This window comes from Myotis daubentonii, chromosome 18 (assembly GCF_963259705.1).
Source record: "Myotis daubentonii chromosome 18, mMyoDau2.1, whole genome shotgun sequence".
Taxonomy (NCBI): domain Eukaryota; kingdom Metazoa; phylum Chordata; class Mammalia; order Chiroptera; family Vespertilionidae; genus Myotis; species Myotis daubentonii.
Genome location: NC_081857.1, coordinates 7,482,000 through 7,612,209, shown reverse-complemented (window position 1 = coordinate 7,612,209; position 130,210 = coordinate 7,482,000). Strand labels below are relative to the sequence as shown.

At 45.8% G+C, this 130,210-nt stretch overlaps 3 protein-coding genes across 14 annotated transcripts; 2 read left to right on the top strand and 1 right to left on the bottom strand.

Annotated features, from left to right (window-relative positions):
• The first annotated feature begins 19,417 nt into the window (after positions 1 to 19,417).
• CD84 (CD84 molecule) lies at positions 19,418 to 52,949 on the top strand. The gene is made up of 8 exons (XM_059673238.1): positions 19,418 to 19,555; positions 23,480 to 23,606; positions 38,780 to 39,124; positions 43,202 to 43,453; positions 43,774 to 43,893; positions 44,750 to 44,782; positions 46,797 to 46,894; positions 49,472 to 52,949. Exons 2-8 carry the CDS (start codon positions 23,561 to 23,563, stop codon positions 49,538 to 49,540), a joined length of 963 nt encoding a protein of 320 aa, XP_059529221.1. The 5' UTR covers positions 19,418 to 19,555; positions 23,480 to 23,560; the 3' UTR covers positions 49,541 to 52,949.
• An 11,629-nt stretch (positions 52,950 to 64,578) lies between these two features.
• Positions 64,579 to 86,740, top strand: SLAMF6 (SLAM family member 6). Of its 10 annotated transcripts, none has more exons than XM_059673395.1 (8): positions 64,579 to 64,716; positions 74,434 to 74,757; positions 78,843 to 79,106; positions 79,575 to 79,685; positions 80,019 to 80,057; positions 81,489 to 81,571; positions 83,294 to 83,368; positions 83,966 to 84,434. In XM_059673395.1, the coding sequence occupies exons 1-8, from the start codon at positions 64,668 to 64,670 to the stop codon at positions 83,978 to 83,980; spliced, it is 960 nt and encodes a 319-aa protein (XP_059529378.1). In that variant the 5' UTR covers positions 64,579 to 64,667; the 3' UTR covers positions 83,981 to 84,434. The 10 variants fall into 10 exon arrangements, with proteins under 10 accessions (XP_059529378.1, XP_059529377.1, XP_059529384.1 ...); XM_059673394.1 differs by having other exon boundaries at positions 83,952 to 84,434; XM_059673401.1 differs by lacking the exons at positions 83,294 to 83,368; positions 83,966 to 84,434 and adding an exon at positions 85,514 to 86,740.
• An 8,158-nt stretch (positions 86,741 to 94,898) lies between these two features.
• Positions 94,899 to 122,869, bottom strand: VANGL2 (VANGL planar cell polarity protein 2). Of its 3 annotated transcripts, XM_059675326.1 has the most exons (9): positions 122,567 to 122,869; positions 112,881 to 112,967; positions 107,276 to 107,537; positions 107,020 to 107,140; positions 104,593 to 105,200; positions 103,538 to 103,674; positions 102,899 to 103,034; positions 99,295 to 99,526; positions 94,899 to 98,466 (listed from the first exon to the last, which is right to left on the bottom strand). In XM_059675326.1, the coding sequence occupies exons 3-9, from the start codon at positions 107,344 to 107,346 to the stop codon at positions 98,206 to 98,208; spliced, it is 1,566 nt and encodes a 521-aa protein (XP_059531309.1). In that variant the 5' UTR covers positions 107,347 to 107,537; positions 112,881 to 112,967; positions 122,567 to 122,869; the 3' UTR covers positions 94,899 to 98,205. The 3 variants fall into 3 exon arrangements, with proteins under 3 accessions (XP_059531309.1, XP_059531307.1, XP_059531308.1); XM_059675324.1 differs by lacking the exon at positions 112,881 to 112,967; XM_059675325.1 differs by lacking the exon at positions 112,881 to 112,967 and having other exon boundaries at positions 107,276 to 107,534.
• Positions 122,870 to 130,210: the final 7,341 nt, after the last annotated feature.

Below are 130,210 nucleotides of genomic sequence, written 5' to 3'. Positions count from 1 at the left end.
ATTAATCCAGAAGATAAAATTGTCTTAGTCGTCACATTTATTTCTGATCATGGCAACTGGGGATTATACAAAAAAGGTCCCACTGACCATAAATGAATTCCAGTTGGCTTTTGGTCCCAGAAATTTCCGTATTCTCATTTTAAATATTCATATTTTGAGAAACTAATTTGGACATTGTACGCTGCATTATTGCATACTGAGCCCCTTACTGGACTACAACCCATTACTGTTAGAAGCACCTTGCCCTTAAAGGCATGGTTGAACATGTCGGCGGAAGAATTGGCAGGTAGCCAAATTGAAGAACAAGTGCTCGCGTGGAAGTGGTACATCAACACGCGCAGTACTAGCGGCACTGGAGAACCGGCCCTCCTCACCGAGGAGGTTAACAAACTTGAGGTAGAGCCACCTACCTGTGCAAACAAGTTTGTCCCTATAGCAAAGCCTATAGGGGTGCAGGGTCCGAAATATTCCCCTGCCATCAAAAATGCCTGGTTTACAGACGGATCAGCCTCCGTATCCGGTGACCGCCACAGCTGGCAAGCAGCAGCTTTCAACCCCGCGACACGTCAAGCTCTGACAGCTAACGGTGAGTCCAAATCTGCTCAACATGCAGAACTTATTGCAGCCTACTTAGCTATCAAAGAGTCAGTTGATAAACTTAAATCTAAGGTGTATATTTACACAGACTCTTGGGCTGTCTGCTATGGTCTTGTTTTATGGTCAGGAAAATGGAAGAAATCTGATTGGCAAATTAATGGTAGAGATACATGGTCAAAGGAATACTAGAATAAGATTTATGAGTTATCTGAAAAAATCAAACAATATTGTTTAATAAAATAGCTGATCAATTAGCCAAAGGGCTATCACCACAAGATGAAGTCACCATTCTAGATTCTAGATAAGACCAAATCACTAGCTATAACTCTATCATTAAAGAAGGAAGACAATAACAGTTACTCCTTACCACCTCTCCCAACAATCAAAATTAAAAAGAAGGGCGATAAATATGTTATAGACCCTCCACCCATTGACATGCCATTACCCATCTCATTTCTGCAAAAAATTCATGAGACACTAGGACATCCAGGCCAGTCAGCCATGCTCCATTGGTTCTTGAAAAGGAACGTAAAAGCTCCAGTTAGGGATGTTAAGTCAGCTATCAATTCATGTAGAACTTGTAAAAGCACACAAATGTTTAGGGCTATGCAACCACCTAGAATGTCAAAACCACTAATTCCAAATCAATTGTTACAAATAGATTTTATTGGACCTCTGACTGTACCTTTCCCACAGAAATATGCATGTACTATAGTTGATGTGAATACAGGCATATTATCAGCAACTGCATCATCACATCCTGATGCTAAAACCACCATAAAAGCCCTCCAAAATTGGATGATGCATTATGGACCACCACAGACTATCGAATCTGATCAAGGTACACACTTCACAGCAACACCTGTACAAAAATTAGCAGCTGAATTTGATATTGATTGGAATTTTCACTTATCATATAACCCTACTGCAGCTGGCACTATTGAAAGGCATAATGGCCTTCTTAAACACAAAATGCAAACTATTTTAATAGATTCAAAATTTAACTCATTGCAGGAACTTTTGAATAGATTATGTCTTTTGTTAAACTGCAGACCAAGACAAGGCAGACTCTCACCACTAGAACAATTATACAACCCCCATATTCTAAATATAAAAGAATATCAATTTACACCACCTGATACTGCCCACAGACAGATACCCTACAAGATATTGGCAAAAAATCCTAAAGATAATCCTTTATCCCCACAGGAAATTCTTGCACAAAGTGGCTCTTCCTTATATTGGACTGTTAATAACAAAGGCCACTTGCAACAAGTCAAGATTCAAAATACACAACCCCTCAGTTAGATGTGGATACCTTTCTATGCACTAATATCATCACCTATCATCATCAAGATTCTTCTTATCTTGGCCACTTATTTAAAACAGAATGTGCATAAAAATAGTCCGTTGTACAATGCTTTTTCTGATCATGCTATTATTAATATTGATAGCTTGGACAACTCTATCCTTTACATGGTGTAGATGGAGAAAACCTATACCTACACATAATAATACAAATTCTTCAACTGCTCATCATGGCCTTGCTCAGAACATACTCACACAGCTTCAGGATCCTATGTCTCTTTTAAACAATTATACCGTCTGTGCCCCTACAGGACTAAAATGGAACAGTGGGAGCAAGACACAGACAACTTCCTGCGAGAAGTAAAAATTGCTATAATTGAACCCTTGACCAATGCAGAAAACCCCCCCCCAACCCACCTAACTCCCCTGATATACCCTCCTTGCCCACTCCACCGCCTGACGATGAAATCCCATCACTAAATACATCTACCCCCTTATATCCTGTACAATATCCTCAAAGACCAGGTTACAGACGCTTTTATCCTGATATCTGTAATCCATCTTGGTATCATAGATTTGAGCATGACCCACTGAATCAATATACAGGAATATACCAATATGTATTTTCAGGAGGTGTTACAGAAACTATCCTTTCAGTTCTAGATGACTTGCAAGCATTAATAGAATATCTACCTGGAGAAACAGGAATTCATCTCTTGGCATTACTTAGAGACTACATAACTATAGCAGAACTTGCTTTATACTCTACACATAGAAACCCCACCTCCCTTCCTCCTCTAACTACCCCTGATCAACTCCTAAATGTCCTTTCCGTAGGCAATTTGTCAGCACCATCTCATACACCCCTTTGGAATTTTACCTCTGCTAGCTCTCAAAGAGAATTAGAAGATAGGGAGAGATGGGCCCATATCATGGAATCGGACGATGGTCCAGACGAATTTTCTTCTTGGCATTAATAACTTCCCTTATACCTCAAGCTTATGATGCTACTACTTCTACCCCCAAGCCAAATACTATTAAACCACCCATTGCTTTACCTCACTCCAACTTTAACCTTACACAAGGTAGTCCTCATTATGTTTTTCATCATCCTGCAACTCTTTTAGGAAATAACTCATTTTTCTCTCTCACTATTGGTGAATTTGATTTTAACACTTCTATTCACTACCACTCTACCTATCAGTTATGCCCTGCTTACTATCAGCAAACTGCTTGTGACCTAATGGCACTCAATTTTGCTCAAAACTCTATGAAAACACATGCTTCTACTTCTCTGAAAGATTGTATAAGTCAACAATGGTTTCAGGATTCTCTTACAACGAGATCTGTATCCATTATTGAATCAATTGATTTGGACCCAGAAACCAATAGCTCCATATTTCTAATGATACTCTCATCAAATTAAATTCAAAGATAGTTCAAATAGTGCAAAACATAGATCCTTATTATAATGTAGAAAATAACTCTTGCATACAAAAAGCCTTAATCAATATTGTACCATTTCAAGAACATTAAATGCATTTTTGGTATACTGGAGAATTAGGCTCTGACTTTGAGGATTATGCGTATTATCAGGATACTAAGGATGAATATTATGATGTTACCACAACACCTACAACACCAACAACACAGGCACCTTTTAATAGAAAACCTTTCTTTTCCCCACCTACTAATAACCCTATCCTACCTGAAGGATTCAATCCCACAGAAAATTTTAATATGACACATATAGTTCAAGAAAATGGCATTACATATTACCAATATTTTTTTACAGGATTTCCAAATTTTCCATCTTTTGGTAATTTTTGTATAGGAATTCCTTGTCATTTTTCTACATCATTTTTCTACAACCTTTGCACCAATTATGTTTACACCTCTTTCTGAGGCAATTAACCCTGAGGAATTCTTAGAAAAAGACAATAATTATTGGCCTTTCAGACACATACCACAAATTGTTACTGATCTTATTAGCCCCGTTACATTTGATATTGATGATAACATGGAGAAACTATGGTCCAGTCCAGCTTTTGGACCCATATTTAAAATATGCTTTCCAGCTGTAATATCCAATAATACTCTTGAGGTTAACACGACTGGAATTAATTTTACTTCTTATTACACTAACATCACTAAAGCTCTATATTGTGTTGACCCCAATAATAAATTACATGCTCCTCTGGTTAATCTATTACAAAGACATACTAGTGAACAAACTTCATCACTCGCTTATAAGCTTAAAATGCCCATCTTTCTAGGATTTTGGAATATGGATGTCACCACACCGCATTACCCAGGCACAATTCACAACAATTGGAATGAAATACCTAGAGACAATAAACTATTTTGTGCAAATCCCACCCATATATGTACTTGCTCACCCATATTAACTCCTGTACCTAAATATAACTGTTCACATCTATCTTCCAAACTTAATGATTCAATTCAGGATTGGCTTTCCACAACCAAGATTATTATTACAGAGGAACAGACACCACAAGCCTTAGGTAATGTTTCTATGTTTTACACCAATTCTTTTCTACTATACAATTTCTTCCAATTTCTTCTGTTTCTTTTTCCAAAAAATACTACTAGTTACACAATTGACTATAATAACAATTTTATTGTTAATCCACTTCTCCCATGTGCAATTATTCCTAAACATTCTCCAGAAGACAGAAAACCAGCTTTCCTCACACACCCTTATTCATATGGTCCTTTTCCCATTACATCCTACAGAAAATTTACTCTTGATTACACTTTTTCTTCTTTGACTAATTTACATAACATATCTACACATACTTCTCACAAAACATACTTATATCCTGAGACAGCAATTAGACCTATGCCTTTTCCTTTACATCATACTCACTATAATGCATGCAGCACCAGTCATGACCCCTTAATTAATCTTACATATGACATTTCTTATGGTGCAAAACCTTCTTCTTGGTTCTTGACCTTTGGTGCTAAAATTAATTCTGACAAAACCCAAAGAATAGCTGGAACATTCAACACAGGATTTCAGGCATATATCCTCTCCTATGTGGATGGAGGATGGAAAAAATTATTTTTACATCATCATTCACCAATCACTAATCATAGTCTTTTACCATATACTGACATGTATTATGCTCCAAACATTAAACAACAGTGCTACTTACAAAATCCTTTGCAACCATGCATCATTTATAGGGGATGCTTCAATGCTATACACTGTCTTAGAACTGTACATTACCAACCTGTATTTTCTTATGGAATTTTCAAACCCAAACCAACCCTGCAAACACCGCCTACAGTTATTACACAAATTAATAACCCAATTAGATTGATTTTTCAACCACAAATCCAAAGAACAACAATACATTTTTCACCTAATGATTTTCTTCCTTCTACTATTTTACCTCGTTGCAACTCTGTTCAACCACCAATACATGTCAGAAACACCCCCTTTCCACAACGATTTCGTTCTAAATCTAGAAAAGTATTACAATTACACCCAGCCTCATTTGCGCTGGCATCAGTCTCTTTATCTATATCCATAGCTAACTCTATTAAAATTAATAAATTAGGCTCAGACTTACAAAATTATATACATCATCAGTCAGAAAGTGAACGAAAATTTCTCAAATTAATCTCACAGTCTTTTGATTCGGCATACAATCTGGCAGCAGAGACTCAACAACAGCTTAGATTGTTGAAAGAAGCAGCGAACGAAACTGATAAACATATCCAAAAATTACATTATGATTTGCAACATTTGAACTATCGTTTCCAAAATTATCAATTGAGAACACAGTGCCAAGAAATTCAAAACTCATTAACTCAAGCACAAAAAGACCTTTTAGACCTTATGACTCTAGGACATGGATAAAGTCCGTTGTGGAATGATGCTACATACAGCCTCTGTTGACTTTTCTAAACCTGTTGGATGCAATTTTGCTGATTGTCAACTTTCAATCTTATCTGCTGTTGGAGGTGAAAACTTAGTAGCTTACCCTACTATTAATATTCCTATCTCAATAAGTAATGGTGAATATGCCATTCCTTCAGGAGATCTTTTGTTTGTAGAACCATACTTTTTTCAGAAATCTTCTCTCATTTCTTTTTCTTCTAACATATATATTGCTATGGAAAAGCTCTCAGTAGACACCTTTCCTATGACTCTAATGCCTCATAATAAATCTCCAAGACTTCATAATATTAGTAGACACACCTTTGTGATTTGCTTTTCTAATTTCTCCTATTATGACCACACCACTTCAACTAATATACATGCTTCTTTACCTGTTCTTGCAAACTTCTTGTTAATGCTATGAGTGTTACTATTAATGACATTACCCATTATTCCACCTATGACACAGATACTTCCCTTTATTGGACCCCCTCGCTTCCGCTTATTCCTTCTTTACAAACAAAACATTATACTGCCCCCAATACTTTGAATACTTCTGTATCTAAGCTTAATGCCCTAGAACAGCCGTGGGCAAACTACGGCCCGTGGGCCGGCCCGTTTGAAATGAATAAAACTAAAAAAAAAAAAAAAAAAAAAGACCGTACCCTTTTATGTAATGATGTTTACTTTGAATTTATATTAGTTCACACAAACACTCCATCCATGCTTTTGTTCCGGCCCTCCGGTCCAGTTTAAGAACCCATTGTGGCCCTCGAGTCAAAAAGTTTGCCCACCCCTGCCCTAGAACCTCTAGTTAAGCAGACCCTGACATCCTTACAAACTTCCAACGATCAACTACGACACCTTGCCTACGTACCCAACGCTGGATCGATTGCAGTTCGTGCAGACATCGATAAACTCCACACCAACTGTCAACTAGGTGACACCCTTCTTTCACTTTGGAGAACTGTACCCTGCAATCCGAATTGGAAGCTCATCAACCCCATCTCGTGGATTCAACATGGACTGGCATCAATAAACAATTTGTGGACTTTGCTCAAACAAATTTGCTTTGTGTTAGCAACCCTATTTTTGCTTGTAATGTTTTTTAGGATGCTTAAACTCTGCTGTAAAACTAAAAAATAGCTTTTATGGTTCCTTTGATATTGTATCAGCGGGAACCACCGGGTGGAATGTTATAGTAATAAGTTTAGTTAGTATAAGATAGCATAATCAACTTTCATCTCTTTATTAGAGTGAATTTTAAACTTTACTTAGAAGAGGAACTTAATTTGTGTGTGTGTGTGTGTGTGTGTGTGTGTGTGTGTGTGTGTGAGACCCTGATAAGTAACTTGTAACGCCCTGCATGTTAACTCCTGACAAATAACTTGTAACTCCTGATCAACAACTCCCTGCATGTTAACTCCTGATAAGTAACTTGTAAACCCCTGCGTGTGTATCCTGATAAGCCCAGAAGGCCACCGGAGCACACTGACATGAGACCCTGAAGAAGCCTGTTATAAGTAATAAGTTTAGTTAGCATAAGTAGACTCCATTTTTGTATTAGCATAAGTTAGCATAAGTGGACCCCATTTTATTCTTAGACCAAAACTTGTAAACAACTCCAAAAATAAGATGTGTGTGTGGGATTGATAAGCTTTGGACATGTACACAACTTTCCCGCCTGAGTGTATACCTAGATAACAGGGCGGCACCCATGTATGGCACCCAATAGGAGACACTGAAGACGCCCAGCTTCAAGGATTTAAGGAGAGCAAATCTGCTGTGGTTCAGACACCTGTCTGCTCCTCCACAGCCAGACGTTCTCCTCCCCCCTGGAAACTGCCAAACTGCCAAACTGCCATTCCTGCTCTGCCTTTGAGCCCAGACTGTTAAGAGGCCTCTCTTTGAGTCAAGAGACCGAGCTCCTGCCGCGGTGAATTGGACGAACTCCGTGTGTCTCTGTCAGCGAGTGTCTCCAGGTGGCCTGCCAAGGACTGAAACCCATCAGCTCTCTGGTAATTAAACCGGTGTGATTTCTTGCATTGTTTGTTCCCTGTGTCTTCTCTCTTCTTAGTTTTTGGTTAAGCTCGACCATATTAATTAATAGTAAGTACCCTTGACGTCTGTATTGGTATATCCAAATGAGGCGCTCTGGGTCACCTGTGCGTAAGTTCCCAAGAATTGGAACATCTATATACCAACAAGTAGAGCTCTCAAACATCACATTTTTAAAAATACATATTTTTTTTATTGATTTCAGAGAGGAAGGATGGGAGAGAGAGATAGAAACATCAATGATGAGAGAGAATCACTGATCAGCTGCCTCCTGCACACCCCACACTGGGGGATCAATCCCACAACCTGGGCATGTGCTCTGACCGGGAATCAAACCATGACTTCTTGTTTTATAGGTCAACGCTCAACCACTGAGCTACGCCTGCCGGGCCAAAAATAACATTTTTTAAATCCACAGCTGAGGATATGTTTAGAGAGAGGAAGGGGAAAGGGGGAGAGAAAGAGACATAGATATGAGAGAGACGGTGTTCCAACCAACTGAGCCACCTGGCCAGGGCCAAAAATCACATTTTGAAAGCGGCCACCTGGTCACGTAAGCATGGCTTACACCTGCCAATATTCCCAAGGTTATCTAAATATTAGAGTTGCCAGGTAACTTTTAAAAAATATTGATGTCCAAACCCTACCTCAAACCCAAATGAAATCTTGGTTGAGATCTATATAGAACCACCAACTTAGAGGCCCACCCCTTTCTCTAACTCCCTGGTTAAGCATCCTACAAGCCTCCCCTCAAATTCTCTCCCACAGCAGTTATGCACGTTCCATTGTGAAAAAGTTCCAAGGGGAAAGTTATCGCACATTCTTCACAGAGAGAATTTTGTGAAGGATTCCATACAGCACCCACAAGAGGGAGATGTGGCAATGCTACAGTCCACCCCCCACATCCATCCACAACACCAATTCTCTTGCATCTAAAAGATGAGAACTTAGTCACAGACTTGCTGAAACTGCCTGGATTCTCGTTAGTCCACAACACATACAGGCTGGAGGGAGAGTTGAACCCTCCCCTTAGACATAAGGAAACCCAGTGTGGGCTGATGACAGATTCTAATCAAAATTAACTGCAGTAAGTTTATTTCACAGAAGATACCTAGTTCTACTCAATGTTTCACTCATTCAACAAAAAGTTATCACGTTCCTACCAAGTGTCAGAGCGTGCCATCCAGTGGGAGATACAAGGAATAGAAGCAATTGAAATGTTATTCAATAGGAAGACAAGCACGTGATCTACTGGGGCTTGAATAACATTCCTGCCGGGTCCCGACACCCCATCCCTCACTCTACCTCATGAGGAAGAGTGCATGGGCTGTTTTGTGAATTTGGAAGATGAGCTGAACAAGCCCAACTCAGTCCCTTCTGAGCTCTCTTTCTTGGGACCAGTCTGTCTGTAAGATGCACATGTTCTTGTCTACTCATCCTGCTCACAAGAGCGGGATGTCCTCTTACTGGGTGTTATGGGTTGGCTCAACGAGATAGACCACCGACTCAGAATTTAAATTTAAGAGCCTTTATTAAGCTGGCCAGCTGACCACGGCGCCAATCTCCCCCTCTGGGAGCTTCGGAGCATGTGGCAGAGATCAAGGGTGCAGTATGATCCTTTATAGCAAAACAGTGTTACCTTAGAAGTTCACAGAAAGTTCATAAGCACAAAGGGGAGGTAAACGGAGTCACACCTGGCTGGAGCATATCATAACATATTGTTTTTCTAAGACAATCGAGCAATTTTTCTTCCATGGGTTCTAACCCTGACACAATCCTTCTCCATGCGTCAGTCTCCCCTCCCAGCACATTCAGTTTCTCATGTTTCATTTCCTCCCCTTAGCACATTCTGTAACATTCTGTAACCCTTCCATGGCTCAGTCCCACACCCTGTAACACTGGGCACATGTCCTGGGATTGCCTCCTCCTTTTCCCCTTTCTCCTCTTTCCCTCCGCCTTACTTCATCGTCATTATAACAACACTAATAGCCAACATTTATTGGCCGCTTGCTAAGTGCCAGCGATGGTCCTGAGTGCTAATCATGCATCAGCTCACCGAGCGCCACATTTGCCAATCAGTTTCAACAATAATAGAGCTAACCCCATTTTTCCACCTTTATGACTTCTGTCTATGTCAAAACTGTTTCCAAACTCAGAAGGAGAAGAGCAGGTATCACTTATTGTCCCCTCCCCAAATCCCACCACTTTCTCCAACTCCCTGGTTAAGCATCCTACAAGCCTCCCCTGAAATTCTCTCCCACCGCAGCCAGACATGTTCCATTGTTAAAAAGCTCCAGGCGGAAAGTTATTGCACATTAAAATCCTCCTTCCTCAAACTTGCCTATTTTCATCCTGGTTCTTCTCTCTGAATAGTCTAATTCTTCTTCCATATGACGATTTTTCCAACATATGAAAAGAACTGTCATTTCTAGCTGACCTTTGATCGTGGACAAGTCACTTGACCTCCCAGTTCTCATGTCTTCACTAGTTTAAGTGAAATGCTGGGAAAGTGAACAAGATGATTTCTAAGGTCTCCTTTTCCTAAAAGTATATGGTTTCTAAGTCTCCTTCCCTTCAGTTATCTATCATATGACGTTCCCCTTACATGCCCTTCCACTGTCCTGACTGCTCTCCTCCGAACACAATAGGGTTTGTCAATTCCTTTTCAAAATTGATTTAAGTTCAGTTGGTGTACCATATTATATTAGTTTCAGGTACAATATAGTGATTCCACATTTATATGCCTTACGATGTAATCACCACACTAAGTCTAGTAGTCATCTGTCCCTGTGCTAAGTTATCACAATATTATTGACTATGTCCCTCTTGATCTTTTTCACCTCTCCCTACCACTCCCCTCTGGCAACCATCAGTTGAGAAAGATAAATACCATATGATTTCACTTATATATGGAATCTGAAAAACAAAAATAGACTCATAGAAAGAGAGATCAAATTGTCCATGCTTTTTGAAATCTGCTACTCAAGACTGAATTCTGCTTCCGATGTTAAATACACCAATGCAGACAAGGTTAGAATTATATTCCATGATATGAGAAATATGCAATCATTTTTGTTTTTAAGTTGGATTTCAGGGCCACAAAAATAGATTGATACAATTAATACCATAGTCCCCTTGGTCCATGTTTCATTTTTATTTTGTTCTATTTTTCCCCTTGACAACACATCCCTATTCTCTTCCTGCTTCCCATTACCATGTCCTTGAATAGATACATTCTCATCTATCTCATGTGTGCCCTTTTAGTCCATTGTCTATACATTTGTGTGTGGGGGGGGGAGGGTATGTTTAATGGTATATATGGATATCTAGAATTGTTTTCAAGTTACATATAGAGACATTCTGTTCTCAGTTTTGTTTTGTGTTTGCTGCTCAATATTGTATTTTTTTAGATCTTTCCAGGTTGATACTTGTAGCTTTAATTCAATGTTTCTGACTACTCTATAGTATTACATCCTATAGACAGGCTACATTTCAATTTATCAATTTCCTTGTTGATAGATATTGAACTTTACAAACAATGCTATGATGAACAACATTGTACCTGTCTTTTTAAACCTCTTTTGCTACCCATATAAAGGATTCTCTGAGTAGTTTTCAGGTTGGAATTGCTGGAGTCATAAATTATGCAAATACTCAACTCTGTAAAAGTATGTAACTGTCCTGAAAAATTTATACTCCCACTGACAATTCATTAGAGTTTCTTTTTTACCCCCTTCCTCTACAGCACTTGATATTACCTGATATTTTTGACCATTCAAGTATGTGACATAGCACAGTTGTTTTAATTTTTATTTCTCTTATTTCTAATGAGGGATAGTGCATCTCTCCAGATGTTTATTTGCAGTTCCAGTTTCCACTTTTATGAATTGCTTATGCACATTATTGACTCATTTTCCCACTAGATAATCTGTTTGTTCTTGATAATATTCAGTTTTTCCTGTATATTTGGGATATCAAGTCTTAGTTGGTTATGTATACCTCTTTTTTAAACATATTTTTATTGATTTCAGATGCCAGAAGCCGGTCCATCCTTGCTGCTTGACACAGTCGCTGCAGGGAAGAAACATCTGCACAGCATATGTTTCAAGCAACCTGGTGTATATGGTATACTGTTCTTAATATGTTTGCTCCCCTTTCTTAGAGCTATGTGTTTTAACCAAGGTCACCTCTCCGAGAAAGGTTGTTTCCCCAGGTGGGGATTTTTCCCTGGAGTTAGGGATTAACAGGACTAAGGAAGGGAATAAATCAGTAAAACTCCTTAACTAAGTGCCAGGCAGGTAGTTAATCACCTTAACTACAAACAATCATGCTTAAGCTACATAATCTTTACTTAGAATAATCTCCTTCAGTTACTTCCTTGTAGCTTAACAGAACAGTAGAGTAGTGACCTTGGAATGGAGATAACAAACGCCTTAACCTTTGGAATAGAATGGATAGGATTAAAATCAAGTGGTATAAATACAGATGTAACAGGACAATAAAGAGAGAACCTGGCTGTAGAACCTGGCTAGAGAACATGGCTAGGCTGCTGATCAACTGAACGCTGTCTCCGTGTCATTCCTTCTTCACGGACTCCATCCACACCTTTGGGAACCCCTGGACCTGTTGGGGTTGGACCCCAACATTCAGAGAGGAAGGGAAAGGGAGATAGAAACATCAATGATGAAAGAAACATCAATTATTGATTGGCTGCCGCCTGCATGACTCCTACTGGGGATTAAGCCTGCAACCCGGCATGTGCCCTGACTAGGAATCGAACGGTGAACTCCTGATTCATAGGTTGATGCTCAGCCACTGAGCCATGCCGGCCAGGGAACGTATACCTCTCTTTTAACAGTGGGCACAGTGTCTTTTACTAAGCAGAAAACTTAATTTGATATAGTCATCGTTTCTTCCCTTTATTATTTGTAGGGATTTTATATCTTGGTTTAAAAAGTTTTCTTACTCTCAAGATTATAAAGATATCCTTCTATATCATTATCTAACAGTTTAGTATATTCAATTTATATTACATCTTGCAAATCTTTTTTTTTTTTTTTTTTTTTTTAATTAAATCTTTATTGTTCAGATTATTACATTTGTTCCTTTTTTTTTCCCCCCCATAACTCCCCTCCTCCCAGTTCCCGCCCCACCCTCCGCCCTCACTCCCCACCCACTGTCCTCATCCATAGGTGCACGATTTTTGTCCAGTCTCTTCCCACATCTCCCACACCCCTTTCCCCCCCAAGAATAGTCAGTCCATTCCCTTTCTATGTCCCTGATTCTATTATAATCAACAGTTCATTCTGTTCATCAGATTATTTATTCACTTGATTCTTAGATTCACTTGTTGATAGATGCATATTTGTTGTTCATAATTTGTATCTTTACCTTTTTCTTCCTCTTCCTCTTCTTAAAGGATACCTTTCAGCATTTCATATAATCCTGGTTTGGTGGTGATGAACTCCTTTAGCTTTTCCTTATCTGTGAAGCTCTTTATCTGACCTTCAATTCTGAATGATAGCTTTGCTGGATAAAGTAATCTTGGTTGTAGGTTCTTGATATTCATCACTTTGAATATTTCTTGCCACTCCCTTCTGGCCTGCAAAGTTTCTGTTGAGAAATCAGCTGACAGTCGTATGGGTAATCCCTTGTAGGTAACTGAGTTTCTTTCTCTTGCTGTTTTTAAGATTCTCTCTTTGTCTTTTGCTCTTGGCATTTTAATTATGATGTGTCTTGGTGTGGTCCTCTTTGGATTCCTTTTGTTTGGGGTTCTCCGCGCTTCTTGGACCTGTAAGTCCATTTCTTTCACCAGGTGGGGGAAGTTTTCTGTCATTATTTGTTCAAATAGGTTTTCAATATCTTGCTCTCTCTCATCTTCTGGCACCCCTATAATTCTGATGTTGGTACGCTTGAAGCTGTCCCAGAGGCTCCTTACACTATCCTCGCATTTTTGGATTCTTTTTTCATTTTGCTTTTCCGGTTGGATGTTTTTTGCTTCCTCGCATTTCAAATCATTGACTTGATTCTTGCGCTCCTCTGGTCTGCTGTCGGGCGTCTGTATAATATTCGTTATTTCAGTCTGTGTGTGCTTAATTTCTAGTTGGTTCCCCAATATAAGATCGAGGGTCTTATTAGTTTTCGTGTAGATCTCATTAAGTTTATCGGCAGCTTCTAAACAGTTCTTGAGAGACCTTAAAAGTGTGGTTCTGAACTCTATTTCTTCCATTGACAATTTTGTCCTGTTTCTTTGTCTCCGCATTTTGTTATGCTTCCTTGGTGCACCCCCTAGTGGTCTTTGTTCGCAGTCTTATAGATAAATCTTGATTGTTGTAGCTAATTCCAGGGAGGGTTTGACCTCCAGGCCAAGTGGCTATGAGAATCAGCTGTGTCAGCAGTGAGAGAACTTCTGTCCTCTAGGGAGGTGCTAATCTAGCCTTTGCCTGAGGCTATCCAGCAAATGGTTCTGCGCTGGGCTTGGGCGGGGCGGGTCTCACAGGATCAACAGGGTGGGCCGGAGAGAGCAGTTATGGCGGCTCTCAGTCCTGTCCCAAGGGGCTCTGCCTCTCTGAGTCCCAGCACCCGCTGCAAAGCTGGGAGAGAAAGCTGCACTCGCTCTGACCGAAGCCAGACAGTCCCGCTTCTCCCGTTTGAGTCTGGGTCCCTAAAGACTCGCCTGGATCTGGTGCTCAGAGTCTGTGACTCCCTCCCGATTGAAAACAACAACCGCACCCTCTGCCGCCAGCCCGCTCCTCGCACTCCGCACCTCAGAATTTGACTTCAGCACTGCGCCTCCTCTGAGTGTCCGTATGCGTTTCTCTTTCCTCCTAGTTGTAGGACTTCCACTCAGCCAGCGTTCCTGTGGTTCTGGGTGATGTCCCTTCCGTTTTTTGGTTTCACTTTTGAAGTAGTTGTTCAAAGCAGCAAACTCCGGCGTTAACCTATGCCGCCATCTTGGTTCTCTCCACATCTTGCAAATCTTTATTTTTTTGCCATTTAATCATTTTTTTATTTTTTTATTACAGCTGACATACATTATTCTATTAGTTTTAGGGTTACACCCCAGTAATTTGACATTATATAACTTACTAAGTGATCATCCCAATAAACCTCACACCCATATGACACCATACATAGTTATTAGAATATTATTGACTATATTCCCCATGCTGTACTTTACATCCCATAACTATTCTGTAACAATTAATTTGTATTTCTTTTTTTAAAAAATATATTTTATTGATTTTTTACAGAGAGGAAGGGAGAGAGATAGTTAGAAACATCGATGAGAGAGAAACATTGACTAGCTGCCTCCTGCACATCTCCCACTGGGGATGTGCCCGCAACCCAGGTACATGCCCTTGACCGGAATCGATCCTGGGACCTTTCAGTCCGCAGGCTGATGCTCTATCCACTGAGCCAAACCAGTTTGGGCTAATTTGTACTTCTTAATCCCTTCACCTTTTTCACACAACCCCCTAACCCCTCCCATCTGGCAACCATCAAAATGTTCTCTGTATCTACAAGTCTGTTTCTGTTGTGCTCGTTAGTTTATTTTGTTTTTTAGATTCAATTGTTGATAGATATGTATTTATTGTTCATATTTTTTATCTTTTTTGTTTCTTCTTTTTAAAGAAGACCTTTTAAGATTTCATAAACTACTGGTTTGGTGATGATGAACTTCTTTAGCTGTTTCTTGTCTGGGAAGCTCTTTAACTGTCTTTCCATTCTAAACTAGAGACCTGGTGCACAAATTCATGCACCAGCAGGGTCCCTCGACCTGGCCTGTAGGATCGAGTCAAAACAGGCTCTTTGACATCCCCTGAGGGGTCCTAGATTGCGAGAGGGTGCAGGCCAGGCCAAGGGACCACACCAGTGCAGGATCAGGGCCAGGGAGGGATGCAGGAGGTTGGCCAGCCCGGGAGGGACCACGGGAAGGCTCTAGGGTGAGTCCGACCCATTTTGCTTAGTCCCAATGGGCTGGACCCCAGCAGCAAGCTAACCTATTGGCCACAGCATCTGCCCCCTGGTGGTCAGTGCACGTCATAGCAAGCGGTTGAGTGGCCTCAGCATATCCTTAGCATATTGCATTTTGATTGGTTGAACGGCCAACCAGACGACCGGACACTTAGCAATTAGGCTTTTATTATATAGGATGATAGCTTTGGTGGGTAGAGTAATCTTGGTTATAGGTCCTTGCTTTCCACCCCTTTGAATATTTCTTGCCAATCCCTTCTGGCCTACAAAGTTCCTGTTGAGAAATCAACCAACAGTTATGGATGCTCTCTTGTAGGTAACTAACTACTTTTCTCTTGCTGCTTTTAAGAATCTCTCTTTGGCCCTAACTGATTTTGCTCAGTGGATAGAGCACCGGCCTGTGAACTGAAGGGCCCCGGGTTCGATCCCAGTCAAGGGCACATGCCAGGGTTGCAGGCTTGATCCCCAGTGGAGGGCTTGCAGGAGGCAGCCAATCAATGATTCTCTCTCATCATTGATGTTTCTATCTCTCTCTTCCTCTCCCTTCCTCTCTAAAATCAATAAAAAATATATTTTTTAAAAAGAATCTCTCTTTGTCTTTACCCTTTTGAATCTGAATTACAATGTTTCTTGGTGTGGGTCTCTTTGGATTCATCTTGTTTGGGACTTTCTGCCCTTCCTGGACTTCTATGTTTATTTCCTTCACCAGGTAAGGGAAGCTTTCTTTCTAGTTCCTTCCTAGTGCCACTTTCTCAGCAAAATTCTGGAAAGAATGGACATTATTGGGCAAACAATTGGTTTTTGCTTCAGAAGCTCTTCTAGATTCCAGCCTGTCTTATCAGCCCATACTATCATGTACATTTCATCAACTTTGTCCTTCTTCTCAAAGGCTCTGTTTACGGCAGGCTCTCTCTTCTATTGGTCTGCACCCAGACCAGCCTCCTGCCCCAGGTCTTTTGGGGTTTTTTTTTAATCTTTATTGCTGAAAGTATTACAGATGCCCCTTGCAATCGTTTTTCCATTGACCCTCTCCATTGCACACCTGTCCCTCCCAGGCCTTCACCACACAATTGTTTGTGTCCACGGGCTATACATTATTGGTTTGTTGATGATCACCATTCTGACAAGTTTGAGGAAATACCTCGTTGTCATTTGAATTTGCAGCTCTTAGATGATTAGTGATTTTGAGCATTTTTTTCTATGTCTCTTTGCCTTCTGTGAACCCACTTTGGAGTAGTGTCTATTTAGTTCCTTTCCCCATTTTTAAATTGGATTCTTTGTCTTCCTTTCATTGAGCTGTATGAGTTCCTTATATATGTGGGAAATTAACCACTTATCAGATGTATCATTGGCAAATATGTTCTCCCATGCAGTGGGCTCTCCTTTCATTTTGTTGATGGTTTCTTTTGCTGTGCAGAAGCTTTTTATTTTTATGTAGTCACTGTAATGTTTAATCTGAGATGTAAAATTTAATCTGACTGAAACCAATAAGTTGACCAAAACAAGCAGGGTAAGAGCGAAAGATCAAGTTTATTGAAAGCTCTCGGGTGAGATCCCGTGGTCCTGGAGCACAGGCCGGGGGAGTCACACCCGCCTATGCCTGGCAGAGCTTCTTAATGCTGCTGTTGGACCAATCAGGTTTATCTGAGGTAGCTTGTGGCTGGTGATTTATGAGCAGGAAGTTTGTACAGTTGCACCCTGGCCATCCTGAGAAGCCTCGGGTGGTCATTTATTGTCCATTAGGAAGTTAGCTCAGCAGGATGTGAGCACAACTGTGACTTGGTGTTCTGGTGGGTCCCAGGGTGGCCGCTATTGTCCAATAGGAAGTTAGCACAACTGTGGCTCGGTCATTCTGGGTTGTTTGTCCAACTCAGCGGGTGGGATCGGGAAAGTCCCTATTTTCCCAGCCCCAGACTGTACAGTCACATTTATTTTCTCCTTAGTTTCCTTTGACCTAGGAGATGTATCCATAAACATATTGCTATGAAAGATGTCTGAGATTTTGCTGCCTATGGTTTCTTCTAAGATTCTTATGGTTTCACAACTTACATTTAAGTCTTTTACCTATTTTGAGTTTATTATTGTATGGTGTAAGTTGGTGATCTAGTTTTATTTTTTCACATGTACCTGTCCAATTTTCCCAACACCGTTTATTGAACAGGCTGTCTTGACTCCATTGTATGCTCTTGCCTCCTTTGTCAAATATCAACTGAGTGTAACGGCTTGGGTCAATTTCTTGGCTATCTGTTCTGTTCCATTGATATACTATAACGTGATATCTGGTATTGTGATTGCTCCAACATTGTTGTTCTTTCTCAAGATTGCTGTAGCTATTCAGGGCCTTTTTTGATTCCATATAAATTTTTGGAGTATTGGTTCTAGATCTGTGAAATATGCCGTTGGTATTTTAATAGGGATTGTGTTGAATATATAGATTGCTTTTGGAAGTATGAACATTTTAATGATGTTGATTCTACCAATCCATGAACAGTGTATATTCTTCCACTTGTTTATATCTTTTTCTATCTCCTTTTTCAAAGTCCTAGAGTTTATTGATTTTTTGGGGGGTTTTTTTTGGCTTTTTTAGTCTCTATATCATTTATTTCCACTCTGATCTTTATTATTTTCTTCCTTCTACTTACTCTGGGCTTTTATTTTTGTTCTCTTTCTAATTCTTTGAGTTGTAGAGTTAGTAGTTTATTAGAAGTTTTTCTTGTTTTTCTGGGTAGGCTTGTAATGCTATGAACTTCCCTCTCAGGACTGCTTTTGCTGTGTCCTAGAGATTCAGGGTTATTGTGTGACCATTTTCTTCTGTTTCCAGGAAGTTCTTTTTTTCTTTCTTGATCTCATTGATAACCCATTCATTTAACATGCTATTTAGCCTCCATGTGTTTGAAGATTTTTTAGTGTTTTTAGTGTAGTTGATTATTCATTTCATTCCATTGTGATCTGAGAAGGTACTTGATATGATTCCAATCTTCTTGAACTTATAGAGACTTGATTTGTGTCCTAACATGTTGTCTATCTTTGAGAATGACCCATGTGCACTTTAGAAGAATGTATATTCTGCAGCTTTTGAGTGAAATGTTCTATAAATGTCAATTAAATCCATCTGTCAACTTTAATCCCTCAAAAGTGTTGTAGGCAGGGAAGGGGCTGTTCAAATTTCAGGAAATGTGATTGGTGTATTTCCCTGTCCCAGAGCTACTCCTCTGCGATTGGCCCAAAATATCTGGATGCAATCCAGTGGTATCAGCTGGAACCCTGGAGTTTCTATCAGCTCTCCCGTGCAGGGAAAGTACCAGACTAGGCTGGTGCCCAGGATAGTGGGTGGATGGCCCCTTCCCCAATCCAGTCACTGATGCTTCCTGAGATTGTTGAAACCCTCAAACCCATAGGCTTGACCTCAGCTTCTGTTTTCTCTAAAAATGGACATTTAGGCTGTGGAAGGCACTGGCTCCTGAGGGTAACGCAGGCTGTTATCGCCTGGAGGGGGGAAGGGGGGGTTTGTTTCTCTGACCTTCCCTGAGGCTATGGGAGGGGTTAGTTCCTCTTTAGACAAAAGGCCATTTGGTTCGGGTATATGTGACCAAGGACAGGACTCCAGGCTGCTGCTTTTGCAAGTCTCCCTGGAATGCTTCCCACCCCGGCCTCTCCTTAGGCACCTGAAGTCCGCACTCTCTCCTTGCACCAAAGCCTCAGGTGAGCAGCTGCCAATGAAAACTTCTGTGCTCTGGGTTTAGAAAAAAGAAAAAAACAACAACTAAACTGTAGCCTTCTCTCTGACCGGCTCCAGGCCCCACTGTGGCCAGCAGCCCTGTCGCCTTTCACGGTGGGATGTTGCCTGGGAACTCCGGGCTCTGGGCTCTGGTACTCCAGGCTATGGAGCCCATCTGGGTCCCGGCCTCTATCTTGGAGGGAACAGCCTCCCGTAGCCAGGAGCTCCCTCCTCGCTCTCGCTCTCGGCCTGCCCGCCTGCTGCTCCTGGACACTCGGTCATTTCCTCTCCTGACCTCGCCTTTCCTGTCGGTCTCCAGGTGTTTTCTGTCCTTTCTTGATATAACTCCCCTCCCTCACTGGGACCTCAGTTGGTAACTATGGGTGCATGTTCCCCACTTTAGTTTTATTTCCAGTCTGGCCCTGGGAGGAGGTGGAAGAAAAGTCTGCCTATTCGGCCACTATTTTCTCCTTCTCCCTGCCCCAGCTTTTGAGCTATTTGGCTCTCCGCTCATCTACAAAGGGCACATTTCTCTCTGGAATTCAGTTCATCGTGGGTTTTTTGCATATACCACTCATTGCACATTCCACAGATAAGTATGATTTTAATTTCAGTTTTCTTATTGTTGCCATGGAATAGCAGAACTTTCATATCCTTCCACATCAGATCAAAATAAGTCTCAAAGCCTAGTGTCTTCTTGATTGATATGCAGTATAAGGCCGAAAGATAGAGATAAGACACTGGTCTAGGAATATGATGAAAACTAAAGGTCTTATCCAGGATAGGATATATCAAAAGTTGAACATCAAACAAATAATCGTTGGCTAACAAGAGTTCGTTCATAATAAGTGACCAAATTACTTCAGTGAAGCCAAATTTAACCACTGTCCGACCTGATATGTTAGACTATGGACATTAGCCATTTTTCTGTCAAATCTGCAGGTCCTTAAATTTTTGGAAGTTAAAAGCAACCAAACCAAAATATGTAAGTATAAATTTTTGGATTGTATTTCTCTAAAAAAAAAAAGGGAGAGAGAGACATTGGTCTAGGCTCAACAGGACTAAGATACCGTTAAGGTCGCCGAAGGAGGAACGCATGAGGCCAAAAGGGGTAAAGGATTATAAATGTACGAGAGGCCCGATGCATGAAATTCGTGCAAGGGGCTGGGCCCTCGCCGCCCCAGCTTCGTCCGGAAGGTCGTCTGGAAAGATGTCCAGAATGTCGTTTGGCTGTCCGGTCTAATTAGCATATTATGCTTTTGTTATTATAGATTATTACATCTGCTAGCAGAAGGGCTGAGACCAAAATGGCATCAGCAGGGCAGAGTAGGGGGAGCGGGATATTTATGTCACTTTTAAGGGTCAGTCAGAGTAATGGGTCAGACCAGGTGTAGGTGGGGGTGAGATGTAGGTGATCCACTGGAAACTGGGTGAGGCAGTTTACTGGAAGCCAAAGGCCGTTGTTCATGAAACCTACAAGGAGAATAACAGAAAATCGCCGGGAGGAGCAAGAGCCCCCTGCAAGGCATAATGTGCCTAACAGATACTGTCTAAGAATGTGCCTAACAGTTACCATCTAAGATTTCTGAAGGCATAGACGTGAGACCAAGCACGAGTTTCAGATACAGGGGAAGAAAGAACATTCCTACAGAGAAAGACGAAGGAAGAAAGAAATACAATGTTGAGTTTTCAGCAGCTCTTGCCAATTTTACATTCTTTCTTCTTTTTTCCTTCTCTATGAAACATGATGAATGTGTGTGTTTTCCATGTGTAGTAATCACATACTTTAGGAAGACGTGCTAAAAATGTGAAAGTAATATGGTTTAATCTTATGAAATGAAATAATTAATTTGGGAAATTCCATTTTTATCTTCAGTCTTTCTTTGGTCCCCAAAAGCTGCCTGGTTCCCTATCCCTACATAAAGGCACTCATTTGTGCTATACTGAACAATTATATATTTAGAGAACGATGAGCAGGATTATACAGTAAATGACCTCAGAGGCTCAAGTTGCCTAGAAATGAAGGACTCCTCTCAGTGGCAAAGGCTACACATAATCTTATTTCCCCCCAGGTCTCAGGAGCTGGATCCTCAGACTCCCCCCAGACAGCTGGGTTCCAGTTAAAATTGCTTAGCTTTGGGGCTCAAGTATTTATACTTATTATTTTAACTAGACAACCAAGGGGTCTGCCTGCCAATACTTGAGACAATTAAGCAGAGACAGGGTTGAATCATATCTGAGTGTTTATTCCAATCATGCCAACAGTACAGGAGAGCAGCAGGTCATCCACAAATATCTGCTGTGCAGCTAGCCACTGCTTATATTGGGTAGGACAAAAATTACATGGGGAAGTAGGCAGTGCAGGCTGAAGTGGGACTCCATTGTTTGGGCAACAAAGTTAAGGTTAACTCTTTCCATGATAATAGGCAGTTCTTTTTTTTTTTTTTTTTTAATAGATTTTATTGATTTTTTTTACAGAGAGGAAGGGAGAGGGATAGAGAGGTAGAAATATTGATGAGAGAGAAATATTGATCAGCTGCCTCCCACACACTCCCCACTGGGGATGTGCCCACAACCAAGGTACATGCCCTTGACTGGAATCGAACCTGGAACCCTTCAGTCCGCAGGCCAATGCTCTATCCACTGAGCCAAACCAGTCAGGGCAATAGGCAGTTCTTGAATGAGACTGGACCAAATTCCAATATTGACTCCCAGGTCCAAGGTTGATTCCCAGGTCCCAGCAGTGTACTACTCCCAGACAGGTTAAAATGTCCTTTCTTTCATCAGAACAAGGCAATCACAGTTAACAGAGCATGATTAATATTTCTTATAACTATAGCTAGTCTCCAATATTCTGTTTTTGCCCCTAACGTTATTTCCCCTGACACCCTACATACATACAAGATCCCTGTTATCTTCTAACAGGGAGTAGTAAGCCTCAACGAAAGAATAGCCCTGTATTTCATTTATCTCACTCATAATATAATTATATTAATTATATGCTATATATAATATAATTATATATCATATAAAATATATAATAACATAATAGAATATCATATTATATAAAACTAGAGGCCTGGTGCATGAAATTTGTGTTTGTCCCTCAGCCTGGCCTGCACCCTCTCCAATCTGGGACCCCTTGGGGGATGTCCACCTGCCAGGATCGGGCCTAAACCGGCAGTTGAACATCCCTCTCACAATCTGGGACTGCTGACTCCTAACTGCTTCTGCCTGCCAGCCTGATCGTGCCCTAACCGCTCCCCTGCTGGCCTGATCAATGTCTAACTGCTCCCCTGCCAGCCCAATCGCCCCAAACTGCCCTCCCCTGCAGGTCGTCTTGTGGTGGCCATCTTGTGATGATGTCGTGCATGACGCCACCTCGGCTTTGATTTTATTATATGGGATAATTTGGGAAATTATCAAATTTGTATAAAATATGTTTTATTAGTTACATATAATTGTATTATATATTAACATATAACTGTAATTATATAGTATTAGTTGCTACCATTTATTAAGCTCCTATCATGTGAACACATTCTTCCTACTCTCTATCCCCCACCATCTTTTGCCTAATAATGCTAACTGACTTTTCAGATCCATCTCAGCTTGGTTGTCAGTTCCTACAGAGAGCCTTCCCCACATTCTCCTAGCCCGGGCCCTCCCCGTTCTCCATCATTTTCTGTGAAAACACTGTTTAATTGCTGATCTCCCCAACAAGGGGAGAGATCAATTGCTTTGTTGGTCTTTATACTGCCAGCACCCAGAATAGTGCCTGACACATAGTAGGCATTCAATAAATATTTGTTAAATAAACAATGAATGAATGCTAGGCACTTTATGTGATAATATAGGAAAAAACAGCAAAGACCATTGTTTCCTAAATCGTTGTCACTTCCTTTCAGCTATAAATAGCAAGAAAATTCGAGTGAAACGCTGTCTGCTAGAAGAGTGCCTTTCTTTTCACAATCAATGATCCTCTGAAGATGGCGTGGCCCTACTTACGGATCTTGCTCCTTTGCCTACAAACCTGTAAGTTTTGACCCTTGTTGACCCCTTCCTAGTTTTCTATTACTTTTTTGTAGAAATTGCCCTGAAGGAAGACATGGAAATGCCCTTCTGATAGGTTTCAACACAGATACCCTTGGTCTATAAGGAAAACAACCAGTAAGAGTCAAACCTGTTTTTCAGCTTTCGAGTTTGAATTTTTGTTTGTGGTGGGTCTCCAAAGAGCTGAGACAAACCCTTCTGCTCAGGAGATTCAGCACTTGGTAGACCTGGCCAGAAAGCCCAGAAAAAGAAGAAATAATCCAAAATCTTGAATAACTTAAACGCTATTTCTTTTGGGGTATTATAATGTGTCATATGGCTTTTGACAGAGATATACTTTTCTCCATTATTTCATTGCCCTAACAGATTGGAGTTCATGGCCATAATTGTCACTGTAAAAACTTGATCTCTGGACGCTTGCTTCATTTTCAAAGCACATTCATGGCTATTTATTACTCAGCTTCTATCTTCCAAAAACTCCCTAAAATAAATGAGAAGTGGCTATTATTCCTATTTTACGAATACATTACTTTCAAAAAAAAAAGAAGAACTGGAACTAAGAACATTACTTTCAAAAAATGAAGAACTGGCTTTAAAAACTCTGTTTTTCTTAGGCTCAACAGTAAATTATAAAGGACATATGCATACTGTTTGTTGTCGGTACGAAGAAAACTATGTAACATTAACCTAGCTCTGGGTGTGTCTTTTCATTGCATATATTATTTAATTAAATCCAAATAATTGCCTTTCTTATATAAAAATTGACTCTGTTTGCCATTTTAAATCTATTTCTATTGTCTCTTACCAGTTCTAAAAATGCACTATCAAATTCCTGACATGAATGCGTGGGTTAGGATTTTCTGAAAAGGTAGACTAAATGCACCATGGTCTCTCTGGTTCCCTTGGCCATTTAAAATTGGGGCCCCTTCCATTTGAGCTTCACGGAGATTGCACCCTAAATTTCTCCTGCTGCTGTTCCCGGCGAAGGTGGTCCCTTATGCTTACCATTGGACTGTGAATCAACTGCTTTCCTGGAACTCAGATTAGTGAAGCAGCTGAGAAGCAGTGGAAAAGGAAGTTAGAAATCCCCATTTTTCTCTTGAAATCACCGAAATAAGTCTGAGTGTGTGAACTCATGACTCTTCCATGACGGAAAATTTTTCCCTCAGGGCCAAAACTCACAGCCTTATGTTCTGATCCTAACTTTCTCATCATGACTTGGGAATCCTGTGACTCTCACCATCCCTCCCAGTATCCTACCAGCCACCCGCCCCTCTGTGGTGGAAGACAGGAAGAGTCCATGTCCATTTCTCTCTACAAGTTTTTTTTTTTCCCCATGGAATTTTAATTCTTCCTTTTCTCTACACCTTTCTTGTTTCCGTTTCTTAAACTCCTCCCCTTGCTCCCTTCTCCTATCTCTCATCAATAATAGTAATTACTGACTATTTATGGAGCAACCACTATGTGTCTGGCATTATGCTAAGTAGCCTACATTTATCATTTTATTTAATCCTCACAATACCCTATGAGATGAGTACTATTAATATCTCAAGTTCACAGGTGAAAGCATTGGCCCAGAATTCTGGAGGTCATTTAGCCAAAAAGTGGAGAAAGTAGGATTTGACTTCCAATGTCTTTAGACCTAACCACTGAGCAATGCTGCCTTCATCCACTTTGAGGCTGAAGTGGAATAAAATACTTGCCCTCCTATTAATTGTTATCACATTTCAGGATTTGTCAGTGAAGAGCAGTGGCTTATTCCCAGCAAGACAGGATTATTTAGGGAGAGACTGGGCCTGTTTCCACACCCACCTGTAGAGGTTGGGATTGGTGGGCAGGCCTTTGCCAAGAGCCAGAGTTCAGGGAGGCCAGCAGAGCAAAATATCCAAGGAAATGGCCATATTGAGACGCGGTTCAAGCACCATTAACATCAATAGGATTTGGGTTGAGTTGAATTTGCTTCTTAAAAACAAACAAGGGTTCAGTATCAACAAGGTCTTGTTGTCCTGTAAAGCATAGTCATGGGGCGCCCAGCAGAGGTGAGTGGACCCGTCTGGATACCTGCCCATGGATAACCAGGCCCCAGCCATCATCCTGGGGCTTAAAGACAGGTTTTTTGTGCCTGAAGAAGAGTCCTGGCAAGAGCCATATGCCACTAGTCCAAAGTCCTTCAAAATAACGAGAAAGCCTCTGTTCTAGAAAGAGATCGGAGCAGACCACTATCTCAGACTCTCAGAAAGGACTCAAAGGCCCACTTATAGAAATGGAAAAATATATATACTCGGCATGGGGAAAATGAAGTATCAGCTAAAAATGCAGTTTCCAAAGAGGCTGGGGAGCTGCACCTTGTCCTAACACAGGACTGCCGTGGGAGGGAGTAGAGGCCACTGCATCAGCCTGCTGGGCTGAAACAGCCGGGTGATCAGTATGGTGGTGGACAAAGCAGCCAGAGTGCCTTCACACAGAAGCACAAAAGTCAGTCCCCAGCCATTCATAGGTTGAGCATTGACCCATGAACCAGGAGGCCATGGTTCAATTCCCAATCAGGGCACATGCCCGGGTTGCAGGCTCAATCCCCAGTGTGGGGCATGCAGGAGGCAGCCGATCAATGATTCTCTCTCATCATTGATGTTCCTATCTCTCTCTCTCCCTCTCCCTTCCTCTTTGAAATCAATCGATTTATATATATATTAAGGTCATTCCCAGTCCACTCAGGCTACTCAAGTATTTCCTCAGTCAAATCTTTTTTTCTTTTTTGTTTATGGGGTTTTTTTTGTGAATCTTCGCTTAACAGTTGCCTGGGAGTATTATTTTAATCTCTGTAACAATGCTTTTATTATTTTCTATAACAAACATACAGAGTGCCAGGGACTTTTGTAACAGGTCTATAAATATTAACTCATTCAACCTTCATAATACTTCCGTGAGGTAAGTCCTTCTGTTAGCTCCATTTTAAAGTTGGTAAAAGTGAGGCACAGAGCCTGGCTGATGTGACTCAGTAGTTGAGCGTGAATCTATGAACCAAGAGCTTGCCAGTTCGATACCCGGGTTGCGTCCCCAGTGGAGGCATGCAGGAGGCAGCTGATCTATGTTTCTCTGCCATTGATGTTTCTATCTCTCTCTCCCTCTTCCTTCCTCTCTCTCTAAAAATCAATAAAAATGTATTTTTTTAAAAATGAGGCACAGAGAAGTTGCTCATTTTCACTTATTGCTAGTACCTAATGGAACCAAGATTCAAACTCTGGGCTGTCTGGCTCTTTCTCACTAAGTCATAGTGCCTGACATGGGGGTAGACAGCAGGTGCTCCTCATGGCAAGACCCTTTTTGGAGCCTCTAGATCAGCGGTTCTCAACTTTCCTCATGCCGCGACCCTTTACTACAGTTCCTCATGTTGTGGTGACCCGAAACCATAAAATTACTTTCGTTGCTACTTCATAACTGTAATTTTGCTACTGTTATGAATCGTCATGTAAATATCTGATATGCAGGATGTATTTTCACTGTTACAAATTGAACATAATGAAAGCCTTGTGATTCATCACAAAAACAATATGTAATTATATATGTGTTTTCCGGTGGTCTTAGGCGACCCCTGTGAAAGGGTTGTTCGACCCCCAAAGGGGTCGCGACCCACAGGTTGAGAACCACTGCTCTAGATTCTTTTCCCTTGGTATACACCAGTGATGGCAAACCTTTTGAGCTCGGCGTGTCAGCATTTTGAAAAACCCTAACTTAACTCTGGTGCCGTGTCACATATAGAAATGTTTTGATATTTGCAACCATAGTAAAACAAAGACTTATCTTTTTGATATTTATTTTATATATTTAAATGCCATTTAACAAAAAAAAAAAATCAACCTAAAAAATGAGTTTGTGTGTCACCTCTGACACGCGTGTCATAGGTTCGCCATCACTGGCATACACACTTCATTTAATCTTGGTAACTCCTCAAGTGGCAGGGCATATATTTTTTACTTCATTTACCAACTAGAATCCTGAGGCTTAGCATGAAAGTGACTCACCCCTGTCACTTAGCTGGTCTGCAACAGAGCCTTAACTAGAACATGTTCCTGGATCCCTAGTTCAGGGCACTTTTACTAGCCACCCTGAGCAGCCCCAGCCTGTGGATCTAGCCAAGACCACTGTTTGCTAATGTCATGAGGATATTAGAGGGAAAAGAAGTTACAGTTAGCCAACTGCTCCTTCTTGTGTATCAGTTTATACCCTGAGGCTTGGGGGACCGGTGAAGAGTTCTCTCTTGGCCTCACTCCTTCTCTGGCTCTGGGTTTCTCTACCTTGCTTTATGTTGCTGGAAAAGGGGTAATTGGGTCAGCAGCCTAAAAGTATCCATTCTCTCAACAAAAATGTGAGAGTCACCCACTAGGTGGTAGGGAAATAGTGGTGACCAGAACAGACAAGGACTCTGCCTTCATGGTGATTACATCCTCATGGAGCTGAGGCGCTGCATAGTGATGGGGGCTCTGAAGAAAACTAAAGTAGGCGAGGCAGTGGGGAGTGATGGAGGGAACTGCTGCTTTAAGCCTGGTGATCAGGAAAGCTCTCTGACGAGGTGACCTTGGAGCAGAGTTGCATAGTGACAGAGTGCTGCCGTGTGTTGAGAAGAGGCAGTCAGGTCCTAACCGGTTTGGCTCAGTGGATAGAGCGTCGGCCTGCGGACTGAAGGGTCCCAGGTTCGATTCCAGTCAAGGGCACATACCTTGGTTGCGGGCACATCCCCAGTAGGGGGTGTGCACAGGAGGCAGCTGATCGATGTTTCTCTCTCATCGATGTTTCTAACTCTCTATCCCTCTCCCTTCCTCTCTGTAAAAAAATCAATAAAATATATTTTTTTAAAAAAAAAGAAGAGGAAGTCAGCGAACATGCAGGCCTGTTTGAAGGAGGAAGCAGTGTGGTTAGAGTGAGGGAGGAAAAGCAGGGTAGGAGATGAGGAAGGAGGAGGGGCCAGAGCAAGTAGAGTTTAGGAGATAAAGGCAGAGTGTAACAGACTAGGGAGCCTCCTACACCCCCCATTGTGCATCACCCTTGTTTTTATCAGACTCTAAGGAGAACTATGAAGTTTTAGGTCTGTCCCCTCTTGCCTTGTCATAAATATTTTATGTTTCGCACTCTCTTTGGATTCCATCCCCCACTTCTCTTGTTCGACTCTGAAGAATTTCCCTCTAGGCAATTAAAGTCCTCCTACCCCATCAATATTTCCAACCAGAATAAGTTTCTGATTTTTAAAAATATATATATATATATATATATATCTTTCTTTTTCTCATAATCTCTATTGCCTTCTTCCAGTCAGTGGTTTTTGGCAGCTACTTTATCATGAACTGCACATGTGCAGAGTCCACCTATACACATGGCTTCATTCAGGAAAACGGGAGTTACCACCTAAAACACAGAAAGGTGTATTAGGCCGGGAAAGATGCCCACCTTTCCTCCCAGGAGGGGAAGGCCACCTCCATAAACAGCCTGTCTATAGTGCTCTCTGTCCCAGCTGGTGGCATCCTTCCCCTCGGGTTCCCTCTCACCATAGCTACCTAAGGGGCACAATGAATGTGTTTTCCCATTTAAGCCCACACTCCAGGGTTCCAGCCTTTTCCTGCCTTTGCTTCCCCCTGAGAAGTCCTGCCTGTCTCCTACCCTTCCCTTCTGCGGCCTGGCATATGACAGTGAGGAAGCCATCCTCACTAGGAGATGTTATAAACGTGGCTCACCTCTCCCCTGGGCTCCCAAGGCTGCTCAACAATCTTTTCATCCCCTTAATAAATCTTGGGTAGACGCCCAGTGTGTTCCCTATAGTGGCATTTTCTCAACATTCTGACATTCTTCAAAACAATAATACAACCATGATTAATATGTACCAGGCATTGTGCTAAGTGCTTTATCTTCATAATTGTATCTAACAGTTATCCACATTGTAGAGGTAAGGAACTGAGGATCAGGCAATTTCAAAAAATTTCCTCATGGTGACACAGCTAGGTTCAAACCTACCAAGATTCAAAACCTGTGCCCCTAAACTTTTTACTTTCTAGCTGGTCCTATCCTTGCCTCTTCGCTCTTTTTTTAAAATATACTTTTATTGATTTTTTTACAGAGAGGAGGGGAGAGGGATAGAGAGTTAGAAACATCGAAGAGAGAGAAACATCAATCAGCTGCCTCTTGCACACCCCCTACTGGGGATGTGCCCGCAACCAAGGTACATGCCCTTGACCGGAATCGAACCTGGGACCCTTCAGTCCGCAGGCCGACGCTCTAACCACTGAGCGAAACCGGCTAGGGCTGCCTCTTCACTCTCACCAGATCTCACCTCCTACATTACTAAAGAGGTGAAGGTCAACAAGCCTGAATCTCTTTACTTTTACCCACTCTACCCCAGAATGCCTACTCACCACGATCTCTGAGGCGGCATTACTCTATCCCCTCTGTAGCCTCAGTGAGATAAGGGCCTCAGCAAATGTCAGACACGGAACCTGGCTCAGACCTGTGTTCCCTTCGCCTCACCAAGAGGCCTTTCTTCTATCCCCGCCCCCAACAGCACCTCAAAATATCCTGGTCCTTTCACTCATCCTTGGCTTTTCCCTTCCACTTAAATGAAGGCATGAGCTTCCTCTGATTGAAAACCATATTCCTTCCATCTTTAGTGTCTCGACAAGTGTTAGTGGACTTTGTATCCTGCATTGTGCTTGGTCGGGGGGTTTGAAGGCAAGGTCCCTGGACTCAAGTCATTCACAGTGTCTAGAAACAGACACATGGATTCACGACTGCCACACAATTTGGCCATTACTATGAGAGAGAAGCACAGAGCTGCAGAACGCCAGTGAGCTGGAAGGCCTAAGCCAGAGCAAGGCCAACCAGGAAAACCTCTAAATGCTCTACCTCCCTACCAACCCTTCACCACCAATCTCTTCTATTTTCAAACAAAATGAGATAAATTAATTTCACTTGACTCTCTCACTACTATTCTATTTTATCATTTTTTATTCTGTTCTGATATCTGGCTGGAACCAAAGAAAGAACCTAAAATATCAAAAGTGGTGGGCAGAGTAATCTTATAATAGCCTTTCATAGGCAACTGTTTCTCACCCAGCCTTAGAGTAAGAGTTGGAAAACATCAGTTTCAGGGTTTAGAGAGGCTGTTTTGTGTTTGATTGAGGGACAATCCATAAACTTTAGAAAATGCCTTGCAGAGTGAAGGACTGGCAGGCAGATTCAGGAATTCTTTTCGGGAAATAGTTGTAATAAACATCCTCTTAAAAACAGCAGGCTTGGCAGTTCCATTGGTAGAATAGTTCCCAAGGTCATCGGGGGTCCACACTTTGTCAATCTTCCTGCTTCACCATTCTTAGTACTTGGCTTCATCTTCCTGATCCCAAATGTCCATCTGAGATCCCGCCTGCAAGAAGCAAGAAAGAGATAAATAAAGCGAAGTGCTTCTTCTTAAAGACACAGAAGTCATATGCAACACTTTCACTTTCATCCTGTTGACCTGAACGTAGTCATATGACCAAACTTAGCTAGCAGAAAAGTGGGCAATAAGTGACTCCATTTCCTTCTACAAATTAAGGATTCTGTTACTACAAAGCTCTAAGGAGAACAAATATAGGAAAACAACTAGAAGATTCTACCACAGCCCCCCACAAATAACATTTAAAGCCATTCTCCTGATTTTCCATTCTTCCAACTTCTTACTTAGATGGTCCAACATCATCTCAAATTCAATATTTCTAAACCTGAACTTGTCTTCTACTTTGACTTCCTTCCAAAATAAAATGAATTGGTTTTCCACTGACATAAAGTAGACATGAAAAATATATTGTTGCCCTGGCCAGTGTGGCTCAGTTGGTTGCAATGTCATCCCATGCACTAGAAGGTCTCTGGTTCAATTCCCTGTCAGGGCACATGCCTAGGATGTGGGTTGGATCCCCAGTTGGGGCTCCATGCAGGAGGCAACTGATAGATGCATGTCTCCCACATTGATGTTTCTCTTTCTCTCTCCCTCCCCCCTCTCTAAGATCAATTATATATACACATATGTATATATATATATATATAATTGATTGACAAAAGAAGGTTTATATAATACAAATAAATAGTACAATAATTAATAAATAAATAATAATACAAGAATAAACTCTGTTTTGCATACTCATAACTGTAAACCTACTTTTGCCCACCTGTGTGTGTGTGCGTGCGTGCGCGCGCGCGTTTGAACAACTGAATTACATTAGATGTCCTTATTCCTTGCCTCTCTTTGTACTATCTCTCAAATTTAACCCTTCCTTTCTATTCCCCCATCATCCTCTGGTTAATGCCCAGAAGGCTACAGGAGGCTCTGATATGGTCTCTCAAGGCCAGCTTCTCTTCCTTCTTACTTTTTCTACACATCATTACTATATTACTATGACCCCAAAACATTATTTTAATCTTCATCCTCAAAAACTTTAATAGCTCCCCTCGGTGGTGTAGACATTAAACTCAAGGCTGTCCCAAACCTAAGCCATATCTCTTTACATCTCCTGCCTTGCCTCTCTCCACTGTTATTCCAATCTATACTTATTTAACCTACATTACACATTCTCCTGCTTCTAAACTTTTATTAAGGACCCTTTGAGGGGTCCCACCCAAAGCACCCCTCCTGGGGATCAGTCACCGAAGGAAACAGTGATTCTGCTGCAACAGCTCTTGGATTACAGATGACCAACCCCAATGGCAACAGGAGGCGAGTCTTGGGAGTCCAAGCAGCAGCAGGGCTCTGTGGCTTCATTTCTCTGTCTGAAACAGCTATGGAGAGTCTTTCAAAACAAAACAAAGCAAAAAACACTGAAGTTTGTTGTTGCTTTTTATTGTTTAAAATATTATATGTCTCCTTTTTCCCCCTGATTAACATCCCCCCCACTCCCACCCCCAAGGGCAAGGCCCCACCGCCCCAGTGTCTGTGTCCATTGGTCATGCTAATATGCATGCATACAAGTCCTATGGTTGATCTCTAAGCCCACCCCCTACCCCCACCTTCTCCCTGAGGTTGGACTGTCTGCTCAGTGCCATCTTGTCTCTGGATCCATATTTGCTCATCCATTTATGTTGATCATTATATCCCACACATGAGTGAGATCATGTGATATTTATCTTTCTCCAACTGGCTTATTTCACTTAGCATATGCTCTCCAGTTCCATCCATGCTGTTGCAAATGGTAAAAGTTCCTTCTATTTTATAGCAGCATAGTATTCCATTGTGTAGATGTACCACAGTTTTCTAATCCACTCATCTGTGATGGGCACTTAGGCTGTTTCCAAATTTTAGCTATGGTAAATTGTGCTGCTATGAAGATAAGGGTGCATATATTCTTTCTAATTTGTGTTTCTGATATAGTCCTAGGAGTGGGATTACTGGGGTAAATGGGAGTTCCATTTTTAAATTTTGAGGGAACTCCATACTGTTCTCCACAGTGGCTGCACCAGTCTGCATTCCCACCAGCAGTGAATGAGGGTTCCTTTTTCTCCACATCCTCGCCAGCACTTGTTTGTTGATTTGTTGTTGATAGTCATTCTGACAGGTGTGAGATGGTACCTCATTGTTTTGATTTGCATCTCTCAGATGTTTAGTGACTTTGAGCATGTTTTCATATGTCTCTCGGCCTTCTGTATGTCCTCTTTTGAAAAGTGTCTACTTAGGTCCTTTGCCCATTTTTTGATTGGGTTGTTTATCTTCCTTTTGTTAAGTTGTACAAGTTCCCTGTAAATTTTGGAGATTAAACCCTTATCTGCAATAGCATTGGCAAATATGTTCTCCCAATGCAGTGGGCTTTCTTATTGTTTTATTGATGGTTTCTTTTGCTGTGCAGAAGCTTTTTATTTTGATGTAGTCCCATTTGTTTATTTTCTCCTTAGTTTCCATTGCCCTAGGAGCTATATTGATAAAGATATTACTATGACATATGTCTGATATTTTGCTGCCTATGGAGTCTTCTAAGATTTTTATGGCTTCCCAGCTTACATTTAAGTCCTTTAACCATTTGAGCTTGTTTTTGTGTATGGTGTAAGTTGGTGATCTAGTTTAATTTTTTTGCAGGTATCTGATTAATTTTCCCAGCACCATTTATTGAAGAGACTGTCTTGACTCCATTGTATGCTCTTGCCTCCTTTGTCAAATATTAATTGAGCATAATGGCTTGGATCTATTTCTGGGTTCTCTGTTCTGTTCCATTGGTCCATATGTCTGTTCTTGTGCCAGTACCAGGCAGTTTTGAGAACTGTGGCTTTGTAACATAGCTTGATATCTGGTATTGTGATCCCTCCAACTTTGTTCTTCTTTCTCAGGATTGCTGTGGCTATTCAGGGTCTTTTTTTTTTTTTATTCCAGATGAATTTTTGGAGAGTTAGTTCTAGGTCTGTGAAATATGCCGTTGGTATTTTAATGGGGATTGCATTAAATCTATAAATTGCTTTGGGTAGTATAGACATTTTAATGATGTTGATTCTACCAATCCATGAACACGGTATGTTCTTCCATTTGTTTATGTCTTCCTCTATCTCTTTTTTCAATGTCTTGTAGTTTTCTGAGTACAGGTCTTTTACCTCCTTAGTTAAGTTTATTTCTAAGTATCTTAATTTTTTTTTTTTTTGGTGCAATGGTAAATGGGATTGTTTTAACACTGAAGTTTTTAAGAGAAAAATAAAGTTCACCAAGTAAAGTGGTACCTAAAAAAACCCCAAGGCTCTACTTGAATTAACCCTTAATAATGACTCTTTATACCTTCTTCTGTATGGGCCTGGTTTCACCGTGGCCATCATAGGGATAGACTAGGGAAGCCTTCAAGAGCATGTACCAATTATTAAGATGATAATAAAGAAGATGATGGTCTGGCCAGCATAGCTCAGTGGTTGAGTATCAGCTTATGAACCAAGAGGTCACGGTTTAATTCCTGGTCAGGGCACATGCCCGGGTTGGGGCCTCAATCCCCAGTGTGAGGCATGCAGAAAGCCACCAATCGATGATTCTCTCATCACTGATGTTTCTATAGGGTGTCCCAAAATTCATGCAAGAAGTAATTTTGATAGAAAACACAGGTTTATAATTAAAAATTATAAATTTTTTAATTGATTCATAAAGTATATAGTATAAGGTTATGTATGGAATAGCACATTGGGTAAATGTCCTCCTCGGCTTTGCTGGCACATACGCAAAGCCGTGGTCTTTATTGGTCTTCATTGTCCCTGCTCCTGGGCCATCATTGGTACTTGGTAATGCTTATCAAATTGAAGGGATTGAAATCAAAGGGCAACAGATATTAGAATCTGATTCAATAAACCAAGTAAAATTAGGCTTTTATTTTTTTTGTTGTTGTTGTTGTTAATGCTCACGCAAAATTCAAATCTTGGGACATCCTATATCTCTTCCTCCCAATCCGTTCCTCTCTGAAATCAATTTTTTAAATTAATTAATTAATAAAAAAGAGATGAGGAGGATGATTCTCATCCTCATTGTCATTATTAACCTCAGACATAACTAACATGTATTTGCCTTGATGGTTAGTGAAGCATTTTCACTCATATTGTATGATTTGCTGATCACTAATTAGGTAGGGCAATTTTATAGCTATTATTTCCATTCTATGAATGAAGAAACTGAGACTCAGAAAGGTTTTGTGATTTTATAAGGTTACCCAGCTCATACATGTAAGGACTAGCACCTACATCTTCAGCCTCCCTCTCTTTCCACTACATGCTAAGGTTTTGCAGCTGCCTCTCTTACATCACCGTTGGAACATTTGAAGGTGGCAGAATCTTTACCTTACGCCTGTCCAAACCCTAGGCCATTTCTCAGCAAGCCCAGAATTCTCACCACAGCAGCAGCACAAATAGTAGCAGGACTTCCCCCAGCTCCTTCTATCTGCCACCCAGCCTGCACCACTTCCTGATCACTTGCCATGGAAGATAAGATACACCAACTACAAAAGCAGCACCCCACATCCACCATGTTGTGGCTGCCCAACTGCTCTTACACTACCTTAGCAAACTGCCTACACACTTCCTGGAGTCTGATGAAAAAAACCACTAAAATGATGAGAAAATGGCACCCACACTTTATCCATCTTCTCATATCTGACCTGAATCCAACGAGCAGAATGGCAATTAGGTATTAGGGGCCTTATGTAAAAAAAAAAAAAAAAAAAAAAAGCCTTAAGATCTGGCACCAGGACCAGTTGTATAATTTGTAGAACCCAGTACAGCATGAAATATGGGGCTCCTTGTTCAAATACTATGAAGAATTTCAAGGTGTTGCAGCACCATTAAACTAAATTCAGGGTCTCTCTGAGCTCCAGGCTCTGTGTGGCTGCACCAGTCACATAAACTATATCTGGACATCCAGGGACTCAGGCTGGGACCCTCCACGTGTCCCTCTACCTGATGTCATTAGCCCAATGGGACAGTTTACCTGGAGAGAATTCATGTTCAAGAGAATGAATTTTGGTAAACGATGGCTCCTGCCACTGGAAGCACCTTAGTTTCTGCTTGGCCCCCCAATGGTGTGTTCCTTGTGCTCTTACCACATATCACATTGAATGCAGTACTTGTATACACGTCTGTCTTTACCAGGACTGCAGCCATGTCCTATTCACCCCTGAGTCCCTAATGCAGCATCTGGCACATAGATAGCACCTAATGTTTGTAAATGAGGGTCCTTAGTCTCTCGCACCCCCCAGGGCCCAGTTGCATATCCTCCCCTAACTAAGTCGTCAGACCTTGCCTGCGGTGGTCTTCCTCAGAGGAAATGTTGGTTGGTCTGAAAGAAAAGAGGTTTATATTTGCAGCTCCTGGGTTCATTCAGGAACTGCTTACTGGCTGAGGACAAAGGCGGCCTTAGTGAGACAGGTTAAAAATCCCTTTGCTTTTTAAAAATTTTTAAATTGATTTCAGAGAGGACGGGAGAAGGAGAGAGATAGAAACATCAATAATGAGAGAGAATCATTGATCGGCTGCCTCCTTCAGGCCCTCTACTGGGGATCAAGCTTGCAACCGGGCATGTGCCCTGACCAGGAATCAAACCGTGACCTCCTGGTTCATAGGTAGATGCTCAACCACTGAGCCACATTGGCCGGGCCCTTTGCTTTTATGACACTTCAAAATGACCTGCATTCTCAATGACCCTTCTTCTTGCTCTCTTTGTGCCAAGCCTTGAATAAATTTTAGGGTCAGCCTGAACCCACTTATGTGGAAAACTTAAGTCCTGCTCTTTGGGGCTTACATGCAGCCAATATTCATCAGAGGAGCACTGTTATTGTTTATGGCTGACACTCTTACTTGATGGGTCAGTGCCTGTGTCTCTTGGTTTTTTAAACATTTGTAATATAATCCGTGGTGGCTCCAAACACTATTTCTTACTAAATAGAACTCAGTGAGAATAAAAAAGTAATGAGAGAAGAGGAAAAAGATGAGAAAAATAACATCTTATAATTATACTAGAGGCCAGATGCACAAAATTTGTATATGGGTAGGGTCCTTAGGCCTGGTCAGCAATCAGGGCCCATCTGTGGGGTGATTGGTGGAGCGATGGGGGGCCCCACTGGCACCCGCCTTGGTTGGCCTGGGGTCTGTGGGCTGGGGGCAGCTCCTGCATTGAGTGCCAACCCCCTGGTGGTCAGTGAGTGTCATAGAGGCCCGTCGTTCCACTGGTCATTCCACCGTTAGGTCAATTTGCATATTAGACTTTTATTATATAGGATTGCCTTTCATTTCACAAATTATGTATTAAATCACTTTATTTTATTAGGTGGTGGAGGGAAAGAAAAATAAACCTTTAATTCTTTTTTTTCTCATGTTAGATTTTAAAAACACTCATTCTTGCTCTGACCGGTTTGGCTCAGTGGATAGAGTGTCAGCCTGTAGACCGAAGGGTCCCGAGTTCAAATCCAATCAAGGGCACATACTTCGGTTGCACACTCCTCCCTGGTCCGGGCCCTGGTCAGGAATCATACAGGAGGCAACCAACCGATGTGTTTCTCTCACATTGATGTTTCTCTCTGTCTTTCCCTCTCTCTTCCACTCTCTCTAAAAGTCCAATGGAAAAATATCCTCAGGTGAGGAATAACTAAATAAATACACTCATCCCTCAGCTTTTACTAGAAAGTGTTCCTGGATTCCCAAAACAGATCAAGTCCCTCTTGCTATTCTCTCTCAACCACCATAATACTTACTTGCTTTGTCTTTAACCGTTTGTGGTTACCTCGTCCACATTGGTCTCTTTATTTAACTGTTACATTCTGGAGAGCAGGAAGTATATCTATTTTTGTTCACCATTGTAACCCCAACTCCTTATTACATTAGTTCTGTAATCTTCCATCAGTAGTTTGTCTCCTGGCCTCAGTGTGTTTTTCCTAATGCTTAAAAGAGTAGTTTGCTCAACAAACATTCGTATTATAGATTACATTAATAAGTACCTACCACAGAATCTGAAACAAAGCTGACCTTGAATAACTATATGCATTCATTCATAAACATCTGAATGAATAGATGAACTTTACTTCAGAAGTTGTTCCAAGACATTCTAGGCAACACACAAGTGGAATCCATTTATCACTATGTCCCAGAATTATTTACTAACCACCCACTGTGTGTCAGGTACTCTTCCAGGGACTGGAGATACACTAGTTAACAAAAAAGATCCCCCAAATCGTCAGCTTAGAGAGTATTTACTCCAGAGCACTGTACCTTCCAGGAATAGAAGCATAAATGTAACCTTTTTGCAAAGACCAAGGGAGCCATCCCAGGCCCTCCCCCAACTCTTCCACTTCTTGGACATCTGATATTGGGAAAGAAAGACATTCAATATCTCAGACCTCATGGAGGCTTATGTTCCTTCTAGCTCTCAGAGTCTATAAGTCTAGATAAACATGTTTTTAATTAAATGGATCCCTGGAAATTCACTGGGAAACTTCATTTTTGAATGATAATCCTTAAAAAAATGTATCCATCATAACATATTAAATATGTCTAGGGTAGAATGCCAAAACAAAAAGGCATCCTCAAGAAACTGGGTGATCTGCATCCATGGGAGCGCCTAAGGGAGACTCCAGCCTGGGGAGACAGGAAGCTCTGAACAGTGCAACAGCCAAATGGCTACAATTTTCTATTTATGTCCTCAGGTCTGGAAGCAGCTGAAAGCAACACAAACATGCTCACCGTGAATGGGATTCTGGGGGAAACAGTTACTTTCCCTTTAAATATTCAAAACATACAGCAAATTACCAACATTAACTGGGTGAGTTCCAAAACATCCGTTGCTGTTGTAGTGGCCCTCCCAGGCACACCCCCCCAAGTCATTGTGACCCACCAAAACTATAAACAACGAGTAAACGTCTCAAGTCAGAACTACAATTTGGAGATCAGCAATCTGAGGATGGAAGATGCAGCAATCTACAAAGCTGACATAAATATAAAGAACTCTGAAAAGGAGACACTCACCAGGACCTACAAACTTCAAGTTTATCGTAAGTCGTGGGAAGATAAAGGGCTTGTTTTTTTATTTTTACTTTGCAAATTTGCTATTGCAGAACAACTGTATTTCTGACTACTGGGATCCCTAAATCATTTTATGCTTATAAATAAGCATCACTATATTAATACTTTTCAAGAGGGTGTGGCTTTGCTTGTTTTTAGCAATGTAACCTTCTATCAGCATTTGTCCCGTGGCCTTGATTTTCTTTTCTATAAAATGTGAATAATCATACTACTCACTTCCCATGGTTATTGTGAGGACAACGTGAGACAGTGTGTGCAAAGTACTTTAGAAAACTTTTTATTTTGAAATAATTACAGGTACATAGAAAGGTGTAAAGACATGTACAGGGAGGTTCTGTGTCCACTATACTCAGCCTCTCCCAATGGTAACATCTTATATAACTACTAGAGGCCCAGTGCAAGAAATTTGTGCACCAGTAGGGTCCCTAGCAGCTGCCAGCTGCTGGCCAGGGCCTTCCTTCGTTCTGTGCTGCCCCCTGGTGGTCATCGCTCATCATAGCGAGCGAAGGGACTCCCTGTCAGTCAAACTCCAGAGGGGACACTTTGCCAATTAGGCTTTTATATATATAGATAGTTTAATATCAAAACCAGGAAATTGGCATCTGTGCAAGAAATAGAGCTTACTTTAGATTTCACTACTTACACAGGCACTGATTTATGTGTGAGTATACGTGTCGCTCTGTGCAATTTATTTACATAGTAGAGGCCCAGGCACGGATTTGTGCACCAGTGGGGTCCCTCAGCCTGGCCTGCACCCTCTCACAATCTGGGACCCCACAGGGGATGTTGGACTGCTGGTTTCGGCCTGATTTCCCTAGGCCAGGCCAAGGGACTCCACCAGTGCACAAATCCATGCACTGGGCCTCTAGTATGCATATAAGATCTGTGGTGAATCTCATCTTGCCCTCCCCCATCTCTCTGAGATTCATCAGTCTGTTCCATGTTTTCATGCCAATGTGTTTTCATGCCAATGCATATGTTAGCTACCAAATGGTCAAACATTCGAAAGGTCACTTAGGCTTTTATATATACTAGAGGCCCGGTGCATGAATTTGTGAACAAGTGGGATCCCTCAGGGTTGCCTGCGGGGATCGGGCTGAAACCCGCAGTCCAACGCCACCTGCAACTCCTGCCTACCACTCCTGTTCATCCTGGCCCCTCTGCACCTGATGTGGGCTTATGCCCAGTCAGTCCCTATCGGGAGAGGCTCGTGCCACCACAGTGGCGCTCGACAGCTATGAGCCCTGCATCTGGTGCCTGTCCTGAGGTGGGGGGATCAGAATGCAATCAGCCCTCCAGGCGGGCAGTAGGATGCCCTTGCCGGCCTGGGATCCAGATCTATCCCACTGATGTTCGCACCAGTTGTCGGAAGCTACCTGGTGGCCACTTTCATATCATTTCTTACTTGCGGAGCATCTAGGGAGGGGAAGCGGCACTGTCGTGATTGTGCCGGTGGCACCAGTCCATCGGTGCCTGGCCCATTCTCCAGAGATTGGAACTGCAGGACTGCTGAGGGAGGGCGTGGCTGCTGCCGGGCTGTGAGCCACTGGGACAGGTCGGTCAGCTGAGCAGCGCTCCCTCTGTGGGAGCGCACTGACTACCCGGGGGCAGCTCCTGCATTGAGTGTCTACCCCCTGGTGGTCAGTACGCATCATAGCGATCTGTCATTCGGTTGTTAGGTTGTTTGGTCGCTTAAGGCTTTTATATATACAGATAAAATGTAGCTTCACGTAACTACTACCACAATCAAGATACTTAATTATGCCATCACCAGAAGTTCCTCATCCCTTTATAGTCACTCATTACTTCCCCTTTCCCCTCCCAAGCTCCTGGAAGACATTAATCCATTTTTCATATCTGTAATTATGTTAGTTCACAAATGTTTACATAGATGGAATCACACAGTATGCATGCTTTTGAGGAGTCATCCTAACTATTGTAAGTATCAATAGTTTATATCTTTCATTATAGGAGAACCATTCATAGCATAGATGTACTAGATTATTTAACCATTCACATATTAAGAAATATTTTAGTTGGAATTAGACCTCTTGCCAGCTGTGTGACCTTGAGCAAGTTGTTTTGTTTAATCCAAAATGGCCAAAATGGAAAATAGTGATAACCCTAAATGCTGGTGAGGATGTGGAGAAACTGGATCACTCATACATTGCTGGTGGGAATTTAAATAGATTGGCTTTTTTTTTTTTTTAATGAAAAATTATTCTTAGAAGTTCTGAGATCTGGAGAGAGCTAAAAAGCCATGAAAAGGCATGGAGGTAACTTAAACCATGGAGACAGTAAAGGATTGGTGCTTGCCAGGGGTTTGGGGGAGGGAGGGATAAGTAAGCAGAGCACCTCTGAGGGCTTTCAGGGCAGTGAAACTCTACTGTATGATCTATAATGCTGAATACATGTCACTATATATTTGTCAAAACTCATAGAATATACAACACCGAGAGTGTATATCACCTGTGAACTTTGGGTGATCATGATAGTGCATCAATGTACATTATCTATTGTGTGGACCACTCTGCTGGGGATGTTGATGATGGAGGAGGCTGTGAGTGAATGGGGCAGGGTACATATGGTAACTCCCTGTACTTTCTACTCCGTTTTTTTAAGAACCTTAAATTGCTCTAAAAGATAGAACCTATTTTAAAGGGGGAGGGGAGAAGTTCTCAGATAAATAGCGGTGATGTTTGCACAACAATGTGAATGTACTTAACTGTACAATTAAAAATGGTTAAGCCGAAGCTGGTTTGGCTCAGTGAATAGAGCGTCGGCCTGCGGACTGAAGGGTCCCAGATTCGATTCCGGTCGAGGGCATGTACCTTGGTTGTGGGCACATCCCCAGTAGGAGATGTGCAGGAGGCAGCTGATCGATGTTTCTAATTCTCTATCTCTCTCCCTTCCTCTCTGTAAAAAATCAATAAAATATATTTTTAAAAATGGTTAGAATACTAAATGTTATGCCATGTATATTTTATCACAATACATTTTTTAAATTAAAAAAAATGGTTTTACATATGATTTCATTCTTGGGCATTTATCTCAGAGAAACAAAATCTTATTTCAGGCAGAAACTTGTATACAAATATTCATAGCAGCTTATCGCAATAACTTTAAAATGTTTGTTTTCATCCCTTTGTACATTTAGTTGCAACTTCTTTGCTGAATTGGATAGTGGCTTTCAAATACTGGAAGAATATTTTCTAATTTGTTTTTATTTTTTTTATTTTGTTGTTGTTGTTGTTGCTATTTGCAATGTAATGGCTATAGACAGGACACACTTTTAAGTTTAATCTTCTTTAGTAACCTTTCCTCCATTGCTTTCTTAAGTCTAGAGCAACCATCAACAAGACAATAAGTCAAGTCCAAGTTTGTAGCATTTGCCAATTCCTGTGATGGAAATACTCCCACTGTGGCTGATTTTTTATATTAAATGTATTCAGGTGACATTGGTTAATAACATTATATAAATTTCAGGTAGACAACATCTGTATACAATATTGTGTGCTCACTTCCCAAAGTTTAGTTTCCTTCCATAATATATTTGACCCCCTTTGCCCTACCTGTCTTCCCCTTTGGTCACCTCCATTCTGATGTCTGTGTCTCAGTTTTTGTTTTATTTTGATAGTCTGTTACTTTTTGTTTTATATTTCACATATGAGTGAAGTCATATGGTTTTTATCCTTTTTCACCTGATTTATTAACATCATAGCTTCAAGAACCATCCAGGATGTCACAAATAGAACATTTTAAGACATGCAGAGTTGGAAAGACTTTACACATCATTACAAAAGACAGATACATAGATATAAATAACTTTTAGAGCATAAATAATGGTAAATTGTCAAAAAATTAGAAAGTGATGAGTTTTGAGTATTTATTCTGTCTGTTTTGAATATGGTTTATTTTATTTTAACTTTTTATACTTTGCTTTTACATGATAGCTGTGTTTAATAAACATTTGGGGGAAAAAAATTTTTAAATATAGCAGTTGTCCCTCACAAGCTGGTATGGGCTAATGTGTTTCCCCTCCATAGGTAGGCTTGGGAAGCCGAAAATTATTCAGAGTATAACGACATCTTCGAACAGTACTTGTAATGTCACACTGACATGCTCCATGGGGAAAGAAGAAAGCAATGTGACATACACTTGGAGTCCCATGGGGACAGAGGGTAGCGTTCTCCAAGTCTTCCAGACTCCTAACAACCAAGAGCTGACTTACACCTGCACAGCCTGGAACCCCGTCAGCAACAATTCTGACTCCATCTCTGCCCAGCAGCTCTGTGCAGGTAACAGCTCTGTCCATCTTCCCTGGAGTCCTACCGGTGGGCCTCATTCTCCAGGGCAATGTGTCCCCCTTATGGTAGGCCTGGTCCCCAGAGGCCTCTCTTCCCAGGAAGCCCTGGAAACCGGTCCAAACCAGAGGGATGATCCCTGGTTCCGTTTCTAACCCTGACTTTCGATAGCAGAAAGTATAGTTTCCCTCAAAGCTCTGGTACTCCCCTGGAGGGTCCCCAGTTTGGACGATGCCCCTGGAATGTGGCCAAGCCCTGCCCAGCATCTTGGGCCGATTTTCCGAGAGTTGTCTCACTGCCTCTTCCATTTCCAGATAGCCCCACGGGCCTCCATATTCACCGTGCTGGATTGCTGAGTGGACTGACTGTGCTCTTTCTGGTTATAGTCATCCTACCTTCCGTGCTTTTGTTCCTTTTTTGCAAGAAAGGACGAGGTAGGATTTCCCCAATGTGGGAATGCACCTTCCTTCTCCCTAGGACTGGAGTCACTTACCCAAGGGGTGTGGAGAGGTCTTTTGTCCCAGGGAATCAGCATTTCTACAACCCCACCCCACCAACCACACAATCTCCCAGACTGAGGCCCTGCCTGTATGGTATCACTCTGAAGGCTCTTCAGAATCTGTTCATGGGATCACCAGTATCTAGTGGGCCCAGCGCTTGGGTTCAAGTTTAGCACCCCCATTAATAAGCTGTGCTCCATTAGGCATGTATCTTTACCTCTTCGGCTCAGAGTTCTTACATGCGATATAAGGCTTGGGCAGCGGTTCTCAACCTGCGGGTCGCGACCCCTTTGGCGGTCGAACAACCCTTTCACAGGGGTCGCCTAAGACCATCCTGCATATCAGATATTTACATTATGATTTATAACAGTAGTAACATTACAGTTATGAAGTAGCCACGAAAATAATTTTATGGTTGGGTCACAACATCAAGAACTGTATTTAAAGGGCCAGAAGGTTGAGAACCACTGGATTAGATGGTCTTCAGGGTCACTTTCAATTCCACCACATTTTTTACTTTGGAGAGTCACTGAGGAACATGTCCTAATTTGGTATTCCATGGTTGTCACTAGATTCTTCCAGATCCCTCTGGATTCTTCAGTATTTGTGCTATTTTCAACTCAGAAAAGCTGACCTTTGCACCTTAGGGGGAAATTACACCATCCTATTCGTCCTGACCCCATATCCACCCAAAACCTCCCCTTCGCTCAAATCAGAATAAGAAGCCTGAATGTAGGAGGCTCTCCCTCTGCTTCCTGGTTCTTGACTCTCCTTTGGTCTGATTCCTCAGGTTCCCCCTTCAAGATCTTCCATAAGAAACCTGGTAAGTTTTCAGCCACAAGTTTCTCTGGATGACGATTGGGAGAGACGAATTCTCGGCAGAGTGGTTAAGGCTAAGCTTGTGCTTTGCAGACAGTCTGGGGTGCGCATGTCAAACTCGCAGACCGCGGGCTGCATGCCTTGTTTATTTGGCCCGTGTTAGTCTTTGAGTTTGACATGCTTGGTCTGGGGTGAAGGTCCCAGCTTTTCCACTTATCAGCTACCAGTTATTTTATCATGGTGAGTCTCCATTTTCTCAATTATGAAATATGCATAGTCATGGGTTAAATGGAATTCCACATGTAAAACACTTGTCTGGTGCCTGGCACATAGTAAGTACTCAGTCAGTGTTAGCTACCATACCTATCATGGATAGGCCCTGGCTTGGCCTCATGATGAGAAGTCACACAACCCGCTCAGGCCATAGGTGATCTTCAGGGTTCCTCAAAAAAAGACATCTGTCTTCAATACCTTACAGCAAGCATGCCAAACTCGCAGCCTGCAGGCCACATGTCTCGTTTATTTGGCCCATGTTAGCCTTTGAGTTTGAAATGCTTGCCTTACCGTCTCTTGGGAAGGAAAGGGGCTGCTTTTTTTTTTTTTTAATCTATAAGTGAGACAAGAGAAGACTCAGTCTAGCTCACGCACCAAGTCTGAGGCAGGGGCTGGACAGGACTAAACTCTGAAATATTGGATCCTTCTGAGATTGCTCATCTCAGATCTGTTAAGTGTGGCTATGTTAGTGCCCTTGAACATGAAGACTCTAAATTCTAGCTGTATCTTTTCAACTTGATCCTAAAACGTTCCATGTTAGGAGCAAAGAAAAGTGGTGCACTGGGATGAGTGCTTCTACCGGCCCATAAATTATTAAAAGTAGAAACGTGTCTCTCCTGTCTGCTTCTCTGTAGCTTCACACAGAGTCTGGCACATTGAGGGAGCTTAATCAATGTTTGACTGTGTGAGTCAATCGAGCAAGCCTCAAATGTTTGTAGAGCGTCTGCTATGTGCTTAACGTTGAGGCAATAACAGTAATGTAGGTACCAGAAGATTCCAACGCAGTATATAACTAGAGAGACTCAATCTAGTAGAAAAACCAAGACCTTCTTGTTAAAAAACAACTAGCCATGCAAGGCAGTCAATGCTAAGTGCCAGAGACACTAAGAAGAGCCTGGGTAGAAGAGCTACTTTGACTGCCCACGCAGAGATTGAAGAGTCTCTTTAGCCTAATGTGGAGTCTAGGAGAGAAAAGAACTCCCACTGAGCTCTGGGTGAGGCTTGAGCCGGGTGCTTCCCATAGCACATGGAATCCCTAGAAGAGGGAAAGACAGTCCAAACACCCAAGCATCCATCTCAAGAGGATGGGAGCCATCTCTTAGGGCTTCATTTCTTCACCTTAAAAAGAAAATATTAGACTAGACCATCTCTAAAAAGTCATCCACCTTTTGATTTTGGTTTTATGTGTGTGTGTGTGTGTGTTTGTTGTTGTTTCTTTAATCCTCACCCAAGGATATTCTTCCATTGATTTTTTTTTTTTTTTTTTTTTTTAGAGAGAGTGGTAGAAAGGAAAAGAGAGAGAAATATCGATGTGAGAGAAACACATCGATTGGTTGCCTCCTGCATGAGCCCCAACCAGGGTCCGGGCCGGGGAGGAGCCTGCAACTGAGGTACATGCCCTTGACCGGATTCCAACCCGGGACCCTTCAGTCTATAAGCCAATTCTCTATTCACTGAGTCAAATCAGCTACGGCCGTGGTCGGCAAACTGCGGCTCGCGAGCCACATGCGGTTCTTTGGCCCCTTGAGTGTGGCTCTTCCTAAGCCTTAGGAGTATCCTAATTAAGTTAATAACAATGTACCTACCTATATAGTTTAAGTTTAAAAAATTTGTCTCTCAAAAGAAATTGCAATCGTTGTACTGTTGATATTTGGCTCTGTTGACTAATGAATTTGCCGACCACTGGGCTAGGGCAAGTCATCCACCTTTTGCATATCGTGTTTCTATCTTTATTTGTGACACAGATGCTGCCTCAAAGAACACAATATACACATATGTCAATGCTCCAAGAGATCCTCAGCCAGCAGAGCTCAGAATCTACGATGAAATCTCCCTGCCCAAGGTGAGCTGATGCGACTCATGGATCTTCACCAGCTCTCCCAGGACAGGGAGTCACTGGGGGCAGACCTCTCTTTACTACTGCCTCGCCAGAAGCCACAGGCAAGAATCTGGAAATACCATATCAGGGAAATACCGTGTCAGGGAAATGATGCCAGGATTCTCTCTATGGGGACAGGAAGGTGATCAATTGTCACCCCATGGCAGGCCCCAGGATGAGGCCCTAAACTTTCATGTGGGAGTCTGGCTCAAGGTTAGATGAGAATTATGATTAAGAGTGAAGCACCCTCTACAGGGGACAAGCTATAAGAAAGCCCCTGGTGTGAGGTGAGGGCTGTTCCAGGTGAACAGGTTGCTTAAGGGGGCTCCAAGGTCACAGAGCTGAGAGAGGTGCCCTTGAACTCGATTAACTTGTCTGCCTGCAGCAGCAGCTTACTTTGCTCAGACTCAGAGTCACTCTGTCCCACACCCGCTAACGCCCACCTGCCTTTGACCTGCCTGCCCCTCCCTCACCTCCACCCTAAATCAATATTTTACCTGGTATCACCTTTCTCTGTGCCTCTGCCAGGCTGCTCCCCTGAAGGGGTAAACTGAGGCCTGCCTGATGAATCTAGCACTGTGTTTGGACTGATAGGGCAGCGGGGTCCATAAAGCCCATGGAAAGCTAATACCCTGACTAAGCAAAACTCGGTCTCCACCATGCAAACCCGTCTTCTTGATTTTTTTTGCCCAAATGCTACCCACCCTCCCATCGCACCCTCATCTGACCCAGAACTTCTCCAAAGCTGGGTGGAAGCAGAGCTGAGGCCTGGGGAGAAGTCCACCTGGTGAAAATGCTACCAGGGAGGAGTGATGGGCAGGGGTAGAAGTAGGAAGGGGGACACATAACACTGTGCTTGGGTTCCATGACTAAGTGAATGACAGGTGTTTTATAGGCGCTTCCCACCAAGGAGAAGCCAGGAAACACAACGTATTCCACAGTGCAGTGCTCTGATAATGCCAATCCTTTCTAATGTTTTATCCCTGTTGTCAAATCTGTTCCAACAATTCTGCTATTACACCTGTTCATTCAACAAGGGGCCAGCTGTTTTCCTTGGGACGCCTCTCTAGACTTCTCAGGACTACTGGCTGAGGGCTTTGGTCTAAGGTACTTCCACACATGCACAGACCCCTACTCTCCAGGTCAATGGTTATTCACAGGCTGGCCTGTTTGGGGTGCTGATCCCACCCTTTAAGTGCAGGACCCCCTGAGCCCCTGATCGTAGTGTGGAAACCTCAGCCACTGCAATACCCAGGGCCTCTGTTAGCTCACGGTGTGAAAATAAGAAAACAGGTGCCTCCCAGAGGCCCACACCAGGTACACAGACTGGCAAGTAGAACACAGGCTCATTTCGGCTCCCATTTGCTCCCTCGGCTGAGTTTTACAGTATGCAACCTGCACAACCATTTGTCGTGGTCTAGTGACAGTCACAAGTCCCTGTGCTTCGGTGCCTTTCCCTGGAATGTGCAAAGGAACAGTAAACCCTGTCCTTTAACAGAACTTTCCATTTGGGGGATCTGTTGAGGGGCGGTCACCATCTGAGGATCCTCATTTCTGCTACTGTCAGAAGGACAGCTTTGGGGTCTCTCAGGGGATCAAATGTTTAGAAAATGTTCCTGTTTAATAGCTGAGCTAATACGCAGGAAGCTAATCATGAAAGATAAATTTGAACTCAGGAGTCTAGAAAAATGGGAAAATGATAATAAATGAATGGTGGGAGGACATATTGGGAACGTGGAACGGAATGTAAATGAATCCATAAGTAAAATTCAAGAGCTGACTCTTTAAGGCATCTGTGAGCCGGACAAGTAGGAAAGTTGTAAAGGTAAGTCAAGCACCCCGCAGAAAGAGGCAGAGGGCCTTTTCCCCTCAGTGATCACCAAAGGGAAAAAAGGAGGAAGAAAAAAAGGAGGTGAGTGAGGCAAGAAGAGAAGGAAAAGAAAGGAGGAAGGAGAAGCAAGAAGTGAGGGGCAAGGTGCTCACATGTTTGAACCAGGATCTGAAGGAGAGTGGGAGGAAACAGAGGAGGAGCTCGCAGTGTGAAGAACTAGACTTGAGGAATTCATCAGGGAGTCCTGAATTGAGATATCTCAAAGTGAATCCTCTAGACAAGTTGAATGACGATTATTCATTGGTCAGTATGTGATTTAAGATCAAAGACTCCTCAAGCCAGTGGGCAGGTTGCCTGCAGTGTTCTAAGCACGAGAGATGCTAGCAGAGGTGACTTGCCACGGTGACTAGGGGAAGGTACAGAAGGAACTGGGCCTCAACTAGGAACAAGGAAGACAGGTGGCTTGAGCCTGGCTGTTGCCTCAAGCCTATGATCAAAACCATTCCCTCCTGCTTTTCTCTGGGTGAGAAAGTTGATGACCCAAAGGCTTCCAAATGGCGCGGCTGAGGCAGAGGTGAAAGACTCAGCAAAGGGCAAGGCCCTGCTACCCCACATTTCCTCGGGGCAACTCCCCTGGTTCCTCATGGGAACTGGAATTCCCCAGCAGCACCTTTATGTTAACCTGTCCTCTCTCTCCCTCTGGGGCACAGGTGGACAAAACCATCAGCACTCAGGACAGCAAACCTCCTAGGACTCCAAGCTATGTATCTGTGATGTAGGCTGCCAGACAGCATTCTCTCCATGGAAACTAAACCATAACCACAGATAATGGCAGATGCCCTGGACCCAGGCTTTCTCTGCCCAGCTCTTACCTGAAGACTGCAAATCGCCACATCCCAATATGAAAACCAGGAAGCCCTCTGCTGCTGGACATAGCTTGTGCTTAGATAGACAGATGGACATGTGCCCTTTCTGAAATGGGTGAATTGCCTTCTGGATGAATAAGGCAAGTCCCTTGGCACAGTGCTCTCCAATCTTCTTTACGTCGCAGCACATGTAGAAAATATTTTTATGGCACAATGAAGTAAACAATCAAGATTGCTCATGCCTGGAGGCTGCCTGTGGCTAGAGGCCTCTTACAGGTGATGGGTCATTACAGGTGATGACCCTTCCCAGCAACTCCAAACATAGAGAGGACCCGTATTGTGCACAGCCGTAATACGCCGTGGCCCGCCACCCAGGATGCTCTGCTGACACTCAATCTGTGGGAGAAGCCCTGGTTCATGGCTTGGGAAAATTAGGCAAAGGCCCCCTTTCTCCTTTAGGCAGATGCAGCCCCTCAGAGTGTGAGCTGCATGCATTTCAGCCTCCACCTGCCCCCTTGACCCAGGAACCTTTGTTCATGTACAACTGGCTGGACCAGTGCAACCGTACATGACGGTACAACGTGAGAAGTCGTCAGAGTTGTGGCTCTCAGCAGTACAGACACGCTCCCCAAATATTGTGTTGGAAAATGCACTTTCTGAGGGGTTCTAGTGTGTGGGGCCATTTTTCTTCAGGCCCTACTTCAAAAGTTTCATGAGACTTTCTTTCCAGCCAAGTTTTCCTTCTGTGTCACTCTGGGATGGTTAACTTTATGTGTCAACTTGGCGGGGCCAGGGGTGCACAGATATTTGGTTAAACTTTACTCAGATGCATCTGTGAGGGTGTTTCTGGGTGAGATTAACATTTGATTTTGTAGACTAAGTAATTAATCCTGTTTTCCTGGGTGGGCATCACTAAATCCACTGAGAGCTTGAATAGAACAAAAAGGTGATGTAAGGGAGAATTCTCTCTCTCTCTCTCTCTCTCTCTCTCTCTCTCTCTCTCTGTGTGTGTGTGTGTGTGTGTGTGTGTGTGTGTGTGTGTCTTCGAGCTGGGACATTGGTCTTCTTCTGCATTTATACTTGCACTTGGACTGGTACTTACACCATTAGCTCTCCTGGCTCTCAGGCCTTCAGACTCAGACTCAGACTCAGACTCAGACTCAGACTCAGACTCAGACTCAGACTCAGACTAGAACTATATACCATCACCACTCCAGCTTGCCGGCTCCAGAACTTGGGCTTTCTCAATCTCCATAACTACACGAGCCGATTCCTTACTATAACTAGTTCTCATCATCTGCAGAACCAGGCAAACACATCATGCAAGCAGCCTCAACACCAAGAAGCCATGCCCAGTACCCCATTCTCCAAAAGAGAATGACAAGTTTTATCTCTGACACTTTAGGGGAACTAAGTGCAACCCAACCATCAAAACAAGAGACTTGAAAGAAGCAAAGTCATTCTCAAGCAGGAACTTGAGAGATGATGTTGCAGATTATGAAACTAGGCCCAACCCAGTGCCCAAGGCTTCACCCAGAGCGTCAGAGAGTTCGGCTCACGGTTAGGTGCTCCTCCCTCTCCCCTGCTACGTCTGAGCGGAACACTCTAGTGAGTATTTGAAAAATTGCTCCCCTTATAAGCTAACAAATATAACCAGCTAAATCCTAAATGCCCACAAACAACCCCAGACTGAACAGCAACACTAAACTGCATTTAGGCAGAACGAGGATGTTAGTCCTAATGAATGGACCCATAAAACCCCCTGGCCCCCACTATCTTTAGCACTTTGTTGGGGCTGCAAGGCCCCCAAAGTATGAGATGAGTGTAATGTCTGCCCTGGGCTAACTGAGAAACCAATTCCAGCACAGACACTACAGCTAAATGCTGAACTACATACGACCTGGAGTGGCACCGGCTAGCACAGTCAGAAAAGACCTGATGGGGGAGGCGGAGCTGAAACCGGGCCTTGAAGGATGAATAGCATTTGGCAGAGGGTGAAGAAGACAGAGGGCATCCACATGAGGAAACCATAAACAAACAAACAAAGCAGCCCTGGATCTGCATGATGTATGTTGGACACCTCCCCAGACACACCACGCATGGTCACAGCCCCTTGCCTATGTGTGGCACAGAGCCTCGGCGAGAATGTGTGCTCCACCCCTTCTCCCTCTACACATTGTGTAATACCCAGTCCTCTATGATTTCCTGATATGATTAGTGAACTTAATTATGGCTCTTTTTCTACCCTTTTCTTTCCCCCTGTTGGTCCTTCAGTCATTATAACTCATTCCATTCTGCCTCACATATGGACGATTATTTATCTCCCTCTACATTATATATCACTCAAGGACAAGATCCATGACTTCATGATCATGAAGAGGCACACGTAAGAGGTGATAGTTGTATTCACTTCTGCATCTACCACCAGGCAACAGTGCCTTGTACCCTGCTTGTGAGCAATAAATACTGTTGAAGAGAAGGTACTTATTGGAAGTGTTGATATATAACAGCCAATAAGCACAGTGGAATCTAATTATGACATATATTAAATATCAGGATGCAAATGGCAGAGGCTGTTTTGGAGGGAGAAGACTTTCAGAGTGAGGCCAACCAAGAGGGCAGCTGAAGCCATGAACCAGGTGTGAGCAGGTGAAAGGCAGTCACTCTAGGGAGGGACATGAAGGAGGAAATAAAGAGATTTGGTGATAAAGGATGGGAAAATTTCAACATGACACTGAACACCATGTTTCTCCTAAAATTAAACTACTTCTCATCTTTACGTGAGTTGAGGGATCCCTCTTGAATATCCTCATTCTCTAAACTGCCCCTGCTTCTCCCTGGTGTGCTCACTCATTCAAATTCTTAATGTCCTAATGCCCCAGTGAAAAGTGAAGAAAGAGATTGGGAAGGAGAGAGAGAGAGAAAGAGAGGGAAGGAGGGAGGGAGGGAAAAATTCAGGCAAGCGTTTCTTAGGTCTTCCAGGAAAACAAACCTAAGGTGGAACCAGTGCACAGGAATTCTGAAAGTGGCCTACTCTTTCTGTTCTGTGAATATTCTAATTTATTAGACTCTCCTTCTGTAAAATGAGTGTGTAATATATGCTAACAAAAGGAAACTTGACTTTGGGTGCTGAGTACAATACAATGTACAAATGATATATAATAAAATTTTACAATTGAAATCTATAATTTTATTAACCAGTAATATCCCAATAAATTTAATAAAATTAAAACAAATAAATAAGGAAATAAATAAAAGAGTGTGATTTTATTTACCCCTTCACAGATTAACTAAATTGTGATGGACAGGTCTATAAAATAAGAATATTCTGGATCCTTTAAAGATGGCGGCATAGGTAAACACTGGGAAATTGCTGCCTCCCACAACAACTTCAAAAATACAACGAAAAGACAAAACGGACATCATCCAGAACTACAGGAAGGCTGGCTGAGTGTAAATTCTACAACTAGAAGAAAAGAGAAAAGCACACTGAGACCCAGAGGAGCTGCGGAAGTAAAGTGCAAAGGTACGGAGGCTTTAGCACGCACGGAAAGGGGCTGGTACCTGAGGACGCGGCTGTCTTTTTGAATCAGGAGGGAGTCACAAGCTCCCGACTGCTCTGAACTCCGGTTCCGGGAAGTCTCTGGGGACCCAGGACTCATACGGGGAGAAACTGGACTGTCTGGCAGTAGGCAGAACTCTGAACTTGAGGGTGGCTTTCCCTCAGAGGAGCTTGCAGCAATTATCGGGACACTGAGACTCACAGCCCTTTAGGGCAGGGCTGAGGACCAGTCATAGCTGCTTGCTCCGCCCTTTGATTCCCTGAGACCCCGCCCCACCCAGGCTGCGGCAGAGGCTTTTGCATATGAATGCCCTGGCCCTTTGCAACCTGAAAATTACCTAACAAATTGCAGCTGGGCCAGACAGACCCAGAACTTCCAAGAGAAGGCCCAAGGCCCCACAGCAGCTTGCATTGCTTCACAGCTGGGCCTCATCAGGGCACCTCCAAACTCCAAAAAAGGAAGGGGAATCTGCAGTTCTCTTCATAGCTCCTGCTGGGTAACCTCAGGCAGAGGCTAAATTAGCACCTCCTTAGATCCAAGAGCCAGTGTACCCAGTGGTCAGAGGGGGACCATCCAGATTACAACTCCTCAGATCCATAAGGGACACACTCAGGGCACAGACTCAGCGAGCACCAAAGCCCCACTGAAGCAAGTCTTGCCCCAGAAGGGTGTCTCCAGCACAGAAGTTCCCCCACTGCAGACACAGCTGATTCTCACTGCCAATTTGCCTGGAGGTCAATTCCTCCCAGTGATACCTACAACAATCAAGGCATAACTACAACAAGACTGTGCACAAAGCCCACAAGGGGGTGCACCAAGAGTGTCCACCTCAGGTAACTGGGGAGGCTGAGCCACTGGGCCCTACAGGACACCTAGCACACAAAGCCACTCTACCAACACAGGAAAGCAGCCAAAATGCGGAGACAAAGAAACAGGTCACAAATGAAAGAAATGGAGGAAAGCAAACGACTGGATATAGAGTTCAAAACCACGTTTATAAGGTTTTTCAAGAATTTTCTAGAAACCGCCGATAAATTTAGTGAGACCCTCAAGGATATGAAAAAAGACCAACTAGAAATTAAGCATACACTGACTGAAATAAAGAATAATATACAGAGATCCAACAGCAGACAAGAGGATCCCAAGAATCAAGTCAAAGATTTGAAATACGAAGAAAAAAAAAATACCCAACCGAAAAAGAAAAAAAGATTCCAAAAATAGGAAGATAGTGTAAGGAGCCTCTGGGACAACTTCAAGCGAACCAACATCAGAATTATAGGGGTACCAGAAGAAGAGAGAGGGCAAGATATTGAAAACCTATTTGAAGAAATAATGACAGAAAACTTCCCCTACCTGGTCAAAGAAATAGACTTACAAGTCCAGGAAGCGCAGAGGACCCCAAACAAAAGGAACCCAAAGAGGACCACACCAAGACACATCATAATTAAAATGCCAAGAGCAAAAGACAAAGAGAGAATCTTAAAAGCAGCAAGAGAAAGACAGTCAGTTACCTACAAGGGAGTACCCATACGACTGTCAGCTGATTTCTCAACAGAAACCATGCAGGCCAGAAGAGAGTGGTAAGAAATATTCAAACTGATGAATAGCAAGAACCTACAACCAAGATTACTTTATCCAGCAAAGCTATCATTCAGAATAGAAGGTCAGATAAAGAGCTTCACGGATAAGAAAAAGCTAAAGGAGTTCATCACCACCAAACCAGCATTATATGAAATGCTGAAAGGTATTCTTTAAGAAGAGGAAGAAGAAAAAGGAACTCTTACCATTTGCCACAGCATGGATGGAACTGGAGAGCGGATAAATACCACATGATCTCACTCATTTGTGGAATATAATGAACAACATAAATTGATGAACAAGGCCTGATCCAGAGACGGAGAGGCATTGATTGGACTGTCGGGCCTTGGAGGGAAGGTAGGGGAGGGTGGGGGTAAGGGGGAAAGATCAACCAAAGGACTTATATGCAAGCATATAGGCCTAACCAATGGACACGGACAACGGGGCGGGGGGGGGGGGGTGAGGGCATGAGCGGGGGGTGGGGGGGTAGGGGCAACGTGGGGATAAGGACACATATGTAATATCTTAATCAATAAAAAATATATTTAAAAAAAAAAAGAATATTCACCCTAACCGGTTTGGCTCAGTGGATAGAGCTGCGGACTGAAGGGTCCCAGGTTCGATTCCAGTCAAGGGCATGTACCTTAGTTGTGGGCACATCCCCAGTTGGGAGTGTGCAGGAGACAGCTGATCGATGTTCCTCTCATCGATGTTTCAAACACTCTATCCTTCTCCTTTTCCCTTCCTCTCTATAAAAAATCAATAAAATATATTTTTAAAAAAAAGAATATTCTTTCAGCCCTGACCAGTGTTGCTCAGTGGTTAGAGTGTCAGCCCGTGCACCAAAGGATTACCGGTTTTATTCCCTGTCAAGGGCATATATCTGAGTTTTAGGTTTATCAGGTATACCAGTTAATAATGTGAATTTTGTAATAAAAGAAAACACAATAATTTCAAGAGAAACATCAAAAGTGCTTTATTCAAAGTAATGTCCATCACTAGCTACACATTTCCCTCATCTTTCAGGTAATTTGTGGATACTGTCCCAAAAGAACTTTTCTTGTTTTGAGGCAAACCATTCAGAGACCAAATTTTCCACTTCTGTTTTGAAGTGCTGCTCAGAAGGTGCATGTGCCATCCATCAGAACAAGTGGTAATTTGAAGGAGCAAGGTCTGGTGAATACAGCGGGTGGGTTAATACTTCCCAGGCAAGATCTTTTAATGTGTCTTTAATTGGTTTTGAAGTGTGTGATGGTGTGTCATCATGAAGCAAAATTACTTTGCCGTGTCTTCTGGCACATTCTGGTCGTTTCACAATCAAAGCGTGGATTAAATTGAGTATTTGTTGTCGGTAGTGATCAGTATTAACGGTTTCACCTGGTTTTAGAAGCTCATAATACACCACACCTTCCTGATCCCACCAAACTCAGAGCACTGTCTTCTTTCCGAAGCGATTTGGCCTTGCAGTCGATGTTGATGGTTGACCTGGATCAACCCATGATTTTGTGCGTTTGGGATTCTCAAAATCAATCCACTTTTCATCGCCAGTCACAATTCAATGCAAAAAAGACTTTCTTTTGTGCCGTTGAAGCAACATTTTACTGATGACTTTTCGGTTTTCCATGTGTCTTTTGTTCAGTTGATGTGGCACCCATTTTCCTTCCTTTAAAATCTTTCCCATTGCTTGTAAATGATTGTAAATGGTTTGCTGAGCAACGTTTAATCTTTCTGCAAATTGTTTTTGAGTTTAATACGCATCTTTTCCCAACAATGCTTGTAATTGTTGATCTTCAAACTCTTTCAGTTGACCTGGACGTTCTTTGTCTTTCACATCGAAATCATCACTTTCAAAGCGTTTAAACCAGCGTTCACAAGTATCTTGAGATGGAGCATGTTCACCATAAGCTTCCCGAAGTATACGATAACTTTCAGCAGCACTTTTCTTCAAAATAAACTAATGAATTAAAACTTCCCACAAATGCTCTTTTTTGGGGCACAAAATTTGACATTTTTAAGCATAAAAATATCTATGTTAACACCTTCAGAAAATTTGACATATGAAGTTTTGAAGCTTGCTGTCAATACAACAAAATAGCATACATATCAAATCTCATATATATCAACATATGTGAAACTCCACCTATTGAAAAAAATTTGCATTATTAACCCGTACACCTGGTAATGCCCAGCCCAAGTCAGGGAATGTGTGGGAGGCAACGAATTGATGTGTCTCTCTTATATCTATTCCCTCTCTCTCTCTCCCCTCCCTCTCCCTTCCACTCTCCAAAAATCAATGGGAAAAAAATATTCTCAGAGGATTAACAGGGGGAAAAATTAAAAACCATTCTTTCTATAGAACAGGATTTTGTATCTGACCAAAGATGTGTCAATTTTACACTTGAAGTTGAAATCTCAGGGGCAGAGTCCTCTATAACAGCGGTTCTCAACCTGTGGGCCGCGACCCCTTTGTTGGTCGAACGACCCTTTCACAGGGCTCGCCTAAGACCATCCTGCATATCAGATATTCACATTACGATTCATAACGGTAGCAACATTACAGTTATGAAGTAGCAACGAAAATAATTTTATGGTTGGGTCACAACATGAGGAACTGTATTTAAAGGGCTAGAAGGTTGAGAACCACTGCTCTAGGCCAGTGGTCGGCAAACTCATTAGTCAACAGAGCCAAATATCAACAGTACAACGATTGAAATTTCTTTTGAGCGCCAAATTATTTAAACTGAAACTATATAGGTAGGTACATTGTTATTAACTTAATTAGGGTACTCCTAAGGCTTAGGAAGAGCCACACTCAAGGGGCCAAAAAGCCGCATGTGGCTCTCGGGGAAAGCACCGGTAAGCCAGGGTAGTAAAGCATGGCCCTTACCAGGGAACTGAGAAAATGAAAAAACGTTGCAGCTCATGCTTCTCAGAAAAAGAAAGTGAAGATGATTTAACAGGTGTGTGTGTTTTCCATTGGCAGTAAAATCTCTGCAGTTCTCTTAGCAATATTTTTTTCTGCTACATCTTTTTGGGCAGTGGACACAAAAGAAAATAGAAACAAATGGGATTACGTCAAACTAAAGAGTTTTTGCACAGCAAAGGAAACCATCAACAAAAGGAAAAGACAACCCACTGAATATTCGCCAGTGATACATCTGAGAAGGAGTTAATATCCAAAGTTCATAAAGAACTCATACAACTCAACACCAAAAGAAGCAAACAAACCAATTTTAAAAATGGGCAAAAGACCTGAATAGACACTTCTCAAAAGAGGGCATGCAGATGGCCAACAGACACATGAAAAGATGCTCAGCGTCACTAATCATCAGAGACATGCACATTTAAACCACAAGGAGAGAGCACCTCACACCTGTCAGAATGGCCACCAACAATAGATCAGCACATGGTGGTGAGGATGTGCAGAAAAGCGAACACTAGCCTTTCCCTTGGAATATCCCATCTCCCATCCCCTTTCCTTAAATAAATTCAATGCTTCTTTTAAATGTTTATAAGGGAGGAGGAGAAGCCAGCCGGGCCGGGGCGGGGGGGGGGGGGGGGGGGGTGGCGGCGGCACAGTCTCCGGGATCCCCAGGCCTGGAGGGGGTCTGCGCGCGGCCCGCTGGCTCTGCCCCCCGCGTCCGGTCCCGAGCGGGCCTCCCTCGGTCCATCCCGAGGGTGACCGGGCCCCACCGCGCCCCCACCCCTCGGTCCCCATTCACTTCCTGCCTCCCCGAGTTCCGGCTCCCGCAGCCTCGGGGATGCCGGTCTGGTCGGGGGCAGGCAGAGCCGCCGCGGGGCCCGCGGACGCCAGCGGCCCGGCCCGGCGCCGCATTCCTGACCCACGGCCTCATGAGAACGGCCTCCTGGTGATTCCGAAATCACCCCGCTCGCCCGGGAGGCTCCGGGGCCGGAGCGGGGGAGGGGGGGGGGGGCCGGAGGGAAGCGGAGGGCGCTGCGCGGGCCGGGCCCCCGACGGCGGAGCTGCTGGCGGCCACCGCCTCCCGCGCGCGTTGGGGGCTTCGCTCAGGACCCCCGCCCCCTTTAGATGCGGCTTCGCATCACCCCCTCCCTCCCTCACGTGCCAGGAATGGAAACACTGACTGTATCAGCAGCTTTTAGAAGTATTTCCTTTCTCAGCGACCTTCGCCTTTGAGAGGCGGGAGGGGAGGGAGCTGTGTCTCTCGTTGTTGAATCCTTCATCACAGCCTTAGACATCAGGAAGCATTCATCACCCGTTTGGCGGATGTGGAAACAGGCTCCGACGTCACCTGCGGACAAATGACAGGATCGGAACCTTAGAGTCGCCAGGAGGATTAGCGAATTAACGAGATCCTTTGAAAGTTCAGGGGCATACTGAGAGCTAACGTTTGTTAAGCTGTTACTGTAAGCCACACACATCTCATCTTCACTATAACCCGACGAGCTAGGTACTATTATCCCTACCCCCTTTTAAAAAAAAAATGTATTTTTATTGATTTCAGAGAGCAATGGAGAGGGAGAGAGAGATAGAAACATCAATGAGAGAGGATCATTGATCGGCTGCCTCCTGCACACCCCCTACTGGGGATCGAGCCCGCAACCCAGGCATGTGCCCTGACTGGAATCGAACCTGTGACCTCCTGGTTCAGCGGTGGAAGCTCAGCCACGGAGCTGTGCCAGCCAAGCTATTTTCTATCCCCTTTTTAAGGATGAGTAAACTGAGTTTCGGGAGTTAGGCAACTTGCCAAAGGTCACCCAGCCGATAAGGGGTGGAGCCAGAATCCCCACTGTTTAATCACCATGTTGCTCTTACTATTTTATAATGTTGCTGATTATTTTTTAAGCCTTAATTTTGTTGTTGAACAGGAGTGTGTGACCTCTTGTTTTCAGATGGCGATCCTGCTATTTTGTATCGCCTCTATATACATTTCACATATAAGACTCATTGTTTAGTCTTAATTGTCCCGTATGGCCAATGTCATAGACATTTGAAAAACTGTTTTAAGCAGTTGGGGTTATTTGAATGACTTTTCAAAATATTAGGAATGTCTTCTCAAAACACACCTGCACATTATTTATTGGTGGATCTGGAACGAAAACTGGAAACTTAGGAAGTGACTTGGACAGGTCTGTTGGCAAGTGCTTACAGATCGGGGTAATATATAACTGCATTTCAACAGAACAGTGTACAGCCTCAAATGTTGTCATCCTTGAGGGAGCTTTTAAATAAAACAGTTGTCTATTTAAAAAAAAATAAAAAAAATAAATGTTTATAAGAATTTATTTGAGCCAAGCTGATGACATAAGCTGTGGGACAAGATCTCAGATGCTCCAGAGAATCTTAACAGTTTTACAGCTTCTTTCATGCATTTGAAATTAAGGAGGGGATGTAAGAAAGATTGGGGAGCACATGATCTTGTTAACTATCCTATAATTATAGTTAACTAGATATGTGCTCTCTTGAGGGCTTGAAGGGGAATAGAAGACAATTGGGGGCCAGCAATCTGAATCTGTGCCAGTAACCAGTATCCTGATGCACATCGTTAGCCTATAATTAAGTCACTGCCCCTTCCTTAAGCAATAATCTGTTTCCCTAAATACTCCCAGTTCACAAGGGCCACAAACCAAGAACTTAACAGCTTAGCCAGAGGGGAGGTCACTGGCACCACCCAGGCCAGGCCTTTGGGTGTAATCTCACTTCCCCCACCCCAACCCACAGAGGGACTGCAAAGCCTGCGGGTGCTCAGGCTTTGGAAAGCGACTCCCCTGAGTCACCGTCCTAGCACATCTGCAAATAAAGGGTTTTCCTGCATCTTCTGAGCATCATGGTTAACAGAGCATGATTAATATTTCTTTTTTGAAAAAATATATTTTTATTAATTTCAGAGGGGAAGAGAGAGATAGAAACATCAATGATGAGGAAGAATCATTGACTGGCTGTCTCCTGCACGCCCCTACTAGGGATTAAGCCTGCAACCCGGGCATGTGCCCCTGACGGGAATCAAACCTGGGACCCTTCAGTCCACAGGCTGATGCTCTATCCATTGAGCAAAACCAGCCAGAGCCATAATTAATATTTCTTATAACTATTAATGTAAAAAAAAAAAACATTGAAACCTGTAAAGAATTTTTGTGAGTTTATTTGAGCCAAACTGTTGACATATGCCGGGAAGCAGAACCTCAATGAATTGAGATAATGGTCCGGAGAATGTCGGGTTACATCTGTATTTATACATTGCAATCAAAGGAAAGGGATGTAAGTGGGTTACATGAACTCATTGGTGATAGACTAGAGAGGCAGGAGAAAGCAAAGCAGGGAATTGGATAAAAAGCAAAATGAGCCCTGGCCAGTTTGGCCCAGTGGATAGAGTGTCGGCCTGCAGACTGAGGGGTCCCAGGTTCGATTCTGGTCAAGGGCATGTACCTTGGTTTCGGGCACATCCCCAGTGGGAGGGGGCATGCAGGAGGCAGCTGATCGATGTTTCTCATCTATGTTTCTAACTCTGTCTCCCTTCCTTTCTGTAAAAAATCAATAAAATATATATTTTTTTAAAAAGTAAAATGATGGAGAACAGCATGGAGTTTCCTCAAAAAACTAAAAATGGAACTCCCATTTGACCCAGTGATCCCACTTCTAGGAATATATCCCAAGAAACCAGAAACACCAATCAGAAAGGATATATGCACCCCTATGTTCATAGCAGCATAATTCACCATAGCTAAGATCTGGAAACAGCCTAAATGCCCATCAGTAGACGAATGGATTAGAAAACTGTGGTACATCTACACAATGGAATACTATGCTGCTGTAAAAAACAAGGAGTTCTTACCATTTGCAACAGCATGGATGGAACTGGAGAGCATTATGCTAAGTGAAATAAGCCAGTCAATGAAGGAAAAATACCATACGATCCCACTCATTTATGGATAATAAAGACCATTATAAACTGATGAACAAAAATAGATACAGAGGCAGAGAAGCATTGATCAGATTGTCAAACCTCAGAGGGAAGATAGGGGAGGGTGGGGGTAAGAGGGAGAGATCAACCAAAGGACTTGTATGAAAACATAAATAGGCCTAACCAATGGACACAGACAACCGGGGGGTGAGGGCATGAGTAGGGGGAACAGGGGGTAATGTGGGGATAAGGACACATATGTAATAACTTAATAAAAAAATTAAAAATAAATAAATAAATTATATACAAAAAGAATTATGGCATTTAAGCATAAGGAAATGACCCTTATCATTTGTTTGCACTCTGTCAGATTATTAAATAATTATAAAGATTTTATTACTGCATTCTTAGATGGATGGGGACTCACTGGAGAAAGTTAAAAGAATATGGGTGACTTGAAGGACAAGAACAAAGTTTTTTTTTTAAACAAAATGCTAAAGAAATTTTAGATTCTACCTATAAGAGAGACTTAAGAGTTATTTGCCTCTAATTTCATGGATATAAAAATAAATAAAGGAGTCCTGGGCAAAAAAAAGAAGAAGAAGAAGAAGAAGAAGAAGAAGAAGAAGAAGAAGAAGAAGAAGAAGAAGAAGAAGAAGAAGGAGGAGGAGGAGGAGGAGGAGGAGGAGGAGGAGGAGGAGGAGGAGGAGGAGGAGGAGGAGGAGGAGGAGGAGGAGGAGGAGAAGGGGAAGGGGAAGGGGAAGGGGAAGGGGAAGGGGAAGGGGAAGGGGAAGGGGAAGGGGAAGGGGAAGGGGAAGGGGAAGGGGAAGGAGAAGGAGAAGGAGAAGGAGAAGGAGAAGGAGAAGAAGAAGAAGAAGAAGAAGAAGAAGAAGAAGAAGAAGAAGAAGAAGAAGAAGAAGAAGAAGAAGAAGAAGTAAAATGATATACACATACTTAGGTGGGTGCAGAAACAATTAACATAACAATGAAGGAATTTGTGGTAACTGTCCTGGCACCCAGGCATATTAGGTTGTGCCCTAAGGGGTCCAGAAAAAGGGAAGTTACAAGTTACCCAGACATTTCAAGGGTATGTTATTATAGATGCAAAAAGACAGATGGGCTCAGTTAAGGTAAAGGTTGACCTTGTCAGGGAAGATACTGGCCTAGGACGTCACTACCCACCATAACTGCTTTTAGTTAGAGTTTAATATCAGACCGTCCTTTGTGGTTACTTTAGGTCTCTGAGTTTGCAAGACCGCTATGCAGGCTTCCCCTGAGCTTGTCAGGTCAGCATGTGGCCCCTTTCGTCCACATAACTATAGCTAACAATCACAGTTAACAGAGCATAATTATTATTTCTGCCCCTAACATAAAGAAGTTAGGGTTGTGGGCTCTACTGATTGGTAGTTGGAGCCAAGGCAGGGTGTAGATGATCATTGATAATGTTAATGGTTGTACAACAGTGTGAATAATTAATGCCACTGAATTGTATAGGTAAAACACTAAAATTTAGGTTATGCTATTACAATATGTAATTTGGGTTATTTTACCTAAATAAATAAATAAGAAAAAGCACACAGATGGAAAGTGTCTATTCTGTTTTCCAGAAAATTTCAACTCACATTGCACATTTAAAATTTTTGTACTTTACTCAGGAAAAAAAAAATAGAATAATAATAATAATAATAGGACTGTTAGTTTAGATAATTGCATCAGGTGTCTGGACTGGTGGTTTGGACCAGACCTGGGTTCAACAATCATGGTACTTGAGTCCTGGCTAGGAAAGAATTCAGAGCCAAGACTCAAACTATAAGAGAACATCTATATAAGAAGCCAGTGACCACAACGCTGGAACGACCAATATGACCCGTCACTATGATGCCCACTGTGGCCAGCAAACCTGCTCGATCAGGGGGTGGGGCTGGCCGACCAACCTCCCGCTGCCCTTCCCCCCAGCTGGCTTGCCCTTGATTGGGGTGGGAGAGTCCGATCAGGAGCAGGCAGCTGGCCAAACGCCACCCCCTGCACTTCCCCCAGCCAGCCCCACCCCTGACCTGTCCACCCTACCACGATAGGCCCTCAGCCCCTCCCCCCCCCAGCCAGCCCTGCCACTGATTGCACCCCTTGGTTTATAGCCCTTGTGAATTGAGAATATTTAGGTAAATAGCTCTTGCAAGACCAGATCATTAAGGAAGGGGCAGTGACTTCAGGAATGTGCATTAGGAACATTGATTAACTTAGGAACAGAGTCCAGCTGCTAGTTTTCTACGTTCTTTCACAAATGGAGTTAATTATCGGCTAGCAAGAGAGTGCAGTAGAAAGCAGGTTACTGGGACAAATTCAGATTGCTGGCCCCCAAAATGTCTTATGCTCCCCATCACTGGGTCTTCCATCCTAAGGGTTTTAAGGGTGGAGATTTTAGGGAGGATCCCAGGGGAAGACCTCCATAGAATATTCGGCAGCTTTCTAGGTGTGCGCTTTCAGGGTCGGAAATGAGTCAGCACCAGGGCCCGGGCTCATTCCTCAAGGCCGCTTGTCCTGATGTCAGCCATCGCATTGCTTGTCGGTTTTCCTGTTTTCAGGGCCTGAAATACCACTGAGGCCTAAATATCATCTCTAGGGAGGAAAGGTCACCTTGAGGGTGAGGCCCCTCTTACAATTGTCCTTTGCTAGGCACTCAGGGCTTCCGGTCGTGGTCCTTGCTCTCCTCGTCTCTGTCTATTCGTGCCTTGTCGCTAAGACAGCTGTGGGCAAACTACGGCCTGCGGGCATCCGGCCCGTTTGAAATGAAAAAAAAAAAAAAGACCGTACCCTTTTATGTAAATTTATATTAGTTCACACAAACACTCCATCAGTGCTTTTGCTCCTGGTTCAGTTTAAGAACCCATTGTGGCCCTCGAGTCAAAAAGTTTGCCCACCCCTGCTAAGAGGAAGCGGAAGTTTCTATTTGAAGCACTCGAAGATTCACCCTTGAATGATCTTTACTGGCGGGAAGTCTCCAGCACCAATGCTAAGAGCATGATCTGGCTGCTCCAGTTTCTCTCGCTTCTCTCCGGCCTTGGCCCAGGTAAATGCCCGTACAAACCCACGTAGTCACGGAGGGACTCCCTGGTGTTGTGCTGCTCGCTCTAAATCCCCTGTATTCGGTGTCTGTCTGTCTCTCTGCCAAGGCTCTGTGTGGGGCTTGAGATGCTATCTGATAAGCTGCTACCTTCTGTCAATGTTAAATGGTGTAGTTGCTACCTAAAGTTGTATCTGTATCTAAGGGAATTGTCTCCGGGGGCATGGGCAGCGAGCTTTTCTAAGACAAGACTCTTTGGAGTTTATCGCCGGCATGTTGAAGAATAAGAAGCCCTAAGATTAGGAAAGGAAATGCTTTTGCCCAATTAGCTACTGTCTTGCTGCATAATGTCGGGTACATTACTTATTCTTCCTGGGCCCCCCTGTTCTCGTCTAAAATATTAATAACCTATGAATCGGTTTAGCCAAAATTTTGAGGCTCAACAAAAAACACTCGACATAGTTCTCTTAGTTCGGTTTAGATCGGCTGCAGTAAGAATGAAAAATAAAAAGCGTTCAGCTTGCTCTTCCTTTGATGCAAACCACAGGCTATGTGGTCCGAAAAAGTACCTTATAAGGCAGAGAGAAAGAAATTAGCTGGCCCTGCCTGCCTCTTGTTTCCTGTTGTGTGTTACCTGTAAAACACAGTTGTATGTGATGTTTGGGCAACCGCAACCGGTCCATTGGAGCCAACATATAGGGTTAAGGCAGGGGTGGGCAAACTTTTTGACTCGAGGGCCACAATGGGTTCTTAAACTGGACCGGAGGGCCGGAACAAAAGCATGGATGGAGTGTTTGTGTGAACTAATATAAATTCAAAGTAAACATCATTACATAAAAGGGTACGGTCTTTTTTTTTTTTTAGTTTTAGTCATTTCAAACGGGCCGGATTCGGCCCGCGGGCCGTAGTTTGCCCACGGCTGGGGCAGGAGACAAGGCAGGAAAGCTAAGCCAGAACTAGCCGAGAGCTAATATTCCCTGAGTGTCTATTTTGTTTTACAGGCACCAGACCAAGCACTTACATGTATTATATATGTACATAAGCCTGTGACAGTTTCATGAGTCTGTACCATCCCCATTTTTACATGTGGAATTATGATAATTTCAATAACTTGCCAACTTTCATTAGCTAGCGGGTGGCAGGCTCTTGTGTTAGTTCTGAGAAATAATGACAGTTGAACAAACGGCAGCAACACAAGAAAAAAAAGGACAGAAGCAAGTCACCACAGATGCAGAATTAACTGGCCCTGGGAGTGAGGGGAAAGGTGAATTCATTAAGTCATCCGATAAATACTCATTGAGTACTTACTGGATGCCTGGCACTGCTCTAGTTTCCAGAGACAAAGCCGCAACAATTTCTGCCCTCATGGAGTTCACCTTTTTTAATATCTTTGTTTTGATTTCAGAGAGGAAGGGAAAGGGAGAGAGATAGGAACATCAATGATGAGAGAGAATCATTGATCGGCTGCCTCCTGCATGCCCACCACTGGGGACTGAGCCCACAACCCCAACCACAACTGGGGCATGTGCCCTGACTTGGAATCAAACAGTAACCTCCTGGTTCATACGTCGCAGCTCAACCACTGAGCCATGCCCACCAGGCGGAATAAACATTTTAGCAGGGGAGACAGACTATAAACAAGATAAATAAGTGAAATAGTATATTGTATAATGTATAGGAAGAAGGATGGTGCAGAGTGGGGCTGTGAAATTTCAGGCGAGGTATCTAAAGAAGGTGACCAAGTTTCAGGGACAGGAAGCAGACACAGAGAGGAAAATGATAAAATCAGTCTTGAAAACAAGCATGAAGGAAGATGACGCATGATTATTATAGTTGTTTCTCTTTTTCCCCCCATAGCTCCCCTCCAACCTGTTCCCACCCCACCCTCTGCCCTTACCCCTTCCCTGTCCTCGTCCATAGGTGTACGATTTTTGTCCAGTCTCTTCCCGCAGCCCCGTATCCCTTTCCTCCCAAGAATTGTCAGTCCACTCCCTTTCTATGCCCCTGATTCTATTCTATTCCCCAGTTTATTCTGTTCATCACATTTTTTGTTCACTTGATTTTTAGATTCACTTGTTGATAGATATGTATTGTTGTCACTTTGTTGTTCATAATTTTTTATCTTTATCTTTTTCTTCTTCCTCTTCTTAAAGAATACGCTTCAGCATTTCATATAATACTGGTTTGGCAGTGATGAACTCCTTTAGCTTTTTCTTATCTGTGAAGCTCTTTATCTGACCTTCCGTTCTGAATGATAGCTTTGCTGGGTAGAGTAATCTTGGTTGTAGGTTCTTGCTATTGATCACTTTGAATATTTCTTGCCACTCCCTTCTGTCCTGCATAGTTTCTGTTGAGAAATCAGCTCACTGTCATATGGGTACTCCCTTGTAGGTAACTAACTGTTTTTCTCTTGCTGCTTTTAAGATTCTCTCCTTGTCTTCACCCTTGGCATTTTAATTATGATGTGTCTTGGTGTGGTCCTCTTTAGTTTCCTTTTGTTTGGGGTTCTCTGTGCTTCCTGGACTTGTAAGTCTATTACAAAGTAGGGGAAGTTTTCTGTCATTATTTCTTCAAATAGGTTTTAATATCTTGCTCTCTCTCTTCTTCTGGCACCCCTATAATTCAGATATTTGGTACGCTTGAAGTTATCTTAGAGGCTCCTTGCACTATCTTTATATTTTTGTATTCTTTTTCCCTTTTGCTTTTCTGGTTAGGTGTTTTTTGCTTCTTCGTATTTCAAATCTTTGACTTGATTCTTGGGGTCCTCTAGTGTGCTGTTGGATCTCTGTATATTATTCTTTATTTCAGTCAGTGTATGCTTAATTTCTAATTGGTTCTTTTTCATATACTTGAGGGTCTCACTATATTTCTCAGAGGTTTCTAGAAGATTCTTGAATAAACTTGAAGTCTATATCCAGTAGTTTGCTTTCCTCCATTTCTTTCATTTGTGACCTGTTCCTTTGTCTCCCCATTTTGGCTGCTTCCCTATGTTGATAGAGTGGCTTTCTGTGCTAGGTGTCCTAGAGGGCCCAGTGGCTCAGTCTCCCTAATTACCTGAGGTGGACACTCTTGGTGCACCCCTTTGTGGGCTGTGTGTACAGTCTTGTTGTAGTTAAGCTTTGATTGCTGTTGATATCACTGGGAGGAATTGACCTCCAGGCCAATTGGCTGTGAGGACCAGTTGTGTCTACAATGGGAGAACTTCTGTGCTGGAGACACCCTTATGGGGCAGTACTTGCTTCAGTGGGGTTTTGGTGCTCACTGAGTCTGCCCCCTGAGTGTGTCTCTTATGGATGTGAAGAATTGTAATCTGGATGGTCTCACACTGACTACTGGGATCACTGGCTCTTGGATCTCCAAGAAGGTGCAAAGTCAGCCACTGCCTGAGGCCACCCAGCAGGAGCTACAGAGAGATCTTCAGATTCCTCCTCTTTGTTTGGGGTTTGGAGGTGCCTGGATGAGGCACAGCTGTGAAGCAATGTAGGCTGCTGAGGAGCCTTAGGTCTTCTTTTAGAAGCTCTGTGGTTCTCTGACCCAGCGATAGTTTGACAGGTTTTAGGCGGAGAAGAGCCAGGCTATTCGTATGTAAAAGCCTCTGTGCACAGCTTGGGTGGAGTTGTAAATTGGGTGGGGCGGGGTCTCAGGGAATCAAAAGGGCAGAGCAAACCTCAATGGCTGCCGGTCTGCTCTGCCTTGGAGAGGTCCCTGGGTCTGTGTCCCATGGCCATGTGCAGGAACAATGATCACTGCAAGCACCTCTGCAAGAAAGCCACCCTCACGTTCCAGCCTGATGCCAGACAGTCCAGTTTCTCTCCGTATGAGTCTGGGTCCCCAAATTCTCACGCGGAACTGGAGTTCAGAGCAGTCAGGAGCTCTTTTCTCTCTCCCAACTGAAAAAGATGACAGCAGACCCAGCTGCCAGCCTCTTTAGCACGCGCCTCCGTACCTCTGCACTTCCACACCTCTGCACCTCCTACCGGACTCAATTCACTTTTCTCTTTCCTTCTAGTTGTAGAATTTCCACTCAGCCAGCCTTCCCGTGGTTCTGGATGATATTCGTTTTGTCTTTTAGTTGTAGTTTTAATGTGGTTGTGCGAGGCAGCATGTTCAGGTGTTTACCTATGCCTCCATCTTGTTCTCTGCTAGTATATTTCTGATTACTGAGTCAACCTCTCTACTTGGTACAGGTCCTCTCAGATTTTATATTTATTCTTCAGTCAGTCTTGGTAATTTGCTTGTTTCTAGGAATTTGTCTATTTCATAGTATTCTCTTATAATTCCTTTGTATTTCTATAAGGTCTGCAGTCATGTCCACTCTTCCATTTCTAATTTAGTGATTTTAGTAGCCTCCATTATTGTCCTAATTAATCTAGCTAAATTATGTCGAATCTGTTTATCTGTTAAAAGAACCAAATTTTGGTTTTGTTGATTTTCTCTGTTGGTTTTACATTCTCTGTTTTGGTTATTTCTGCTCTGATCTTTAGTGTTTCCTTTCTTTTAGGCTTTGGATTTATTTTGTCCTTTTTCTAGGTCCTTATGGTGCAAAGTTAGGTTATTCAGTTGAGATGTTTTCTTTTTTAATATAGATATATATAGCTATAAATATCCCTTTGAGTACTGTTTTTGTTGCTTCCTTTAACTTTTGGTTTATTCTACTTTCACTTTCCCTTGTCATTTTTAAGATCTGTCCTATGCTTCTCTTCTCTATTAAATCTCTTGAGAAATCAGCCCCAACCCTCCTTCTAAACTTGTTTCATGCTGAGCTAAAATAGCATACTATATCCCTCTTTCCTATAGACAGGCCTAAGCCAATCCCCTAGGTTGGAAACCCCAAAGTTTCTCTGATTTTTCTGTTTTTCTTTTTTCTTTTTCTTTTTTTAGTTAAATTTATTTTGAGTGAACATATAGGTTTCAGGTGTGTTTCTATGTGTCTCTGTTGTTTTTTTAAATCAACTCATTCCTACCTTTCTCCTCTCCTTTCTAAAACACTGTTTTCTTTATACTTTCCCAATTCTAAAAAACACTCCATATTTCTTAATGCCTTTCAAAAAAATTATTCAGTAATCATTTAAGACACTTCACATTCTAATCTCAGTCTACTTAGCATTCACTGAGTTCCCTGAGTCAAGTGTTGGGACCATGAAGAGCTGAGTAAGACATTATTCATGTTCCCAGAAGCACATCATCCAATGAATAAAATATGTCAACAAACATACCCCGAATGTCTGCTGACTTGACATCCTCACCAGGAAATTGGCATGACTTCTGCATCACCTCCATGCTCCAAGTGATCCCGCAGTGACTTATAAGGGTCCCCAAAGGGATGCTTCCCATGGGCCACCTAAGCAGCCTCCAGTTGCAGTCATAAGGTATCTTTCCAATTCTTAATCTTCTCTTCTGGTTCTAGTCCTTCATACCTGCTGCCAGCAGAGCCACTTACAGTAAACTTCATTGTCCTGCTTACTCCAAGAACATCAATGTCCATGACAAGGATCCTGGGCCAAGACATTCCCAAAGCATCAATGCTGGTTACAGGCAGAGTAAAGGGCCTCCTTGTGCCCTCTGGGACACACCACATTACCTGTGCCCCACCCTAAAGCAGCTATACTTGTGGCTAAAGTCTCACAGACTTTTGAACATTTACAGTAACTTCTAACCTTTACCTTCTCTAAGCATAGTGGCTCAAATCGTTTTTTCTCCTTAGACCTTCAGAGAACTATTCTACCATCGTCTCCTCCTACCCTTTCTCCCACCACAAACTCCTTTCTCCTCACCCTGTACCAAACCTCCCACAAATATAAGCAGAGGGAAAGAGACATTTGAGCTCATCCTTGAAGGATCAATAGGAGTTCACTTCCTGGAAAAGGTGGGAAAGAGAGTTTGAGGCAAAGAAAACAAAAGAACAAAGAAGAAGCAGGGCATTCTTGGAAGAATCACAAATAATCGAACAATGGAGAACCTCTTGTTTTTATTCAAAACTCTGCTCAATAGTATCTCCTCTGTGGAATGTTTCCTGGCACACCCCAACTCTTCCTGATCATCATTCTCACTATGTGTGCTAGCATGGAGTACATACCTCTATCAGATTAATATTTACTGAGCTAGAGCCCAGCCAGCATGGCTCAGTGGTTGAGCATTGACCTATGAACCAGGTGGTCATGGTACAATTTCTTGTCAGGGTATATGCCTGAGTTTTGGGCTCAATCCCCAATTGGGGGCATGCAGGAGGCAGCCAATCAATGATTTGCCCTCGTCATTGATATTTCTATCTCTCTCTCTCTCTCCCCCTTACTCTCTCTGGAATCAATAATATATTTTTTATTGAGCTAGAAATTGTGCTAAGTGCTAAGAATATCGAAATAACAGACATAATTCTTACCTCAAGATTACAAAACAGAAAGGGGAAAAACAGAGAAAAACCAAGATGGCAGTGTAGGTAAACACCAGTTCTCGCTGCCTCCCACAATCACATCAAAATTACAACTGAAATACAGAACAACCATCATTCAAATCAGAAATCTGGATGATGGAAGTCCTACATCTGCAGAAGTAAAGATGAAAGTATATCGAGACTGATAGAAGGAGCAGAGGTGCAGACTGGGCTGGCCCAACAGCTGCATGTGGCATTTTTTCAATCAGTAGGGATATCTCGGATGCAAGGGCCTCCCATGAGAAGCAAGGGGTCCCAGACCCACACCAGACCTCCATCCCAGGGTTCCAGAGCTGGGAAGAGAAGTCCCTATAACTTTGGGCTATAAAAACCAGTGGGGATTGTCATTCAGTGATATGGAGGCTGCTGGAGCCCCAGGCAGTTCCTCTTAAAGGGCCAACATGGTACCATTTCCTCCAAGTTCCAGTACCAGGCAGTGGCTTTGGGGAATCCAGGGACATATGGGCAGGAACTGGATTGTCTGGTATTGGGGCAAGAACCCTGAGGTGGCTTTCTCCCAGACAGGAGTGCTCACAGGTGTCATTGTTCCTATGCTGAGACTCCCCCCATCACAGTGCTGACTGGCAGCCAAATCTGAGCTTCCATCAGCCTGGCTTACACTGTTTACTCCATCTTGGTGATTCCCTGAGACCCTGCCCCATCCAATTTGCAGCCCCACCCAAGCTGTTTGCAGCAGTTTTTCCATATGAATGGCCTGTCATAGCTCAGGCTTCAGACTTTCCTAAAATCTCTCAAACAAGCAGCAACTGACATCAGCATGCCCCAAACCTATCAATAAGAGGCCTAAGACCCAACACTAACACCAACCTGCTTTGCTTTATAGCTGGGCCTCCTCTGGGCACTTCCAAGCACAATACAAATAGCAGCCATCTGCACATCTCTCTGTAACCCCAGCAGTGGCTGACTTTGCACCTCCCAGGAGGTCCCAGAGCCAGTGCATCTGGTGGAGAGCTTTAGACCATACCAAATTACAACTCTACACATCCACAAGTGACACACTCAAGGAGCAGACTCAATGAACACCAAAGCCCCATTGAAGCAACTTCTGCTCTGTAAGGATGTTTCCTGCCCAGCAGCTCTTCTGCTGTAGTCACAGCTGGTCCTCACAGCCAATTGGCCTGGAGGCCAATTCCTTCCAGTGATGCCAATGGCAATCAAGGCTCAACTAAAACAAGATTGTGCACACAGCCCACACAGGGGTGCACCTAGAGGGGCCAGCTCAGGTGACTGGGGAGGAAGCTGAGTGTATAGGGTAAGGGCTAGTGATGAGGAAAGAGTTGCCACAGAAGGTCTCTGAAAGGGAATATTGGCATGAAAGACCTATGGAGACAAAAGAGTGAGACACATGGACACCAGGGGGAAGCGCATTCCAGGTAGAGAGAATTGTAAGTGAACCAGTCCTGACCATCTCAAGGAATAGCCAAGCCAGCGTAGTTTGAGCAAAGTGAACACAGGGAACAGTGATGGGACATTAGGTAGAAGAGAGAAAAATAACCAGAACATTTTGGTCTGTATAGGTCATTGTCATTATTTTTTTTTTTGCTTTGTTTTTTGTTGTTGTTTTAATATATTTTACTAAAATTTAACATACAGAGAGAAAACAAATACTAAGTATCATCTCAATGTACAAAATGAATACATTTGCATATACAGACACAGGCCAAGAAATAGAACATTATCAGCTCCCCTCCCCCCAATTCTCCCTTTTGCTCCCTCCTACTTGCCGTCCCTCCCACCTCCTGAAAGATAACCACCATCTTGACTTCAAATAGCATAGATTTGTTTTGCCTGCTTTTTAACTTTAAAATAAATGGAATCATATCATGTATTCTGTTTATATCTGGGGGTTTTTCTCTCAAGATTTTTCCTTGTGATGTTTACTCATATGGTTTCAAGAGGGGAGAGTTAAGATGACAAATACCAGCATGTTCAAGTGCTGATGGGAAAGATGTGCTGGGAGGTAGTATTGATGATGGCAATGTCCATGTGCCTGGCATCAAGACAATTCAGGGAAACAAGAGCTCACTCAGGAGCTGAATGTCAGGGTTCCAAGAGACATTTCCTCCCCTACTCAGATCCTCTCCTGAGAATAAAGAGACCTCAAGAAGGTTAAGGTCATGGTTATAGTTACTGATTGATTGTTTGATTCACTCAAACAGATACTACTTTGTGTCAGATACAGTGCTGAAATGCAAAGATAATTAAAGCCTGATTGGTTAGACAAACAAGTAAACAGAGGGCTACAAAAGACTGTAATAATTGTTTTCTTAAGTATTTATCTAAGTATTTGTCAAAGGATGCTAAGAAAGCATCTTCTTTAAGAATCTTTGTGCCTGGCTGGTGGGGCTCAGTGGTTGAAAATTAATCTATGAACCAGGAGGTCACGGTTTGATTCCCAGGTCAGGGCACATGCCCAGGTTACAGGATCAATCCCCAGTAGGCGGCATGCAAGAGACAGCCAATCAATGATTCTCTTCGTTGATGTTTCTACCTCTCCCTCTCCCTTCTTTAAAATCAATAAAAATATATATTTTTTAAAAGAGTCTTTGTGACTATTTCACCTTTTTTGCTCAAAAATTAATGGTTTTGAGATAAGCTCATTAGAATATGGCCATTATATATTCCCTTTAAATGATATTTATTACTTTTATGTATATCTCTTCTACTAAGTATAATCTTTTTGAGAGGGGAAAAGATGACTTTTAGTATCCTGAAAAGAGCACAAAGTAGTTGGAGTCAAAGTAGTTGAGTTTGAATCCTGACTCATTCTTTAGCTATGTAACCCTGGGAAAATTGGAAAATTACTAGTGAACTACTCTATGCCTCAGTTTTGTTATAAATTGAGATAATAGCATCCATCTACCTACCTCACAGGAATTGTTGTCAGCACCAAATGAAGTACTGTATAAAAAGAACTGTAAATTCTGATTATTTGTCCTCTAAATCTCACAAGACCACTATGGTGGACACATAGTAGGTCATCAGTAAATGTTGAGTTTTAATTATAAATTATCAGCAAACACTTGTGGTTTTGGAATCTGTGGCAGAGAGTTGATGTAGTTCCTTGTCCCCCTCTATCTCATGCCCAGAGAAAGAACTCAGGGGCTGGAGTCAGATGGTGTGTATGGCCGAGGATAACCAGCCAGTGGGGGAGAGTAAACTGAGCCAGGATCATCGGGTCCAACAGCCCATTAACCAAGATTGCCAAACATTTTGTCGGGGTGGAGCCTTTTTGATAGTCCATTTCAACAGTTTCCCTTCTGTGTTTATAGGGAACACAGTTTCACAAACCCAAGCACGCCCATTGCTGGTGGACGGGGTGCTGGGGGAGTCGGTAACTCTCCCCCTGAAGTTTCCTGCAAAAGAAGAGATCCAGTCCATCACCTGGCTTCATAATGGAGCATCTATCATCTTCATACCGAAAGAGCCAGCACAAAGCCAGGTGACTGATCCAACACGGAAAGATCGACTGAAAGTCATCCAGTCCTCCTCCTTGCAGATCAACAACCTGACAATGGCAGACAGCGGACCTTACCGTGCCCAGATAACCACAGCAACCTCCAGAGAGATGTATGATTACAATCTGTCGATCTTCAGTGAGTCAAAGATTAGATTTTTTTAATTTTGTGTAGACTAAGAAATATTACATATTTTAATTCTATGTGACTGCAAATATGTGCTATGGCCTAGTAGTAAAGACTATGGGATTAGGAGCCAGATTGAGGTCCAGTGGCAAAGCAATTCAAGAACATTGCACATGGCCAGTTAGTTGACAGAACTGAGAATAGAACCTAAGTTTTGTGACTTCCAACCCAAAGTCACCTCCCTTCCCCTCACAACATAAAATGGTCCCTTTCAAACTGCAAATGTAGAGGAAGTAAGGGAAGTGAGATATCTATGATTTTGTTGCCATGTGCATTACATGTATTTGTCATGTAATCCTCACAAAAGCTCCAGGAGGTAGGTAACTTTTTACCCCTGAGGCACAGTGTCAGTTACAGCAACACCCTACAATCACAGAGGTAGTAAGTGGGAGAGCTTCCCATATAATTAGCTGGTATGATGCCTCCCTTTATACAAAGGTTCATCTGACCCAGTGGTCAATGTACAGAACAGTAGTCTATGTAGAAAATGTTCTAGAAGGATGAGTTGAAAAAGAGAAATGTATTTTCTAGCAAGGTTGTTTAATTAACAAAACAATATTTTCCCAGATAGCTCGGGTCCTCAACATAAACTTATGGAAGCTATAATGACACAGTTTATGAGTCAATGTCAGAAAAAGAAAATCCGTCTAGCAATCAGTGATGCCATGAATGACAGGAATGCTTGTCTTCCTTGGGGAACTATGGTCACATTACCTCTTCCTTGTGTTTTCTCCTCTTCTGTCTGTCCCAAATATCTCTGCTTTTCTCTTATAAGGACACTTACTGGCTTTAGGGCCCACCTAGATAGATAATCCAGGATCATCTCATCCATCTGCAAAAGACCTTTTTTCCAAATAAGATTCTTAGAATTAGAATATCTGTGTGTGTGTGTGGGGTGTGTGTGTGGGGGGGGGGGGGGTGGGAAGCGGTGGTCATCATTCATCCAACTATAGGCAGAACCACTCTGGGTAATCAGTGATCATCAAGGCAGAGCTAGGGTCCTGGAGAGAGAAGACACATCCATTGGAAAGTCTGGGAACAGATCCCATATCAGGCTCCATCACACCTGTGGAGACAACATTCTTCTGCCACCACTCAGAAGACCAAGCATGACTTCTGCACTAACCACACTCCGGAGGCTCAATGTCCATCCCTCCGCAGGGTCTTTTAGAGCACCTCTCCTTCAAAGGCACATACACAAGGAGATGTGCAAGCTACACCAGCATGTCTTACAACAGTACAGAGGAATCTCAAGGTATGAACTGTATAGTGTTTTAAAACATTGACCAGCCCTAGTTGGTTTGGCTCAGTGGATAGAGTGTTGGCCTGCGGACTGAAGGGTCCCAGGTTTGATTCCAGTCAAGGGCACATGCCTGGGTTGTAGGCTTAATATCCAGTGGGGGGTGTGCAGGAGGCAGCCGATCAATGATTCTCTTTCATCATTGATGTTTCTATCTCTCCCTCTCCCTTCCTCTCTGAAATCAATAAAAATATATTTTTAAAAAATAAAATAAAACATTAACCAATTACTTCATATACCAGGCTAGGGATAGCAAAGATTTTATCTTACAGGCCATGATCAACTAATTGGGAATAACTTCTTAGAATTCATTGTTTTTGTCTGTTTAAATATGGGGGGGGGGTTTTATTTATTTATTTATTTTTAGAGAGAGAGAGGAAGGGATAGGGGTAGAGAGATAGAAACAGCAATGAAAAAGAAATATCATCGATCAGCTGCCTCCTACACGCCCCCCACAGAGGATCGAGCCCACAACCTGGGCACGTGCCCAGACCAGGAATCAAACCAGTGACTTATTGGTTCCTGGGTTGATGCTCAACTGCTGAGCTACACCGGCTGGACTCGAGTTCACTTTTTAAAAAGACGTTGAGGCCATGTTAAGTTTATTCATTGAGTTAACAATATTTGTTGACTATGGACAATGTACAAGAAACTGTTTTAGGCACTTGAAATGTATCAATCAGTAAAACAGACAAAGATCCCTGCCTTCATGGAGCTGATATTCTGGGTGGAGAATAAGAGGAGGTAATAAACAATGCATGTAATGTATAAACAAATGACAAGGTATGTAAGAAAGCCATGAGTGCTGTGGAGAAAAAAAGAGATTAGAATAGCATAAGAGCATCAGGAGTGTCAACAGGGAGCAGGGCCTAATTTTAATTAGAGTCATACTAAGCTTCATTGGGAAGATAACATCTGAGCCAAGACCTGTTGGAGGTGAGGGAGTAAGCCATGAATATATCTAGATGAAGAACATCCAGTACATGTACTTTCTCATGCCTTGCATAGTCAAGGAACATCAAGAAGCAAAGTGAGGAGAGAGTAATAGGAAACAAGGTTCAGTAAGAAACTGAGGGCCAAGTCATGTAAGGCTCTGAGAGCCAACATATGGACTTTCAATTCTAAATCTCAGTCCGGTTGAGAACCATTGGAGGGTTTTACAAAGAAGTAATATGATTTGACTTACTTGCTTAAAAGACCTCCTGGCTGCTCTGTTGCAAATAGATTGTAAGGAACAAAGGTGGAAGCCACCGGACCAATAAGGAGGCCATTGCGACAATCCACGCAAGAGATGATGCTGGCTTGGACCAGGAATATAGCAGGGGAAGTAGTGAGAAGTGCTTGGATTCTGGGTATTCTTGGCTATTGGACGAAGTTGTTATTGACTAAGATGGAGAAGGCTGAGGATGGAACAGGTTTTAGAGAGAAAAACGGGAGTTCTTTTCAACATGTTGCATTGGAAACCACATTATGTCCAAGTGGAAATGTCAAGTAGATGGGGTTACAAATTCGTCAAGTGGAAAAAGGTAATAATATAGCTTTTTGGTCAGCCATGAACAAAGGCTGAGGGAGATGTGACATTCATGCCAAGTATTTGCCATTGCTGTGCCAGGCTCTGTCTTATTTAACCCCCATAGTGACCTAAGCAGTAGGTATTATTGCCCAGTTTTACAGATGCTTGAAACAATTACCAATGTAGTCATGGGCAAGTAGCCATTAAATAACTAAGTAATGATTCTAACCCAAGTCTTAACTCCAAATCCAACATTCTTGCTGCTACATAACAGCTCCATTCTGGCGAGATAGATTCCACTAGTCCTACTCAGTTAACTAAGCTTAAAGCATTACTCTGTCTCTTCTAATCAGACAGTTGGAGTCATTCTGTTCTTTACTGGGTCATCTTAGGCCAAATCTAGGTCAGTGACCTTTTCTGTACTGTTCCCATGTCCCCATTGATCCATAGCTACTGATATCTCACTAGTCAATCTTTTCTGGTCTCTGCTATCATAAATTTCTGCAGTAAAGGGTTTCTCAAATGCCTGAATATATTGCACTTCTATGCTGCCCAGAAGAACTTGCTTGCTCTCTCAGTTTCTTTGCTTCTTTCTTCCCTAATGTTTTGGTTCTCAGCGTGTCCTTTTCTCTCCTGTTGACATTCTGCGTCAGGGTCTCTCTGTCACCACTGGAGCCAGCATCATATGCAATGAGGACCAGAACTCCTGTAGACTTGTGGGAAGTGTAGTTCCCCGAGGAAGATCGGCTTCCATCTTCCACCCCAGCTAGGGATTTCTGATTATGGATGAGACAGGGCTCTTGTGCCTGGCTCTGTTTTCTAACCTGGCTAAGGTAGGGCTGGTGCTCAGCTTACTCTCCAAGTTGTTTTTACACAAGGGGCAAAAAAGAAAGGCTATAAAGGACCCCAGGAATAAACTGAAGTGCAGAAAAGTAAGATGATCAGCCTCAAATCACCCAACTAGTTGGTGGCAAACTCAGTCTTTCCCTTTTCATTTCTCACACTGGCTTTTCTGTCTCATACCAATGTCCCTCATCATTTGGTCACCCCAGACCTTGATCCCATCAATTAGGCAACATAAACAGCATTATTTACAGAGTATACAGATCGTAACATACAGCAGAGTGTTGGGTAGAATACAGTAACATTGAGGGGAAGGACGTTTTAAACAGAGGGCTGAGCCAAACCATTTGTCCTTAATCTGGGTCTTTTCTCTGCACACAGGACGACTGAGGAACTTACAAGTGGCTAATCACACTCAACTCTTTGAGAATGGGAGCTGTGAGATCCAACTGACCTGCTCTGTAGAGAATCCAAATGACCATGCCTCGTTCAGGTGGCAGGTCGCAGGAAACACAATCCTGGAGGAAGCAAACCTCACTATCTCTTGGGAGCCCAAGGATTCCAGTGAAGAGACATACACTTGCATCGCTAAGAATCCTGTCAGCAATTTATCCTTCTCTTTCTCTGTCCAAAGTCTCTGCAAAGGTAACAGTCTGTCTCAGGTCTCTGAAAGCCTGGAGCAGCTGTAGGGTGTGGCGTGACCACATAACTGACATGATTCCCCAAACAGCAGCCCAATAGGAGGCAGCCAAAGATGCTGGGAGAAGACAGACACTCGATGTCTACCCCCAGAGGTCTCACCTTTCTCCCTTACCCCGCCCCCCCCCCCCCCAGCCCACAAACACCCGCTCAACCCTCCTGCAACACACTCAGAGCCCAAGAGCAAAGTCCCTAGGAAGGCAGAATTGTTTCCTTCTCCTGGCTCTACCAGACTCTGCCCTGCCCTGTCTCCTACTCCCAGAAATCCTGCCCAGAGCCCCAGAGCTTCTGGGTAGAGATGACCCCACCCTGCCCCCCAAAAGTGGCTTAGAAGAGGTTAAGTGTAGGCTCCGAGAAGAACACAGAGCCTTACTCAATTGTCCTGAGTGCAACTTCTTTTTTTTTTCTTTTCAGGTGGTTTTAACAAAAAAAATCAACTCTCGGTTATCCTATGGAGTACTCTAGTGCCTTCTTTGATCTGCATCTCTGTGTCCTTAATTCTTTGGAAGAAGAAAAAAGTAGCAGGTTTTCTTTCTTCTTACTTGTCTCTTCTCCAAGGTTTCAGAGACTTTGAGTCTGGGGTTCCCATTACCTATCTTTTGGAAGACAGGGAAAGAGAGGGAGGATGCAAATACTGTTCAGCTAGTCCACTAGGACAACACCTGGGGTGTAACCCCACACCTGCTAATTTTCTGAGAAGTGGTCCTCCTGCGAAGCTAGGTCCTCAGGTCCTACCTGCCCTTACCTTTCTGGTCTCCTCCCACCACATATTCTGGAGTGGCACCTATGGGGCTGGAGGGGTGGAAGATCTCTCTCGTTACAGTCACAAGTTTCTATTTCCTTGACTTTATTTTGCAGGTTCCTTACACTTTTCTACCCAGCAAACCCAGAGTCCTGGTGAGCTTCTCTAGACTCTTAACTCCCAGTCATAAAACAGCTGGGAATAGCCAAATTGAAGGAGAAGGGGGCCAGGCAGAGGGCCGGACAATTGGAGAGGATGGAGTCACAATGTCATTACGCAGATGGGCCAGATGGCACAAGGGGAGAACCTGTCATTGTGCAAGTTTGTCCCCTGTGGGACCTACAGGGTCCTTTACAAGCATGTGGACCAGTCACTGACACGATTTCTTGGAGTGGGATTAGGGCCATTTCCCACCCCGCTGATGGAAAAGCTAAGTGCCAGTGAAAGGGCTCATGGCCTGTCCACGATCCCCCAGCAAGCCCAGGGCAGGTGTAGGATTAGAGCATCAGAGGCCCAAAGACAAACTGCCTGACCCCATCACTCTGTTCATCCAGGGTTTGGGAACTGAGTAAAAGCAATCAAAAGAGAAAATATGATAGAGACACTGGAATACGGACTCTGAACTCAGGTTAGCACTGAGTCTCATTTCCTGGGGGAGAGATATATGATGTCACGTGTAGAGGACATGCATGAGATTTAGAGTCAGAAGGTATGCATTTAAGTTCCTTATTCGGTCATTTCCTGTATAATTTTGTGCCAAGTCAATTAAATTATCTGAGCCTACAGTTCCTTATCTATAATAATAAAAGTATAATATTCTAATTAGGTCAGATGTCCTTCTGGACGACCTTCCAGATGAAGCCGGGGATGCGAGGGAAGCCAGGGCCCCAGGTGCCAGAGGGAAGCTGGTGCTGGCACTCGGGGGAAGGAAGGCCTACTCTTTTTTTTTACATTTTTTAAATTATTATTTAAAGTATCACAAATAGTAGTACATATGTCTCCTTTCTTTTTCCCAAATGACCTTCCCCCAGCCTCGCCTACCCCCGGCACATGCCTTCACCCCGCTCCCAGTGTCTTGCGTCCATTGGTTATGCTTATATGCATGCATGCAAGTCCTTCGGTTGATCTCTTACCCCCCACCAACCCTCCGCAGCCAGGAAGGCCTACTGTTGCACGAATTTCGTGCATCGGGCCTCTAGTCTCTACTATAATCAAACCCACCTTAAGGACCTCTGAAAGGTTTAATCACAGGTATGTGAAATAATCCAGCTCCATTACACTGGCCAGTGAGGATCTCTAGCTCATAAGTACGTAGTACTATTTGGTCCTATTAGCTTTCTTGCTCACATGTGAATTCAATGGGAGGCTGAAACTTTAGGGTACCTCAAGACTATATGCCCCCAAGAGATGAGGGCAAAAATAGATCCCATGATTGAGAAGTTTCTGGTTCAACGCAGAATTTCAAAGACTGTCAAAAATGAATGAACCTTAAGGAATGGCAATGCCTTGAACAACTGCATCTTCAGGGCCAGAAAGTGTCCTGGGAGAATGCTTCTGCAGCTGACTGTGCCTCTCTGTGTTTGCAGCAGAGACCCCGAGGGACCACTCAGGGAATGCGCCAGCCTGTCCAGAGAACACTGTGTACGCTCAGGTCACTCATCCAAACACGGTGAGTCCTTTCAGCCTCATACTCCTTCGTGAGCATTATTGCTATAGTCATGATTCAAAAACTTGTCACCACAGTCATCTGACGAATCCAAACGATGTACACCATTGAGGAGAGGAGAAGGCTACCGAGAGCTACAAAGTTCTACGCAGGCCCGTTCCAGCCCCAACCGCTCTCACCCCAATGGAATGTTTACTCACATCCGTAACAACACTACTCTCTAACTGCTTAATGCATCAGGAAGTCTGGTATCCTTCAGCTTCATTACAAGCTGCCTGAAAGTAAAAATTACGTCTTCCTCTCCCTTCCCCTATGTCTTAGCATGATGCTCAGTAAATATTTGCTGAGTGGATCAAAGTTCCATTAAGTTTGAGAGTTTCCAAAGGAGACAGATCGGTAGCAGGGAAAATAGCAGTGTTCAGAAGCAGTCTCTCAAGACAAGAGGGACAAGAATGTGCACCCCCTCCACAGTAGAGGGCAGTAAAGACATGAGTAGCCCTCAATCCTCCCCACCCCTCTAGCAACAGAGCCGGATGGCCTTGGTCAGGCATCAACAATTCCCCACCTGCAGGAGGTACATTTCTAATGAGCACGTTACATCCGGGCAGGCCAGTTTCCCTGTCATCTGAAAACAAATCCAGAGACTCATCATTCTCCAACTGACAGAAGCAATAGTCTAGCTAGAAATCTTTGATCCCCTCATACAGTCCCTCACAGGTATTTGTAAAGCAAGCTCCTTGAAGAAAGGGAACATGAAGGGAAACTCTTACTTGTTCAGATATTTCTTGTTGTTGTTGGTTTTTTCCCTTAATTCTCACCCGAGGATATTTTTGCATTGATTTTTAGAGAGAGTGGAAGAGAGAGGGAAAGACAGAGAGAAATATCGATGTGAGAGAAACACATCAATTGCTTGCCTCCTGCACGAGCCCTGACCAGGGCCTGGGCCAGGAGGAGCCTGCAACCGAGGCACATGCCCTTGACTGGAATCGAACCCAGGGCCCTTCAGTCTGCAGGCTGCCATTCTATCCAGTGATCCAAACCGGCTAGGGCCTGTTCAGATATTTCTGTTGTCCTTCCCATTTCCTCTTGAAGACAAGATGAATCACTCTCAACAAAGCAAGAAACTAATCTGCAAATTTAACTTTTTCTTTAGGGTAAAATTGTACTTTGGAGAGTTTTGGAGATCTTGAAAACACCCTGAATATTTTAAAATTAATTTTAAACGTCAAAACCTCTGAGCACAGGGGACTTCTGTTATTGCTATATTTTGTATTCCAAGCAGAGCCAATCTTAATACCAGATGTTTCTCCTACCGGTTCCCCCTGCTTGAGGAGAACCCAATGACTTGATGACCAGGCGGGTAGAACCACAGGGACAAAATAGAGCAGGCAGCACCGTCCAGGTACAGCCAGTAAAGATCTGAGACAAAAGACAGTAGAGTTGAGTTCAGGACAAGAATGTTTCCTTTTCTTCACAACACTTGCTAAGAAAGTCACCCTTCCGTCTTTGATTCTTGATCCCACTGGTTCGCTGGGGTGTGCTTCTGTTTGGGGTTCAGAAAATGCCACTAAACTCACAGGTTTGAGAGCTGGCAGTGTTTGGTCTCTAGCTCCCCTTGCTAAGCACCCCCTAGAACTTTGTCACACATCCTTTCTCTGGGAATATATCTTTGCATGAGTATCTCTTTGTCTGCATGAGCCCAATGAGTATAATTCCTTTTTATAGAAAACGGAAATCCCAATACCTATGAAAAATAATGATTCCTCTACAATTTACTCCACAATTTGTCAACCCAAACAGGTAAGCCCATGATTGCCCCACATTCTTACCTCTCTCATCAGACCTATGACTTTGCAAAGAAAGTAAAAGCTAAGGAGCCATTTTTGCCCTGGATGGTTTGGCTCAGTGGATAGAGCTTTGGCCTGCAGACTGAAGTATCCCAGGTTCAATTTCAGTCCAAGGCACATGCCCTGGTTGTGGGCTCAATCCCCAGTAGGGGGCAAGCAAGAGGCAGCCAATCAATGATTCTCATCATTGATGTTTCTATCTCTCCCTCTCCCTTCTTCTCTGAATTCAGTAAAAAAAAATTTTTTCAAATTACAAAAAAAGTTAAGGAGCCATTTTATAGATGAATAATGCCAGCAGAATACAGAAAGTCTCAGGACATCACCAAAACATATCCAAAAAGTCTTGTTGCATTAGGATCACCATGCATATCTGAGTTTTCAGCCTACTTGTGTTTTAATTCTGCCGTATGCTATCTATCAATATTCTTGTCTGCCTTCTAGTGCTCTCCAGACCTCCTGTGTAGCCATGGGGTCTGGCCCGGGGCTCTGGTCCTTATTAACCTACTTCATTTTCCTCTTTTTCCCATTAAAATAAGCCCATTCCTTCCAGGGCAACTATTCTTGACAACATCGTCTAAGTTGCTGAAATGTCTCAAAGGATTTCAGGAATGACACATCTTCTCCTGATCCCATGGGAGACCACAGAGCATGATTTCTGCCTGGACACAGAATTTGAATATCTAGGATGATCACTTCCAGTCCTTCACACTTGAACCTGCTTCCCTAGGACAAACACCAGTTAACTGCCACGGCTCCAAAGTGGAAACCATTCCCACCCGCCATGATATTTTGAATTTAATTTAAAAAATCAATTTGCACCCTAACCGGTTTGGTTCAGTGGATAGAGCATCGGCCTACAGACTGAAAGTTCCCAGGCTCGATTCCGGTCAAGGGCGTGTACCTAGGTTAAGGGCACATCCCCAGTAGAAGGTGTGCAGGAGGCAGCTGATCGATGTTTCTCTCATCGATGTTTCTGACTCTCTATCCCTCTTCCTTCCTCTCTGTAAAAAAATCAATAAAATATATTTTTTTAAAAATCAATTTGCGCCGAAACCGGTTTGGCTCAGTGGACAGAGCGTTGGCCTGCGGACTGAAAGGTCCCAGGTTCGATTCCGGTCAAGGGCATGTACCTGGGTTGCGGGCACATCCCCAGGAGATGTGCAGGAGGCAGCTGATCGATGTTTCTCTCTCATCGATGTTTCTAACTCTCTATCTCTCTCCCTTCCTCTCTGTAAAAAATCAATAAAATATATTTAAAAGAAATAAAAATAATAAAAATAAAAACATATGTTTTTAAAAAAATCAATTTGCAATGGATATTATAAAAAATAAATATATTGATGCATATTAGCATAACCAATGGACACAGACACTGAGGCGGTGGGGGCTTGCCCGGGGTGGGACTGGCTGGGGGGAGGGCATCAATTGGGGGAAAAGAAGACATATGTAAAACTTTAGACAATAAACAAATATATTAAAATAATAATAATAATAAATATATTACAATTCGGTGTTCTTTTTTTTTTTTTTTTTTAAAGTGCATTACAGTTTTATTTCCCCTTTCACAGTGTTAGGGGATTTTAGGATCTCTATATATATATATATTAATTTTCCCTCTTTTTTAATGAGACAGGGCAATAGTTTTTTGGGGCTTATGTCTCTTGCCACTCTCACCCCCAAAACATTTATTGGATGTTACTAGGTGTGACAAACACACAGGTGCTGGCCAGGATTTGGAGGGGGTTGGGGACAGAGGAGCAGGATGGTCGGGGTTGGGGTTGGAGGAACTAAAAGGGAGGGGGGGTCAAGAGAACAAGGCTCGCCCCTTCCCTGGCTCAAGAGCCGCCTTCTCAGAGACACTTGCCCTGACAAGTCAATTCGGTGTTCTTGAATATTTTTAGCTGAAAATTCTCAAGAAAATGAGTTTAAAGTTGATCAGGGCTGCCACTTAGGGAAACCATTTTTTTTTTTTTTAATAGACACACGTGGCATGTGGGGAAGTTCCGCCGCTTGCATCTACAGACACGGAGTACAGTGGGTTAAGGAATAACATCATTTACAGCCCGTGATCCAAATAACATTTTCTAATCTGCTCCAGGACAAAACATGCTTCAGATAACATGCCTGGATACTGACTTTCCCTTTGGTAACTAAGCAAATGAAGTTATGGTTGATGGAGAGACTCTAATTCAGAAGACAACCACTTCTCTTTTAGAAAGCAGCAGAATTGTGACACATGAGATGGCTTTGTCTGTGGGAGCCAAATGAGTATGAGTACTTCGGGAGAGGATACGTTAGGAGACAATGCAATGTGCTGATTATGTGTGTTGTCTTTGGAATTGGATAGACTCGTGCTCAAATCATGTACTAGACATATCTCCTGGAACATGCTACCTAAGCTCTTTGGTCTCCTAGACTGGAAAAGGCGGGTGGTAATACATCAGCCCTATTACTCAAACCAGGAACCTGAGTTATCTTTGACTTCAGCTTCTCTATCACCTTTGGACTCTACCTCCAAATGTATATCTGAACCTTATCCACGTCTTTACAAATCTTCAACATCATCCTATATCTAACCATTATCATCTCTAACCTGGAATACTACAATAAACGGAACAATTCTCCCCAGTTTTGCTCTTACCTCCCTCCACTCCATTTTCCAAAAGACAGCCAGAGTAGTGTTTTTAATATAAATCAGATCTTTCACTTGTCTGCTTAAAACTCTGCAATATTTCTCCATGCACTCAGAATGAAATTGCATCTGCATGACCCTGGATGGTCTCTGGCCCACCTCCAGCCTCAGCTATTATCACTCTCCCACCGCTATCTCTGTTTATCCTCCCTGATCTTCTTTCAGCTCCTCCATTAAAGGAAAGAGTTCTTTAAGGTAGAATTATTCACATCTGCCTTAAGGCCCTACCACTGCCTGCTCAGCTCCTCCTCACTCTTTAGGTCTCAGTTTACATATGTCACCTTCTAAAAGAGACCTTCTCAGACCTCTCTATCCAGTGCTCTCCCCATTTTTCTGTCACACTTCCGTCATTTATCATATGTCAAAACATACTTATTTTTATTGGTTTAATATGAGTTTCTCCTACTATACCATAAACTTTCCAGGAATAGGGACCATAATAATTTTATTTATCACTGTTTCCCTAGCACCTAACACAGTATGTAGCACATAGAAAATGTTCAACAAATATTTTAACTAAATGAATGAATGTGTTATAAAATTGTATGAGAATTAAATTAGATAATGTACCTGAAGTCTTTAGCATAGTGCTTAGCTCATAAACGTGCTCAATAAATGTTAGCTATTGTTGTTGCTGTTGTTATTAAATTACATTCTCCTGAACTGACAGAAGTGGGATTCCTGGACCATATGAAAATTCTATTCTTTGATTTTTTAAAGGAAACTTCATACTGTTTTCCATAGCAGCTGTACCAATTTACATTCCCACCAACAGTATACAGGAGTTCCCTTTCCTCCACATCCTCACCAATGCTTGTTATTTTTTATTTATGTTTTTGTATAGCCATCCTAACAGGTGTGAGAGGGTATCTCGTTGTGGGTTTGATTTGCATTACCCTAATGAGTAGTGATGTTGAGCACCTTTTCATATACTTCTTGGCCATTTACATGCCTTCTTTGAATGAATGTCTATTCAGATCCTTTGCCCGTTTTAAATTTGGGTTATTTGGTTTTTTTACTATTGAGTTTTGGGAATTTCTCATATATTTTGGTGTGTGTTTTTTTAAAACAGAAAGAGAGGAAGAGAGAGAGAGAGAGAGAGAGAGAGAGAGAGAACACTAATGTAAGAGAGAGATATCATCTGTTGCCTCCTGTTCACACCCCAAATGGGGATTGAATCCACAACCTGGACAAGTGACCTGACTGGGAATAGAACTGGTGACCTTTCAGTGCATGGGACGATGCTCAACCAACTGAGCCACACCAGCCAGGGCTATATTTTGGATATTAATCCTTTATCCGGTGTATGGTTTGCGAATGTTTTCTCCCATTCCATAGGTTGCCTTTTCATTTTATTGTTTTCTTTGCTATGCAGAACCTTTTTAATTTGATGTAATTCCATTTCTCTTTTTCTGCTTTTGTTGCCTTTGCTTTTGGTATCAAATTCAATAGATCATTGCCAAGACCAATGTCAAGAGGCTTTTCTCCTATATTTTCTTCTAGAAGTTTTTCAGTTTCAACTTTTATGTTTAAGTCTTTAATCCCTTTTGAGTTGATATTTATGATAGTATACTAGTAAAACAAGAGGCAAACTTCATTCTTTTAAATGTGGATATACAGTTTTCCCAGTACCATATATTGAAGAGACAATCTTTCCTGACAATGTGCTTGGCACATTGTCAAAGATAATTTTACCATATATATCAAGGGGTTACTGTATTTCTGGGCTCTCTAATCTGTTCCAGTCGATGTCTAAGTCTGTCTTATATCAGGACCATACCATTTTAATTACTGTAGCTTTGTAGTACATTCTGAAATCAGGACATGTGAGCCCTCCAACTTTTTGAAGATTGTTTCGCCCATTAGGGTTCCTTAAGATTTCCCATGAATTTTCGAATGAGTTTTCTTCTTCTATTTAAAAAAACCATTGTTATGATGGATAGGAATTGCATTGAATCTATAGTTCTCATTGGGTAGTGTGAACATTTTTAAAATAGTAATTCTTCCAATCCATAAACATGAGATGACTTTTCACTAATTAGGTCTTCTATAACTTCTTTCACAATGTTTTCTAGTTCTCAGTGTACAAGTCTTTTACCTCCATGGTTAAATTTATTACTAAACATTTTATTATTTTTCTTACCTTTCCTTTCATGTAGTTTTATTGCTGAAAGTAATACTGATGTTCCCTTCCCCCCCGCCCCCATTGATTCCCTCCACTCTGCTCCTGCACACCGCCACCCCCCCCCCCACCCCGCCTTCACCACACTATTGTCTGTCCATGGGTTATGCATATATGCATATAAGTTCTTTAGTTAATCTCTTCCCCCCCACACCTTCCCTCTAAAGTTCTTCAGTCTGTTGCATGCTTCAATGTCTCTGGATCTATTTTGTTCATCGCTTTATTTTGTTCATTAGATTCTACATATAAGTGAGATCATGTGATATCTGTCTTTCTCTGACTAGCTTATTTCACTTAGCACAATACTCTCTGGGTGCCCATGCTGTCTCAAAGGGTAAGAGATCCTTCTTTATTACAGCTGCATAGCATTCATGGTGTAAGTGTATGAGTTTTTTTTATCAACCCATGATGGGCACTTGGGTTGTTTCCAGATCGTAGCTATTTTAAATAACACTGCTATGCCCTAGCTGGTTTGGCTCAGTAAATAGAGCGTAGGCCTATGGATTGAAGGGTCCAGGGTTCGATTCCAGTCAAGGGCACATCTCTGGGTTGCGGGCTCAATCCCTAGTGTGGGGCATGCAGGAGGCAGCCAATCAATGATTCTCTCTTATTGATGTTTCTAGCTCTCTCTCCCTCTCCCCTTCTCTGAAAATAAAAACATAAAAAATCTACATAATAAAAGGTTAATATGCAAATCAACTGAACCATGAAATGACCGGTCGCTATGATGCGCACTGACCACCAGGGGCAGACGTTCAATGCAGGAGCTGCCCCCTGGTGGTCAGTGCACTCCCACAGGGGGACCACTGCTAAGCCACAAGCCAGGCTCATGGCTGGCAAGCACAGCGGCAGTGGAGGGAGCCTCTCCCGCCTCCATGGCAGCACTAAGAATGTCCAACTGCCAACTTAGGCCCGCTCTCCAGTTTCAGTTTCCCTAAGAATAGAAATAAGACAGGCATGTCCTCTTTTACCACGCTTATTCAACATAGTACTGGAAGTCTTAGCCACAGCGGTCAGACAAGAAGAAAACTAGAAGGAATTCAAATTGAAAGGAGGAAGTAAAACTGTCATTATTCACAGATGACATAATATTGTACATAGAAGATCCTAAAGGCTCCATTAAAAAAACCTCTAGATTTAATAAGTGAATTTAGCAAAGTAGCAGGATACAAAATTAACATCCAGAAATCAATGGTATTTTTGTACACCAATAATGAACTCTTAGAAAGAAAAAGAAAAAGAAAACAATCCCATGTATGATTGCAACAACAAAAAATAAGATACCTTGTCATAAACTTAACCAAGGAGGTGAAAGACCTGTATGCAGAAAACTCCAGGACATAGTAGTTTCAAATGTGCACACTACCCAAAGCAATCTATAGATTCAATGCAATCTCTATTAAAACACCAGTGGTATATTTCACAGATCTAGAACAAATACTCCACAAATCTATATGGAACCAAAAAAGACCCGAAATAGCCACAGCAATCTTGAGAAAGAACAAAGTGGGAGAGATCACAATATTGAATATCAAATACACTACAAAGCCATTGTAATCAAAATAGCCTGGTTCTGGCACAAGAACAGACATATTTTATTCTTTTTAATGCTATTGCAAATGAAATTGTGTGTTTTTTAAATTTCCTTTTCAGATAGTTTGCTGTTCATGTATAGAAATGCAATGATTTCTGTATGTTGATATTGCATCCTGAAACTTTACTGATTTTGTTTGTTCTAACAGTGTTTGTTGAGGTCTTTCAGGGTTTCAAAATATAAGATTATGTCATGTGCAGACAGAGATCATTTTATTTCTTCCTTTCTGTTCTGGATGCCTTTTATTATTTATTTATTTATTTATTTATTTATTTATTTATTTATTTATTTATTGCTGAATTACTCTGGCTAAGACTTTCATTACTATGCTGAATAGAAGTAGCAAAAGCAGTCATTTTTGTCTTTTCCCTGACTGTAGAGGAAAAGATTTGTTTTTCATCACTGACTACAGTGTTCACTGTAAGTTTTTCATATATTGTGTAGAGATAAGTTCCTCTATGCCTAATTTGTTGAGGGCTTTTATCATAAAAGGGTGTTAATTTTTTTTTTTGCAGTTGATGTTTATCTTTTTTTAAAAATTTTTTTTCTTTATTAAGGTATTACATATGTGTCCTTATCCCCACACTGCCCCTCCATCCCCCTACTCATGCCCTCACCCCCCTGGTGTCTGTGTCCATTGGTTAGGTTTATATGCATGCATACAAGTCCTTTGGTTGATCTCTCCCCCTTACCCCCACCCTCCCTTACCTTCCCTCAAGGGTGTTAAATTTTGTCAAATGCTTTTTCTACATCTGATAAGATGATCATGGTGTTCCGGTCAAGATGGTAAACTAGGTACTCTCTTCTTCCGACAACCACATCAAAGTTACAACTAAACTACAGACTAACCATCATTCAGAACCAGCTGAAATCTGGCTGAATGAAACTCTGACAACTAGGGAATTAAAGAAATAGCCATATTAAGACTGGTAGGAAGGGCAGAGTCATGCAGACTGGTCCCACACCCACGCATGAGGAGTAAAAGTCAGAAGGAATATCTCAGCTGTGGAGGTCCTCCCTGAGGAGCAAAGGGCCCCAGCCCCACATACAGCCCCCCAGCCCAGGGTTCCAGTGCCAGGAACAGAAGTCTCCATAACTTCAGGCTGTAAAAACCAGTCAGAATTGAGGCTGAATGAGATGGAGACTACTTACCTAATCCCTCCAGAATTTGGCAGTTCTTAATCAGTGAGGCATGGCGATATGTTCTTTGCCTGAATTCAATAAGACCAGCTTCCAATTGTGATTTTATTAACCAAGGCTTTGACTGGAATGTCATGTCTGAGACAGACATGGATTCTGGATGTCACCAACAAGCATTAAGGATGAAGACTGACTTTGTTGTTGTTGTTAATCTTCACCCAAGGATATTTTTTCATTGATATTTTAGAGAGAGTGGAAGAGAGAGGGAAAGACAGAAACATCGATGTGAGAGAAACACATTGATTAGCTGCCTCCTGCATGAGCCCTGACCAGGGCCAAGACCAGGGAGGAGCCTGCAACCAAGGTACATGCCCTTGACCAGAATCAAACCCAGGACCCTTTGATCCACAGGCCGATGCTCTAACCAGTGAGCCAAACTGGCTAGGGCTGAAGACTGATTTTAAAGCTAATGAGAAGCCCTTGGAGAAATGGTCTGGTACCTTATCTATTCACTAGAGGCCCAGTGCACGAAATTTGTGAATGGGTAGGGTCCCTAGCAGCTGCCGGCTGCCAGCTGGGACCTTCCTTCATTCCATGCCACCCCCTGGTGGTTAGCGCACATCATAGCGAGTCATTGAACTCCTGGTCGAACTCCCAGGGGGACACTTTGCATATTAGGCTTTTACATAGAGATATGGTTCATGGCAGTCTTTCCAGGTAAGGAATGAAGGTTGTGTTCCTGAGAGATGGCAAGGAAGGAACCTCAAGATATTTTGAGAACCTCAAGAACTTGAGGAATTCACCCAAGTCTATAGGTATTGCAGGAAAACCTGATGGCAACCAGGTGGCTTAGCTTATTTGCCCTGAGGGGCTAATTAAAACTTAATCATGAGATTCCAGCAAAGCAGACTTAAAAGAGCAATTGTTTATACAAATAAATACAAATAATCAGGCCAAATTGGAACTGGACTTAATACAGTAAATAGGTTGGTTTTAATTTGGCTCTTTAATAAAAATGAAGTTAATTTAGGGGGAAAATTGTGTCTCAATAGCCTTTAATACACAGTTACAAATATTAGACTCTAGTTCAATTACAAGCTTTCTTTTTCACCTATAAACTAAACTGAATCCTGAATTTTTCTAATTTTCTTAAATATTTGACTACAACTCTTGAAACTAATGTTTCCTTTTTCTCCCATCCTTTGACTTGAAATTAAAATGTTTTTCCTTTTATCAGACCATTTGTCATAATTCTTATCATTCTAAGTTTTGCTCCAATAATCCTGAAATTTGTAACAAGGCCTACTCAGGAAATATTATCGCTAGACACCATCACAACCTCCTTCTATGCCCAGGCCTCTCATCCCTCTGATAGAAATCAAGGATCTCCTGGCTCTGAAGGAAAATATCATCCCTCTTCAGCAGGAAGCAGCTACAGAAGAGAACCTGTGCCCTTTTCTCTGACAGAATTCAGAGCCAAGATCCTTGAGGGGGGAATGTGGCAGACAGTTAGACATGAGCAGAGCAAGGATGATGGGCCAGGTACAGAAGGTCACCAGAGTGGGCAGCCCTGGGTCCTAGCAATGGACAATTTAGGGTAGGTCCTTCCTCCCCTAGCATATCGCTAGTCATGACGTTATCGCTGGAGATAACGTCGAGGCCTCAGTTGTATTTCAGCTCCAGGCCCAGAGAAGCAGCAAAACCAGACAAGCAACACCGCAGCTGACCTCAGAACCATCTGTATTGACTAATGACCCTCTGCCCTGGCACAGACCAAGCAATCAGTGGAGACCTAGACCCTGAAAGGACACACCTGGAAAACTGAATATTCTATTGAGATCTTTTCCTGGGACTTCCCCTAAAATCTCCACTCTTAAACCCCTAGAATGGAAGACCCAGCTTGCTCACTCTCCCAGGAGCACACCTGCCTGCGATTTTCCCTTCCCCCTTCCCCATTCCCCGTGACATATTACCATTAGCTTCCTCATTCCAAGCTCCATGGGCCCTTCCTTTGCCTCTGTAACTTATTTCCTAAGCCCATTTCTTCTATGAATTACTTCTTTACCTCTGTGATTTTATAAACTAGAGGCCCAGTGCATGAAATTCATGCAGTTGGGGGAGGGGTCTCCTTAGCCCAGCCTGTGCCCTCTCACAGTCTGGGAGCCCTGCGATCTACCACCCTGTAGAGGGAGGCCCCACCAACCCGCCGCAGCACTACCACTGGATAGCCGGGGCCTCCCTCTTTGGGGCAATCGATTGCACCCCACAGAAGAAGGTTCCGCCCACCTGCCGCAGCCCACTGGTCGGTTGGTGGCCTGGACCTCCCTCTTTGGTACGATCATGGGGTGATGGTGGAACCCCTGACCAATCGCATCCCACCCACCTTGGCTGGCCTGGTGCCAGTGGGTGTCATAGCGTGGTTGTCCAGATGGTTGTTCCGCTGTTCAGCCGTTCAGTCGATTTGCATATTATGCTTTTATTGTCATAGGTGTCCTCTTATAGTTTGAATCTTGGCTCTGAATTTTTTCCCAGCTGGAACCCAAGTACCGAAGGTTGTTGAAGTACCCAGATCTGGTCTGACTCCACCTGGTGCCATTCCTGCTGCCACCAACAGTGTTGGCTGGAACATCCTAGGCACTGAATAAAGACTCACTAAACTAAAAGCAGTTATTTTATTTGCCCATTATGAGAAAGAATAATTTGGGAGGCATGCTAGGAATCTGGTCACAATAACTCAAAAGCTGGATTTGAGGTAAACTAAGACAGTAAGTGAAACTATAAGCCTCGTTACAAAAAGAAAAGTCCTAAGAATGGGGGTTGTAGTTTCGAGGGAAGTTTTTTATTTGTTTTCATATGAGAAAGACTTGAGTACAATGTTAAAGGAAGAAGTATATGATCCCTTTTGCATGTATGTCCCTACTGTATTGTTTGTTTTTTTAATTCATTATTCATTCAACAGTTTTCTTATTGAGCACCAACTATATGTGAGGAACTGACTGGTACAAATGCTAGGAAGACTTACGTAAATAAAACAAATAAATCCCTTCCCTTCAAGGAAACTGTGTTACCCTCTCTTGATTCTAAAACTCCTTAAATTTCTTGAAGGAAGGCTCCCTGGCTCCCTGCCGTCCTGCCAGGGCTCCTCTGTGCTCTGCCTGTGACCAGGTCACACCGCCTCACCTGAGCTCACTGGGCCTGTCCATGCTATAGGCTGGATCTTCCTCCAGGACAAGACCTCGTCTCTTGTCCCTGCATCCTCAAAGCCTGGCAAAGCATGAGGTGGGAAGAGGAAGACTGACTCTAGGAAGCAGGTAACTCCACACAGGAAAGCTTACATTTATTTGCTGATTTGTTCTAACCTTAAGGAGCTGCTTATGTGCTAAGTATCTTGTTCAAAGTCACCAAGAAGCTTGGGTCTCAGTGGAGCTGAAAGGTCCTGACCTCTTGCCGATTCTGATACTTGATTACAAGCGCAACACCCACTGGATATTTTCATTTTAAATAAATGACTACTGCTAGACTTTCTTTCGTGCAGTGCCTGAAAGACTGAAGAGATAATGGGAGAAATAAGATATTTAGAAATAAGAAATATACTTCAGGGATTTTTCATAATGAAATGTAATGACCTGTCACTATTGACTAAAATAAATGATTCCCTGAAATTCTTATGGCTCTTTCCTTCCTCCTTAGGCCAACAACCATCCACCCATCCCCATCTGTCTCTTCTCAGAATAGGCAATTTCCTGTGCCTTCATCTGAGGAACAATGGAGTGCTAATGAACTCACACTGCCCCCTCCTGGCCTACCCATTCCCTAACAAGGAGCACATCTATCCACTCTTGCCTGACCCTCTTTGCTCTCTATAAAAAAAGAAAGACAACAAAATGCCCCCACAAAAGTCAAATGTCTTTATTTTATATTTTTAAAAAAAGTTTGTACAGTTTTAGTTCCTATGTTAAGAAAAAAAAATCCCTAAAACTGCCATAATGTTTAGATTCACTGCAAACTGTAAAAACAAGCATTTTATATATTAAAAAAAATTTACATTTTACAATTTTCTACATGCATGCACAAGGTCTCAGTTCCATAACCCTCCCACCCTCCCCCCACAAAAAAAAGGAAAAAAGAAAAAAAATCTAGATCCAACAGTAGAAAATTCTACATTTACAATCTCACTTGGAAGGGACTCAAAAAGCCCCCTTCCTTCGCGCACAGAACAAGTCACAACAATCACACACCAGGACCAAGTCCATCAGCAGATGCTGCCCGTGGGGAGAGCCGAGGAATGACAAGACAGAGCGACAGACACCACGGAGGGTCAGGGAACTCATCGGAGGGTCAGGGAACTCATCGGGGCCCAACAGAGAAGAAGCACAGACTCTGGGAAATGCATGTTTGAGATGAGAAGGTCAGGGACCCAACATCTCTGATGCTTGATGACAAGCACAATGCAGGGTTTGTGAAAGGAATTTAGGGGGGAGGGAGGGGGAGCAGGAAATGAAGGGCTGAAATGGGGGGGGGGGGGGGAAGAAACATGAGAGATTAAAGGGAAATAAACAGATCACGAAGAGCAGTTTAGAGAAAGGGACCAATGGGGACAGCCACAGAGTGGCGAGGTAGGTGAAGGACTGAGGCACAGTGTCCTGATATGGAGGGACGGAAGAGGGTATGTGTTCCAGAGTGATGAAAAGGAGCGCCTAGTAGGTGTGAAGGGGCTGCACCAGGATGCCATGAAGTCACAGAAAGAAAGGGCGCTGGAAAGACCCAGCCACTGCATCCCCTGGGGGTGGGGGCAGAGGCGGGCACACCCCCACAGGGAAGAATGAGTGATGGGGCAGGAGACGTGAAGGACACTGCTCAGAGGGACTTAGCTGCACGCCCCACAGCAATTCACAGCATGAAGACAACCTCCCACCGAGGAGAAGAAAGGACACACAGCCACACACTTGACAATTCATCCTGACATTTTAAAAAATAATAATAATAATCAAAGAAGATAAAGATACCACAGTTGTGACGCAAAGGACCAAAACGCTATCATTCTCAGTCACGGCCCTTAGTGCTCATACGGAGAGCTGGGGGGAATTTTCTTTTTGCTTTAGGAGAAAGGAATGAAGAAATCACAGTGATTCAACACATGGCAGGTTCTTAAAATAAACACTCCCTGCCCCTAACCCAGGGCAGCAACTAAGACCCCCAATAGGTTCCCTCTCCACCTCAATCCTCAAACCACGTCCCACTCCTGCCCACAGCGGCAATGACCGCAATCACCATCCAGGCCCCATTTTCCAGGATAGCGAGGTATTTAGAAATGTGACCCAGAGGGGCTCCTCCAACACCAGGTCTTGGAAGGAAAGACACCTTCCCCATACCCCCAGGAGAGGGTGTCCTTCGCTCAGGTCTATCCACAAACCCACAGCCCAGCTGGAGGCAGACTTCTGGGCCCGCCTAAGGTGAGCCCTGGCTGAAGAGCCCTTGCTTAGTAAGTGGTGGGTGAGGGAGGTGAGGGAGGGGGGCAGATGTGCTTTTCCAGAAAGGACAGCAGGAGAAACGCCAACCGCTAGGCTCCACCAAGCCCAGGACTGCCAGAGAGGGAGCCTCCCTGCTGAGGCATCCCTGGGGATCTGACCCCAAGCTGCTCTCTGCAAGGCAACAGCCAGTGAGTTTTCCGGGGAAAGACGGGCCTGTAGGGGACACTGTGATTTATTTAGGGGACAGACCCAGAGGCACATTCCAGCCCAGCCACCTTAAAGGTCTGCCACGTGAGTCCTGGCTGGAGGTATCTGGATGCATCCCAGTTCTACCCTCCCCCCATCCCACCCCCTGGCTAAAACTACATGAGTTAAAGGCTCAGATTTACACTGAATCTATGTGTTAGAGGGCCAGCACATTTTGCTCAAAATGAGATGGAAATTCTCAAGAATTCAGATTGGGTGCAAAGACTATGAGCGCTAAATGGGGTAAGGGGCTACATACCCACAAAAGGCAGCAATCCTGGTCCTTCACCCCAATACAGAGGGAGACCAGAGCCCAGAGAACCAGGCAGAGGGAGAAGAGGAGGGGACCCTGGCCAGCCAAGGAAAAGAGACCCCTGAGACAAAGAGGTGGACTTAAGGCAGGGGACAAGGAGGAGCTGCAGGCTCCCCCCAAGAAAGAGATGAGACAACAGGTCTCTGGAGCTGAAGGGAGGGACATCGAAACTGGAGGTGGCTGGTGAAAGAAAGAAAAATGTTTGCCTAGGACCACCGGGTGGGGTTGGGGCCCACAGGTGATGAATTCTGTGCAGGAGTCTACATGTCACCCTGTGCTGGGAAGGGGAACCTGGCCCACTGAGATGTTCACAGTGGAGTGGGGGGCAGGGATCTCTCCTGCCCTTCCCTCAGGGGCTACCCAGGAAAGAGCCATAAAAAGCGGGGACCCAGGAAAGGAGGTCACAGATGGCTTCTGTCTCGGTTTGCCCGTGGTCACGTGTGACCATACACGTCAGAAACAGACGGTGGAGATTTCAGGGTGAAGAAGGCATCTTCCCTTGCTCTGCATACGTATGGCTGGATGCGGGAGGCTCTAACAGCTGGAGGGAAATCACTCTGGCAGGGGACCCCTAACTTGGGGGCGGCGTGGGAGGACACAGGCATGCCCTTGCCCCAGGAACTCAGGACCTGTTGCAGGTGAGGGAGCAGCAGGAGGGGCGAATCACCTGCCATCTGGAGGTCTCAGGAAACTGCTGCCCTGGAGGAGTTTGGCACCGTGGTTCTCTGCAGTCATGTCTGTGTCCCCCAGAGGCAGCTTGTCAGGAGCCACTGGAAAGAACAGCCACGAGAACCTGGGTTCGAGAGTGGGGGCTCAGGAGAGCCCTGTGCACTTTCAGAAAAGACAGTCATCCGGGGAGAGGAGAGGGAGGGAGGGAGGCACTGATTCCTGCAGGGCCTGGACAGATACAAGAGTGAGGGGGGCAGAGAAGAGGGAACTTCCCAGGTACTGATGACAGCAGGATGGTCTCTCTAGATTCACCTGGGTGAATGAGGAAGAGGGGAGGAGACAGGAGAGGGGCAAGTTAATTCAAGTAAAAAAAAAAAAAAAATCACGAGAGGGCGAGGGCTGCAGGAAAGGGGCTGGACCTGAGTGCCCAGCCCTTCCCAGCGCCCCAGGAGCCCATCTCCCACTCCCACTGCTGTTACACAGTCACACCGAGGTCTCAGACTGCAGCCTCATGACAAACTTGTGCGACTTGGGGTCCACAAATTCCTCGGAGAGTTTGAAGAATGGAACCTTCTTGGTGCTGACCACCAGGCTGAAGTCCTGGCGCTTTAAGAGGAAAACAATGCCATCCTTAAGGCCGTTGGTCACCGGCTCCTCGCTCACCAGTGTCCACTGCTTGGCCAGCCAGCGTTCCTTGTGGTACTGGATGGTCGGTCCGGCTGCCAGGTACCGCTCCAGGAAGGCCTGAGGAGGGGAGAAGGAGCGTGTCGGAAGCTCTCCCACCCACCCGCCACCCTGCATACCCTGGGGCTCGGCTTCCAAGGACAGCCAGCAGGCCCCAGCTCACTGGGCATTTGATCGCAGAATGCCCTAGCGGGAGGAAGGCTGAAATTGTCTGTGTCAGACCCTTGCTTTATAAACGAGGAAGTGGGAGCCCACAGAGGTGATGTGGCTCAGCAGGGTCGGGACTGGAACTCAGCTCTCCTAACACCATCCTCTGCTCTTCCCCCTTATACCATGGGATGATCCGGGCAAGCCTCCCCGCATTCCTCTCCACCCAGCTGGCATGGTTAGTGACGAGCAGGTCGGCACCAGCAGAAAGCTAGAGGCATCCTGGTTAAAGTGCAACATCTTTAGTCACCCATGCACCAAGGATGGCTCCGGGGAAGCGAGACTAAAGAGCGGAGGGGTGGGTAATGGCTCAAAATGGTTCAAAGAGAACAAAAAAAGACACCTGGTGGAAGTGAAGGGGTGAACGTGGGGTTTTAGATCTGGAAATCTCAGAGCTTTTCTAGAGATGAGAAACGGGTCTCAGCCTTTCCCCAAATGGTCCCAAAGCTCTCCCTTCTCCTCACCACTAAGAACTTCACCCCATGCAGAGATGGGTGGATGGGGAGGAAATGAGAGAAGAGACTATGAGAAGGTGGGGAGGGGAGGGGAGGGGAGGGGAGGGGAGGGGAAGGAGAGAAAGATGGAAAGTAAAGAAAGAAGTGAGAGAACAGGGGGAAGGGAGCTGGGGAAACAGGGCCAGCATAGAGGAAGCAGAGGATGCTGGGTGGGCGGAGCAGGCACCTTGGGCGTCATGTCGTGGGTGATGCAGAACTCCAGGTGCTGCAGGATGCTCTCCATGGTGTGGTAAGGCTGCTGCTTGGTGGTCCGGAGGTACTTCTGCATGGCTCGGGCCATGGATGCGAAGATGGCCTGGGCCGCCTCCCGGGGGTCCATCACCTCCCTGGGGTTCTTCTGCTCCTCTTCCTGCAGCCGCTTGATGTGAGTGAAGGCCTCCTCCACCGCCACCACAAGCCTGGGGGACAGGAGGGGTCTGGAGCAGACACCCACCTCTCATCTTCCCCCCAGCTCCCACCCTCAGTATCCAGAACAAGCTCAGGCCTTTGTGCTCTTGAGGAAGCAATGGGAACCCATTTGCGGCCTAGGGCTGGGCTTTGGGGACTATGTGTATTTGCATAAGCATATGCTGTTGGGGGAGGGGGAGGGATTTTCCCCCCTGGGGACAGGAAACAGCCGTAGAGCTCAGTGAGCGCAGCCCAGGAACTCAAAGAAAGCATTTGAATGTCAAACCCAGAGAGCCAACCAAGAACTGTGCTATGGGAAAGACCAGCATTGCAGCAAATGCTAAGAAAAGCCTTCTTAAATAAGATGCTCAAATCACACTGGGGGGGGGGGGGGTGGTATGAATAGATACAACTACATCAAAATGACAGATTTCTATTCAATCACAACAGCATGGACAACATTAATGAAAACCTCTTGGGGCAGAGAATGGGGGGAATGCAAAGAATTTGCTACAAATCTAGTAGAAAAAGGCAAAACACTACAGAAAAACGGGCAAAGGAGATGAACAAACAATTCACAAGAGGCCTAAAAGGCTAAAAAAAGTCTATGAATTAATCACTTGCTAGTAATTAGAGATATTTAAAATGTTAATAAGATATTACTTATCCAACAAAATGAAAAAAAATTAGGAAGGTGCCTATAATCCAAATATTGGTTAGGATGTTGTGTGGATTCAATGAACTACTCTGCAAAGATAGGATGGCACACGTTGCATATTGTAGGCAACATCAGTGAATCTCAGACACACAGTGTTAAAGGGGGACAGGAAAAATAAGCCAATTGACATTAAAAGCAGAGAGACACACACCAACACCAATAATCGGAAGCCCTTCAAATAGCTTAGAATGGGATTTGGGCTAAGGAAACCTGTGCACACCGACAGGTTATCTGTGTACATCGACAGTCCCTCTGTTTATTCTTTTGCTTCTCCTAATTGTCTCAGGAAAGTTCCTTTAGAAATGATCCTTTTGTCTCAGGTGAACCAAGGGGAGAGTTTTCCTCAGCTTACACCCCGGGTAATGGGGCAGGAAAGGGTCCCTATAGGCCAAGAATGGTGGTGGCCGTGGAGAAGATCCAAAGACCTTAGGCAAGGCAGAAGGTAAGGGAGCAGGGCACATCTCTGGTTTCCTTCCATGAAGTGACTTCTACAACAGGAAACACACTGGAATGCTGCAGAAACGGGGTTGATAATCTTTGATCCAGTGCAGAGGACACCAGGCTTGTGAGAGGACAGGCTAAGCGCTACCTTCCTCCCGTGAGACCTGGAGATCCGTGTGGGAGGAGGGATCTGAGACCCCTGTCCTCCCGATAGGAATCCCGACAGACGCAGGTGAGACCTGACAGCAGCTGGCAGCAAGAAAGACTCTTCAGACCTGACTGGTTTTGCTCAGTGGATAGAGCGTCGGCCTGCGGACTGAAAAGTCCCGGGTTTGATTCCGATCAAGGGCACATGCCTGGGTTGCAGGCTCGATCCTCAGTAGGGGATGTGCAGGAGGCAGTCAATCAATGATTCTCTCTCATCATTGATGTTTCTATCTCTCCCTCTCTCTTCTTCTCTGAAATCAATAAAAATGTTTAAAAGAAAGAAAGAAAGATTCTTCAGGTGTGACTTAAATTCACATAATAATGTGAATGGGAAAAAGGAAGCAGTGAGGACAGCCTTTATGAATTTACCAAGATTTGGCAGGAAACCCTCATTTTCGCAGGTAAAAATGTACCATCTGCTGAGCAAGCTTTCAAGATCTGCTGGCAGGAGATCTCATCAGCCTCAGTCCCTGCTGTCGCAGGGGAGGTTCACATCCTTTCATTGGGTCCCTGGCCCACTGTGGTCGGTGGAATTCAAAGATGCCTCCATCCACCTCTGCCAGGTTCCCACTGCCGATGATTCAATAACATCGGCACATTTTGAGGATAAATTAAAGTACCAAATCAGCTGACTTTAAAATACAGCATTGGGTCCAGCAGGTGTGGTTCAGTGGTTGAGTGTCAACCCATCAACCAAGAGGTCATCAGTTCTATTCCCAGTCAGGGCACATGTCGGTTATGGGCTTGATCCTCCAATGGGGCATGCAAGAGGCAGCCAATCAATGATGTTTCTCTCTCATCCATGTTTTTATCTCTCTATCTATCCCTCTCCTTCCTCTCTTTCTAAAAAAAAATCAATAGAAAATATTTTTTTAAATAATAATATGAGATTGGACCGGTGATCGGTCAATATGGAAACATAGATAAACACAGTACTCACTGCCACATCAAAATTACCACTAAAATACAGAACAACCATCACTCAGAACCACCTGAAATCTAGCTGAATGGAAATCCTACAACTAGGGAATTAAAGAAGCACATCAAGACTGGTAGAAGGGACAGAGACTCAGGGTAGAATCAAGGAACCGGCTGGTGCCACACTCACATGTGGTGGTTTAATATCAGGAGGGAGCCCAGCCAGCATGGCTCAGAAACTGAGCACTGACCCATGAACCAGGAGGTCTCAGTTTGATTCCCCGTCAGGTCAAATGTCCAGGTTGCGGGCTCGATCCCCAGTAGGGGGCGTGCAGGAAGCAGCCAATCAATGATTCTCTCTCATCATTGATGTTTCTCTCTCTCCCTCTCCTTTCCTCTTTGAAATCAATAAAAATAAAATTAAAAAAATAAATAAATTAACAAGCAGAACAGAAACAGCCTCACAGATACAGAGAACATTCTGAGGGTTGCCAAGTGGGCGACGGTTGGGGGGATGAGTGAAAAAGGTGAAGGGATTTAGAAGTACAAATTAGTCATCGCCCATGGACACAGACAATAAGCAGGTGAAGGCCTGGGAAGGGTGAGAGATGGGTAATACTCTCAGTAATAAAATAAATTTAAAAAGAGATTTACCTCTCATCTGAAAATAAATAAATAAATAAAACACGGGGTTGTTCTGGTGGACCTGATCTTTTCGTGTGAGCCCTTTGAAAGCAGTTTTTCAGGCTAGAGGGCCCCTCAAGGAGAAAGCAAACTGCATGCTGTGAACTGCCTACAAGGCCAGGTGACGAGGTTCAGCCAGCAACCAGTGAGCCTGGAAGACGACCCAGGCTCAAATTTCAGCCTGTGAGACCTGAATGGAGGTCCAATGAACCCCACCTGACACAGGGGCTGTGAGGGAACAGATGTCCGTTGTTTTACAGAGCTGCCTTCATAGTGATTTGCTTTGGCAGCAACAGGACATGAATATCCACCCTCACCCTTATCACTGCTCACCTGTCTATTTCCAATAGTTACAGAACCCGGACGGTCCTCCTCTCCGGAGCCCATCCACACCTACTGCCCCCCAGGCACCTACCTGGCCCTCCGCTTGCGCACCCTCCGCTCGTGCTCTGCCTCCTCGTAGTAGTACTCATTGTGGCTGTTGTCCCGCCTCCGGGCCGCCGCAGCAATCACAGCCCGGGACTGGCCCGTGGAATTGTTGGTGCTGTTTTCTGCACAGGAGCAGGACAGAAAGGAGATGGTCACCTGGAGCATGGCCTTGCTTCTCGCTGCAAGAAGTCTGGAGACAGCAATCTGACTCATCTGAGGCAGCTGTGACCACCCCAACACTACTTCCTGTTCCCAACCCTGGTGGCCACTTCTGGGAGAGACCCACTGGAAACCAGGTGGCACTGGCGGCAGAAGCTCTGCACAAGTTCCTGGCCAGTGCAGGAGGTTCTGGAGCTCAGAGAGCCGAGGGCTTAGGACCAGGGCAGATGAGCAGACGCGGAGGAGCCAGACTGGGGGATACACCATGGCATAAAGGGACAGCAAGTAGGATCAGCAGCTAAGACCAGCCACCTGGAGTCAAGGCAAAGGACAGAACAGAAGCGTCTGGACAAGGGCCGAGGAAAGGAGAAAGCAAGGGAAGGAGGGGGCGAGAGGAACAGGGCGGAGGTAGCTTGGAGTCCTGCTGGGGAAGAGACCAGGAGGGCTGAGGAGCAGGGCCGCTCACCCTCTCCGAGGGAATACACCTTGAAGCCAGACACTTTCTTGGCCAGGACGGACTTGGGCAGGTTGAGAAGGGCAGGGTTGTAGACGGGAAAGTCATGGTAATACTTCTCCAGGATCCACACTGCCACGCGTTGGATGCTGTGGGGGAGACACAGGAGGGGAAGGGAGAAGGGGCAGACAAGGGGCGCAGGGGAGGGGAGACATCAGGGCAGGTTGGTAGGGCAGGAAAGGACACAGGACAGGGACAAGCTGCTTCCAAGAAGCCTGGCTCAGGGCCTGCGGTCTACTTACCCGGTTCCCACGCCTTCCCCAGGGCTGGGCCTCTAGTCCTTCCCTGCCGTACTGAAGCCCAGGGGAGAAAGGGCAGTGGGCCTGGGTCCCCAGCCAAGGGTCACTCATCCCTTTCAGGATTCCCCCCAAGATTCCCGATAGCAGTGGTCGGCAAACTGCGGCCCCTTGAGTGTGGCTCTTCCACAACATACCACGTGCGGGCGTGCACGTACAGTGCGATTGAAACTTCGTGGCCACACTCAAGGGGCCAAAGAGCCGCATGTGGCTCGCGAGCCGCAGTTTGCCGACCATTGCCCTATAGGATCAGGAAGTGCTACTGATACTCTGCAGGGTCTGGGAGCGTCCTGCCCACAGTATGGGCGGGGCGGGCTGAAGAGCTTCCCTCATTATCTTTTGCTCTGAGGGTCCCTCCTCTGGCCAGCGCATCTCAGTGACCACTCACCCTGTGATCACAAGAGGCTGCGCCTCCAAGAAAGAAATAGTAAAGCGACTCCCAAAAGCCTGTTCGTGCCACAGCTTTCGCCTCTTTGGCCCACCCCTCTCTGAGATCTCTACTTGTCCGTTCATCCATTTGCCCCATCTTGTCCCAGGACCCTGCGCATCAAGCCGCAAACACTGTCAAAAACATCCTAGGTGCAAAGTACTGAACTGCTTCCCACACGGCCCTCCCAGCCCAGCATCTCCAGCCTCATCGTCGCACTACCCTGGCCCACGGTGCCCCAGCCTCCACCCCAGGCCCAGCTGCCGGCTCCCAGGCGCTCATACCTGAGATGGCCCACGTTGTAGAAGCGGCTGGCCCCGTCCGTGGAGCGCACGACCTTGAGTGTGAACTGAGGCTGCAGTTGGCGCAGCTCCAGCAGGACCACCGCCAGGTAGTGCACGAAGAGCAGGGCGTCCACCAGCGACACGGCGAACTGCACCACGCCCTGGTAGCTGCGCTCCCGGGCGTCCAGGATGCGCACCCCGTAGAAGAGCCAGTAGGAGACGACGAGCAGGAAGACGAGCACCATGAGCAGGGCACGCAGCACGAAGACGCGGGGCAGCGAGGCCTTGGGGCGGCGGAAGAACAGCGCCCAGCTGCCCAGCAGCAGGATGAGCAGCTTGAAGGCCACGGAGATGAAGAGGCCCTCGCAGGCGGTCCCGCAGGGCTCCAGCTCCTCCCGCCACAGCAGCGGGGGCAGCAGCAGGAAGGCCAGCGGGGTGAGGAAGGAGAGCAGCGCCAGCGTGGTGCCAGCGGCCACGCCCAGGTGACGGGAGCAGTCCAGTGGGACACTGTCCTCCATGTCCTTGGCGATCCGCGTGAGGTCATCGTGGGAGATGCTGTGCTCTGAAGTACCTGTGACTACGGTGGTCGTTTCCCCCCAGTTGTCATCCTACAGCAAAGGGGGCGAGGGGAGAAAGACGGAGGGGAGCGTGGGGGAGGAGAGGGAGGAAGAAGGGAGGGTAATCAGCCAGTATGCAGCCATCCGAGGACCGAGCGCACTGCGTCCACACGGGCCTCTGCAAGAGGACACCTGGGGCCTGGGCCTTGGGGGTCTTCACACCGGTCAGCAGGGCAGCAGAACTGCACATGCACAGATGACCCTCAGAGCAGAGGGCACAAGAGAGATGCCAAGGGAGCTACTCGACAGTGACTGGGACCTGAGGTCACACTCATCAGACAAAGCAGACAGGGGACCTGCGATGCCAGGCGAAGCAAGAAACGCCTCTCCTCCGGGCACCGAGAGCCACTGGAGGCTCTGACTAAGAGGGTGAGTGAGAAAAGCAGTGTGGTGAAGAAAAGGGGACACTGGGGGGAGGAGAGGGGGAGGTGGATGATTAGTGCAGGTGTGGGGACCTGGTCAGACTAGGACCGCCCGGGCTCTGTGGTCTGCCCAGCCAGCTCTGCTGGGCCAGCTCCATGCCCACAGCACAGGGCTGCCTCTTGCTGGAGGCAAGAGGGTGGGCAGGCCGGGGCCCCCAGATGCCTTTCTGAGTGGGGTCCACTCAAGCTGTTTCTCTGAAGAGGCTACATGCCGTCTCACAGAGGAGCCCAAGACGACAAGTGGGCAGTGGCCATCTCTCCACTCCTGGACAGCCTGGGCTATGGAGTCACATCCTACACCCGGGATTTAGGTTACACGCCTGAGCCCCGGGGCCTGCCTGGCAGAGTCCGTGATTAAGAGACTGAGGTGGCTCCTCTCCCACGGACAAGAGAGGAGAACGACCTGAAAGGAGAAAGTGGATGCACTGGCCACTTTCAGCTCAAGAGCCAGGGTCCACTCCTCACCCAGACACATCGCCCGCGCTTCCCAAGGACCAAGGCTTGGGAACGCCTCCCGACAGCAGGTGAGCCTATCACATCTCAGGGTCACTTCAATAACTCAGTGGCCAAGTCTCGGGGAGAAGACAGGATTGTGGAAGGGGGAGAAAAAGCATTTGCATCTGGTATTGATCCGTCCCCAAGACCCAGGAATTCCCAATGTCAGTCACAACAAGTTCTTGTGAGAAAAAAAAAAAAGGGCTGGGAATCTCCTGCCCCACAAGATGCTCTCAAGAAGGAAGAGGAGGAATGAGACACGGGCAACCTAGTCATCTCGCATCCTAGCTTTGCCCTGTTCTCGCTCTGTGTTCTGCCTACTGACCTCCCTAGCAGGTGAGCACAGCGGGCCACCAGGTGAAAGCAGGAGGATCCGTGTCCTGGATGCTCTTCCCAGCCCCGCTCCACACCCCAGCCTCACCTCTCCTCCCTTCCTTCCCCCTCCACTCCTCCCGCATCTCATTTACCCAACACCCAGGCGATGCTGTTCTGCAGGCCGACACCAGAGGGTGCCAGCGTGGCCTCGCCTGAAGGCTTCAAAGAAAACTCAGGGCTGCCCACACCCCAGGCCCCATGCAGCCCCCGCCCTCCTATGCTAGATTACCAGGAGCCTGACTGACCAGCATTGGCCAGAGGAACCAGGGAATCCCCTACACAGCCCAGGTCACCCCCACCTCTCTGAAGATGAGGAAGAAGGAGACTGCTGCTTCCAAAGGGATTTCTACTGAGATTCCCTCAATTCCACTGAAACAGGGTCTGACCCTGGGACAGACACACACCCTTTCCAGAGCTGGGCCGGCCTTCCAGCCCCCCACCCCCTCCCCCCTGGGGGCCTCCGCTTCGCCAGGGTCAGTCCAGAAACACCCGACCTGCCCCTCCCCCCTGGCGCTCACCCGCTCATCCCCGCGAGTGGACTCATTGTCCAGCAGGGGCTCCCCTGGAGCCTGGATCGTCACCGACTTATCCCCGCGGCTCCCATCTCGGCTCTTAGAGCGGTGTCGGTCCCGGCGGTCCCTGCAGCCGGGGCCAGGGGAACAGGCACAGAAAGGTCAGGGGAGGACCTGGGTCTCCTCACAACCACCCGCACCCCACCACCCCCGCACATACCCACCGCCGGGGCCTCCCACCTCCCTCTGCCACCTGGGTCACCTGTGCTTTCGGGAGCTGCGGGAGTGGCCCGACTTGTAGGAGTAGCCCGAGTACTGGGACTCGGTGTCCATGGCGTCGGAACGCCGCGCCTTGTAGCGCTCCAGGGCCACAGGCGGGGGCCTTTGGGGGGGCCCCACAGCCACCTCCTTCAGCACTGGCTTCTTCAAGCCGAAGGGCACCTTCAGGAAATCAACCGTCACCCTGAGGGACTCTATCTTGCTGGACGGGTGGGCTTGTCTCAGAGAAAATCAAGCGACGGCTCCTGGGGAGAGAAAGCAGCTAGTTAGGGGTAGGAGGTCCTGGGGGGGGGGGTGTCAGCACGAAGCAAGACCACCCGAATGGCAGCCGCGAGCTATGAGCCTGGCCACTGCCTGAGACTCGAACATCCAGGTCCCTGCTCTATCCAGGCGCCCAGTTCTCCTGCCCGGCATCTGCCAAGGGCTCAGGGTGGAGGAAGATACTGGCAAAGGCCACCCAGAGTGACCCAACCCTGGCGGGGAGACCCAGGGCAATGCTTTCCTATTCTCAGCCAGGGAAACTGAGGCTCAGAGAGGGTGGTGCCGGCCAGGCCAACAGGCTGGACCAACGGAGACCAACTCAGAGATCAGGAAGCAACTGGCTTCTGTCCAGGAACTATCCCAGGCCTCTTCTTCATCTGCAGTAACGTCCCGATCTCACAGGGTCTGAGTCTGCCCACAGGGGGCTGTCTCTGACGATTCTCTTGACACCATCTCCCCAGCATCTACATCAAACACACCTATAGCTATGGTCCAGGTCAGCTTGGCTGCTCCCCCGGAGGCTGAGTGTCTGTGTGTTTGTGCACGTATGTGCTAGTACCAGGCGGGGTGAGGGATGGCAAGGAGTGAGGGTTCAGGGAACCCAAAGGCCAAACATTCTGAAATGAGCAAGATGGTGAGTTTATCTATGTGTGGGCTAAGGGGCAGCATCTTTCACCTACACGTTCACATTCTAATTTTGCAGAGGACAATGACCTCTCCTTCCCACCTTTCCCCAACTCTCACCCAAATCCTGCTCATTCTTCAGAGCTGCCCCCAGCCCTTCTCAGGAGGCCCCCCCCCCAACCTACTCTAGCACCAATGTCCTATCGTCCCCTCTGACCCCGACCGCACCAATCACCATCATGCTCTGGGTGCCTATGCCTGATCTTCACTCACTGAGTCATCAACTCTTCCTCAGGCACCTACTAAGAACTATGTACAGCCGAAACCGGTTTGGCTCAGTGGATAGAGCGTCGGCCTGCGGACTGAAAGGTCCCAGGTTCGATTCCGGTCAAGGGCATGTACCTTGGTTGCAGGCACATCCCCAGTAGGAGATGTGCAGGAGGCAGCTGATCGATGTTTCTAACTCTCTATCTCTCTCTCCCTTCCTCTCTGTAAAAAATCAATAAAATATATTAAAAAAAAAAAAAGAACTATGTACAGTGGGTATGCAGTGGCAAAACAGGCTCTGAGTTTACAGTCTGGTGGGGCAGGTGTACATTGAGCAAGAAGACAGGTGAGTACAAGTGACTAACTGTAGACTGATGGAAGGAGGAGACCAGGATGGAAGGAGAAGACCAGGATGGAAGGAGGAGACCAGGATGGAAGGAGGAGACCAGGATGGAAGGAGGAGACCAGGAACCTATGAGAGACAACGCTGGGGAGAGGGGCTACTTTAAGCTGGGTGGCTCTGGAAAGTCTTCCTGAGAAAATGACACCTACGCCCGAAGGAGAGCAGGCGTTAACCAGGCAGAGTGGAAGGGGAGCCACGGAGCAGAGAATCAGGTGTGGGAAGGCCAGCAGTGAGGAGCTGGCTGTATTTTGAGAAGCTGAAAGACCAGCGGAGCTGAGGAGGGGACAGGGCAGTGGAAATGGGAGCTGAAGAGGCAGCCGGGGGCCAGGTTATCACAGGGTCCGTGGGCCCAGTGACGGGCTCGTGGGCTATTTAAAACAATGGGAAGGCTGCACAGGATTTCAGCTATCAGACATGAACTGAAAGAGGGAAAGGAGAAACGTGCCGAGGTCATGGCCTGAGAGGCAGGGGAGGAGGCAGCTGGTGTCAGAGGAGCTGGACTCAGAAGCTGGGGCTTCAAGATCATGGGCATGAATGGGATCACCTAGGCCAGTGATGGCGAACCTTTTGAGCTCGGCGTGTCAGCATTTTGAAAAACCCTAATTTAACTCTGGTGCCGTGTCACATATAGAAATTTTTTGATATTTGCAACCATAATAAAACAAAGACTTATATTTTTGATATTTATTTTATATATTTAAATGCCATTTAACAAAGAAAAATCAACCAAAAAAATGAGTTCGCGTGTCACCTCTGACACGCGTGTCATAGGTTCGCCATCACTGACCTAGGCAGTGGTCAGCAAACTGCAGCTCGTGAGCCACATGCGGCTCTTTGGCCCCTTGAGTGTGGCTCTTCCACAAAATACCACGTGTGGGTGCGCACGTACAGTGCGATTGAAACTTCGTGGCCCATGCACAGAAGTCAGTATTTTGTGGAAGAGCTACCTCAAGGGGCCAAAGAGCCGCATGTGGCTCGCAAGCCGCAGTTTGCCGACCACTGCCTAGGGGATTACATAAGAGGTCCCTGAGAACCCCAATACGTAAATGTGTCCAGAGGAAAGGGAGCAGGCAAAGGGCTGAGGAGGTGAGGCCAGAGGAGTGGGCTTCCAGCAGCCGAGGTGGGAGTCCATCGGCCCCCTCAAGTGCTGCCGAGAGGTTGACTCTGTTCAGGACGAAAACGAGTTTGCTTCATTGAATTGTTACCTTTTCCCCAATGAAACGACACCATCGCCAACATGCAAACAGCGACTATCACAGTACCCACCACCCTCCCGTGGGCACAGAGCACGTAACTGACACCCACCTAGTAAACGAATATGCCCCTGACTCCCAGGGAAAGGGCAGTGAGTGCAGGAAGATGAAATCAATGCTGCCCATGAACCGGATTATCTGGAGGCACCCCATGGCCTCCTGATGTCTGTCACGTCCCCGTGTCAAGGCAAGTGTGTGACAGAGACACACCTGGGAGACAGAGATGGCAGACCTTCACCCAACCCGACCTTTCTGAACACCTTTACCACAAACAAGCAGGGCCCTTGCTCATCGCTCTGTGTACAGTTCCCATCTTGGGCTCTTCCACCTGCCTCCCGAGAACCCACTCTACTGGTTTAGTCCTCAATATGCAGAGTGGAGCAAAAATAGGTTTACAGTTGTGAGTATGCAAAACAGTTTATTCAAGTTTATCCTTGTATTATTGTTTATTATTATTGTATTATTTTCCATATGAACAACTGTAAACCTACGTTTGCCCCACCCTGTAGTTTAGATGTCTCCGTTGCCTCTCTCTTGCTATGGTTAAGCCTATTCTTTTTTAAAAAAATATATATTTGTATTGATTTTTAGAGAGAGAGGAAAAGAGAGGGAGAGAGCGATAAACATTGATGTGAGAGAGAAACAGCAAAACATTGATGGGCTGCCTCCTGCACGCCCCCTACTGGGGATCGAGCCCACAACTCGGGCATGTGCCTTTGACCTGGAATCGAATCCGCAACCTTTGGGTGCACAGGACAACGCCCAACCAACTGAGCCACACGGGCTCAGCCTATTCTTTCTTGTCCTCCTCCTAAAAAATGAATTTCACCAGGAGGTTCAAAGAGAGAAAGTGGGGTACAGACCAACGTGGGTGGAGACATTAAGGGGGAAAGGGCTGTCATTGAGGTGCAGAGCCACCAGAACCCAGACTCTCCCTCTCCTCATCCACATGCAAACACTCACATCGGCCACAGGCACTGGCAAAAAAAAGTCTGGAATTTGCACTCAAGGATCTGCATTCAAAACCTAGCTGTGACCACGGGCAGGCTGCTTCTCTGTGCTTTGTAGTCTGGTAGGCTCGTCAGACAGGGAAAATAATAATGCATACTTGATGGTGTGGCTGTGAGGATCCTGGGGGTGAAAGAAGTGCTTTTATAAACTACTCAGCTAGTAATTAAGTAAGCAATTAATATGCTCTGGCTCCAGGATCTCTCATACTCCAATCCCCAGACACTTCCTCTGAGACTTGGAAAATAGGCGGTATAAAGAAATCCCGGTGTTAGTCTGCCTAAATAAAGTCTCTCACACACACAAACACACACTCATACACCCCTGTGACCAAAGCCACCACTTCAAACACACCCAGGAGGGAGGCTAATGCCATTGTGTTTCCCCTACAGATAAATTTCAAACCCGACCAGAGTGCCAGTTCCCTCCCAGCCCTTTGTTCTGAACTGCTCAGCCTAGAGCCCCACCGTTCTCCCAGCTACTTATTAAAGACCCAGCGTAAAACCTGCTCCCCTGGCCTGCTTCTCCCACCCCGGCCAAAGCACGCTCCACCCTCCCTTGCCGGTCAGAAGGGCCAAAAAATGAACCAAATTTCAGAGGACAATTTCTGTCCCCTCAAGTCCCCTCAAGTCATCCCAGCACGGGAGAGGCTGGGAGAGGGGCGGTGGGTGAGCAGCAGAAGGGCAGAAGTTTCCCTGGTATAATCAGCCTCAGGAATCAGGGGTTTGGAGGGTCTCCAGAGCGGGCAGCGTTCCCAGGAAAGAGAGCGGGGGAGGGATCCTGGGATGAGATCAACAAGTGGAAATGAAGGGAAGCGGACTTGGTGTGGGGCAGGGCGGGCCTCCGGTGGGGGAAGGGGAGTGGCGGGCTGTAAAATGGAATGTGTCCCATGGCTTTCCACCTTGTCCCCACCCCCAAGACACACAAACATCCTCAACTCTGTCCTCTGCTCAAACCAACCATGGATTATCTGGGGTTAAAAGGAGACCACGGAGGAGGGAGGGAGGGAGAGCGAGCCTGTCACAAAAAGGAGACCCTTCTCCCCTCCAAAGGCCTTTCAGAAATCAAATTAATGGAATGTGTCTCAGTATCATCTCAGGGGGATTGGGGGGAATGTTAGGGAGGGTGTGGGGGCTTTTGTCCCAGCTGCCCAGCTTCTCCCACATGGGTCACCATGGCAACCAAAGCCCCCTGTTGCCTAGGTGATGGCAGCCGGTCCAGGAACCCATACCCAGTATCCAAATCAGGGAGGTTATGGAGGTGGGGGTGTTTGGGACAAAGGGGGAGAGAATGGGGTTTCTTCTCTGGCGGCCCCAGCTTTTGTCTGAGCTCTGGGATCAGGTTTCTTTAGGAAACAATTGGAGGCCTCTGGAAAAAAATACACTCAGAACCTGGCAACAGGCAGAAGCAAGGCCTTAGGGGGAGGGGAGAGGGGGAGGTTGGTATTGGCCGAAATGCAGACCAAGACTAGACCCTTCCCCACGGCCCCACTCGGAGGAGCAGCTCAGGGGGAAGAGGGCTTGGACACAGATGTTGGCATCCCCATATGGGGCACAGGCTGAGGACCGATGGCCAGGGGCAGGCAGCTGTGGTACCACCTCCTTTGGCTGCTCTAGTCCAGGGCCACCCTACTGCCCAGTCCCAGCTCCTCCAGACCTGGGATGGGGAAAGGAGGCCGGGCAGAGCCGGAGATGGGGCTGAGGAAGGTGCTGTGGGAGCCAGAGAAGGAGAGGTGGGGAGGAGAGGGGAGGGGACAGGGCACAAACATGCACCTGAAAGAGGTGCTGATTGCTCCTCAACTTCGCCAAGGATGGGGCTGCAGTCAGCGGAGGTGCGTGGGCTGGTTTCAGAACGGACTACTGGAGGGGGCAGAGGAAGGGGAGGACAAGAAGCCAAAAGTGTTCCTCTCAAAGGGCAGGTCTCTGCCAGGACCGCTTTCAACCGAGGCCTTCCTCTCAGTCCGGGACCCGGGAAGGGTGGTCCTGCCTGGACGCAGGATGGCCGTGACCACCTCCTCTGTGCCACCTGCAGGGGAGTCTAGGGACCCCTGTGGGAAAGCCCTCATTCCCACACAAGAGCCTGGGTCTTCGCATGTGCCCCGCACGCCCTTCCCCACTGCAACCCTCGAGTGGTGTGGGCATGGGGGCGCCCCCTAGTCTTCCCCCACCACAGCCCCAACTTGCAAGGATACCCACGTGAGTTCCACCCCAAGTGCTGGCTGCCCGCCCTCCTGGGTGCCACCAGGAGCCCCACCTCCCAGCCCAGTGGCCCCGGAGCTGGATGTCTGATCAGAGAGAAAGCACCCGAGGCCAGAGTGAGGCAGAGCAGAGACTCAAAGTCCCACCGGTCCCTCCTCAGACCCCTTGTTTTTCCTCTTTGCCATGCGTCTCCCGAAGCGTCATCCCTTCTCCGATTCTCATCGGTGAGCTCAATCCAGGCCGCCCTGTAGACACCAGTGGGGAGCGGGAGGTGTCCAATGTGGGGGACCCTAACAGGGCTCCATGGAGGACAGAGCGGTACCCAAACCTCTGACTGTAGCCATGTCATTGCCGGCTCCCCCTCAAACCCCTCCCTCAGGCGGAGACCCAGGACTGACCGGTGCAGCAGGCGCCCGCACTAAGCTGGAAGAGGCCTTCGAGGTACAACGTGAGTTCTACAGAGAAAAGGGGGAACCAGAGAAAGAAGGTAGGGAGCCCGTGGCCATGACGTGTGAGCAGCCCGCTTCTGGCCCCCACTGTTTAAAAGGACCTCACACGCTGTGACTGAGGTGTGCTCTTCTCAGAGCAAGTCCTGGTCCCTTCACGAGCCTCCTTCTGCTTCTAGAACGGCCAAGACTGCAGGGCCAGGACAGAGGAGAAGACACGGACTCCTGCCCTAACCCCTCTTCTCACCACACAAAGGGACAGAGAGGAGACAGGCCCAAGCCGAGACCACCGAGACCAAAGAGCCCTTCCCCTCCAAGGGGTGTTCTCTGCCCCTACAATTCACCACTCCAGATGTTCCTTCCTTCCTTCCCATCCAGCCTCAGGCCGTGGACAAGCCACCATTCCAAGAGGCCCGTGCGGGGTCTCGGGCCACAAAAAGGACAAAGGCACAGAGGGGGCCAGGACCAGCCCTGACTCCTCAGTCCTGCCCCCTGAAAAAGGGCCCAGTGTCCCCGGGGACAGTGCTGCCCCGGAGGCCGGAGAGAACAGCTGGATCTCAGTGGGCTGAGGGGGAGGAAAGAGCTGGACCAGGGAGCCCAGGAGCTGGCACCACGTGCCCCACTCCAGCCCTGCTCACCGGGCGGGCGCTCTCCCAGGGCAGCCCCAGACATGAGCTCACCATCCTGACAGCCCCAGGCAAGGGGCAGAACCTCCTCTTCACAGGGCTGAGCAGCAAGGGAGAGGCTGTGCTGGGGCCACCAGGCGCCTCTGTTTCTAGAGCTGCCCCCGACCAGACCCCGGGGCAAGGAGCCGGGGAGGGCCCGCAGGCTGGGCTCCGGGCCAGGATACCTGAGCTTGCGTTCTAACTGAAAAGGAGTCAGGGAAGCCAGGGCCACGCCCTCTCCAGCTCCGTCCTTAATCTCCCTCCATCTAAGGCTGGGTACCCTCCAAATCCACAGACACACTTAAACACAGACACACGCTTACACCCACAGGCACATTCCCCCCTGAAACCTGGAAGGGCTCCTGCCTGCCCCGCCCAGCTCCACCTGCCCTGGCCAGGCAGGTTCTGTAGAGACCTGCTCTGCTTTCTCTGGCACCCCTACCCCCACCCCAGCTATCAGAAAGTTTCTGCCCCCACAGAACACCACACACAAGCACACACAAGGTCGTAGACACACACACACACACACACACACACACCCCGGAGCCCTCCATTCCCTAGCCTCCCCTAGACCCATTCCCAGTCAGGCTGGCACGGAAGGTGGGCAGGGGAAGAGTGTGCAGTAGCAAAGGTGAGTAATCCCTTTGGCACCTGTCCCAGGTGGAGGCTAAGCTGGTGAGAAGGGAACCAGGGCTTCTAGATGCCTGGATGCTCTGTTTAATTTTCGCCAATGGGCAGGTCTCACAATTCCCACCCACCAGGCTCCAAGATGCTTCCCCCCTTGGCTGGGGCAAAGGACTGGCCCCTACCTGCCCACCAGGTAAGCTATGGAAGAGCCAAGAAAAAGAAACAGGGAGCTCGGAATTGTCTGCAGGGACGAGAGAAGGTGGACAACGGCAGGTGAGCCAGCTGTAAGGGCCCACAGGCCAACCTCCTGTGCACACCACGCCCACCTCAGGGCAAACAACAACGCCTCCCTCCCTCCCTCACTCGTCAGTAGGCCCCGACCCTGACCCCAAGAGCCCCCGCCTCGCAGTAGGTGAGGGGGAGCCGGCCAACCCTAGGCCTGCATCCGATGGAGACAGCTGCAATGTGGGGTTGCTGGCAGTGAGGGCTGGTTTGTACGGCGAAAGCAGGAGGGTGGCCTGAGGGTGGGCGACACAGTGTGACGGGTGCCAGTGGCACGCCTGAGCTTCGCCATTCTGAAAACCTTCTCCTGACACTTCGCCAGCTCTTATCTAGGAAAATCAAGCCAGCTGAAAGGCCACGCACCCAGCAACCTCCCTCACCCTGACAAGCCCATCGCCTGAGGTTTCCACTCTTCCTGGAGTCCAACGTCCCCCACCCCTTCTATGTGCCACCTCCATTCTACGGATAAAGCAGGTGATTCAGAAACAAACAAGTGTCCCTGTTCACACGTGGTTGTTTTTTTGAAGTTACCGCATTCACACCTCAAGCTCAGCACCTGTTCCCTCCTAACTCCCACTTACCCTAAAAAGCCAGAGCCCTCCCCAGAGTCATGCACAAATACATCATCGCTCTTCTGATTAGGGGCCTGGCCCTTATTGCCTGCAGAGTTTTCCTGCAACTTCCTACCAGTATCCTTTAGACCAGCGGTTCTCAACCTGTGGGTCGCCACCCCTTTGGGGGTTGAACGACCCTTTCACAGGGGTTGCCTAAGACCATCGGAAAACACATATATAATTACATATTGTTTTTGTGATTAACCACTATGCTTTAATTATGTTCAATTTGTAACAATGAAATCAGGGGTCACCACAACATGAGGAACTATATTAAGGGGTCGCGGCCTTAGGAAGGTTGAGAACCACTGCTTTAGAGCCTCGCTTTCGCTGGAGAGCAGCTCTCTGTAAAGGATACTGGTAGGAGGTTGCTGGAAAACTCTGCAGGCATGAGGGCCAGGCCCCTGCCAATTACAAACAAGGCCCCGGGCTATGGTGGCTGGAGCACCCATAGGTGAAGAGGCCCAGCAGAGAGGAAGAGGCCCAGGAGACGTTCTGCCCAGGGTGGCAGCCATGCCCCAGGCTGTGACAACTAGGTGTTCCTCTTGTTCCACCAGGAGACCTCGGTCATCCCGCCTCCATGACCACCTCCGGGGCAGCTTCTCTACTCCTCAGGCTGGTAACTGGACTCCAGTGTGCTTTTCAGAAGACAGGGGAATCATTCAAGTTCAAGATTAAAGGCAATAATGAGCAAAATCAGACCTAATTGGAATGAGAGTAAGGGAAGAGGGAAAGAGCACGTTGGGAACAGAAGAGCAATGAAGTGAGACAGGCCTGACACAGCCTCTTAGGAGCTATGTCATCCCAATGAGTGGCTCATCGTCTCCAAACTTCAGTTTCCTTATCTGTAAAGTGGGGATAATAGTGCTTACTTGGGAAGGTTAAGAAGAGCTCTCAAGGAAATAATGTATACAGAATATCACAGCATCAGGCACATAACCGAGGTTCAATAAAATGTTATTTCCTTCCTCTTTATCCTTCAAGAGGGCAAAAGGCCAATCCCCAGCCTCATTGCAAGAAGTAAATCCCACCCTAACTGGTTTGGCTCAGTGGATGGAGCGTCAGCCTGCGGACTAAAAGGTCCCAGGTTCGATTCCAGTCAAGGGCATGTACCTTGGTTGCAGGCACATCCCAGGTAGAGGGTGTGCAGGAGGCAGCTGAGCAATGTTTCTCTCTCATCGATGTTTCTAACTTCCTATCCGTCTCCCTTCCTCACTGTAAAAAAATCAATAAAATATATTTTTTTTAAAAAGAAGTAAATCCCCACCCAGAATTCAAGGAATCACCTTTGGCTAGTGTTGGCCCCAAATGACAGCCCCTCTCTGAGACCACAGCCAGGCACTGCCTAGGAGAGCAGCCAAACCCTCTTCCTCTCTCTGCCTCTTTCCTCAGGGGTCCTGGATCCCCAGCCTCTCCCCTCCCCTCCCTCCTTCACTTACAGTGACGCAGGGCCTGTGCTTCAATCGCCTCCCACTCTCCTACAGGCACCAAGCCCAGCTGTGTATGGAGTGGCCCAGGAAAGGGGCCCCAAGCTTCCTGCCCCACCCCAGCCCCCAGCTTCTTCCCACTCTCCCCTCTCACTGCCCCTCCCTGATTACCAGGATATACTCAGCTCTGCTGAATCCAACCCCGCTTCTCCCAAACCCTCCCCAGATGTCACATCTGTAATTACCAACCTTGCCAGGGGCACTGGACAAGCACAGCAGTACCTCATTTCCAACCCCACCCCTCCACCCCCCACCCCCATGCAGGCCTCTGCCTCCTACTAGGCACTATGCAGGGTGGAGGGAAGGAATGGAAAGATCCTCCCTGAGCTGCCTCATTTCTCTCCAGGTCTCAAAAAGGTGACATGACAGAAGGCTACCCAAGTCAGGTCACCAAGTCAGACCTTCAGAAGGGAGTGCTGCTAGGAAGCAGGTGTGGGTGGGATTTCCTCCCAGGCCCCTCACACCTGCCCCCCAGTAGCACGATTACCCACCTGGAGTGGGTAAGAGGAGAAATGCCAGCTCAATTCAGAGAGAAGGGAAGTTGACACTGAGTAGAACAGGAAGATGGGAATCCACGGGGATGAAGGTAGATGCATACAGGAGGGAGCTGGCCAGAGAAGAGGAAAGAGTGAGTTAAAAAAGTCCCATCCCTGCCGGCCAGTGTGGCTCAGTGGTTGAGCACTGACCCATGAACCAGGTCACAGTTCAATCCCCAGTCAGGGCACGTGACCTGGGTTGCGGGCTCAATCCCCAGTAGAGGATATGCAAGAGGCAGCCGATGGGTGATTCTCATCATTGATGTTTCTCTCTCTCTTCCTCTCTGAAATCAATAGAAACACACACACACACACACACACACACACACATATAAAAGTCCCTTCCCCACCCAGACTCTGAGAAGAGGCAGTAATATCCCAGTCTTTCCTCTTCCCATTTCCTTCATCCGACCAACCACCTAGGACTTGGTTTTACAGGCAGGGAAACTGAGGCCAAGTCCCCACCACATACTTCAGGACCCGATAATACCAAGTTGTGTGTGGTTCACCAACACCCCTGACCTGGCTCAGCCTCTCCTTGCAGCGCCGTCATTTAAGTCCAGCCAAGGCCAATCCATACCCTGGAATATGATTCAGCCATGTAAAGGAGTGCAATCTGACACCTGCTACAACGTGGATGAGCCTTGAAAAGATCACATGACGTATGGGAAGCCAGACACATTGGATAATTCCATCTATATGAGACATCCAGGATAGGTAAATCCGCAGACAGAATGCAGATTGGGGGTGGGAAGGAAGGAACTGCTTAATGGGCACTGGTTCCTGTTGGGCGGTGGAAAGGATTCAGATAGAGGCCAGAGTTGCACAGCCCTGAGAGTCTACTAAATGCCACTGTCCGCCTTTAAATGGTTAATTTTACGTTATGTGAAGTTCACCTCAAGTAAAAAACCAGCCAGCTCAAGGCACATCTCCACGTACCTTCCCACAGCAAGCACGCCTGCTCTATGGCGGCCTCCAGAACATACCTCCACACAGCACTCACGGGGCCAAGCGATCAACACGCTTATGCATGTCTCCCCGTGAAAACCCGTCTCATGCGCCCCTCCATCCCAGTGCTCCACACAATGCCTGGCCAAGAGGAAGTGCCCCGCATGGTCTGCCAGAAGAAGAGCAGAAGCAAAGCCTCGCTGTCCTCCCAGCCCAGCCCTCCCTTCATCGCATCTTCAACCAGAACCAGAACCAGAACCACAGCTGCTTCCATCGACTACCGAGCGCACCCCCTGTGCCGGGCACCGTGTGATGGGCTCTCCACCTACGACTTCACTTCATACTCATAAACCTAAGAGGCAGGACCTATTTTAATTCCATGATACAGGTGAGGCTTCCAAAAGTTCTCTCCTTTTCTCTAAGGCAGTGGTTCTCAACCTTCCTAATGCCGCGACCCTTTAATACAGCTCCTCATGTTGTGGTGTCCCCCAACCATAAAATTATTTTTGTTGCTACTTCATAACTGTAATGTTGCTACTGTTATGAATCGTAATCTAAATATCTGATCTGCAGGATGTATTTAGGCGACCCCTGTGAAAGGGTCATTCGACCCCCAAAGGGTCGCAACTCACAGGTTGAGAACCGCTGCTCTAAGGCCACAAAACTAGGAAGTGACAAAACGGGATTTAAAAGCAGCTGAAACCCAGGGAAGGAGGCCTTGGGGACCTGGGATTCCTTGAGAAAGGCCCTATCTGGGGTGGGAGGATGGTGTCCTAAGACACCTTAGAGGCTGAGGGCTGGGGTTCCCAATGGCCTGTGCCCCAACATCGCATCACTACTTAGTGCTAATTCCAACCATGTTAGACTCTTCCCTTTGGCCTCGGAGTGTGGGGAGCTGTTGAAGGAGGAGCTAAGGAGACAACTGGAATCCCTAAAACTCAGAGGAAATGAGGAGAACCCCAGAACTCTTCCCTCCAAAGCTTCTGTTAGCCAAGGAAGTTCACCTCCCTTCTAACTGGAAGGACCGCGTGGAAATCAGAGAAGCAGACAAAAGTCTTTCTCGCTCAAGACCCAGGGAAGGGGGCCCTTCCTCAGACTTCCAGGGAACATAAGGAGCGGACAGTGGGCACTGCGGAGAGGCCTGCCTCTGAAAAGTTAGAGGAAACAGAAGGAGCAAGACAAGGGGGGGGGGGGGCATGTGGCCACTGGGTCCAGTCTGGACGTGCTTGAGAGATGGCACTTCCTTTTGTCTCCTTGGACAAGGGCCCCCCCAGTACACATGCACGCAGAGAGAGTGCACGCAGCAAGCAAGGTGCCAAAGTCCAAGCACACTGTGCTGGCTGCGGGCGCACGCTGGCCGCAGGAGCCCTGCCCATCAGACGGGGGCCAGATTGGAGGGAATAATGCGTTTTTTTAAAATCCAGTCTTTTCCTATCTGCCTCTATACCCAGCCCCAACATACTCTAACTCCCACTGCTCTTATCCCAGAGTCTTAGGAAAGGTGGGGAGCCTGAGGACTACGGAGGAAACGTCCCAATGGCCTGTGCCCATTAGGGCCTCTAACATTCCAGTCCAATTTCCCAGAGACCCTACTGGCCAATCACAGTCTCAGCTCCTAAAACTGGGTGCCTTGACCTGACCTCTGCCAGCAAGAGGAAAATGGCCGAGAGAGGGAAAGGGGCAAACAAGGAGCGCACCCACAAGAAGGAAAAGGCCACCCCCTCCCCTCACTCCAGAAAAGACGAGAGAGGAGGCAAAGCAGGTGGCTGCTGCTTCTCTGGGAGGCAATACAGCCACTTCCCGGGCAATAGGACTTCCCACGGTGCTGTCACGTGATGGGGTGTGGGTACCTGCCCCTTCCCCAACTCCGGCATCTCCCCTCTTGCAAGCTCAGCCCCCATTCCTCGCTCTCAGACCTGGCCCCAGACCACAGCCCCGTCCAATCATGCTTCTTGCCAGTGAAACGGGAAACCATTTGACAAAGCACACACACATTTTCAAAAACTCCTGAAGACCACCCACCCCTGGCCTCCCCAGAGCTCCCACGCCACCTTCTCAGCCCCATGAGGGAAACCCCAGTTGCTTGGCACCCGGTCGCATCCATTCCAAACCCCAAGACTCCTGAGGAACTGTCGGATGCTGGAAGCAGGGCAGTTAGTGGGCTCGGAGGCAGAAACCCCAAGAAAGCTTTCCACGAGAACAGTGGCCTGGGGGGCAGGGGGGTGAACTGGAGCTGGAAAGCCAAGCATGTAACCTCTCCAAGCACTAGAACCCAACCTATGATGAGGGGTCGGGGGTCCTTCTTATTCTTTTCCCTGATTCCTCCAGGACTATAACTAGAACCCCCTTTCCCTATTCCTCACAACACACATCCTTTGCTAGAAAAACCCACTTCCCAAAACAGACCCCTCATAAGATGGCCCACTCACTCTCACCCATGCGTCTCAGCGGCTTAAGGCAGTGCCCCCGAACCCAGTCAGGGACACCCAAGAAGCCTCAGAAGCCTCCAGAGAGGCCTCCCTTTGGGTTTTCTGCCAGGAAAGTCTGCCTGCAGAGGCAAGAGGTGGTACCCCCAACACCCAGAAACACGCACCACCTATGGCGGGCACACACACACACACACACACAGACACACACACACACACACACACTGGTACTTATCCACACACAAACCTTACGCACATGAGCACAGATTCAGTCACATCGCTTCCCAGGACACAGGTGCACACACGCCCATTTGGATATGCCCCATTCTGCTCTTACACACCCACCTTCCTCCATACCTATGCACCTCTTTCCCATGAACCCCCCCACCGCCCCCCGTTCCCACAGACACACAGCCCTTCCCCAGAGTGTACCCATAAATCCATATCCAAACACACAGCAGATCCAGGGCCGGCCGCTCCCTGGGTGCACACACACACTCAGGCACAGAAAAACACCTCCACCTCCAAACCCAGGGGCCCACCTGCAGGCACAGAAACAAAGGCGAGTGCACACTGGTCCCCCACCAGTCCTTTCAAACTCACCAGTGCTGAGCCCCCCCGCCCCCCAAATGGGTAAAGGGGAGTGGGGAGAAGGAGGCAGCGCATGCCCAGGGCCCGGGTCTCAGCCCGCTGGCCCCATCCTCGGGCGGCACAGACACACACACACACACACACACACACACACACACACACACACACACACCCTCCACTCTCCAGGGCAGGCCCCCCAGACACCACTTCACACCCTGAGCCCCCTCCTCGGCCCCTCCCCACACTCCAGGGCTGAGAATGCACCCGAAGCGCCTCGCTTCCGACAACCACAGACCCCATCCTCGCACTCCGGGTCTCTGGCTCTAACAGGCTCCCCCGAGATCATGCAGGCCCCCGCCCGGACCCCGGGCCCAGGAAAGTCCCCGGCTCTCCAGGCCCGGCTCCGCCCCCTCCCACACGCCCCTTCCCCTCCCAAAGTTGGGGGGGTGACTCGGCGGTGCAGCGGGGGATCGAACCGGAAGGGGACTGACCCACGCTCCCCTTCCCCCATTCGCCGCCCCGCTCGCTCGGGGGCCGGGCACCCCCTGGCCCCTGGCATGATCGTCCTCCTGTTCTGTTGCTTTCTTTCTTTCTTTCTTTTTTTGCAAACTTTGCCCGCGCCCCGCGCCCCGGCTCACCCGCCGCTGCGACCTGCCCAGTGGCCTCGGCGGGCGCCCCGCCGCCCGGCGCCTTTGTATCCGCAGCGCCCCGGGTCGCTCCGAACTCCGCACTCCCAGCCCGACGGGTGGACGCGGGGGTTGGAGGGGGCTCCGCAGCCCGGGCACCCCCTCTTCGTCCCAGACCGCTGCCTCTGCCCCCTCAAGGCCCCGGGGCAGGGGGCCGGGGGCAATGGGGGCGCTCAGGCACCCATGGCGGACCCTGGTATCTAGGAATCGGGGATCAGGAATCGGGACTCAGACCCGGAGCCGGCGGCGGCGGGGGAGGGGACGCGGCGTGGGGCGGAGGGGCGGGGAGCCTCCCGGCGCCGCCCCCCGGCTGTTCCCGCCGCGGCCGCCCTCCCGCCGCCGCGCCCATTGTCTGCGGCCCGGCTCTTCCCGGAGTCGGCGCTCCTCCCACCGGCGCCTCCAGGTGCCTGCGGCCCTGAGCTGGCCCGGCGGCGGGGCCACCACCCCGCACCGCCCCAGGCCCCCATCGAAGGCCTGGGGACTCCTCGACTCCTGGCCTTGCCCAGCCTGCAGCCCCTCCTGGGGCCGCTTTCCTCGACCCAGCGTTGGGGACCGACCCCGAGCCCCGGGGGATGGCGGTGTTCAATGCTTTAGGGCCACCGAGCGGCTGCACGAAGTCCAGCGGAATCTGGGACATGGAAAGCTTGATCCTCCCCCCCAACCCCCCCAAACACACACACCACCACCCCCGAGCCTGGAAAAGGGGGAGTCACCCCGATGGTAATTAGTGGCGAGAGACGCGCCCCCCTTCCCATGCATACGGGGATTTCCCCGACACCAGCACCACCATATTCCCCCGCTTCCAGAAATAATTTAATTACTGGGTGCTCCAGCTGCGAGCGGCTGCCGCCCGGTCGGTGCGGGGCGCTCCCTCATTAGCGCGCGCCCCTCCCCTCTGGTTTGAGCATCGGGATTAATTACAAAGGGAGCCCCGCCGTGGGCGGTGGGGGAGGGCGAGGCGACCCGGGCGCCCGGAGTTTGGCTGGCCTCGGAGAGGGGCCCTTCTTCCAGGAATAAAAATGCTTTGTCCGGTCCTGTCTCTAACCCCAAGCAGGCGGGGCTCTGGACCCCAGGGTTTCAGACACCTTGGAGTGAGTTGGAGGGATTACAGGGTGTCTAAAAATATCTGCCATCCTGGGGGCATTTCTGCCTTCAAGAAACCTGGTGGGGTTCGGGAAGTGGAGCAATGGACAGAACACACCCAGAGTGACCCCGGACATCAAAGTCTAGGCTGTGGGAAATCCATGTTTCCTTTGGAAGAAGTGAAAGCAGAAAGTATGATTATGTTATCACTGGTATTCTTGCTGTGCAACCCAGCACTTACCTAGAATAGCAATACTTCAAAAAGACCTCAGCACACCTTTCCCTTGCCCTGACAACACCTCAGCATCCTGCAGCTCCCCATCCTGTATCTTCTCTCCCAACCCTGTGATTAAGAAGTCCCAGGGAAGGAGGTGCCCCCCACTCTGTTCCTCACTTGTTTGGGGGAGTTTTTGCTTCTTCTTGATGGATTTTTTTTTTCCTGAGACCCAATCTCATCCCTTTCAGTCATCCATTCTAGCCTGACTAAAGATGAGGCCAGAGCCATCTTCATCTGCATCAGGACCATGCAAAGATGGAGAACCTTTAGAGACACCGTTGTTGAACCCTTGCCTCTCCTCCCCCACTTCCCACATCCTGGATCAGCAACTGCAGACTGCAGGGAAGATCGGAATATGCAGAATCATTATTTCGGGTACCCAGCTTTCTGCGTGCATCCAGACTTATTCCCTTGGTGTCTATCAGGTGCCAGGAACGGGGCTGCACTGGGGGGTCTTGGCAGTGACCACAACCAGGAGTATGAGAGGAATGGCCAGGAGCGCTGGGGAGGGTAAAGGGAGCTGGGGCGGCCTTCAGGTGCTCCCAGCCCTGCCCCAGTGCTGGGCAGCCAATGTGTAATCTGACACAGTGTCGAGCTGCCATGGCCCCGATTGACTATCCAGCAGGTTAGAGCGAACAGTGTTCACACGACGCTGGCCTGTGTCACAGACCTCACAAGGGCCCAAAGAACTGCACACACAGCTTAGATGACTCTGTAGGCTGGCCCCAGATAGAGCTCAAAACCTAGTCAAGATGTCAGCAGATACCGGGCAACAAGCTGGAATAAGCTTGGTCTCCCCTTTTTCTTCTCTGATGCTGAGATGGGGGGCTTTCAATTATATCTTTATAACAAAAACTGTGGATTACAGAGGAGAGGTCCAAAATGAAATAAGATTGGTCAGATGTGTGCCATGCAGCAATTCTCTGGACTGCCTTCCACCCACACCACCAGGATGCAAACCCCCTGAATCTTACAAATTCTTTTTTTTTAATTCTCACCCGAGGCCCTAGCCAGTTTGGCTCAGTGGATAGAGCATCGGCCTGCAGACTGAAGGGTCCCGGGTTCGGTTCCAGTCAAGGGCCTATTTGGGTTTCGGGTTCTATATCCAGTGGGGGGTGTGCAGGAGGCAGCTGATCAATGATTCTCTCTCATCATTGATATTTTAATCTTTCTCCCTCTTCCTTCCTTTCTGAAATCAATTTTAAAAAAAAATTTTTTTTAATCCTCACCCGAGGATATTTTTCCATTGATTTTTAGAGAATGGAAGAGAGAGGGAAAGACAGAGAGAAATATTGATGTGACAGAAACACATCGGTTGGTTACCTCCTGCACAACCCTTGACCAGGGCCGGGGCTGGGGAGGAGCCTGCAACCTGGGGAGGAACCTGCAATGGAGGTGCATGCCCTTGACCCGGATCGAACCGGGGACCCTTTGGTTCACAGGCCCACATTCTATCCACTGAGCCAAACTGGCTAGAGCAGCGGTTCTCAACCTTCTGACCCTTTAAATACAGTTCCTCATGTTGTGACCCAACCATAAAATTATTTTTGTTGCTACTTCATAACTGTAATGTTGTTACTGTTATGAATGTAAATATCTGATATGCAGGATGGTCTTAGGCAACCCCTGTGAAAGGGTCATTCGACTGCCAAAGGGGTCGCAACCCACAGGTTGAGAACCGCTGGGCTAGAGTGATCTTACACATTCTTCTTTTTTTTAAATATATTTTATTGATTTTTTACAGAGAGGAAGGGAGAGGGATAGAGAGTTAGAAACCTCGATAAGAGAGAAACATCGATCAGCTGCCTCCTGCACACCTCCTACTGGGGATGTGCCTGCAACCAAGGTACATGCCCTTGACCAAAATCGAACCTGGGACCCTTGAGTCCGCAGGCCGACGCTCTATCCACTGAGCCAAACCGGTTAGGGCGATCTTACACATTCTTAATTCACGGGGGGGGGGGGGGGGGGGGGGGGATAGAGACCCAAGAAGAAGCTCATGTGCCCCAGGGCCCAAGGGAGCTAGCCTAATCCTTCAGGAAGCTGGTAGGCACTGAGGTGACATCTAACAGGATTTTCTCAAGGGGGCCCACCTTCAGTGACAGAGGGGGGTCAGGAGCCTGACGGACAACATCATGGAACAGATTGAACTTGGAATGTGCAGCTCCTAGCTTTGAGGACGTGGGCAGCTTTCTCAGTCTCTAAGAGCCTCAATTCCTGTATATAAAATGGAACGAACAAGGTAGCAGAAGGAGCTCCCTCCACCTACCCATAATGCCCCAGTCAACTCCCAATCAAACTTCCCCTCTGTGTTCCATGCCAAGGGGATTCCTAATGCTTTCGGGAGTCTTGTTCAAGGAAGGGGGCTCCTAGCCAAGAGTCAGGGCCCTCCATAAACGCTTTCTCAACTCCTCACCAGCTCACGGGCCTGAGGCTGCTGGGCCAGAACAGGCAGAGCAGAGGCTGTGCTGGACACTGGAGTCTCCTGGGAAAGAAGCAAAGGGCTCAGGAGTGGCAATGGGCGCTCTCCAGGGGTTTCCTGTGCAGATCAAGCAGTTCCCATAAGTCAGGCCCAGGCCACGGTGGCAAAGGTTAGGTCTTCTGCTCTGGTGGAAAGTAATTCCCTTCCCAGCACCGCTGCTGAGAAGGGAAATCCTTGGTGCCTTCCTCAAACATAGACGCTTCACACCCAGGCAGGGGGGCCATCGCCATTTTTAATGTGAGTGCTTAACCACTTCAGCCACTCCCAGGTTTGGATGACCCCAGTAATGGACCCGCATCCCAGGCCAGAGCCACCATCTTTTTGCAGCCTGCAGATAAAACCGGGGACAGTTCCATCTCCCATGACCTTTGAGCTCTTTCCCCAGCACCCACTTTTCTAAAAAGATTGTGTTTACAAGTGTCCGATCAAATCTATAGGAGAGATTGGGGACAGCAAGGGATGTGGGGGGCACTTATTCTGTCAAGAAAGGAGGAAGCGAATCAGAGTTTGATTTCATGGTTCTCCAATGTTACAAATGTTAGATCAAATCTATACTTTGGAGCAACTGGATTTTGTTTCACTGTTAATAAAAAAGGAAATAAGCCCAGCTGGTGTGGCTCAGTGATTGAGTGTCTACCTATGAACAAGGAGGTCACGGCTCGATCCCAGGTCAGGGCACACGCCCTGGTTATGGGCTCAATCACCAGTGTGGGGTCTGTGGGAGGCAGCTGATTGATGATGTTTCTTCTCTCTCTCTCTCCCTCTCTCCTTCTCTCTCTCCCTTCCTGTCTGAAATCAATAATATATATATATATTTTTAAAAAGGAAATAAAATAGAGAAAAAGTACCCTTAACTAGTTAAGAACTCTGTGCTGCCAGCAGGTTGCTGTGAGGTGCTTCTCCCTCACATAAGCTCCTGATCTCTCTGAGAACAGAACCGAGCCTCATTCATTTCTGCATTAATAGTCCATACAAGTCACTAAGTAATAGTTCACTTCCCCGCTAAGTTCCTTGTCCTTCTCATCCCTCCAGATTTAGAGCATTACTAAGTAAGCACTGAATGTAGCCACGGGAAATGATGACATTACTTCCCAAACCTTTACCACTCCCTCTTCATCCAAACTGTATTAAGTGTGAGCTTACTCAAATCCCATCCCATTATCACCAATCTAGAAAGTTCCCTACAATTAACCAGTGGTTTTCAACCTTAACTGCAGATTTTAATCACCTGGGAAGCTTTGAAAATATACCCATGCCCAGGACACATCCCAGATTAATTAAACCAGAAACTTCCGAGGTCCAGTCCAGCTACTGACATTTTTTAAAAAGTTACCTTAGTGATTCTAATGTAAGAATTAATAAATCAAACTCTGATTCCCTTCCTCCTTTCTTGACAGAACAAGTACCCCTCCCATCCCACCCCCCACACACACATCCCCCGTTGTCCCCAATCTCTTCTATATCTAACTTCTACCTCTTCACTCATCTTTGACTAGCAGGTGTAACAAAACAAAATACCTCTCTCCTCTCTTTCCTATTCTTCCCATTCAACCTTCTTGAAAGAGTAGATTACTCATCACCATCCTTCACTCCTCAGCTTCTTGCAACCTAGCTATGCTTTCAATATCATTCCTCCTCCTGACGTCAAATATTGATATTTCCCAGAATTCGGCCTTTGGCCTCTTAGCTCCTCATCCTACATGGCCACCCAAAGTAATGTCATTCTTTCCCAGGGCTACATTCAGTGCCTACTTATTAACGCTCCTAAATCTAGATCTCTCTTCTGATCATCAGACTCATATTTCCAACTTCCCACTGGACATTTTAACTTGGCTATTCTCTGGGTTCTCCAAACGTAATAGTTTTAAAGGGAACACATTACCTTCCCTTCACCACCAACCCCTCCCCTTGGTTCATTCAGACATTTTTCACTTCCAAACTTGCATCATTCCCTTCCAATCTATCTGTTCTGAAGGAATAATCGGACTGTCACTCTCTTGCCTGAAACAATTCAACGGCTGCCCTCTGTCTACAAGATAAACCCAAAACTTCTTGATGATGGATAAAAGGACTTCCGGTACCTGACTCACTTTCCCCTCCAGCCTCATCTTTGGTTACACCCTGTGCATTCAAAGTCTGAGCATTCAACACACATGCAAACTGTGCTCATCTATGGGTTGTTCTGCTAACTTAGGGCTCTATTACTGTCTCTGCCTTCATGTGGTGTTTTCTTTGCCTAAAATGTCATCACCTTCCTTCTCTGCCTAGAAAGTTCTGTTCATCCTTTAAGAGTTAGCTGTGGTCTCCTCTTTGACTCCCTAACTCTTTCAAGCCAAGTTTGATTACGCCCCCACCCCCAGCCTTCTTTGTGCTCCCAGAGATCTGCAATTTTAATGACATTGTATGGTAATTTCTTATTTACATACGTCTGCCCAGCTGGTCTGTGAGCTTCTGAAATGGAAGGGACAATGCTTTATTTATCTTTCTAGATCCAGAAATTGGCTCAGTGAATGGCATACAACAGTAAATGTTTGTCTTGTGAAACAGAAGAGAGGAGAAGCGACTGAGAGGAGATGCACCGTGGAATATCTGATATTAAAGGAATCTGCTTATAAATAATAAAATAATAGCATTTTGAGACTGGAAGAGAGATATTTTTTAAAAGAAATAAGGGCACAGAGCAGTGGCTCTTAGCTTTTTGTGGACTGTGGCTCTCTTTGAGACTTTGATGAAAGCTATAAGCTCCCTCCAGAAAAATACATATAGAATTTCACACCCATTTTCAGGGGACACAAGGAGCTGGTGACTGAGCGAGGGATGGTTTGAGGGCAGAAGAGTCTAGAAATGGAGAGATCAGTGACAAAGCTAATGCAAAAGTTGAGAGGGTGAGAGAGTGAGTGAGCAGGATCCAAGATGAGGGGCATAGAAAGAAAGTGCAAATTTGAGAGGCAGCCTGCAGGTGTCAGAGTTAAGAAACAAAGAGGCATATAAGTCTTCTGCATAGATCTCAAGGAAGATGGTGATGCCACACATAAAGTTGGGGCTCCTGAGGGAGAGCAGGTTTGAAGGGCAAATCACGTGTTTGGTTTGACGGTGTCTTTGTGAGAAGGCGAAAAAGTGAAGCCTCCCCATAACACTTTCGGTTGAACTTTCCCAACATGTGGAGCCTTCCCAGAGACGTAAAACCAAACTGTAGTGTCAACCTGAAGAATAGTGACCTCTGTTTTGTAAAACTGCTATTTGAAATTCTCTGCTTTTTGGATAGTCCCTTGTTCTGTGCATCAACTCTGCTATTTTTAGACGGTCCCTTATTCTGTAACTTAACTTTGCTTTTCAGCTTACTTGAATAATAGGAAAGATAAGCTTAGCTATCTGACCTTGTAGGCTAGTCATCAAATATAAGGAACTGATACCCCCATACTCTCATGCCAGGTGGTTTTTTGTGTGTGTGTGTATGTTTTTTAATATATTTTTATTGATTTCAAAGAGGCAGAGAGAGGGAGAAAGATAGAACATCAATGACGAGAGAGAATCATTGGTCAGCTGCCTCCTGCACGCCCCCTACTGTGGTTAAGCCCGAAACCCAGGCATGTGCCCTTGACCAGAATCGAACCTGGGCCCCTTCAGTCCACAGGCCGATGCTCTATCCACTGAGCTGAACTGGCCAGGGCCCAGGTGTTTTTTTTAATGGAATAGAACTATGTTGTGCTCAAGGCCACGGGCTTCCTGCGAGATATCTACTAAGCATACATAG

Excerpts from the sequence above, each read along its gene's own strand:
- CD84 (XM_059673238.1), top strand. The coding sequence starts at position 23,561 with ATGGCGTGGCCCTACTTACGGATCTTGCTCCTTTGCCTACAAACCT. Across the intron at positions 39,125-43,201 it reads CTACAAACTTCAAGTTTATC|GTAGGCTTGGGAAGCCGAAA; the intron begins GTAAGTCGTGGG and ends TCCCCTCCATAG. Across the intron at positions 43,454-43,773 it reads TGCCCAGCAGCTCTGTGCAG|ATAGCCCCACGGGCCTCCAT; the intron begins GTAACAGCTCTG and ends TTCCATTTCCAG.
- SLAMF6 (XM_059673394.1), top strand. The coding sequence starts at position 64,668 with ATGATCTGGCTGCTCCAGTTTCTCTCGCTTCTCTCCGGCCTTGGCCCA. Across the intron at positions 64,717-74,433 it reads TCTCTCCGGCCTTGGCCCAG|GGAACACAGTTTCACAAACC; the intron begins GTAAATGCCCGT and ends CTGTGTTTATAG. Across the intron at positions 74,758-78,842 it reads TTACAATCTGTCGATCTTCA|GACGACTGAGGAACTTACAA; the intron begins GTGAGTCAAAGA and ends CTCTGCACACAG.
- VANGL2 (XM_059675326.1), bottom strand. The coding sequence starts at position 107,346 with ATGGACACCGAGTCCCAGTACTCGGGCTACTCCTACAAGTCGGGCCAC. Across the intron at positions 103,675-104,592 it reads TACAACGTGGGCCATCTCAG|CATCCAACGCGTGGCAGTGT; the intron begins GTATGAGCGCCT and ends TCTCCCCCACAG. Across the intron at positions 98,467-99,294 it reads CCCACGACATGACGCCCAAG|GCCTTCCTGGAGCGGTACCT; the intron begins GTGCCTGCTCCG and ends TCCCCTCCTCAG.